This window comes from Epargyreus clarus, unplaced genomic scaffold (genome assembly GCF_041222505.1).
Source record: "Epargyreus clarus isolate Ecla_fem2 unplaced genomic scaffold, WU_Ecla_fem_2.2 ptg000002l, whole genome shotgun sequence".
NCBI lineage: Eukaryota > Metazoa > Arthropoda > Insecta > Lepidoptera > Hesperiidae > Epargyreus > Epargyreus clarus.
The window spans coordinates 7,693,466-7,837,644 of NW_027332210.1; the positions used below are offsets into that span (position 1 = coordinate 7,693,466).

At 35.7% G+C, this 144,179-nt stretch overlaps 1 protein-coding gene and 1 long non-coding RNA gene across 3 annotated transcripts; one reads left to right on the forward strand and one right to left on the reverse strand.

Annotated features, from left to right (window-relative positions):
* Window positions 1-25,477: 25,477 nt before the first annotated feature.
* Window positions 25,478-90,770, forward strand: NPFR (Neuropeptide F receptor). Of its 2 annotated transcripts, none has more exons than XM_073079275.1 (4): window positions 25,478-25,881; window positions 77,732-77,944; window positions 80,506-80,739; window positions 89,792-90,770. In XM_073079275.1, exons 1-4 carry the CDS (start codon window positions 25,861-25,863, stop codon window positions 90,473-90,475), a joined length of 1,152 nt encoding a protein of 383 aa, XP_072935376.1. In that variant the 5' UTR covers window positions 25,478-25,860; the 3' UTR covers window positions 90,476-90,770. The 2 variants fall into 2 exon arrangements, with proteins under 2 accessions (XP_072935376.1, XP_072935385.1); XM_073079284.1 differs by having other exon boundaries at window positions 77,732-77,938.
* Window positions 90,771-106,220: 15,450 nt separating this feature from the next.
* LOC140745070 (uncharacterized) lies at window positions 106,221-107,687 on the reverse strand. Its single transcript, XR_012102618.1, has 2 exons — window positions 107,547-107,687; window positions 106,221-106,601 (listed from the first exon to the last, which is right to left on the reverse strand). It is a non-coding gene; the product is annotated as an uncharacterized LOC140745070 (long non-coding RNA).
* Between the last annotated feature and the right edge of the window lie 36,492 nt (window positions 107,688-144,179).

Sequence of the window (144,179 nt, forward strand, 5' to 3'; positions counted from 1 at the left end):
AATTAATTCTGATGTATGTAAGGGTAAATTTTTGCAAGTTAAATTTGACCCACTTCCCGGTGTCCAATTGAGCTGAATTTTGCATTTAAATTTTGATGACAATGCTTATATATTGTTTAGCCTAGTGGCGTCATTATATATTATTTTATGATTTTCTGAAAATTTGCACGCCGACAAGGTAGGATAAAAGAAAATTGTGGTTTATAAACCTTTTGTGAACCTTATTCTATGCAAATAATTATGATTATGATTCTTACTTCAATATGGCGCCACAAGTCCAATACGAAATAACATGGAACTATGAAATGGATACCTAATGTGAAGAACATAATGCCGAAAAGGTTGTTTCAAGGTAAAATTATGTTATAAACAACTTGGAAATACAAACATAAAAACATAATATTTTTCCTTACCACTGAATTTAAATCCAAGGTTTTCTTTATCAATGATAAACATATAAATGTAAAACTGTTTACATTCCCTGGTTAGTGTTACACTTTATGTGCGTACCCGAGGATTGCAATATGAAACACATATTGGGTAACTATTTCTTTATTTTTATACTGTTCATGTATTAAAAATTTAGAATTTAGAACTCCCTTAAGTTATCACTGCGGCTGCTTCTACGCTACATCTATTTCTGCCTTATCGTTAGAGTAAAATATTACTGTGTTATGGTTAAAGGGTGTGGTAAGGGAATAAGGGATACATACATTTCCGAGGCGTTACAATTTAGTCTTCAGATATAGCTAGTAGCTTCGCTTTAGAGGTCGACTTCAAATAGAATTCAAATGTTATCTAGACTTCATTACAGATGTCTATGGGCGGCAATAGTTACTTAACACCACGTACCATCCATGGACATCTGAAACCAACTCCATATTGAACAAGGTTCTAATAACAGATGTTTACAGAAGTATGTCCTCATGCGGACTATGATAGTTACCTGATATGTAACTGAGTGCACCCACACCTTCCAACGAAACGCATAAACCTTACCCTAGAAATACGTGTGACGGTGGTACCTCCCTGGCTACAGTACCATATATGCTAAACATAGTATAACGCACTTAATCGGATGACAAAAATAAAATTAATCCATCTGTTATAATAACAACAATCAAACCAATCTATTTTATTATGGGCAATCATAATTATGTCAATCAAATTAATTAAAATGTCCTTCACAGCCTTTATTGTTATAACAGTTGTTATTCTGTAAAATACAACGTGAATCGCGATATAATAAAGGAACTGTGATAGACATACGGCAGACATTTTTTTTTCTAAAAATATCAAGCATGCAGCCCACCTGATGGTATGTGGCTACTGCTGCCCATAGACGTCTGTAAACAACCCCAGATAGGATTACATATTCCTAGCTGAGGTCGGCCACAGATGGGCCACTATCTTATGACGAAGCTGAAACCCCTCGATAAAGTATGTCTCCCTTACCACACCCATCAAACCAGAACACAGCAGCGGTTAACACTGCTGTTATTAGGCAAAAATAAGAGAATACAGCCTAAATCAGATAATTTATTATTGTTAAGTAATTATTGTCACGTATTCGGTTACAGATTGGCCAGTCTATAGGCCGCATTGATAACTTAAGCAATCTTGCTTAGTTGTTTGTGGTCTCAACGTTTTTTGATTTTTCATACAGACCCCTAAAAATGTATGTATCACTATCCCGATACTCTACAATTTAATGATTTCAATATGTCCTCCGGTTTAAAGTGTTTGGTAAGGGAGAAACGAGGCTCTCCAATCTAGTCCTCAAGAGTTACTAACGCGTCAGTAGTCAAATTTAGGTAGGTATACTATCTTAGATAGTAAAGTAATACTAGATTACAGATGTCCATTCTCCCTGTAGTCTTGGGACCAGAATAGGGCTACGGTATCCCTGCCTGTCATAAGAGGCTACTAAAAGGGGCTTCCGGGGTTGCGGGTGGCAAGAGTGGGAACTCAAACCGTCCAGCATGCGACCCCGGGAAGGACAGCGGTTTTGTGTGCGCATATCGCTGTAATCACCAGGGGATGTGAGATGAGCGTTAATCGCTCCGCCCAGGGCAGATCCCGATAGAAGGGCATCGCGTTAGGAGGATTGCGGTTGTGTTCCGTTGGAGATCCCGGAGTTCTCCACCAAACGCCGAGGACGGCCACCGGGGCGTTTTAGTGCGGTAAAAGTGCCACATAACCCGGCGTTACTCCCATGACGTCGGGTATCTTTTGAAGGTTTCCTCCTCGTTAAAAAAAAAAATAATAAAGATTACAGAAGTCCATGGACGGCAGTTACCACGAACCATTTGCCTGACCGTTTGCTCGATCTACTTTCATAGTATCAAAAGTGACGTATAATGTAAAAAAATACACACTTGAAACTCATGTGTGAGTTTCGACTTTACACCCGTAAATGCGACGTCATCAGCATTTAAAAACTATGAACAAAGTACGTACGACGTTGATATTTCAACGAGCTTCGAAATAAAAATGATTTTCCAGAATACTCTCGTTATATCATTCAAAGATGACGTGAAATTCGCTTTATTACTAAAATTCCGTTCAATTTATTAAATGGACCATTCATATTTAATATCGCTTCTTCAATTTGAGCAATTTAGTAATAATAATCAAATTTATTAGGAAGACGTAATAAATTTGATTATTACGTCTTCCTAATAAATAGAAGGACATTTGACGTTTTCTCTCCCAAAACAAATATGTATGATAGTTATAATATTTGTATCTTCAGTAACAGTGAAATGGAAATAAAATTGAAATTTAATTAAATTAAATCACACAAAATTCCCTCGGCGATATGGCTGACCTATATAAAATTCCTCGTAACATTATCATTCACCGTTATAACAAGTAATTCATTTTTTCACCGTACATAGGCTTTCCAAAGTTTTAAAAGATATGTGAAGTGAAGTCTTCCAATTCGCACTTGACCAGCGCGGTGGACTATGGTCTAATCCTTCTCATCATGAGAGGAGACCCGTGCCCAGCAGTGGAATAACAATGGGTTAATGAAGACGATGACATTATTTGCCTTATTTGAGGCTCAAATCTGACCAAAATTCAGAGGCGTGCCTGAGATTCGAATCTTGGACTTTAAGTGCAAGGCTCCGATTAATTACTAGGGTGTCAAAGCATCAAAGTACTTAGTCCTAAGTTTAAGACGACTTGAATGAGCGATAATACAGTTCAATCATTGGAAATTGAAGCTGTTTAATTAATTCAATCTGTAAACAAAAGCCGTCAAGATGTTATTAAAATCAGATAGTTGATAACAACTTGAAACCAATTTATATTAATGTAAATTTGTCTCAACCAAAGGTACCTCAGGAATATATATTACTACTAGCTGACCCGGCAAACGTTGTGTTGCCATATAAATAAAAAAATGTTAAGGGTGAACAACCCTTGTCACTTAGAGGTATGAAAAAGATAGTAGCCGATTCTCAGACCTACTGAATATGCGTATTAGTGGAGTGCCTGAAGCATTCTAAATCGTAAAACCTCGGATTAGAATTACAGTGAATGAATTAATATGATCGATGTGGGATATTGTTTTTAAAACTATAAATTGCAATGTTTACCCATTTTTTTTTTGTGCACTCCATTTTTTCATTGTTAAAAAAAATATTATAAAAAAAATAATGTTTGACCATATATTTTCACTTTAAACAGTATTTTTTTTATTTATTTGTTAAATCTTACCTGAGTAGACATATATAAACATTTTTCTAAGATATCTGTGTATAAAAATAGCAGTACCTAGGGATTTCGAACAGGTAGAAAAACGTGGAGGGGAGAGCGGAGCGACAGCTGCTATGTACAATGGAATTTCTCGGCCAGTTTAATTATAAGTGAAACGTACTCTATTGTGTACATTTAAAAAAAAGGGTAATTAATTATGACTAATGAAAAGAAAAAAATATATTAAATTATATTATAATTTATAAATATATTACATTGTTGTCTACATCAAATATTTTCTTCTACTTCATCTATCTGTATAATAGGTGAAGTATTGAAACAACTATTTCCGCTGCACTGTAAACATGCTAAACTGCAGTATAAACCACTTCATCGGCATCCACACGGTTACATCATGGTTAATTTTTTTAAAACATATAATGGTATTGGACCCAAATTATGGTGAAATGATAATATCGTGAAAGCGTTCTATTAGTCTTATTTTAATAGTTTTTTCATCCGGGATATGCTCTGTAGTGATGATGTTTTTCAACTCTTGCATGGTAAATTGGCAATCATCATTCTCTTCTATGTACTTGTATATTAACTCCATTGCTGCATCTACCATCGAAATTCTCGGATTAATTTTCTTTTCAACATTACTGAGGTGAATTGAACTTTTCAGCAAATTATAACAATCCGAATGATATTTTGCTGCAAGTGTCTGTAAGTCGGTTAAGTATATCAGAAATCCTTTTATGGATATCTTGATAATAAGCAGTTTTCTGGACAGCTATAAAATTCGTGACGGATTCATTTAAAGTTGGAGTGTTGATGTATGAAATCTGCCTACGCCGAGCTTTATTTAATTATACTTTTTTTGTTTTATCAGCTTCTTGTCCGCAAAGAAAACAGTTTTTTTCCCAATTGAAGTTATTGAAATTCATGCTACTTCGAAGTTTCTTTTTCGGAGGCGATAATGAGAGATTTTCACGTAACTTATTTTATATCACGGCGTGCGTAAATTGACGTTTTACGCACGCTTCGCGTGCGCAAAACCCCCATTTCCGACCCCGTAATATAAAATTTTATACAACACGCGGACGAAAAATGTTTTTCTGACTCGTGTGATTGCAGTCCTCGCCTGCGGCTCGGCCTGCAAACTCACACTTGTCAGAAAAAAATTTTTCGTCCTCGTATCGTAATGTACTATTTATACATTCCAAAATACTCTTTATTAATATATTTTTGTTGACAATTTGAATGAGCATAAACAAATTCAGTTTGTAGGTAAGGTAACAATCCATCTTGTCGTTCGATTGAAGCAGCTTGTAAAGAGGTTACTCCTCGACTAATTTTTATAATTTCACCTAAATTTGAATTTGTTTGGGAAGATGAACCCAGGTGTATACATATTACGAGTATGTAGCTATTTTCATCAGCCATACTGCTAGCCGTTGGTTTATCCATTGTTTGAAATCTAATAAAAAACAAAAATTAATTGCATTTGATTCATTATTATCATATATTTAAATGCATTTTTTTAATCATATATATTTTTTTATTGAAACTGATCTTTCATTTTCGATTTATTTATTATTTAATTAATTCAATAATGAACTGTAGTTTTCAATCTAATCACTTAACAAATTAAGCAATACAAAATACTCGTAATTTGTAATAGTTCAATATAAAAACGGCGTCTTCAATACACCTTCCAGTACAAAAATATACAAGACTTTTTCACTAATAAACCAAATTTTCACTGTTATAGAAGCATAATATTAACAGAACACGTCTTACTTGCAACTAAACTGGCCGAGAAATTCCATTGTACATAGCAGCTGTCGCTCCGCTCTCCCTTCCACGTTTTTCTACCTGTTCGAGATCCCTAGGTACGGCTATTTTTATACACAGGTATCTTTGAAAAATGTTCCTATATGTCTACTCAGGTAATATTTAACATATAAATAAAAAATATTACTGTTTAAAGTGAAAATATATGGTCAAACATAGATTTTTTAAATATTTTTTTAAACAATGAAAAAATGAAGTGCACAAAAAAATTTTGGGTAAACATTGCAATTTATAGTTTTAAAAACAATATCCAACATCGATCATATTAATTCATTCACTATAACTCTAATCCGAGGTAAAAAGCCCCAGGCGCTCCACTATATAAAATTTGACGAAAATCGGTAAAGCCGCGTCGGAGGAGTACGTTAACTAACATTGTGACACGAGGATTATATAACTGATTATATAATATATATTATTATATAACGGATTATATAACTGATGGCTTGTAGTACCCCCCAAAGTGCACATTAAAAAGCCACTAGCGGTCACCCATCCAACAACCGACCGCTCGCGACGTTGCTTAACTTTATACCACTTACTTAACTTTAAAGGTGGTAGAACCCTTTGTGGTTCGACTTCGGTGGCACCACCGCCACACCTATTTCTATCTAATAACAGCAGTGTTAGGCGCTGCTGTGTTCCGGTTTGAAGGATGTGGTAGACAGACATTTCCGAGGCGATCTAGCTTAGTCCTCAGGGGTAGCGGCGCATCTGTAGCCGACCTCAGGTAGGATATCTAATCCTATCTGGGGTTGATTACAGATGTCCATGGGCGGCAGTAGCCACTTACCATCAGGTGGACTGCATGCTCGTCTGCTACTCTTATATTACAAAAAAATAAACTTATAATCAAATTGCGGCGTTATTAGTAGCCCACATCTAATCTATTTTAAACCTCTTTATTTTCAGCCCTTTCGTGCTTTTCACTAATTATCACAAGTTCATTGGCCCGGAGTAGTTACAGAAGACCAGTAATAAACTATCCAAAGAATACACTGTTTTGGGCCACCGACTTCTTCGTCAAAGGTTGCAGAAACTTCCTGACGAACTGTCCTAGGGCATACAAGTAAGACTGAGTATTCGCAATTTAATATTTTGCAATTTAATTAAAATAGCAAACATATCAATCTGATGCTAAGCGATCAGTACCCTTACCATGAGTTTTCAAAACGTTTGCTTCAGTAGACTGAGTAAACGTAACAATAAGTAAGTGCTCAAGCCTTTTTGTCTACCTCACATGTTCGCAAAAAAGAGAGACTAAACATAAAGCGCCTTTTATTCAATTTACACATTTAATGTTACGTCACTATAGTTCTGATACAATCCGCTAGGGGCGCTGATTGGAAATTATATGGGCAAATACGTAAACAAATACCAAAACAGTCATATTTGTCAAAACGTAAAAATTCATGGTAAGGGTACTGATGTTAAGTGATCAGTGCTGTACTGGTTCGGTTAGTACAATTACAATACAAATCGGTCCATAGCACGTCCTAGCCACAAGGCGTCCAGATTAAGAGTGACGTTAAGACAACCTGACAACTAACTAGATGTCGCCAGATGCGCCCCACTATAGCACACCACATCAATACTCGTGTTTATGTTTAGTGTCTTATTCTAAGTGTATTTACTAATAAACTTCATTAGCTCGATGTTGAAGGTAGTAGAACAATTTGTGGTTCGACTCCGACGGCACTACCTCCACACCTATTTCCGCCTCATAACAGTGGTGTTAAGCGCTGCTGTGTACTGGTTTGAGGGTGTCGTAAAGGAGACGTACTTTTCCGAGTTTTCCAGCTTAGTCCTCAGGGGTAGCGGCGCATCTGTGGCCGACCTCAGGTAGGAATATCTAATTCCATCTGGGGTTGATTACAAATGTCCATAGGTGACAGTAATCACTTACCATCTCGCACCGCATCTGCTACTCCTATATTATAAAATATAACAGCAGCACTTAGCATTTCGACTTAAATTTAGATGTGGTTTTGCACTTTTGTGGCTAATATGTAATGTTAATTAACTTAATGCTAATTCTCAGATCCCAGCATATATGCGGAAGAAACTACAACCAAGATTTCAAGGATTTTAACAACTACTGCGAAATGCAGTATGAAAATTGCAATACTTGGCGAAGTGAGTATGCTATTTACATGCGATTATTTTCGAAGGTGGTAGAACCCTTTGTGGTCCGACTCCGGTGGCACCACCGCCACACCTATTTCTACCTAATAACAGCAATGTTAAGCGCTGCTGTGTTCCGGTTTGAAGGGTGTGGTATGGGAGACAGACTTTTCCGAGGCGTTCCAGCATAGTCCTGAGGGGTAGCGGCGCATCTGTGGCCGACTTCAGGTAGGAATATCTAATCCTATCTGGGGTTCATTACAGATGTCCATGGGCGGCAGTAGCCACTTACCACCAGGTGGACTGCATGCTCGTCTGCTACTCCTATATTATAAAAAAATATATATATTTTATTATATAGAAGTAGCAAGTTGCAAGCAAGTATGGAGTCCATCTGATGGTAAGTGGCTACTACCGCCCATAGACATCTGTCGTTACCCCCAGAATAGATTCCTACCTGAGGTCGGTCACAGATGCGTCTCTACCCCTGAGGACTAAGCTGGAAAACTCGGAAAAGTACGTCTCCTTTACGACACCCTCAAACCAGTACACAGCAGCGCTTAACACCACTGTTATGAGGCGGAAATAGGTGTGGAGGTAGTGCCGTCGGAGTCGAACCACAAATTGTTCTACTACCTTCAACATCGAGCTAATGAAGTTTATTAGTAAATACACTTAGAATAAGACACTAAACCTAAGGGCCTCAGGACAGCTTAATCCTCAAACGCCTCGGGAAAGTATGTCTCCCTTACGATACCCTTCAAACTGGAAAACAGCAGCGCTGAACACTGGTATTATTAGGCAGAAAGAGGTGTGGTAATAATGCCTCTGGTATCCCCACCTGGTATACATCTGGTATACCCACAAAGAGTTCTAGCATCTTCCAATTAACTTGTAACTTGGATGATGGAGCAAGGAGGTAAAAGTCGAATACAGTTGCTACTAGCATAAACCCATCGAGTTTGTATTCAAAACTATTTTGGCGAGTCCTAACTTTGGATTTGGCAAAAAGTGACAAAATGAAACAAATTATACCAACATTGGAACGGAATGTAAACAGAATTAAACCGAAAGGTGTTAAAACTACACACAGATAAATCATTTTTATTTTTATAGATGTACAGATTCCTTCTGGTTGCAAATAAAAGTAAAACAGACCAATAAACCTTTGTTCAAACTACCCAGTCTAGTCTAGACATTTTGATAGCGAAGATTTAGTTTAATACTCTGGAATGACCCTAGTGACCTCTTTTTATTGTGATGAAGTAGAGGTGGGTTTGCAAGTAAATGCTAAGTTTTTTTGCTTGTTTTCTTAATGCACGTGTCGACGTCAAATGGTATGATTTATTTGGAAATGTGAAAATTGCTGGATTTTTTAGGCTTTTTTTTAAATGTAGGTTTTTGATCAAATATGCATTATATGTTAATGTAGTTATGAAGTACGGACCTACAAGGTTTTCATGTTTTGAAAGTGTAAGATACAATTTTACCGAATATATCTATACACGTTAAAAATAATATAATAAATCCAAAGTTTTTTTGTGACATAACATAATTTTGTAAAAGTTAATCAAATATACTTAGCGATTTTATGATTTAATAATAGGTTTAGAAATTAATATGAAAACACATTTTTACTAATCTTTTTCAAAACTAAATTTCTTTTTTTCAGATTGGCGAGTTTTCAAACGGGAACGTTGTTGAAAATTAAAATAATAAAATATTTTTCATTTCACTTGTTTGCTGACTCTACTTCTCTTATATAACGTAGTGTTCCGATAACACTAATTGCCTCCTAAATAATTAACGGGAAGTGGGAGCATTAGCAAAAACAATCCCCGGGGAGAGTGTAGTTTGTTTCTACATTCTATCCCATTAGAGTTAGCGTCGAACAAGTTCTAATTAACCTCTGATTCGGATTTCAAGTGGTTTATTTCAAAGCTAACTTAATCATGAGGTTAATACAGATTTTTTCTAATATAGGAATAGCAGACGAGCATGCAGTCCACCTGATGTTAAGTGGCTAGTGTCGCCAATGGACATCTGTAATCAACCCCAGGTAGGATTAAATATTCCTACCTGAGGTCGGCCACAGATGCGCCGCTACCCCTGAGGACTAAGCTGGAACGCTTCGGAAAAGTATTGCTTTACCACAGCTTTCAAACCAGAACTCAGCACCGCTTAACAGTACTGTTAACAGGCGAAAAAGGTGTGGAGTTGGTGCCGCCAGAGTTGAATCAAACTTGTAACTTAAAATAGTATTTTTGTTTTCACCTCGTTCATAGCACGTGAGCGAGACACATACAAAAGCCGCCATTACATCTCAAATATTTATTAGAAAATACAAAGTATTGAAAATATCAATTCTAATATCAACTATGGTACGGGACGTGGCTAAGGCGTCCCCTACAAGTAAAGAAGAAAAAAATAAGTTTCATACAATTAAATTTTAAAATCACTAATACCATACTTATTTACTTTATTTCACTCAAACAAAGTTCATTAAATGTTAGAATGTTCTTAAATCTATTTACCTGGTATACTCTTTTATTTCTAAAAGTCTGAGTACAAACAGTTTTATGTTTCCGCCAATAAAAACGATGTTCGTATGAACAATTCTTCAAAGTCACTCGTTACAGGACGGTGACAAATTAGATTTGTTCGAATAAAAATTTAAAGGACTCAAGTGGATTCTAGTTTTGCTGTGCTAAAGAAAACAACAGTAAAGTAATGGAGTAGATATAAACATAGTATATGGTGCGTTCCAACTTAGTCCTCGGTAATACGCATTTGTAATTAATTGACTGATATCACTTAAATTATTAGGAAATATTTATGGTCTTGTGGGTGAAACGTCAGTAATAGCGTAGTGATTTAAACTAGACCTCTAGATATAGGGGTCTGAAGTTCAAATTCTAGGCACCTCTGATTTTTCAAAGTTATGTGCGAATTAGAACTGAATAATCATTTGTTTAAAGGGTGAAGGAAAACATCGTGAGGAAACCTGCATACCTGAGAAATCTTAAAAATAGTTTTCCAAAGTATATGAAGTCTACCATTATGCACTTGGCCAGCGCGGTGGACTATGACCTAATCCTTCTCATTCTGAGAGGAGACGCGAGCTCAGCAGTAAGACAGTAATGGGTTGACGACAATTTTCAAAACCATTAGAAAGGTCCTCATAACGACCATCCAAATAACGACGGTTACACAAGTCCCGGAACCAAAGACTTAACATGCCCTTCAAAGTAATATCCTGCCCTAATTATCTATAGGATACGTTATCTAGGTCACTATTGATCCCCTTAATCGAATCCTTTTTATTAACCCCGCCATTTGTACGATACGAGATTAATGCAATTAAGACCAGAATTACGTTATCCTTGTTAAGGAAAACGGAATGACTAGCTTGGTAATATTATTATGATATTTCCATTCTATGATTTTACTGATAAGTTTTCAATAATTGGCCAAGTGCAAGTCGAACCCGAACCCGGAGAGTTCCGTACCATCAATTTTTTTTTTAATTTATAGTGTTTGTTATACCGTTATTCACTCTCTGTTATAAAATCAAGTGTTTGTCTATCACGTATCTATTAGGTACGGAACCCGAAACCACCCGAAACATGGTTCATTTCTGTCCCACTGCTGGGAAGGGGTCTTCTCTCCGAATGAAGGTTTGGGCCACATTCCACCACACTGGCCAAGTGTGAATTGGCATACTTCACAAGCGTTCAACAACTTATTTAGAATACTTCAAGCATTTTTTCGTCTCTTTTAAAGTAATTATTTTGTAAAAAGTACAGAAATACTCGTATTAACGAAAATGGTATGTAAATCCTGAACCTAAATCAAAACATGAACGGATCGAATTTTAAGAATTGCTAGTTACTTATGAGGAATATTAAATAAAAAAATGTATACTTAGAGTGTCCACTTTAATTTAAGCGTCCAGTCTAAGCTTTTTTCAGAGTAAATTACTAAGTATCTAAGTGTATCTAACAATCTTTAAAAGTATTGAAATATTTGTGGCGTTGGTGACAGATGAACATCTTCAAATGAATACGAAATATTACTTAATAAACATATTATTAGTAAGTAACTTTTAACGACGCAACATACAAACGATTAATGGTAAAGTCGTTTAACTTTCCGAGCTCTTAAATATAATGGAAAGTTGAAATCACAACAACGAATTTCTGCCTTTTAACTTTTGCTTACTTGTCATTTTTTGAGTTGGGAACCATCGGCGGAAAATTGCAATGCCATTAGGGGGAGCAAACATCTATATAAAAGTTTAAAAATCCCTGCTTTTCGCGTTTCCTGATGGGAGTTCCCCCATTTGTTGGAGCAGAAACGGGTAGAAGACGGATTGCTCAATTAATTTTTTAAATAGGATGAAAAGAAGAAGGAAGGAAATATATAGGATGATAAAAATTTGGTGAGATACATATAAGTATGAAGTCAATTAAAAATGCGTGGGATGTCGATACCTAAATTATTGAAACAAAATACCTGGCTTTAGAAATCATTAACTGAGTAGTATTATAAAAACAAAAAACTGACTACTTCAAAATAATTATCTGAAACTAGTAGAAGTAAATATTACCTACAACTGCAGGAATAGGTGTCTCTTAACTCGACACGTAGATGATCACATCTCCTTGATAACGACTTATAACCGAAAGTGGTTTAAAAAAATATCTCCAAAAGTAAAATAAAAGGTTAAATCTGACTCGGTAGTGTACGAAATATATCTGACGACTTGTAAGAGTCCCCGTCTTATACAAAATAAATACATTTCATTTCGTTTCAATCAATGGAATTGGATTGCTCTTCCTGCCAACTGAAGGAAAACCTGTACAATTTTCAATACCATCACACCACACGACGGGTAAATCAAGTTTGCTGGCAAGGCGCTTTAAGCATTTTTGTTATATAAGAGTAACAGACGAACATGCAGTCCACCTGATGGTAAGTGGCTACTGCCGCCCATGGACATCTGTAATCAACCTCAAATAGGATTAACATTCCTACCTGAGGTCAGCCACAGATGCAACGATACCCCTGAGAACTAAGCTGGAACGCCTCGAAAAATTATATCTCCCTTACCTCACCCTTCAAACCAGACCACAACGCTTAACACTGTTATTAGGCAGAAATAGGTGTGGCGGTGGTGCCACCGAAGTCGAACCACAAAGGGTTCTACCACTTTCAATAGCTCCTCCTTCATTCCTGCCACCCTCGACTCGGGAAGCCCACTTTTATTCGCCTCTTACGACAGATATCGTAGCTCTATTCTGGTCCCGAAACAAAGGCGGCAATGACCTACTACAATACAATTAACTATTAAGTACTACAATAATATGCCTAATTTCAAGTTAATCCGACGTTTTGAAGGGGGTTAAAATCATGTTCAAAGATTCCGTTACATACTAACATACCAACATACATACGTCTGAAGCTAATAAAAGCGTATTAAAAATACAATCAACGATTCGTTCATTTTAGGAGTCACCTGTGACCTTAGATAATAACTTTTGTTGTTGAATATAACTATAATTAATATTTATTGTTTCATTAGAGGATATGGGCTAGCTTTTATTACTTCTAGTGTTAATTTATGGTCACGTAGATAGCAGATACATTTTATTACTCACTATTAATTATATTAATTTTATTAAACCGGATAAGTGCGACTTAAATTCGCGTAGAGATGGTTCCGTACAAAGCACTATCAATCCAAAACCATATTCTCACATACATAATATTTGGGAATTAGGGGGCACGACAGTGCGCCCCCAAGTCGAGCAAAATAGCGGCATGGCCGTACCATTCATTTTTTTTACTACCACAAAGCTTCTTATAGGTTTTCTTGTAATATTTAAGTAGTGAACTTTTTTCAGGAAATAGAAATAATCTGTGATTGCAATTCAATCACGCAAAACTATTATTACTTTATTAAATTTTCCTTTTATTCATCAGTTTGTTTGTAAGCGTTAATCTTAGAACAACTTTTAAAATATCTTGACTTGAAATTTTGTTTGTTACATTACTTGTTTCAAAATCATTTTCATCGTTTTCCAATATTAACAAAAATGTTAGACGTGTTTCTTTTTGGTTTTCATAATATATTTATCTTGTTAAAATATATTTCATGAATAAAGTTGAAGCTTACTTGTATTTATCTTGAAGGTTTTCAAAGGACCCTTTGAAAAGTAAACGAAAACGATGAATAGGTAAAGTAAAACTGTGAAAGAAGAAAATATATCGTCAGTGTTTGATGTGTATCGAATGTCAAGTAATGACTGGTAAAATAATTGGTCATGTGCGAGTCGAACTCGTAAATAGAGGGTTCTGTAAATTTTCATTATTTTTATTTTTTGGAGGTGGTAGAACCCTTTGGGGTCCGACTCCGGCGGCTCCACTTCCACACTTATTACTGCCTTATGACAGCAGTGTTAAGCGCTGCTGTATTCTGGATTGAAGTGTGTGGTAAGGGAGACATAATTTTCCGGGGCGTTCCAGTTTAGTTCTCAGGGGTAGCGGCGCATCTGTGGCCGACCTCAGGTAGCAATATCTAATCCTATATGGGGTTGACTACAGTTATCCATGGACAGCAGTAGCCACTTACCATCAGGCGGACTGCATACTCGCCGGCTACTCCAATATAATATAAAAATAATTATGTTATCATAGCAGCAATAGAAGTCAATGCATTCCGAGAATTTGGACTGTAATCCTATTAGGGTTTAATAGGTACAGCGAAAAATGCCGAGCGCATGTAGCCGTACATTAATAAATACTCTATTAGTATTAATATTTGAATTATTTATCTTTTACGATTCATGAAATAGAGCCTTGCTTCGGACGGACATACGAACAGAAAGCGGAGACTTATTAAAAGGACTTCGTTTTTATCCTCTGGATATGGATCCCTTAAAACTAATTGACAGCAAGTTGTATCGTGTATGTGCCTGCAAAGTCGATCAACAACTGCATTAAAATTTTAGACTTTTTTAATATTGGAAGAAATCAGGTTATGTTTTTCTGGCCTGTTTAATATAACATTACATGATATTATTTTTATGTTTTATACTTCATTATGTAGATTTAACAACGCGCATATATATAATCCTAAGCTATGTACAAATTTAAGCAAACCTGGGCGCGGTCGGGAATTGGATGGGTAACCGCGAGTGGTTAAACATGCACGCTTTCAAACTTCAATAAATACCTAAACATAACATGACACGTCGTTAGTACCGGCAATAAACGTTAGTTTTTCTTGATAAAGATAAAACCCCTTCCCAAACTGATTGTGGCAAAGTATTCATGCCTTCCTCAATTGTATGGAAAGATCCGCGTCCAGTAGTAGCATATAAAAGAAAATCGCCCTTGTTTTCGTATTTAAAAGCACACCTAATTTCCTATCACAAGCAAAATTAAATAAAGGCTGTCAGATATCAGAATTTTCAGACACGTTGTTAATTATCGACTACCGAAATAAATTCGTACGCGTAGCATAAAAGCTTTCTGAAAATGACGTAATATTTTTAAAATCCATTATAATATTTTAATCCGACGTACATACATAAAATGCATGTTTCTAGAGAGTTTATATTTCACGATAACAACGCAAAAATGAAGCTGTCAGGCATTACAAAAGTGTCAGGCGTTACAAAAGTGTCAGGCGTTACAAAAGTGTCAGGCGCTACAAAGTTAACGCGCGTTGTCAATTAAACTGGAAGACAGCATTGTAATTGACACGGAAGCGTTGCATTGATTGTTACATATTGCTGACGTAGTTTCTATTAAAGTTATAGTTTCTAATAACTAGAATATGTTGACGCGGAGTGGATACTTTTACAGTTTGATTAAAAAGTTGTTGCAAGGGAGAGACCTACATGTGGCATTATTACTAAGAGATATTGAGGCCAATCATTAACAACACATTAAGGGTAGAAACGCATCTGACAGGCATCTATAAAACATAAGTAAGTTTTATATAAATCAAATGTTAAGTCCTGACTCACTCACTCACTGACTCATCAGCCTAGTCAAAACTCTTACACCGAAGGAGCTGAAATTTCCCAGGGGTTGTTTTTAGACGTAGACAAGGTAATATATATATTTTTTTTTAAATTCAAATCTTAAGGAGTGAAAGAGACCGCCAATTCTGAAGCAAGCTGTATAAAACATAATATTTGACATTCTGTTTTCAGATAACAAAAGTATGTATTAAATCAATTTTGTAAAATCAACCCTAAGGAGCGAAAATAAAGTTTAATGTTTTATTACCGCAGGTAAAGTCACTGGCAAAAGTTGCTCATATAGGGCTAATTATAAACGCCAGTGGGCGGCAGTGTGTGTTTACAATGAAGGCTCCATGTTCCTTTGATAATTCAAATTCACAGAAAAAGCACGAAAATAATATTACTTATATCTTATTTTGAAAGTGGTAGAACTCTTTGTGGCTCGACTCCAGCGGCACCACGGCTGCACCTAATATATTTCTGCCTCATTACAGCAGCATAATATGGGAGACATATTTTTCCGAGGCATTCCAACTTAGTCCTCAGGGGTAGCGAGACATCTGTAGCCGACCTCAGGTAGGAATATCTAATCGTATCTGGTGTTGTTCTCAGATGTCCATAGACGGCAGTAGCCACTTACTATCAGGTGGACTGCATGCTCATTTGCTACTCCTATATTATAAAAAATATTTATAAATAATAATATTATCACTCACCTAGATCTAGATCTCATTATAATACTAAACACACCTTAACACACGCTGAAATGAATATCAGTGATCCAATCTCCCTTACCATTATAACTCAAGACCACACCAAACTTTGTATAACGAAAAGCTTCTAACAAAACAAATGATACGTCAGACGTTGGCGTGACGTACGTTGTTACACGTCAAATTGACGTACGTTGTCAATTACCGATTGACGAAAAAACAACGTACAAGGGAGCGTATCAAATCAATCACTGTATTGTTCTCATAGATAACTTGGTGTAGGGACAGGTGATTATTTTATATTGGGGAAAATAATGTTTCTTTTCTTATCTTTTTTTTAGAAAACGAGCAAGGGGCTGCCCTGATGGCAAATGAACATCGGTAAACAACCGTAAATAACATTGTACCTGAGATATGCCACAGATGCGTTGCTATGCTTGAGGACTAAGTTTGACCGCCTCGGATAAATATGTCTCCCTTGCTACACCCTTGAAATCAGAATAGAGCAGCGCTGAACAGTTTTGTTATTAGTATTGATGGTGGTAGAACCCTTTGTGGTTCGACTCCGGCGGCACCACCGCAACACCTATTTGTACCTAATAACAGCAGTGTTAGGCGCTGCTGTGTTCCGGTTTGTAGGGGGTGGTAAGGGAGACAGACTTTTTCAAGGCGTTCCAGCTTAGTCCTCAGGGGTAGCGGCGCATCTCTGGCCAACCTTAGGTAGGAATATCTAATCCTATCTGGGGGTCATTACAGATGTCAGTGGGCGGCAGTAGCCACTTACCATCAGGTGGACTGCGTGCTCGTCTGCTACTCCTATATTATAAAAAAAGGCAGAATTAGGTAGAACCGCAAAGGGTTTTATTACCTTAAAAGTTACCCAGTAATAAGTTATTAAAAAAAATATTACTGGCTAGCAATTACAGATCAAAAGATACAACCCTTTAATCATAAGACGGACAGAGGGACGACAGTTAAATGACCTTAGTCAGGGCCCTTCAACAAACAGCCTTAAAAAGGTATCCTATTTCACATACATTTAAATTTGAAACACGAAACAAAAGGACACCGAAATTGTCGTAATTAGATTTTACGAAAATCCTTTTATGTACTGTCTACGTTCATTTAGGCTCGACGTCACCCTGACTGACCTAATATGATCAGGTCACCTTGGAGAGAGTATCAAAGAGGCTGAAACTCACCTTAATCGAAAAGTCTAAGGTTCAATTCCCAGGCAAACACTTTCTACACTCACAACCCGACACTGATTCCCTGTGTCGTGGGTGCCATGGACACACACATAGACAAATACACAAACACCCAGACCCAGAAACCGAAATCTAAATTCATCATTTAGATGTCTGCCTGGCTGAAGATCGAACCCGGGACCTTCTGCGTGTCAGACCGGTATGGTGACCGCTCCGCCACGCGGGTCGTCGTGATAGCTTAATAGTGAGAAACTCGGCCTCTCAATCAGGGGTTCAGGGTTCAAATCCCAGACACGCATCATTGATAATGCTCAGGGAATTCTGCCATTATTAATAGGTGTGGCGGTGATACGTCATTAATCGAGCCACAAAGAATTCTACCACCTTTATAAAGTAAAAGATATAGTAAGAAAGAAAAAGATAAAGTATAACTTTATCCTCGTTTCCTATAACAATTTTGTACACCTGAACTAAAGTTAGGATCAAACCAAACTATTTTTGAGGAACCGCATAAAACTCTCTTACTTTTTGAACTACGGTATTTCGTTTCGAAGTTTGCAGTTTTGTAACTTGACAAAGTAGGTACGGTGATCTATTTTCTGTAAAATTGGAAAAACATAGAGCGTAACTGTAACTGTGTTTGTTGTGTGTTTATTCTTACAAGCTTTTATTTAACTTTGTTTGTTTGTGAGGGTCAAATATTTATAAGGCAGAAATACGTATTGCGGTGGTACCTCACCAACCACGAAAGGCTCTACTATTTTTAAATGTGTGTAATCTTAGTATAAAGTTTTAAGTGTAGTCCTTACTCCATTACTGTCCTACCTACTACTGGACACGGGTCTCCTCTCAAAATGAAAGGGGTGCAATCCTAAGTCCACCGCGCTGGCTATGAACAAATTGGTAGAATTCCCACACCCTTTGAACTTTTATTTTAGGAGTTTCTGACATCTAGCTTTCCTATTCTTCCCGATGTTTTCCTTCACTATATAAGTAAGTATAATCTATTTATAATACACACAACTTTGCAAAGTGAGATGCTAAGCATTTGAAGACTTTAAATGTGGATATTCCTATATCTAAAGTTACGTAACAGTTAATCTATACCATGTTACTATGTTACGTAACATCTGAACATCAGAACGGATGCAAACGTCGGATACCGAACGTCGGATCCATAAATCTTCGTTCGGATCCGCGGTACCGTTTCCAAGCCATTTGAATCTGGGATAAATCATTTTATCGGAACTTCTAGTCGAATGTAACTTAGTGTTCTGACATGTTTTACACTATCTTAACTCTTTGAAGCGTTAAAAGAAAATATTTGAGTGTAGCCTAGCGGGTTATTTATAGCTCAATCGATATACAAAGTAAAGGAACGTCGTGCCTGTGTGCTACTAGTAGTCGACTTGATTTAAAACTGTGTATAAGCTTACACAAACTAGTCAAACACTTTATCCACACGTTTAAATTTATGACGGTTTGCCAAGATGCGGGCTCGGCATATAATATCTTAAACTATGTAGTATAATCTCTAAAGTGCGTCCATCCGAATCATCATCATCTTCATCTCCATCATCATCATCAACCCATTACTGTCCCAATGTTGGACACGGGTCTCCTCCCCTTTCTTGTACGCACGCCTGGAATTTGAACCTCGGACCCCTCGGACCCTGCGTTTTGTAACCACTAGGCTATCACTGCTTTTTCATCACAAACGTGACTGAATTCAAAATAAATAAGAAAATTTATTTATTTTGAATTCAGTCACAAGTGATAAATTTAGGTATGTAGGGAATAACGAATACTATCTATCTAAAACGATACAGCAAATGGAGATCGTTATGTACCTTGCAACGTGCACGACAGCATCAAAATCCAAACTGGCTGGCTACGTTTATTTTTTACCTGACAGTGGAGGGTAATGTTTTTCAAGCGTATGTATGTATGTATGTGTGAACGCTTCCACATATGTACACTATTTATATAATATAGGAGTAGCAGACAAGCATGCAGTCCACCTGATAAAAAGTAGCTACTACCACCCATGGACATCTGTAATCAACCCCAGATAGGATTAGATATTCCTACCTGAGGTCGGCCACAGATGCGCCGCTACCGTTGAGGACTGAGCTGGAACGCCTGGAAAAAGTGTGTCCCTTTTACCACACCCTTCGAACCAGAACACAGCAGCGCTTAACACTGCTGTTAGGCATTTATTTCTAACATTTCTTGAAACCAATGCGTAGAACGCAACACCGCATATTATTCCAAGAAGTAGTTAAAATTCAGACTAAACTTACTTCTCATAATATTTACGCTAGAAGTTCCTAACTTCAAGTAACCAAAGACATACTAAGTTGGAAGTTGAAATTTATCTTGAATTTGATATTGTTGGAGTATTCTTTCAAAAGTTTTTCAAAAGTTAGTCTACATTACTTTGTAAAAAAAAATGTTAAGGGTGAACAACCCTTATCACTTATTAGGGGTATGAAAAATAAATAGTAACCGATTCTCAGACCTACTGAATATGCATATAAAATTTGGTGAAAATCGGTAAAACCGTTTCGGAGGTAACTAACATTGTGACACGAGAATTTTGTTTTAAGATTAGAAAGGTATAAATAGTATGGTTCGATCTGGAAGGCACCACCTTATAAATGTACAGCGTGAAGCAGTTCTTCTTTTTCTGTAGAAGGGTGTTGATGCAACTGAGTTACATATGAGGATACCGTATTAGTCCTCAGAAGTAACGCATCTATGATTGGCTTCAAGTAGATCACCTGTTTTACATGAAGTTACAGTTACAGTAACAAATGAGCATGCAGGTCATTTGATGATAAGTGGGTATTGCCGCCCATGGACATCTGTAATCAAGCCCACATTCAAAATTCAAATCATTATTGCCTGAAAATGGGCAGATACAAATGATCGACGGTCATATGTAGAATAGGTTCTTTGTTTATAATATAGTAGCAGACGAGCATGCAGTCCACCTGATGGTAAGTGGCTACTGCCGCCTATGGACACCCGTAATCAACCCCAGATAGGATTAGATATTCGTACCTGAGGTCGGCCACAGATGCGCCGCTACCCCTGAGGACTAAGCTGAAACGCCTCGAAAAAGTATGTCTCCCTTACCACAACCTTCAAAACGGAACATAGCAACGCTTAACACTGCTGTTATTAGGCAGAAATGGGTGTGGCGGTGGTGCCACCGGAGTCGAACCAAAAAGGGTTCTACCACCTTCAAAACGCCCAATTCCACCTGTTAAGGCATGCAATTTATAATAGATAAGAATTGATTACTGCTTGTGATCGGCAACAGATAGGTTATTTCTCTGAAATCTAATTTGGAACGTTTAAGACAAGTATCATTCCTTTACCACACCCTTCAAACCAGAACCAAGCAGCGCTTAACACTGCTGTTCTTAGACACAAATAAGTGTGGCTAAGCCGTCGGAGTCGAACCACAGAGGGTTCAACCATCAAGCATCGTATTAGTATTCACACACCATACATTAACGTTCAACATTTTCAAACCCAACCCAGGATATACATATATCTGAACTAACCTAAATAAAAAAGACATAACCATAACTCCCTACAGGCCGTTGGTATAAAATTTATTGTTATCAAACGGATTATTTTTAGATTCTTCCCTGAGATATAACAGGTGTTTAACAATGTTTATAACAACAACATCGTTAGCGAAAAATAACGTAAAATAACGTGGTACTATCAAACAAATGGGTACGCTTTATCAAATCTGTTTAGCACGTGGGTGACTAAGCCTGGAACTATTTTATAGGGTTATTACGTGATTTTACGCTTAAGTTGCTCCCTCACTGGGATGTTTGCCTGTACGGGAGGTATAGTCAGCGCGAAACTGCTAGTCCGCTCTGAAGTTGTTGCGAGTAGGTGTAGTCATACAATTTACTATGGCGACGCGATTTATTTCTATATCCAGAGCGGACTAGCAGTTTTACGCGGACTATACAAACCTGAGTTTGCCGAACAAAGTTCTTTTTCAGATATGTAAAGCAAGATACGCTTATGATACGATAAGGAAGTAGTGCTTTATTAATTATACATAAAAAATAATGACATCAAGAAAAAGAGTAATAATTGTTATGGAAAGAAGACAAATCCACTGAGTTTCTTACCGGATCTTTTCAGTTGAGGTAATGGTAAGTGGCTATTGCCGCCCATGGACATCTGTAATCAACCCCAGTTAGGATTAGATATTCCTACCTGAGGTCGGCTACAGATGCGCCGCTACCCCTGAGGACTATGCCGGAACGCCTCGGAAAAGTCTGTCTCCCTTACCGCACGCTTCAAAACGGAACACAGCAGCACCTAAGACTGCTGTTATTAGGTAGAAATAGGTGTGGTGGAGGGGCCGCCGGAGTCGAACCACCACCTTCAAACCAACTGTTTGCCTTATTTAAACTGATTCAAAACAACATCAACATTCTATGTTTATAGACACTTTCATGCTATTTTTCCTAAGGCGCTTTTCCTAGCACATATACATGAATGCGTTGCATTTCTGCGACGTCAAAATTGGCGATGCATCGCAACGCAGTTTGCTTCGTGCAACGCATTACGTATTGCGTTTGCTTGTAACATGGTCTTCGTAGCGCACGCGTTATATAGCCGGAACGCCTAACGGTAAGTGTAATGTCGACCGCAAATGGATAGCAGTAACAATTTACAATCAACACTTGGTGTAGGTTCTAATTAGGGTTGTAAGCAACCCTCAATATTCAGCGGCGCATGTTGCTGCAACGCATCTGTGGTCGACTGCAATAGGACGGTAATGACCATTTATATAGTTAGTGTTATTAACCCTAGATTGCGGACCTGCCTTGAAGCAGCCACAAAAACGTTTATTTAGCCTGCAAGACTAATTCGGAGTGCCTCATGTAATTGCCCGTTTTTACATCCTTTAAATCGGAAAACACTTAATTCATTATTATAAGGCAGATGTAGTTTTGATTTTACAATACTATTATAAATAGTTATGTATAATCAGACATGTAACCAATATTATGATGTTTTCTTTTTAACACGTTTTTATTAGCTTGGGTTGTAGGTATGTATGTATGTAACTAAGTAACGGAATCTTTGAACACGATTTCTATCCACTTTCAACGTTCAGTTTAAAACTTCAATGTAAGACTAAAATTTATACCACTGTTTCAATATTATACCGGATTGAAGCACAAATGGTACCGATTACATTTATGTCGAATCTTTTAAATCGATTCTTAAATGTACGGGTTAGCGCAAATCCAATACGGCTTTTATAGAATTTTATGTTCAGTGGAATATTATGAATGAATTCAATATCGGATGGAGAATTCAAAGAAAGCTAACCAGCGCATTTTGCGCTTTCAATTCTATGAAAATCTATACTGAATATTTTTAATTCATTTAGATTTTTATGCAAATATTATTTATTGTAGTGATCATATGAACTTCGTCAACCCTTCTCTTCACACTGTTGGTGGTCACAACAAGGTTTATCACACAAGGTGATAGAACCCTTTGTGATTTTACTTCAGCGGGAGCACCGCTACACCTATTTTTGCCTCATAACAGCAGTGTTAAGCGCTGCTGTGTTCTGGTTTGACTTTGTTGTAGATACCCTGTCAGAGTGAAAGGAGTATAGGCCATGGTCAACTGTAAGTGCAAATTGATAGACTTAATAGTCTACCCCAATGACCATCTGTAGGTAATTAACCAGGTACCTTTTGAAGGTTTACCCCTCGTCAACAAAAAAAAAAAAGGTAATTAACCATAATAACAAACTCTTATAATTATGCTCTATTCATCTGTCTCTCCCACTGAATCTTAAAAAAGTACTACATGAATTTAGACGGAACTCATAGTATTTCACTCACTTAATATTAAAAATATCTTGCATTGTATTCTTGGTAGGAAAAATTCGTTAAAATCCGAATAAGATTCTCCACGAACAGAGTCGTGAAGAAGTTTATTTATGAATATTAAATAAGGACCCTCATACACTGATACTCGTTACAAGGATTAAATGCACCATGAATAAACATGAGAAATTATAAAATTTACACCGAATATTTCACACGGTGATGATATTTTAATAATTTCATTCTGGATTAATTTTCGCCCAAAATTCCATGAATAAATGACTTCGTGTAAATATACGTGACGGAATATTTATTTTAAATATAATTATTTAATATTATGATATAATTATTTTAGTTCATAGCTCAGGTTTACTCGGAAAAGTTAAGTAATGTCGACACCGGTCGCAAGTTGGATGGGTGACCATTAGTGCCTAAGCTTCCGTTGAAAGGTCTTCCGTTTCTACAAAAAAGGTGAAATGACTAGAACATCTATAATACGCCATAGACAAACACTAAGACAATATAGATAAATAAACATCCAGAAACAGAATTTATATACTTACATGTCTGCATGGCCAGGGGTCGAACCCGGGACCTGGTCAGACCTATATGTGGACCGCAGATTATCGTATTTCCCTAACACTGAGTAAGACACAGTAAGAGATAGAACGAATCCTTAAAATGCTAAACTTGTCTTCCATAATTCATAAAGATATTCAGATCTTTCCACCTACTTGCATATTGAAGGCTGATTTAAATATGATATGAAACATATCTACAATGCAACACATGATTTTCATAAAACTATACAGTGACATTTTACAATGTTTTGTAAACTAGTTACCACCCGGGTGCATGGTTACTACCGACCACTGTAATACCACTATGGATAACACAAAAGTCCTACAACTTCCTTTTTTTTTGTTAACGAGGGTGAATCCTTCAAAAGGTACCCGGTGCCGTGGGAGCGACGCAGGGTTTCGTGGGATTCGTGATCTTGGCGCTCGCCACACCGTCTGGTGTGCACGACGGTTTGCGACCACACATACCGCTGTCCTTCCCGGGTTGCTGGCCGGGCGGTTTGAGTTCCCCCTCTTGCCGCCCGCAACACCGAAAGCCTCCTTTTAGTCGTCTCTTACGACAGGCAGAGGATACCGTAGCCCTATTCTGGTCCCAGAACTACAGGGACATACTACTACCTATACCTACGTCCTACTAACATATTCCAACTTAGTTCGCCTAAACTATGTTCATTATACGTTCTCCTTTGCCACGGGCTTGAACCAAACTATGCTTGGTAGAACCATTTGTAAGTAGACTCCGGACGCATTAATGCGACACCTATTTCTGCTCAATAACAGTGTTAAGCGCTGGTGAGTTCATTTCGAAAGGTAAGTTAGATAAAAATATTTATTTGGGACTCTCAAACTTCATCCTCAGCGGTAGTAATGCGTCTATGACTGGCTTCAGGAAGCAATTTAATCTTATCTGGGGTTAGTTGCAGATTTCCATAGGTAGCAATGGCCAGTTACTCATACCGGTGGGCTACGTTTGCATTTTAATATGTAACGGGTACTCACGATACGCGGTTTTATTTTTTTATGACACTAGATATTGTGGACACCCATGGATTTGCATGGATCGTGGTCACGGCGAAACTACATAACATATTAAAATACAAATACACACATATTAAAATGTTTATATTCCACGATAATATTAGGCTAAAATCATATATGTTTTCATGGCTAGATCAAACCTCTAACCATCCAAATACCAATACGTATACCGTTACACGCGCTATCCTGCGACATAAGTTCCACCATACGAGTATATTCACCACGCGTGTCACTATCGCCTCTACAAATTTCGTTACACTGAAAATTCGCACTGTAGCCACTGAAGCTACGCTCAGATGCCAGTTTCATTTCAGCCGTAGATGGGAGCACACGTCTCTTTCTCGCTCCTATCGTACGTAAAAACTTTCAGTTTGTGTCTTACATTTTATTTTCCACAAAAACATTCTACTTATCTGTGGTCTGGAACTGATTTTAATTTAAAAATAAATCGAGTGACATAGAACATTTATATTCAAATATTTAAATGGACGGATATTCGAACGTTTTACGAATGTAATTTAAATTTCAAATCAAATGGCTAGTATTTGAGTGAAGTGATTGTTTTTTTGTTGTTTTCGAGTTAGTAAATTTAGTTCAAAATAGGTGACAAGATTTCATATGGTCCAGTGTTAAGTCTTTGTAATAACGGCGATTTGAATTGGACGTTATGTTTCTATCAAATCCGACGGATTCTAACCATACTGATGCCTTATTATAATGAAATGGTAAGTCTTATTTTTTTATTAAAAATTAAGTAGTAAAGGAGATTGCAGTCTGTTGAAATGTGATTGATTCAGTATAATTCGACCGGTTAGGTACTCATAGCATAAAGCAGTTCTGTTTTTGGCGAGAGGAAGTGTATACCCGCTGTCGTATGACATATGAGATGGCCATCTTAAGTCCGTTATCATTAATTAATCTTTACCTATTTTTACTTACCATAATTCGAAGATTCAGAATTATTACATAGAAAAATTTACAAATTTTGAACTTTAGTTAATTGGTCAAGTTTTATAATTATTAATGAAAAGCCTTGCTGTTCTGAAGTAGTGATGTACCTATCTGTGATCCGTGAGATATATGGGTTAGTTAAATATTTTTAATGGCGGTAATGACCATTTACTGTATTTTTGTAGCTCTTTTTTGTTTAATAAAAATCGTTAAATCTTAAAATTTAACATCAGTTGTGTAAGTTATGTACGTATACATTTCACCTGAAAGTAAGTCACTGCCATCCATAGAATTCAGCCATAAATTCAGGCATGGTGAAACGTTATGATTTAAATAATAATATTATGTTAATTACAATTTTTTTTGTTATCGATCACACGACGTAATATATTATAACAATGTTATTATCCGGCGAACCACATACCTATTAAACAGTGTTTGCCACGTAATTACTGAAAACTCGAGAAACAACAATTAAGAAATTATTTCCAAATGTTTCATAACTGTGGAGATCGTCAAAACGTACCAAAAACGAAATTACAAACAATTTTCACAATTATTTTTTTTCGTTTGCAAAAAAAAGGCACTAAGCTAATTCGTCTTACATATGTCCTTCTGTGAGATGTTACAAGAACTTGTATTCTTCATTGTTTACGAGTGTTCTAGTTCTGATATGTTCTGGTTTGAAGGGTGTAAGAAAAACATACTTGTCCGAGCCATTCCAGCTTAGTCCTCTGGGGTAGCGGCGCATTTGTGGCCGACCTCTATGGTAAATAAAGTCCGTGTTTTGTTATACTAGAAATAAGTTTGGCAATGGTACCTGCTCGATTGACCATCACTGATTCTACCACCTGTTACAGGTGGTATCAGTATGAAGCAGGCTGAAAGATTGTACATGAAAGTCATGACAATGTCCGCTCTACATAAAAGGCTTTTGTACAAACTTAATTTCTTTGAAAAAATGTGTTTATCTAGCATGGTTTGATCGTTATTTAATTAAAAGTTTCATTTTAATTAATAGAGGAAAGTGTATGGTAATTATTAAACTGACGAGGGAGAGAAAATTTGCGGTTTAAAACTAACGGATCGGAAATAATATTTGTACTAAAATATTTAACTAACAAAGTAATAAGTAATAAAGCTATAACAAAGTAATAAAGTTTAAAGGTGGTAGAATACTTTGTGGTTCAACTCCGACGGCACCACCGCCACACCTATTTCTACCTAATAACAGCAGTGTTAGGCGCTGCTGTATTCCGGTTTGAAGGGTGTGGTAAGGGAGACAGACTTTTCCGAGGCGTTCCAGCTTAGTCCTCAGGGGTAGCGGCGCATCTGTGGCCGACCTCAGGTAGGAATATCTAATCCTATCTGGGGTTGATTACAGATGTCCATGGGCGGCAGTAGCCACATCAGGTGGACTGCATGCTCGTCCGCTATTCTTATATTATAAAAAAAAAAAAAAAAAAAAAAAATGTAGCTAAAAATAAGTATCGAATGCATATTTTATTTTGGTTATACTTTGAAGTGAATTCCAAAATTATTTGGAAATACAAAGTAGGTAGAATATATGTATAGTATCATCATCAACACATTGATGTCCCACTGCTGGGCAATGTTAGATTTTTTTATATAGTATTGAAGTTGACCTGTCTGACCTGAGTTGACAGTTCACCTGATAGCTTAGCTGGTCATTGTCGCACATAGACAACTATAATCAAACCCCGATAGATTAGGATACCACCTGAAATGACTGAGGATTAACTTGGAATTTCTAGACTATGTTTCCTAAGCCACACCCTTCAAGTCAGAATACAGCACTTAAGACTGAAGCAGAAGGCAGAAATAGATGTGGTGATGGTAAACTGATCTATTTAAGGAAGGCTATTAAATTAGGTTTAGCAGATTTTTTAGAAGTGGAATGTACATATTATTAAATTTAGACGAAGATATATTTTTTAAAATAATAAAAGCAGCGCTAGATTGAAAGTCGTACTTAATCGTAGGGTTCGAGATTCAAATCAAATTTTGAAGGTGGTTGAAGAACCCTTTGTGGTTCGACTCCGGCGGCACCACCGCCACACCTATTTCTGCCTAATAACAGCAGTGTTAGGCGCTGCTGTGTTCCGGTTTGAATGGCGTGGTAAGGGGAACAAACATTTCCAGCTTAGTCCTCAGGGGTAGCGGCGCATCTGTAACCGACCTCAGGTAGGAATATCTAATCCTATCTGAGATTGATTACGGATGTCCATGGACGGCAGTAGCCACTTACCGACTGCATGCTCGTCTGCTACTCCTATGTTATAAAAAAAGTGAAAATTATAAATCTGCAATCCGCCTGATGGTAAGTGATTAATTTACAGCAAAGTCGCGGTAGGAAATTAGTCTTAAATATGTCCAACGGATATTGCAATAAACATTATCAATATTTTCAAGTGTTATGTCACTGCGACTAACATAATTGAAACAGCGTTATTTACAGCTAGCTGTAAGAGATAACAGTCGTAAAAGGCCGATACATATGACGTACTTATACTTGTCGTTTTATTGTGGCAACAGCTGACAAGTTCAGTGAAGCCTCCATGAAACTGTATGGGTGTTGTGTGTCTCCTTAATATACTTACTTCTGCCCTAATAACAGTTAGTTAGGCGTTCCAAAATGCCCTTTTATTATTAAACCTTTTTAATTCTGCCTACTGACGATAGACATTTGACAATTTCTGCCTATGAGGTTTTTGATCTTTGACAGCCAAAAATTGGAAAGAGCCTTCTTAAAATATATTTCTGCTTTCTCAACATTAATATGTAGATAGTTTATATACTGCTGTGTTTTTTTTTTATAATATAGAAGTAGCAGACGAGCATGAAGTCCACCTGATGGTACGTGGCTACTGCTGCCCATGGACATCTGTACCCTAGATAGGTTTAGATATTCCTACCTGAGATCGGCCACAGATACACCGCTACCCCAGAGGACTAAGCTGGAACGCCTCAGAAAAGTATGTCTCCCTTACCACACCCTTCAAATCTGAACAGAGCTGTGCCCAACACTGCTGTTATGAGGCAGAAATAGGTGTAGTGGTGGTGCTGCCGGAGTCGAACCACAAAGGGTTCTACCACCTTCAAAAGGTTTCAAGGCCTTTCAAATTGCGCTCGTTATTCATAATCAATCTATCCAATGTTTTTCTACCAAAGATAGACATCTATGTATTGGACATCGTCAAATTCCAATTTTTGCCAGGCAAAAATTGGATGGATTGATAGTTAATAATCGGTTCATTCTCTGTGGCCGACCTTAAGAGAAGTTAAGACTCTTATTCTATCTGGGATCGATTATGAACATCGACTGGTAGCAATTGCTTCTTACAATCAGGTGAAATGTATGCTCGTTTGTTACTTCTATAATATAAAAGATAACTTATCAAAAGTAATATAAAATACAGTTTAGAACATTTACACGCGAAACATTTGATATCGATTATCAGAATAACATGAACAATTGTCAATCGGAGATCTCGGATTAAGATTAGATACTGAAGATTTAAACTTCCAAAGATAACGTTTCATAAACTAATGTATTAGGTATTGAATAGAATGCTGACGTAATTTAAACCTCATGTTGTAATGCTGACGAGAAACCAGTAGAGAGTAAGTGCATCTACTCGTTACTAAAACTTAATACAGCGAGTAAACGTGTTGAAGGTGGTAGAACCCTTTGTGGTTCGACTTCGGCGGCACCACCGCCACACCTATTTCGGCCTAATAACAGCAGTGTTAAGCGCTGCTGTGTTCCGTTTTGAAGGGTGTGGTAAGGTAGACATACTTTTCCGAGGCGTTTCAGCTTAGTCCTCAGGGGTAGCGGCACATCTGTGGCCAACCTCAGGTAGGAATATCTAATCCCATCTGGGGTTGATTACAGATGTCCATGGGCGGCAGTAGCCACTTACACTCAGGTGGAGTACATGCTCGTCTGCTACTCCTACATTATAAAAAAAATAAAAAGTATTGCTGACTTGTACTTAATAACCTTTAACTTTGACAGACAAATGGTTTAAATCGATGGATGTCATGATAATTTGCTCAGAAGTTCCTTATAAGAGTATAACGTAGATAATTGAGTAAAAATAAGTTTTTGAAAGTTCATACCCTAAGGGGCCTTATCATAATGATGACTGAATATTAGCATATTAGATACTTTTATGAAATACTTTTTTTTATTTAATATCTTTGGAATATAAAATAATTTGTATAAAATTGAAAGGTCTTCGAAAATGGTTATATTCGGTGTTAAACACAGAATTTTCTTTAAAATCACCGTTATTTCTTACTATTTATTGTTTGTTTTGCTCTTATTATTGAGCTCCCAAATAAAGGAATTCAAGAATGTTCTCCTTATCTCTGTGAAATTATAGTTTATCGCTTCGTCGTCACTCGCTTTAGATGAGACAGTTATCTAATAACCGATACTCACTGCTAATGTCATTACATACATGCGCCACACAAAGGAATGTCTTAATCAGGTTGCACATAATTTCAACTAATTACTATTTGAGTTGGAAGTGCTAATTATACACGGTAGTAGAGTAGATTCAATTATATTACTAGTGTGACATATTATTGTCAATGAAGCCTTAAATTTAACTTGGGATCCTATATTTATGTGATAGTCGCAAACGATAATATATAACGCTTAATACATAACGCTTTCTACACTCACAGCCCCACACTAGGATTCCCTGTATCGTGGGTGCCATGGACACACACAAAGACAAATACACAAACACCCAAACCCAGAAACAGAAACCCAAATTCATCATTTAGATTTCGGTCTGGCCGGGGATCGAACCCGGGACCCTCTGCACGTCAGACCGGTATGGTGGCCGTTCCGCCACGCGGGTCGTCAAAAATATATATTTACCTGATATTAAGGTCACCCATAGACCCATAAGATAGGTATTTGTAATAACCCCAAATAGGTATTGGGATCTAGATGATTTCGGCGGATGACATAAGCATTGATATCCCCAAGCCTAAGTGAAGACGACCTGTTTAACTATTTGATTCCCACCTGAAGTCAGCCACAGATGCGCCGCAGATGAGGACTAAGTAGGAATGTGTCAGAAAAGTGTCTCGCTTTCCATATTATTTAAACCAGAACACAATAGCACTTAATACTGTTCTTAATTGGCAGAAATAGGTATGGCAATGTTGGATCCGCAGTCGAATCACACATGATTCTATCTCTTTCATACCTTCATAACATTAGACCAGTAGACCGCGTTTAAAAATGTCGTTGTAAGTCGAAATAGTGTGGCAGTAGCGCAGTCGAACCCCTAAAGGTCATATCATCTGAAATCACACTTAACACTGATTGGATTCTTAACCTATTTCGTTTTTGGCAACTGGCTTGAGTGTCCACTTAAAACAAGCATATTCACACTCGGTCCAAGTTTTCACATAACTATTGTATAATAACAAAGACGGCTCTGAAAACTTTGAACATAAAGGGACAATACAATAGGGAATTGTAATTTCACGATTTCTAGGTACACTCTCACTATAAGCAGTGATAGCCTAGTGGTTAAGAAACGCGGCTTCTCGATCGAGGGGTCCGAGGTTCAAATCCCAGGCACGCACCTCTGATTTTTCAAAATTATGTGTTATTAATTATCACTTGCTTAAACGGTGAAGGAAAACATCGTGAGGAAACCTGCATACCTGAGAGTTTTATTAAAAAATCTCAAAGGTATGCGAAGTCTACCAATACGCACTTGGCCAGCGCGGTGGACTATGGCCTAATCCTTCTCATTATGAGAGGAGACCCTTGCCCAGCAGTGGGACGTTAATGGGTTGATGATGAGGTACACTCGAAATTTCTACTTGAATAGCATACATTTTGAAATTATTGGGTTACTAGTGAAATGGAACATGATAATTTGAGTGCCATTAATTAATTAACATACATCGAATACCAAATGTCAAGAATTCATTTATAGAACAGTTTTATTTAACATTTTGAACATTTTTTTTATAATACAGGAGTAGCAGACGAGCATGCAGTCCACCTGTGGCAACCGCCGCCCATGGACATCTGTAATCAACTCCAGATAGAATTAGATATTCCTACTTGAGGACGGCCACAGATGCGCCGCTACCCCTGAGGACTAAGCTGAAAGGCCTCGTAATAGTATGTTTCCCTTACCACACCCTTCAAAACGGAACACAGCAGCGCTTAACACTGCTGTTATTAGGCACAAATAGGTGTAGCGGTGGTGCCGCCTGAGTCGAACCACAAAGGGTTCTACCACCTTCAAATTTATTTAGCAATACTTTAAACTACGTACATAATTATATTCACATGTATAAATATTTAAGAACTAAACATGAGGAACAAATTATTATGAAACATTGAAATATTATTAAATAAGACCTAGGGAAGTATTGAAAAAAATTCGCCTTGTCCTGTCACATCACATTACGTTACATCTCGTCACGTCACGTTAGATCACAAATTACGTCTCATCACATCACATATGAAGTGTTTTTATTGCGTACGTATATTCAAATAGAAATAATACTTAATTACCAAATATTAAGGTAACCTAAATCATTACTATAGTACTATTTACAATGAAATTGGTAGCGGTTAGTTCAAAATCTGGCACAGTTTCGTTGACCTTGTCATGTATCGTGATAACCCTTATCCCCTGTCAATTGCATAACTCGTTATCTAACAAAATTGTTAGGCACACTATTATACATCTCCCCTACTTAGTAAATTATAGTATGTGTCGTATCTCTACCAATCTACACTGCAAGTGTATCTAGGTTGAATATGAAATGGTAGATAACAATATCAATTTTCTTTTATTTATGTAGTTAGAATTTTGTTTTAGTAATTTGAAATTCAACTCTCCTTCTTAGAATCCAAGGTTTGAACTTAGGCATGTTCTTTGCGGAGTTGAAGTTATGTGCACATGACAAAGTAATTTTGACTTTCTTATAAGATTAGCGGAGACATCGTGACAAAATTTTCATGCCTCAGATTTTTATTAAAGGTGTTCAAAGATGTGTATTTTCAAAATTCTGTAGAAGGTAGATTGCACTTCTCATTCTAAGGTGAATAGATCTTTCATGGGTAACTGTATTCGCTACTACAATTAAATACCCAACCAAATTTGGAATCTCACAGAAAAAAGTTCAAACATGTCGTTAAACAAACGCTATGGAAAAAAAAACGTACTATAAACTAAGTGATTATTTGACTGACAAAACGGTGTGGTCTGAAGCAGTTCCAGCTCCACATGTACCATTAGGTTAAGTTTAACATTAAAAAACATATTTTTAAAAGATGTGTGTTATGGAGTTTCTTTCGCCGCTTCTTCTCCATAACGAAACACCTTGTGAAGTGGTAGTAGTTGTATTGACATTCAAAAATTTTTCTGTAAATAACCTATTTTGAATAAAAAAAAATGATTTGATTTGATTTGATTTGAAAAATGAGGCAGTGCTCACCAAGAAGTTGAAGATAATGTGATGTGAATAAAAAAGATGAAAGGTATGGCACAATCATTCTAAGTAGAGACCCGTGTTCAGCAGTGAGACAAAGTTAGGTTGATGATGATGATGATGATGATGATTGATTTCGTACCAATTGCGTCCCATAAGAACTAAGTTTAATGCCGCTTTTAATATCTTTAGCCTAACACCCGTGAAATATGAAATACAAAGCATTAGTCAATCATTTGTCAGTCACACATGTAGCTTATATGGAAGTTGATGAATGGAACGGAATTCTATTCTAGTGGAAATGAAAAAGTATGTAATTTATTGCCTTCATATAGAAAGACTTATGAAAAGTTACTTAGTTTTGTTCAAAGCTGAGCTTGAAAATCTGTCGAATTTGATTCATAGGTGTGTATGGTGTGTTAGCATTTATTTTTACAGTTCTACATAGAAGGTTTTATATGAAAGATTTTAAATGGTAGGTATTTTGCATAGTAAGGTGCGTGTGTGAGTGCGCGTGTGTATGTGTGTGTGAAAGAGAGAGAGTGCACGTGTGCCTGTCTGTAAATAAAATTTTCCTTCAATGTTAATGCAAGTAATAATTAATGTAATAATACACTCACAACTTTTTCAAAAACCAGTGATGCTTGGGATTAGAACCTCGGACAGTCAATTGAGAGGCCGCGTTTCAACCACTAGGCTATTACTGTTATCAAAGGATCAAATATACCTAACCGGAACTAAAGTATAAATCCACGTTGGATATCAACTCGACGTGGCGCAGCGGTCACTGGTCTGACGCGCAGAGGATTCTGGGTCCGATCCCAGGGCAGACATATGTAAATTATAAATTAAGATTTCTGTTCTGATCTGGATATTTATGTATTCATCCATGTATATATCCATGGCACCCACGATACAGAGAATCCTAGTGCGAGACTGAATGTACAAAGTTCGTCCGTCCGTCCTATCCTGCTTAATAGTAGTGATAGAGTGTCAAGTATAAATAATCTAAAAAAATATCAGGTGCACTGCATGGACGTAAAAAACGAGAGGATATAAATAGCGATTCGTCCATACTTCAACGCCAACGTGTGGTAGGTAGTTGACAAGAAACATTAATCGACGGACCGTTCGAAACTAATCTACTTTTCTAAGTGTGTGTTTCTATGTGTGTGTGCGTGTGTGTGTGCGTGTGTGTGTGCGTGCGTGTGTTAGTTGTGTGAACGCGTGCGTGTTTGTAAGCTCTTAGTAAAATCTACAAAAAATAACTTATTCAGAACAGAAATCTTAACTCAAATTTTAAACGTCCGTCTAGGGATAGAACACATTATTAGTGTCTAGTCAAAATCTAACCGAAATGGTATTCACTTCATCAACATCGAATATAAAGCCATGAAGCGTTCCAATTTAGTCCTATCCTCCTTTGTCCTTGAGTGACAGGCACGAATAAACTAAAAAGTTATCAGGTGCACTGTGTGAAGTTGACAAGAAACATTAATAGACGAAACGCGCGAAATACATCATTTGGACATCTGTCTGGTCAAGGATAGATCTCTGAACCTGTTGCGTTTCTGATCGTAACTGCCATACCTACTTCAAATTATGATGCATCAATTTTCCTTCGCGGTCATCGCAAGTTTTGATTACTTTATAATACACACAGCTTTTTGAAAAATCAGTTGTGCCTGGGATTCGAACCTCGAAACAATTGAAGCCGCGTCACTACCTGAACTAACACTTCTGTCGAAGAATCGAATCTGCCTGACTGGAACTAAAGTACAAATCCACGAGAATATTCAACTACTTCCCTAGACTAGACTGACAAGCATAAATAGCTAAAAAGTAAGCTAAAAAGTTATCAGGTGCACTGCATGCACGTGAAAAACGCGAGGATATAAATAGCGATTCGTCCATTCTTCAACGCCAACGTGTGGTAGTTGACAAGAAACATTAATCGACGGGACGTGCGAAATGAATTTACTTTTTCGAAACTTGTCTACCTTTTGATGGAACGGTGGTGGAGATGCAATTTATTGTGGAAGCTTTGCAAAACGTGAATATTGTTGTATTAAAACTTTAGAAGGTACTGTTATCAACGGTAAAAAATTTCAACGTGAAGGTATGACTGAAATATTTATTTCTGACATTCTGAACGCTTGTCACTCGGACTCCCTTTGTCTTGAGTGCCTCAACTCACACATAGATGAATGATCATGAATCATGAATCACAGATACGTAAACACATAAAGGAAATTCAGATTTATAGATATTTGTATGACCAAGAGTCGAACTCGGAACCCATTACGTGTCAGACCGTATAGCAATTGCTCTGCCACGTAATTGGTTGAATATTATATCAAACGGTCAAAATTAGAAATCCAAAATATTTTAAGGGACATTTGTGAACATTTCCAATCAGCGCCTGATTGGATATGTATGGGAAATACGTAAACAAATACAAAAACAGTCATCTTTGTCAAAACGTAAAAACTCATACTAAGGGTACATATCTGAAATGTATTTTATTCGTATTTAGTGCTACTTTTGAAATGTTATATTTTTACCTGCAATCCATTTAATTATTTGTTATTTGATAACGGAGGGTAATGTTTATTGAACTTATGTATATATGAGTCATTCTTTGGCACGCCCTACATCCCACATGGCTTCAAACTGATGCGTCTTAATTTTGGGAGTGACATATTAAGTATACATGCATATTTTAAATGAAGCAATCTAGTTTTTGTTGTTTTACTATTTTTCTAGTAAAGAACATTTATCTTATTTGTGAACGTATAAAATGGCCAAACAGATGTAAGGGTTATAAATTTTCTTCACGTGAACTATTTCCTGCAAAGTTTTCTTTTAGAAATTCTCACGTAGTTCCTAACTCTCTCGTAAGTTTTTTGCATCTTCGAAAGGTTTAAGAAGTTTTAAGTGGAAAGTTTTGTTGTGTGTGGCTCAGTAATATTGTAACTCCGTTTTCTATACTTATAGGTCCTCGACACGTCTCTCGTGGTTCGACACTAAAGACACCACCGCTACACCGATTTCTGCCTAATAACAGCAGTATTAGGCGCTGCTGTGTTCCGCTTTGAAGGTTTGCTTAAGCAAGCCATAAATAGTTTTGCTTGCCACATCCTCGCGGTCCACCACATCACTCGAGGCATTCCAACTTAGTCCTTAGAGCACTTCTGAAGACTAAGATAGTCGCCGTATAATATGAGTCAGCATGCATCCTAAAAATATATATGGCGATGTTACCTTCCCAATCGAACCATACTTGGTTCTCATCAGCAACCCATTACTGTCCCACTGCTGGGTCTCCTCTCATACTGAGAACGATTAGGCTATAGTCCACCGTGCTGACCAAGTGCGTATTGGTAGACTTCACATACCTTTGAGATTATTATTATCTTTTTAAATCTCTCAGATACGCAGGTTTCCTCACGATGTTTTCCTTCACTGATTAGCAAGTGATAATTAATTTCTAATACGCACATAACTTTGAAAAAACAGAGGTGCGTGCCTGGAATTTGAACTTCAGACCCCTCGATCGAGACTCCGAGTTTCTTAACCACTAGGCTATCACTGCTCTACTTGGTTCTACCACCTCCTATATTATCTTCTAATACGTTAAGACTTGTCATCAATTATTAATACAGAAAATCAAACATTATATATTTCCTAATTTTAGTACCTACTAACAGTACTAACAAAATGGCAGTGTTTTTAACACGCTTTTATTAGCTTGGGTTGTACGTTTGTATGTACGAGTATGTACGTAACAGTAACGGAATCTTTGAACCCGATTTCTATCCACTTTGAACGTTCAGTTTAATTCAAAATTTTGAAGAATTATCAAGAACCGATGACAATACACGATTTTAATAATTTTGTACCATTGTCCTTATCAATATCCTCAGGATTAACGATTTTCGAGGCGAGAGAAAGCGCCTTATGGAGCGTTCAGGCAAAGTTACTAGATTGATTTTTAGCTTTGGAAAATAATAATGTTATTTCCCTATAACTCAAATGTACTGAAACATATCTATAATGCCATCTTGTAGAATGATTTTTATGCGTGTTTTTTAATTTTTGAACTATATTTATTGCTATTCAATTTTGTTTTTATCTTATGTATAAATATCAATGAGTCTGTCACATAAAATTCGTAATATTACACGATTCAATTTTAACTGGATACAGTAATAAAGATAATCTTATCGAGGAAACACGAGCATCTGGGTATATCAGGATGTTACGCCCACATATTTTAAATTCGGAGTAGATTTTGATAATAAATAGCGTTAATGTAACTGGTATAGCATGGTTGGAATAAAATGTGTATACATGTTTGTTTTAAATCCGAATGCGGCAAAAGGCATTAGGTATTTCGTGTATATATGTATGTACGTATGTGTGCATGCATGCGTGAGATGTGTGCTTGTGTGTGAGTCGATTACTTTGGTATAGGCTATGGCCTAAGCGGCTTTAATTTACCACTTATAAATATCATTATGATTCAAATTTGTTTTGGTAACTCATTATTCCTTACAGGACTGATGATGTTTTCCAAATTGCATAACATCAGCAATCTTGGCCTGGGATTCGAATGTTGAACCTTACTAAGACATTTCGACGTTTAAGATGGGTCTTGATAGGTGCAATGTTATCACAATCCATATGAAGTCATCAACAAATATAATCAGATCTAACAATAGCTCGTATTATCATCCGTTTGAAACAATAAACAATTTAATCTTAATCTTTCGTCTCCTAAGCTGATACGTGATAATAACGGCTCTTTCACACTTTGCTAAATTTAGAATTTGCAATATTTTTTCGATTGTCAACCATCTGTTATCAGGATATTTTGGTCACATTGCTCGTTGAAAGTTATTTTTAGAATATTGACGTTGCAAACGTGCAGTCAAACTAATTGTAAATGGCTACTGCTGTCCCCGGCATCTATAATCAACTCCAGATAAGATTAGAGGCCTACCTGAGGTTTGCTACCCTTGAGGATTAATTTGGAACGCCTTGAGTAAGTATGTCTCTCTTACCACACCTTTCAAAGCATTTATACGGCTCTTATTCAGAAATACGTATGGCCACCGCCATTGGAAGCCTTTCGGAGTCAAACTACAACTGTACAATCGTTTTCTTCTTTCGAGTTGCAGGGGGAGTATTACCATCAGGTGGGCTGCATGCTCTTCGCATCTTCAATATAAAAAAATAAAACTTTTGTTAGATATCTAAAACCTTCGATAAATGATAAAATATGTCAAGATACCATTGATAAAATAGAAGATTTACCTGTAGCAGCAAACAATAATATGTGCATTGTACAAGTGTATAGTCCGCGCCAAACTGCTAGTCCTGAAGTTGTTTACAAACATACATATATACGCTAGAAAAACATTACCCTCCAGTCGGCTAAAAAGTCATAAAGAGATTGACTGATTGTTGTTTACATCAAACAGATTCACCAGCCACCTACACAAATGACTCCGACGAAAACCCTTTTGACCGCTGCCTACGGAAAAGGGTAAAAAATCGAAATTTACAGTCGAAATCGTTTCAATTACTTCGTGGGCGGTTTAAATACATCGGACATTGAGTGTCCACGTGCCTTCCTCCACCAATCAAACCTACTGCCAAGAGTGGAGTGAAAGAAATCCAGCAGTGGGACATATTGGTAAAACTCTGTAGTTCAAATCCGGAGGCACCGCCACACCTATTTCTGCCTAATAACCGCAGCGTTAAGCGCTGATGTGTTCTGGTTTGGAGGGTATGGTAAGGGAGACCTGCTTTTCCGAGTCGTTCCACCTTTGTCTTCAGGGGTAGCGGCGCACCTGTGGCCGACCTTAGGTAGAAATCTAATCACATCTTCTTATTAAATTCAGTGGTTCATGGGCGACAGCGGCGACCAGCTGAACTGCACCATCGTTTTCTTCTTCAATTATAAAAAAAGTAATTAAATTTACACGTTAATGAAAAGGCACATACGAGTATGCTTATCTATTAATCATTAAACCGTACAAGTGACTTGAGAACACAAAGTAGATATCATGAGTGTTAATTGGTATTAAAATTGATAAGCTCATTAATTTTGTAAGCGCGTAGATAATCCAAGGCATCTGTTCAGAATCACTCCCGGTAACATTATCTATAATTAACTTGTAATTAACTATCATTAAATATTACTAAAGATCGAAATTTGACAGTTGCCACCTACAATAAAGACAGACTTCGATTGTAGTAAAGTAAAGTAAAGTAAGAATTTGGACAGATTGATTATTAATACTGGTGATAGACTTCAGGGGTAGCGACGCATCTGTTTCGAACCTCAGTTAGGTATCTAAACTTATCTGGGGTTGATTACATTATATGGGCGGCATTGACCACTTACCGTCAGGTGGACTGCATGTTCGTCTGTTACTCCGATATTAAAAAAAAAAACAAGACATAATTATGTTTATCTATTAATTATTAAACCGTACAAGTAACTTGAGAACACAAAGTAGATATCATAAGCATTAATTGGTATTGAAATTTATAAGCTCATTAATTTTGTAAGCGCGTAGATAATCCAAGGCATCTGTTCAGAATCACTCCCGTAACGATGTTTATAATCCGAAACAAGTTTCAGAAGCGGATAAATTCGTGAATTTTACATAGATTAATCATGAATTTCGTAAACTACTTGATTAACTTGCTCATAGCTCTTGAAGTGCTAAATACCGGGGTTATGATTCATTTTGTTTTTTGTGTAAGACGTCCCCTATTTTTAACCGTCTTCAAAAAAGGAGGAGGTTTCTCTATTCGACCGTATATTTGTTTTATACGTTGGTTCGCGGATAACTTCTTCGTTAGTGAACCGATTTTGATGATTGTTTTTTTTTGAAAAAAGATATTTCCAAAGTGGTCCCATTATAAGGAAATCAGCGTCTGATGGTGGCGGACCAGAGAAATCGAGGGGAACTTTCGTAGTCCAATATTAGCACCGACTTCGGAAATGTGTACTAAGCCAACATTTACTTCAATTGTTTTTTACTTTGTAGTGACATAGAAGTCGATTGTATTTTTTTGTTACAATTTTTTTTAAGTTTGTGGTACTATGATGACATCAACGCCTCAAATTTCCGCCTTATATTTATATTATAACGAAAACAGAGAAAGCAATATGGATGACTGTGATCATTCATCGTCAGGTGAACTGCACGCACCTATATTTTTTCTTAGCGCTACATTCAAATTTGTAATACTGCCTTATGGCAGGCAAAGGAAAGGTTATCCTTTCGTTTGCCACAATAAAAACAAATTGCAAAGTAAACAAAACAAAACAGAGAAAGCAATATGGACGAAGTGAACATACATCGTCAGGTGAACGGCACGCATGTATTTTCTTTTTTAAGCGCTACATTCAAATTTGTGACACTGACATAACCAATTCCTTTGCTACAATAAAAACAAATTGCAAAATAAACCAAACAAAACAGAGGAAGCAATAGGAAGCAATCAGGGTAATAGATAGACACTTGAATTTTTTACAGATAATGTATACCGGTGACTGCTGTAGCAACAAATACTAATAATAATAATAAAATGATGTAAAAAGGGGTCCCTATACAACAAACTGGTATTTTTCGATATTTTGAGAACTGTTGAAACGTTATAGGTAGGCCGTTCAATGTTTCACAATGAATGTCCTTCAATAGCTGTTATAATAACAAAGTCTGAAAATTAAAAAAGTAAAGTTTTCGTGGTACTGAACCTTTCGAGTGCGGGTTCGACTTGCACTTGGCCAATTATTTTTCTAAGGGCTACACATTCAAATTTTTAATACTGCCATAACCCAATTCCGTTGCCACAATTAAAAACAAATTGCAAAGTGAACAAAACAAAACAGAGGAAGCAATAACTACACATTTGAACCGTTTAGCGGAAATATTTCAATCACACAGGTTTACGCGATTTCCAATGAAAACATGGAATTGAATTTTTTGAAGTGTGAATATTTTAAATAACTGTTTTTGTTTACGTTAGACCAGTTTACCGATTCGTTTTAATACCGTGTTTTGGTGGAGTATTATCAAGTGAATGTAGATTCTAGTTTTGTTGGATCTCGCCCTGGTGGTCCGGGGTTCGTATTTTAGACAAGTAACTGTGATTTTTGGAATTTATATGATTCAACAGGGAATTGAAACATACGAGTAGTAAGAAACATCAATACATTATTGAGTCTTCAGAAAAAAGTTCTCATAAGTATACAAGATCCACCCGATGGTAAGTAGCTATTGCCGCCCGTGGACATCTGTAATCAACCCCTACTTGAAGTCGGGCATAGATTTGGTGCTATCCATGAAGGCTTTATTTGGACGACTCGGATAAATATGTGTCCACACTCTTCAAACCGGAGCAATACCGCTTAACATTGATGTTATTAGACAGAAATAGGGTTCAAAATAAGAGATTATATAGGGGATCCACGCCCAGCAGCAGAACAAAAATAAGTTGATAATGAATACTTATAGTTTAAAAACTAAAAACCACGTTAAAATCGCACAAGGAAAATCGTTAATCCTAATTCCTGGCGATCCTATTCAGGTAAATGAGTTAAAATTAATAAAATCGTGTATTGTCATCGGTTCCTAATAATTATTCAAAATTTTAAAATAATCGGACCATTCAAAGTAGGTAAAAATCGAGTTCAAAGATTCCGTTACATACATACATACATACAGGTCAAGCTAATAAAAGCGTGGTAAAAAGGCCCTATAGTATAATCTAAGGGCATTACTCCTTTCTGCCAGATTTCCATGTGGGTAGTTTATTGCTGCCCCTATATTTTTATAGGAATAAACGGGGTTTACAGGATACACAGTCTTTAAAAGATTAGGCCGGGATTTATTTTGATATCCCAAGTTTTATGGTAGGGTCGCGGTGATCTTTCCTTGTCGTAAATGTTGCTGTTTGGGAAGATATCGCTGATTTGTGACAAGGGTATTTTGTTTAGAATGTATGGGACTGCATAAGTTCATATTTTAAAAAAATATGTAGGTCCCTAAACAAACGCCTGGAGTTAGATAAAGGTAAATGGCAGTAGCTACTTGTGTAAGGTATTGTAAATATTCAAACCGCCCATAAAGTTTCCGACAAGGTACGGAATCGGAACCCTCCAAGCGCGATGCCCTGATCGGGCTCTACCCTGGGGGAGCAGTTTTCGCTCCTCCCACACCATGTAGAATTTACGACGGTATGTGACCACACATACCGCTGTCCTTCCCGGGGTCGCTTGCTGGACGGTTCGAGCTTCCACTCTTGCCGCCCGCAACCCCGGAAGCCCCCTTTTAGTCGCCTCCTACGACAGGCAGGCGATACCGTAGCCCTATTCTAGTCCCGGAACTACAGGGACAGAACCACCATAGATACCTACATATACTTTATAAGCGCGATTTGTAAATCGGGAGGCTATATGAAAGTCATTTATGTATAGTCCAAGTAAAATTGCTAGTCCGCTCTGAATATAGAAATGAATCGCGTCGCCACAGCAAATTGTATGACTACACTTGTTTACAACAACTTCAAAGCGGACTAGCAGTTTGGCGCGATATATAAATGAGAAATATGCAAATGATGTCAAGTGTCCACTTCAAGAGCTATTACAATATAATTTGATTTGAAAATGCTCGTGTGAGTGATGTATGCATGTGTGATATATGCAATGCATGCTGTGTGTAAATATGAATGTCAGCTGACCAACATAATATTTATGAGGCGACCATATCAAACCATATATTATTCTATTCCATTCTATTCCTGCGTACAAGTTTATTTGATATGCACATTCCAATATGTCTTTCGAGGGGTCCTCACAATTTGACTTTGCCTTCTACGTTATTCAACCAGACGACAGTCTTTACGACTGGGTTTAAGGAGATAAACATTGCACACATCTGTATATATTTATGAGGGCACGTGTTGATTATGTATTGCTTGAATGTGTTGACTGAGTACATGCTAGACTGGTAAATCGTTTTATCTCGAAAGCTGCAGGGATGTAATGTTAAGAAGAACGGTTATGCAGTGTTGTAGGGATGAATTGTATGTGGAGAAGTCTGACAGTCGTCTACCCTTACTATTCCTCTACTGGGCAGGGGTCTCCGGTCAGAATAGGAGAAGTTTAGGCTATAACCACCGCTGGCCGATACAGAATTGTTTTAAACAAACTGTGGCAAGTGGATTCCTCAAGAGATTTTTGATTGGTTTTTAATAAAGTAACAATTAATTTCTAATACGCACATAATAACGCAGGTAAGTGATAGCCTAGTGGTTAAGAAACTCGGCCTCTCGATCGAGGCGAATCCCAGGCACGCACCTCTGATTTTTTTTTCAAAATTATTTGCGTATTAGAAACTAATTAACACTTGCTTAAACGGTGAAGGAAAACATCGTGAGGAAACCTGCATACCTCACAGATTTATAAAAAAAAACTCAAAGTTATGTGAATTCTACCAATACACACTTGGCCAGCGCGGTGGGCTATGGCCTAATTCTTCTCATTATGAGAGGAGACCCGTGCCCAACAGTGGGACCATAATGGGTTGTTGATGATGATGACATATTTTTGCAAAATTAGAGGTACCTACGTCCCTTGGATTCGAACCTCGGATTCCTCGATCTGGAGGCTGTGTTCCAAGTGTTAGGCTGTCACTGATTTCTTGTATTATTACATTATGTCTAAGGGTAAGTTTAGATTCATGTCATTTAGGGCTCGTTAGCTATATGCCCTCTTATAAGGGCACTGCACGGGGAAATGGGGTGATTTGTTTACCCTTTCACACCATAAACTAGTAAATGATGTTCGTAACCTTCTTATTTAAGGAAGCGTAAAATATTTATAGGTCTTGTGGACTTGAGAGATTCTTATGGATATTACTAAGTTTGGCTAAAGCTTATATAGAATAGTAAGACTTGCTTATACAAATTTGAATGCTGTCCACCTGAAGGTTTTTTTTTATAATATAGGAGTACCAGATGAGCATGCAGCCCACCGGATGGTAAGTCACTACCGCCGCCCATGGACATCTGTAATCAACCTCCGATAGGATTAGATTCCTACCTGAGGTAGGCCATAGATGCGCCGCTAGCTCTAAGGCTAAGCTGGAACGTCTCGGAAAAGAATGTCTCCCTTACCACACCCTTCAAACCTGAACATAGTAGCGCTTAACACCGCTGTTATTAGGTAGAAACAGGTGTAGCAGTGGTGTCGCCGGAGTCGAAAAACAAAGGGTTCTACCACCTTCTATATTTAAGGTCAACGTACTTCGTCCTTAGAGAGTTTTTCTTCAATTAATATAATTACTACTAGCTCACCCGGCAAACGTTGTGTTGCCATATAAATAAGATGTTAAGGGTGAAAAACCCGTATCACTTAGGGGTATGAAAAATAGATACTAGCCGAGTCTCAGACCTATTGAATATGCATATAAAATTTGGTGAAAATACGTAAAACCGTTTCGGAGGAGTACGGTAACTAACATTGTGAGACGAGAATTTTATATTATAATTTATAAGTATTAGATTTTTTAGATAACCCCCATTACTCTGCGATAAATGCTTTTGAAACTAGATCTTGAACTATAACGGGTTGTTAAGTAAATCAAACTTTTCCCTAACGTTTAGACAACAAGTAAACGAAGGTTGCCAACCAAAGTTTGATCCTAGGTTCCTTGAGTAACATATTTATTCTCTGTTAATGAACGTCGCGTAAATCGATACAAACTTCTTAAAGTACTAGGTCAAAGTATTAACTTCAACAATTAGTTTCATATCGAAGATTACAACAGGTTTGAAGGTGGTAGAACTCTTTGTAGTTCGACTCCGATTGTCATCAGTGATGTCCGCCGGTCCTATTTTACCTAATAACAGCAATGTTAAGCGCTGCTGTGTTCCGGTATACAGGTTGTTTTAGGGTTCCGTACCCAAAGGGTAAAAACGGAATCCTATTCCCATAGATTAGTAAAAAATACTCCCTCCTATCAATAAAATGTAACCAGTTTTGACAATTGAAATTGTCACTGTCATCTATTTTCGAGTATGAAAAATATTAAAAAAAAATAGTTTTTAGATCATTTACGACTGAAATGATATTTCTCCGCACTTTTTCTTCGATTTCGTATTTTTGCACCACTTAACTGCGCATGTCTGACAGATTTGTCAGAATACTTATCTATTCTAATTACTAAGACATTGATTTCTGTCCGTCTGTTTGTCTATCACAGAGCTCTATCTGCAATGGCTGCTATAACAACAACTACAGAAAATAAAAGTAGTTTAAAAATAAATGGAGGTCGCCATACAAGGAACGGCTATTTTTCGGCGTTTTTCGATTTAAGTATTGAAAGTTAATAGTTGAAAATTTACACAATACATTCTTCTATGACTGCTATGATAACAAGTACTAAAAATAAAAAAATAAATGAAAAATTGATGGTACGGAACTCTTCGAGTATGAGTTCGATTGCACTTGGCCTTTTATTACTGTTTCTTGTTTGTCCTCGCGTGAAATACCGTATATTCCTGAGGTATTCCCGGAGCGCTATAACATGGGGCTCTTCAAAAAAGTTGCAGAAAGAGCTCCCATACAAAGCTGGCAAAGCATTGGTGACTCCTCTGGTGTTGCAAATGTCCATAGGCGGCGTTGACTACATTCCATCAGGTAGCACGTCTGCCTCGTTAGGTTAAACAATAAAATAACATTATTATTTTCAAAACTAAAAATCACGCAATAACAGTTATTGAAACTAAAGAGCAATAATTGTTGCAATCTAGTAACTTTGCTATGAACTTTCTCTAAGGCGCTCGAACAATCTCGCCTCGAAAATCATTAATCCTGAGGATGTTGACAAGGACAATGGTACAAAATTATAAAAATTGTGTATTGTCATCGATTTTTGATAATCCTTCAAAATTTTGAATAAAAACTGAACGTTCAAAGTGGATTGAAATCGGTTTCAATGATTCTGTTACATTGTTACATACATACGTACAACCCAAGCTAATAAAAGCGTGTTAAAAGAAGAAAATTTTCAATTACTTTCATTTCAAATTCAATTACCCTTAATTAAAATTTCAATTATCCTCTTTCTCACTTAGGGCCGATTTTTCAATTCTCAAATTACTCTCCAGATAGTTAACTGACGGGTAAATTTAACTGGCTGTTTAATAAAGGAGTAAAAATTTTCAATTTTTCAATCAATTTTTATCCGAGCAGTAGCTATCTATCTGTTGTCTATGCATTTCTGTTGCTAATTTCACTCTAAATGTACGCAAGCGAGATGCACATATACAATCACTGCAATGTTAGACTGAAACATGGCAGAAGTTAATGTTTTACATTGACATACACGTCAAAAGGGACGTCAATTGTGTTTGTTGGTGCATATTTGCGACTTGGTGTTCGTTTCTTTATTTGTGTATCGGGGTTAAAATAAAAACAAAAATGGATTTAAAAAAACGTGAACGATCTTGCGCTGAAAAGCAAAATGACCCCAGTAAACTAAAACTAACCAAAGCCAGCGTTACGGCAAGACTTGAGGAATTAAGAGCTGCAAGGCATGAGCTAGTGTGTTTTCATTAAGAAATTACTAAAAAAGAACATTTATCTGTTGCAGAAGGGCATGAGTTAAATAGTAATATAATATAAAATAATATAAATATGTTTGTTTTTACTTTATAAATAAAAAATAATAATCAATATGTATTTATTTTAAAAGTATTACACCAATTTAAAACAATCAATAAGTAGACAAGAACTCTCTTCACCTTATTGGCGATTCAAAATATTCAAGTACACGGTCCCTTGTGTTCTAACACACTGTGTGTGTACTGTTTGTTCCCTCATTGTCAGCATATTCTGCTGACAATACCGGATGTGGTGGTATCAGTAATTCGGAGTCTCTAGGAGGCTCTCCCCCATTTTGACTGCGTGCCATATTATGCAATATTGCTACAGCCACAATTATATCTCGTGGTTAGGTCACATCTAAGTCCAATCCAATACTTAGAATAGGGAATCTCCGCTTCCATACATCAAAGCACCTTACTATAACATCTCTGCTCTGTAATAGTATATGAGACTCATTATACAATTGTTCAACTCGCGTACGGGGGTTGCTGAGTGGGGTCAATAAATAATTATTTAAGAAATATCCACTGTCTCCGAGCACAATTCCATTACTAAAGTCACCATTATCACAGCAAATTTATATATCAACAACATAAGACCAATAAATGACACATTACATAACCACAAAATGTCATAGAAAACTGATAGATAAATCCTCAGATAAATCTTAACTGGCCCTCCAAGCAACAGATAAATTTATTCGTCAGTTAGCGGTTTTATTCGACTGATTCTCCTCTATCTGTCAAATAAATTTTATTCGATAGATAAAGTCCACTAACTGAGGATTGAAAAATCGGCCCTTAGTCGTGTAAAAATAACCGAATAAAGTGAATTAGCTGTTTTAGTTCTAAGCGCAAAACTGGACAAACAGACGATGTTATGATAAATCCATATCAGGGTAAAATATATCCGCTCCGCTCGGAGAAGAGCTCTAAATCTGATAATCCAGACGTGATAGGTCCACAAATGGGACCTAAGTTATATCATCATAAATACGACAATGTTGAACAAATGTGCCGCAGTTGTCCTAGATATGTGGTTCGAATCGTAAATCTATATCCCTCTGCTGCGATAAATCTATTTACAGGGATGAAGGTTAGCTGTTGTGAAGTTATGCTTATTTTGTGTCGCTTAATCATCTCTCTCTGGATAGGTAATAGAAGCAAGAAAAGTAGTGAAGGTAGTAGAATCACGGAGGTAATTCTACTTCGTCGGCACCACCGTCTCACCTGTTACTACGTAATAACTGCAGTGAAGCAGTGATAGCCTAGTGGTTAAGAAACTCGGCCTCTCGATCGACGGGTGCGAGGTTCAAATCCCAGACACGCACATCTGATTTTTTGTTTCGAAGTTATGTGCGTATTAGAAATTAATTATCACTTGCTAAACGGTGAAGGAAAACATCATGAGGAAAACTACATACCTGAGAAATTTATAAAAAAAAATCTCAAAGGTATATGAAGTCTACCAATACGCACTTGGCCAGCGCGGTGGACTATGGCCTGATCCTTCTCATTATGAGAGGAGACCCTTGCCCAGCAGTGGGACAGTAATGGGTTGTTGATGATGATGAACTGCAGTGAAGCGCTAATAAGAAATATTTAATCCCGTCTGATTAGGAATGTCCACGGGCGGCAGTAGCCACTTGGACCAGGTGGACTGCGTGCTCGTCTGCTATTCCTAAAAATCTTCAACCCATTGTCTTACTGGTAGACGAGGGTGTCCTGTCCCGTGTTTAGTTAATTGCCAATGACACTAACCGAGTGTGAATCAGTAGACTTCTCCATCCTTTAATCTTTTAAGAACTCTTAGGCAAAATATCGTGATGAAACTGTAAGTTTCCTCACGATATATGTATTAATATATGTATTGTAAAATATATTTTTTAAATGAAAATTTACTGCACATATTTTACGTATATATGTATCAACCATGAAAGCGCTTGTTGGCCACTATCGGTCACCCTTCCATCTCCCGCCCTCACCCGACATTGCTCGACTTTGTACATCGATAAATTCTTACTCGTATTTTCTTGGAAATCTAGAGCATTTTATAAAAATATCATTCTATTAACTCCACCCACATTTATATTAGTTTTATAAATATGTCATCAATAGTAACCAAAAAGTCAATTAGTATCACATAAATAACCATTTACTCCTACGACAAACGTCGTGTGGGGCTAAACAATCATAAATCACTATTTTATTGTCACAAGTCTATATTTAAAAATACTTTTTATTGGGCACTAGTTTCTGTTAACATCCTGTGAATATAGAAGTCATGAATAACCACATAAGTGTGTGACAAAATATAGTGATACAGCTACGAAACATATTTTCATATTGACAGATAGTACAAATGTTGAATAGAGACCACTTTGAAGGAGGTATAACTTTTTGTGAATCGATTATAGAGGAATCAACACCACACCTATTTCTGCCTGACAGCAGTGTCAAGCGGTGTTCTGTATACCGCTTTAAGGGATGTGCTGAAGGAGACATAGTTTTCTCAAGCGTGATAACGTAGAAATCAGAGAAGCAACGTCATCCTCAGGTAAGATTCTAATCTTATCTTTAGTTGATTGCAGTCCATGAGCGGTAATAACCAATAACCATGAGGTAGATTTTCATCCTAGTGGGGATCCTACTTAATCCTTAAGGTTGGCATCTATGATGTTATTTTGTTGTTGATTTTAAATTACCATCTCCATCTTTAGTAGCGACCATCAGGTAGACTCCGCAGTCGGGTAGAAAACAAACGTTGTCCAGTATTCTTAGGATGAGAATTGTTTAAACTATTCAGAACGTACACCAATTCCGGTTAAGTAGACTTCACACTCTTGACAACTTTACGGATAATTCGTTTAACTTCACCGTTAAGTGAACGATCATTAATATTTAACACGCATATGACTTCAAAAGATCAGAGGTGCTTGGCACGTGACTTGGGTTTAATTACTGACTCCGTGTCACGATTCATACCGCTAAGTTACAAGAGAAGTGCTCTTACATAAGTACTAAGTAACGAACGTAACTGGTTTTCAAATCAAAAAGGAACCTTTTTTCTGTGTGACTTTCGGCTGACACCGAAAACAAACCTTCGTCAGTAGCTAGAGTTTATATAAAATGACGTAAGTGAAGTACCAGAATATAAATTACTTAAATAGGCTCAACTCCTTCGATCTTAATATCTATCAAAGATCGAAATATGACAATATGAAGAATAAAGAAATTGTCAAATGACGATCATTGGTAGCTAAAACGTTGCATAGATTGATAATTAATAAAGCGCGTAAATGGATTACGAAAAAAAAATAGAAATAAGGAAAGATCACTTCCACTTTGATCATAATAGATATAATAATATTCTCAAAGAACAAAAATAAGTCGAATAAAGATAATCGAAGCAAAAAACAATATCGAATACGCTAGAATGGATAATAGAATAGTAGTGGAAAGTAATTTACTAGGTAACACATATGATCAGACCGTAAATCTCACATGCTTTACAAATACTATCCAATTCTCAAAAGTTTCTCAAATAATACATTAGAATCATTTAGATCTGGCAAAGTAACTTTGCAAAACGCATGTATTTCAACAGCTAAATGTTTACAGCATTAATAATGGTATGATCGAAATACCTGGGTCAGATGAACGTGGAAAAATACGCCAAGTTCTAAAAATATTCGCAAGTAATAAAAACAATGTTTCGTTTTCAACACGGAAATGTGTTTCGATTTATGAAGAGGTTACTCGTGTTTATTTAAACGCAATTTTCTCAGAAATAGCAAATGGGACCAGTGTTGATGTTGTCGAAGATCATCGTTGACATATACTTCAATGTACGCAAAATCTTGAAGAACTTATGATGCTGATGAGGGATATAATGTTGCTCTTTAATACAATGGTCTGATTTGAGGGCCAAATGAAGTCTTCACGAACGGGAAAATAAGCCTGTCATTAAAAAGCACTTTGAAATAGTACACAAAGCCATAATGCTGTAATGCGAAAAATCATGTGGTTGTCAAAAATCTTTACCGCAGTCAAAGGATCTATAATTCTTTGAGATTATTAATAAAAGAGTTAGTTATTAATAATGCATTCGGGTAGATTTACCTTATTAAATGTAGTAAGAAATCAGGATAACGGAGAAAATAATATCCAGATATTTTAACTGAATAAGAAAAAGTTAAATAATACAAATATAAAACATCCTATTGCACTTAAAAAAAAAAACATGTTATTATATCTATTTTTATTTCTGGTGAAATCGTAAATTTAAAAAATATGAGAACTACAAAGACACATTTTAATCAATAAAAACTTTGAATTCATATTCGAAAACGTAGGTAACAATTTAAAAAAAATCAACAATTTTTAAAACAGAACTTGGCCTTTTCATTACTTCCATTATTCCGTGTAGGTATTTAATCATAACAGTTTTGACATAGCACAGACATACAGGCTTTAACTAATGCGTCTAAAACAAAAATCTATTTTTGCTACACGTCGGACTTTGATACTAACATGATTACCGTCGTTATGTTCGTGTACAAAAAAAACCAATTATATTTTGTATTCTTCATCTTACTTTTTATTCTTATTTTAATCTCTTAATCCACAAGCTTTGGTAATAAGAGTTTAATAGTTTTTATTCATTATCATCGAATTGATGTATGCTAATAATACGTTTTCTTGACAACTTATTTCTCTAACTTAACTTCATTAATTATAAATATTTTTTCAGTGTTTATCGTTTACAACTACATTTGTTATAAGCAATATTACTGTTGTGGTACACTAAAAAATAGTCTCTGGATATTTTATTTTCTTTGACGGTTCATTTATTTGTATTTTGCACGACTCATGATGCGAAGCATCAGAGAGTGCTTTACGATCGAAAAATTTTTTTCGCTTCATTTTGGCGGCTATTTTTATTATTATAGCCTTGATAGTTCACGGAATCAAGATATTTTGCATACTATTGTCGAGATAATTTAATGGAGATTAATTCCATACTTTTTAAAAATTGATTTACTGCAATAGAATTGGAAAAAAACACCAAAATAGGTTAAAAAAATTTCCTGTCCGTCATGTGTGAAACCTGAAAACACTGTAACTTGTGAAAAAATCCATCATTTGAGTTAATTTTTTTTTTTTTTAAATTCTAATCGACGATTGTAGGTCACTGAATGCGAATGATTAATTAATTCAGTGTCGTTTAATTGCAATTAATAAAACACGAAAACTACAAGACTGTATATCTATAGATATTATGTACATTTATTCCACCAGGGGCGCTTGTGCAGTACCTTCTTCCTACTACAGCTGTTTTTTCGGCAATTAATTTTGAACGACTTAAGTTTTTTTTTTATATTTCATAAATAAATGAGCATTATGAGTCGTGCACTTTTGGATTTTCCAAACTTTTTTTAAATCTTATCATTATAAAATATTGTTACTTTTTATTTATAATTCTCCGTACTTGTCTATAATTAAAGTGTCTATCAATAATTATTACAATCTTATCAATATTAATTAGGTTATTGTTCACTTAATCAGGACTAATTATAAAATAAATAATTATATCAATGAGATTATGAGTTTTGTCATAATTACATCAACATTTGCAGTCATAATCACCTTGAGTCTTAAAATAGATTTGAACATTACAATTTTATTGTACAGATTAAGATTTTATACTGCAGTTTTTATCCGACAGCGGAGGATAAGATTTTTCAAGCGTATATACGATACCTATTAATTCGTATGTATATTTCATCATTTCAAACGGCAGATTTTAACAAATGTGTCGTTGGATTCATCAAAACCGTAAAGGTGTTATTTTTTGCTTCCATAATATTTTTTTGGTTCTATATATTAATCACAAATGACCATAATATGGAGTCAGGTAGTAAGAAGTCACAACTGCTAATGGACATCTATAGTCGAATCAGCTTCAAATATGGATGCAATCCTAGTGGATCTAATGTGCTAACACTAAAATCAAGTTTGAAACGACTCTTGTATCTTTCTTATCCTACGTTGAATACAATAACTTCAGCGCTTAACACTGCTATATATTATACTGCAGATATATCTGTAGTAGTATCACGGTCGAACCACGCATGGTAATGATTATCATCATTACCCATATTATCATCATTCATGTCATCCAAAATAATTCACGTTACCAGAACATTGTAACCGTACACATTGTTCTCATTTTTCAACAGACACTCCTATCGGTATTTTATTAATGTGTTTATGAAAACCAGTGAAGATTGCTATCCATCAGTCAATACGTCCTTCGATTGCAAATTTATCAATCATATTGTGATATCTATCAATCTATGGTTTTTTGAGATCTAAATATATGTTCAAATAGTTTAATCTATTAGTGTGTTCAGTCAGATTTTATTTTTCCTTGTGTACCTCTGCTTCCTTTGTTTTATAATCGTATTCTATTTCAACGGTTGGTTAACAAAAAGCGCACTGTAATGTAAGATTTTGAAGTCAATCTTACGAATTTTCGATCCGGTCACATGCCCTGATGCAAGTTTAACATTTTTTACCCATCACAAAAAGTGCACAATGCCACTAAAGTAGTTTTCACTTCGAAAAATACTTCAATATAAACCACTAGTAAAAATCCTTCATGAAATAGATAGGAACGTTCCCTCATTACAAAATCAAAATAATGTTTCATACAAATACTCGTATATATAGACTCGTTCGTGGAAAAACAAGTGCTTCACATGACACTTTATATGATTATGTCTTCGAACTAGGTCGACCTCCACTTGAGTGCTCGATCAATGCCTGCTGAATGCTTTGCGGAATTCATAATCAAAATCTAGTGGCATGTCCATATACCTATAATAGAGTAAAATACTTGATTGCATAAAGGCCTCATCTAGAAATTTTGCTGTCATGGCAATTACTGAGAAGGCCCTTAGATTTTGGGTGAGAAGAATAAGTTCAGAAGAAGAACACCTATTTGAAGGTACAACTCTTTGTGGTCGCATTCCGGCGGTACCTACGCCACACCTATTTCTGCCTAACAACAGCAGTGTTAAGCACTTCTGTCTTCTGGTTTGGAGGATGTGGTATGAAAGACATACTTTTTCGAGTCGCCCTAGCTTAGTTCTCAGGCGTAGCCACGCGTCTATGGCCAAGCTCAGGTAGGACTATCTAACCCTATCTGGGGTTGATTAAATATGTCATATACCACCAGATGGACTGCATGCTCGTCTGCTACTCCTATATTGTATTAAAAAAAATATTGTTATCTATAAGATTTAGATAAAGATTCAGATATCTTTACTCGTAGATAAATCAAAATTACTCCGAGTCACGCTCGGAACATTTCACAGTCCCCCAATCCACATTCCACACAAGGAGTAAAAATCTCACGTCTTTTCATTTCGTCTTTTCGTTTCTTATTTATTACTGAAAATGTTTATCTAGAAATAACATTGTAGGATTTTTTCAAAAGAACAAAATTAAATTCTTTTTCGTTCACCAGTCACAAAACTTCTTGTCACACCATTAACTGACGAGCGGCGTGCGATTTTATCGTAACTGCTTTAAATAATATACTTAATTTAAAAGTTTCTGTTCTTATTTGACACGAAAACATTAATGTAGTTTTTCTACGGTGTTCGAAGTTTAAAATAGTTAACATTTAACAATAATTATGTAACCAAAAAGTTAAAGGCTTATTATGGACTGCTGTACTACATAATGTTAAATAAAATAAAACCTTGCAACGAGGAAACTCCTATTATTTATTAATTAGAGTATTCATTAGCATATTATAATTTTATGGTAGTTTTTATGTTTTTATATTTTTGTATTTCGTTTTTGTATATATGTACATTTTGTAAATAAGTTTCTATTAGTGTATAATTTGATTGTTTTTTTAGTTTAATTAATATTTAATTTTATTGTTTCAAATATTGTACATAACCTTATTATTATCCAATAAATAAATATTTTTATTATAATCTTAACGTGTTTTTAGTCTAACGGGAACAATAAACGAGCATACAATTCACCTGACATCAGGATATTTCTAACAGCTTCTAAACTAAATATTGCAGAAGTTCTGACGGACGTTGGTCACAGATACATACAATCCTACATACCATCCTGCATACATCTGCATTATTTTCCCTTATCAATCTAACTAAACATTATAGTAAACCCCTTTAAGTGTATGTTCTGGCTAACATTTTTATACGACTTAGAAAAAAATAATGATTGAAATGCATTCTTGGCTTCAAACCCGGACCTCTAGGATGTAAGAAAATATACCACACCCCACTACAATCATATAAAATTGTGTCGATACAATCAATGGTAACTTTTTTCATACCCCACTATTAAGCATCTTTCCTTTAATTAGTAGAAGCGACTTATCTACTCGCTCTCGGTCAAACAAGTCACTTAAGGGTTAAGCGGTTAAACAAGTCATCCAAGGGATTATGAAAAAAAGTTTATTAATATAATGTGTATTAAAAAGGAACCCTTTGTTCGGTATATTTAATTTTAATGAGCTCCTTATTCTTTTGGAGGTCCATAATACCTGAGGGATATTTTGTACTTTTTAGCGAATTTCGGAAAAGTAGGTAAGTGTATTAGGTTTTATGTATCTTTTATGTTTATTATTAAAAGGTTTAGTTGACTACCCGTTTGCAGAGGGAATTTTTTTACGGAGGTTGTATGTATTTCTCATTCTTTGGCATGTCCTGAAACCCAAACGGTTTGATGAATTTTAACATATGAGATGTCGTTGGATTGGTTCAAATTTTGAAAGTGACATAGGCTATATTTTTAAGCAGTGGGATGTTTTGTTTTTGTAGTAATTCTGTAGATTATTATGTTTTTATCGGATTTTTTATTAACATAATATTTTTAACATATTATAATATTTTTAAAATATTATGTTAATAAAATGTTATATATGTTATAAATATCATGTTAATAATATTTTAAAAATATGATTTTTTATTAACATAATATTTTTAACATATTATAATATGTTAAAAATATTATGTTAATAAAAAATAGCTAGACTAGCTGACCCGGCAAACGTTGTGTTGCCATATAAATAAAAAATGTTAAGGGTTAAAAACCCTTATCACTTAGGGGTATGAAACATAGATAGTAGCCGATTCTCAGACCTACTGAATATGCATATAAAATTTGGTGAAAATCGGTAAAGCCGTTTCGGAGGAGCACGGTAACTAACAATGTGACGCGAGAATCTTATAGATATATAAAATGTCGTGTAAATTGTTGTAGTGACATACGAGTAGGCTTTATTTTTAAGCAGTGGGGTGTGTTGTTTTTATAGTAATTCAGTAGATTATTATTTTATCATAATTTTTATTAACTTTATATTTTAGTTTGCTAGGCGAAATTTGCCACGAAATTTTTAACTATTTTCAATTAACTCATATTAAATGGGATTTGAATACTTGTCTAAAGAATATGTACATTTGTACATATTTAAGGTGATAGAAACTTTCGTGACTTAAATCTGAAGGTATAGCCGCTTTATCTATTTATACATAATAGCAGCATTTATTAATAGATTAGAATTAAACTGGACGAATAGATACGAATTAAAAATTAAACCTCACATATTACAATGGGCCATTTTTCAAAATTAACATTATGAGGAACAAGGGCCGCATAAAACCTTGTTAGCAATTATGTTTATGGGCTATGTTACGACTTGTAAACCAAAAATGGCGAAATAAAACAAAGTGATTATGAGTTATGGTTAAAAGTTAAAGACTAAAGATTTTTCTTGCTCAGATAATAAGAAGAATAGGCCTTTGTATTCTTTCTATGGCAAGAATTTTAAATGGTGACTCCTAAAGTCTGTAAATAAGATAACTAAAATACATAAATGTAATATTTAGATGTCTACATAGCCGGGAATCGAACCCGGTAACTGCTACTTTAGTCCAATAAGGAGACCGCTACGTTAAACGGGATAGTAATTTATTCTTGGAATATGTATAACTTTTTTAAAATCAAAAGTTTGAACCTCGGACATATTAGTAAGACAGGCTGAAATTCATTTCACTAAGCTATCGCCATCTACCAGATAATTACTGCTATAGAAAACTATGTATATAATTCCAGTATAAACGAATACTACACTTTGCAAGGTGGTACAAAGATTAAGATTCGGTCAGGGAGATTTTATTGCCACGCCTATTTCTATCATGAAGTAGTTATTTCGTTTCGATAGAAGGATGGAGAAGCCAGCTGACCTACATCTTAGTCCTCAAGAGTAGCAAAGCATTTATGATCAAAACCTCTTTTCTATATGGAGTTAGATAAAATGTCTATGACTGACAGCGGCTATACCTTCAGGTAGGCTATATACCTTTTTTTATAATATAAGAGTAGCAGACGAGCATGCAGTCCACCTGATGGTAAGTGGCTACTGCCGCCCATAGACAACTGTAATCAACCCCAGATAGGATTAGATATTCCTACCTGAGGTCGGCCACAGATGCGCCCTTACCACACCCGTCAAATCAAAACACAACAGTGCTTACACTGCTGTTATTAGGCAGAAAAAGGTGTGGCGTGGTATCGCCGAAGTCGAGACACAGAGGGTTCTGCCACCTTCAGAAAATTTACGTTTGAGATTTCTATAGCAATTTTTTCGAAGATGTTTAAAGTCAATTCCATGAATTTTGACAGTCTTTCAGTCTGATAGGAGACCCGTGCCCAGCTGGTGTACAGTTACTGGTTGACGATGACGACTTGACAATATTTTGCTTAATTCATCACAAATTTTACTTCCGCAGAAACCTTTTAATTCATAATTATAAAACAAACCGTAACTACTCTACTTCAAAAAATTAAAACGTAAAATGAAAATGAAGGTTACAGTTTAACATTTTCCTCGTTTCGGGTTTTGCAGAGCGTAAGTACCGACCTTCACCGGTAAAAGAAATGATAGTAATAAATACATTATAAGAAAATATTTTGCAAATGTTTAGTTTATTGTTATAATATGAAGGTAACACCGTTATGGTTCGACTCCGGCGGCACCATCGCCCGCCTATTTATGACAAATAACAGCAGTGCTAAGCGCTATTGTGTTTTGGTTTGAAGGGTGTGGTATGGGAGACATAGGTCCTTATCTGGTGCGTTCCAACTTAATCCTAGGTTGTAGCAACGCACCTGTAACCTCAGCTGAGGATCTGGTCAGCTGGGGATGATTGCAGATGTCGGGCGGTTACTTAGCATCAGGTGGACTACATGCTCGTCTGCTACTTCTATATTATAAAAAATATATGTAATGTACCTAGATGTGTACGGGTCTAGAGATATCTACACTATTCCTCGTAAATGGGTACAGTTGTAATATAATTGCTCCAAGCATATCCAACGAAACTAAAATACTCATTTCATAAAACTAGGTCAGAATAATAAATGCTACTACAAATTACTGGTGTCCACGGACTCTTCAGACTACTTCAGTGTCAGTGCAACTTCTAACAAGCCGTATGAGAACTGGCTTCCGTGGTACAATTAGTAACATCGTGTAAGAGCTTTTCCACTAGATATGTGTGTTATCTAAGCTATGGATATGTAAAACTAATAGTAAAGCTGGCAAGCTCAACCAAAGGCATTTGATTGAGCATTGATAAACGGAAATGAAGCAGTAATAGTGGTTAAGAAACTCGGCCTCTAGATCGAGGGGTCCGAGGATCAAATCCCAAACCTCTAATTTTTCAGAGTTAAGAAATTAATTATCACTTGCTTAGACGGTGAAGGAAAACATCGTGACGAAAAATGCATACCTGAGAAATCTTAAAACAAAAGTTTTCAAAGGTATGTGAAGTCTACCAATACGCACTTGGCCCGCGCGGTGGACTATGGCCTAATCCTTCTCATTACGAGAGGAGACCCGTGCCCAGCAGTGGGACGATAACTGGTTAATAATGAACTAAGCTATTAAATCCACTAATCGTCTTGTCAATAGCTTGTCTTCGGTTGAGCGTGTATAAACAAACATTAAGTAATAGATTTATGCGATTATATAGTCGCAGCGGAAAAAAGAAATCCCGTCCGCGCCGCGGAAATAAATCGCGCGACAGTCATTTTACCTATATTTGAGGGGACAGTAGTGCCAAGTCGAACAAAAAAAAAGCGGCACGGCTGTACTATTCTTTTCTCGAAGCAATTAAGACCATTTTCCACCCCCTTAACTTCGTTGTAGATAAAACTAGAAGCCTGCATTTTTAGAATTTTCATATATCTTCGCGAGTTTCGGTTTCGCGTCCGTCACGGAGGCGGAAGAAAAACGCTCCGTATGTTCTCGCGTTGTATCAGTAGTACTCCATAAAAATACAATACTCACTTACTATAATTAATGTCCACTTCGCCTTCCCATAAAACAATATCAAAGTGAAATACCAATAAAATGTATGACGTAACTTATTTCCAAAAGTACCAACTTAGGTAATAAATATTTTATGTTCTAGACTAGACCAGACTTAGTGTTAGAACATAATATTATTGAAAGCTGGAACAAATTAATGGATATAAATGGTACCATTACATCATTGGTCATAAAATAAATGGTATTTGACTTTTACTTTTTTACTTCATGCCGTTATAGGTTTTTATACTCGTATCACCAAAGTATTGGAATTAAATATTGAGCAGTGATAGTCTAGTGGTTAAGAAACTCGGCCTCTCGATCGAGGGGTTCGAGGTTCAATTCCCAGGTACGCACCTCTGATTTTTCAAAGTAATGTGTGTATTAGAAATCAATTATCACTTGCTAAAGGTGAAGGAAAACATAGTGAAGAAACCTGCGTACTTGAGAGATTTATAAAAGAAAACTCACAGGTATGTGAACTCTACCAATACGCACTTGGCCAGCGCAGTGGACCATGGCCCAATCCTTCTTATTATGAGAGGAGACCCGTGCCCAGCAGTGGGACAGTAATGGGTTGGTGATTAATGATGATGAGCACTAAAGTTATTCTATATGTAGTGGGTGTTTACACACAAATGATAAACACCCAAAGCGATTATACAAATACAGATATTTAGGACATAGTACAACTTGCTGTCCAACTGGGGATTAAAAAGGGTACATTCAGCTCCAAAAGTACATTCAGTAATTCAGTGTCAAAAGTAGCTGAACAGTGTCATATTATATTAGTGACGTTAGTCATATTGCAAATACGGTGTTCAGCGACTTTTGACTCGTTAGTGTTCATCTAATTTTGATTCTTACGATGTTCAACTAATTATGTAATTATTTAAATTTAATAATGTAGGTAGTTGAGGTATAGGTGAAGTACACTAACGCATTAGGCAACCCTGTAATGTGAGATGTAAGATATGAGTAAATAAATAAATAAATAAATAAAAATTAATAATAAATAATAATGAACGCTTGGGTGTATAGGAATTTTTGAAACCTTAATCTGTTCATCTACTTTTGGAGCTGACTGTACATCATTGATTTTTGTTGTTAAAGTAAATGTTAAACAACTCCCTCACGAGGTTTTTGTTCGCTGCTAAAGCAAATCGTAATTTATTTCTAACAAGCGCATTAGTCCGAAAAATCAAAGATGCCTGGGAACGAACCCCGGAACGTCACTATCATACTCGTAGCTCCAAATTCATATGACTATTCATCCCTCATAATTGTTTACTAAATAAATACAAAGTAAATACATACAAGTTTGAATACAAAACAATATTTCAAACAAACTTAATTTTATGTTAAAACTATAGGTAATAAAAATTGTCACGTTGAAAACACTTTTTCCAAAATAAATTTGTATTATTAGTCAATGAAAATAATAATTATCACCACAATTATTATGTCTACTCGTATTTAAACAACCTTAAATAACATTTAACCTTAGATAACCGCGCTACACAAATAATAATTTGCAGGGAAGTCAGTTTAAAATTAAACATAGTTCTTGATTCAACATATTTTCAATACGTAAATGAAGTTAAAATAATGAAAAATACAGTTATAAGTAGTTATATATAACAAAAATACAGTTAGACACATTAAAATAGGAACTATATTCGATTAAACTGTACCTCTAACTGAATAAAAAATATAGTTCAAAAACTAAAAACCACGCTAAAATCACACAAAGAAAATCGTTAATCCTGATTCCTGACGATCCTGAAGAGGAGAATGGGTTAATATTATTAAAATCGTGTATTGTCATCGGTTCTGAATAATTGTTCAAAATCTTAAATTAATCGGACTGTTCAAAGTGGGTAAACATCGAGTTCAAAGATTCCGTTACTTTCATACATACATACAGGTCCAGCTAATAAAAGCGTGGTAAAAACGTGAATTTTGATTTGTACGGTTATTCATGCATAGCAGCGATTTGTTACGAGATCAAATAATGTAATCTGTATATCTGTATACAGAATAGTCTGGAAGACCAAACACTATTTCAAAGGATTGTAAAAATTAGGTAAATATTTTTTCCGTTATGCCTCGATATCGAATTCTGAAATGCCACGGTTAAGAGGTAAATACTCTCAAATAAAATAATCCTGATTAGGTACTTGTACGAACATCGGCACGAAGCGAGAACCTGCAGGCGAATATTTCTGCCTCATAACAGCAGTGTTAAGCGCCGCTATGTTCTGGTTTGAAGGGAAGAAATAGTTTTCCGAGGTGTTCCAGCTTAGCTCTCTTGGGTAGCGGCGTATCTGTAGCCGACCTCAGGTAGGAATATCTAATCCTCTGGGGTGGATTACAGATGCCCATTAGCGGCAGTAGCCACTTACCATCATGTGAACTGCATGCTCGTCTCTCCACCTCTATATTTAAAAAAACAAGAATATTGATTGTGTTGCTATCACAATGTCACGTGTTTCTGCACATGACAGCTTAGAAATTAAAAATAGCAAAATATTTTTCTGTATTCATCACGTCATCTAGTAGCAATAATTGGGTTGTGATTTGCTAGCACATCTCTATCTCTTCATTCCATGGTTAATTCCTACTTTCAGAGTAGGTCAATCGCGTCATAATTGGGTCAGCCACTTAACCACATACCTACTGATTACATGTTTGATGAAGTACAAAACACATCAATACTGCATACGTGTATACTTGTATACCCGCGTGGTGGAGCGGTCACCATACCGGTCTGATGCGCAAAGGGTCCCGGGTTCGATCCCCGGCCAGACAGATGTCTAAATGATGAACTTAGATTTCTGTTCCTGGGTCTGGGTGTATGTGTATTTGTCTATGTGTGTGTCCATGGCACCCACGACACGGAATCCTTGTGTGGGGCTGTGAGTGTAGAAAGCGTTAGGTTAGAAAGCTTTACTTTAAATTCAAAGAAAATACATTTTAATTTTAATCTAATTAGTTTTTGATAGGCAGATCCTTAAGCGATTAGCTCGTTCACTAGTTTATAGTACGACCAGTGACAAATTCGTGAGTTTAATTTTTCCACCAAAAGCTTAACCAAGGTTAATCCAAATAAATCGGTCACCTTTACAGACGTTGGGTAAATATTTTTGGAGAATTAAATCCGTAAATCTTACGCACCTTTGAAAGCATTACTAAGAACTCTTTTATATTTTCTTTTACAGTTAAAGGAAGTGGTATTTCTAGGAATGGTATGTGTACGTTTAGTTAGATATTTTATTTCAGGAGTAAAGGAAGATATCTTTTTAGCAGTGGTAGCCTAGTGGCTTTGATAAGTAAAGATACTTCGCCGCCTTGAAATCGAATGAAGCCACAAACGGCTGATTTGTCAGGTATTTTTTGAGTTCTTGACAAATGATTAACATTTTTAGAGAAAATTTATGAATAAATAACTAATACTGCGTAATTTACATATTAAATAAATAAGTATTTCAAATATTTTAGGGACATTTTAGCACGGAGACGTGACAAAACATTTTTACGCAAGTATTTCAATTCTCAAAACCGGTTACATTTTCTTGTTAGGAGTGAGAAATCTTAGGTCTTTAAAACTCGGCTTCTCAATCATGGGGTTTGGGGTTCAGGCATGCACTCATGATGTGCGTATTATAATTATTGTTACGTGATAATGAAGAAGGTAAAATATATCGTTAGGAAACTTTACGCCTCAAAAGTGTGTGGGGTCATCCAATTCGCACTTAGCCTTCGGCTTACACCCCTATAACTTTAACCCATTTCCAGCAGTGGGACCGTAATGATTTGACGATGTTTATTTTCATAACTTCAGAAAAGGTGGTAGAAAAAAATGAAAGGTAGAAAATGGCTATCTCTAATATCAAGATGCAAATATGTATTTAACCAAACTTCTTACCTTTAAATACTTAATCAAAATACCTAAGAATCTTATCTATGAATGTTGCTTTAATATGATAACGAAACGTCATTTGAGTTACACTAAAGACTCGAAGTAGTTTAGAAACTTAATTGATTCGAATTTGTAGTTTCAAATGTATTTGACACTTTAAGCGCCTGAAAAGTTAATCTGCGAAGTAGTAAAGTTCAAATTATTCACAAAGTTGGTGTCAATTATATAAAATGTCGATCAAAAAGTAAAATTGGTGTAAAATTTTATTTTTAACACATTTTACATGTGCTTTTTCACAGGTTTAATGGACGCATATGAAGTTTTATTTTTAACGCACTTTACCTGTGCTTTTTTCAAAGATTTACTGATGTAGAATCCTTTCTAGTTCGACTACTTAGACACACACACATCAGCAGTGTTTAGCGCTGCTGTTTTCTTGTTTAAAGGGAATATAATAAAGGAGACATACTTATTCGAAATGTCCCAGTCTTCAGGGATAGCAACAATGTGACCGATCTAAGATACAATTCTAATCTCGGGCGGCAGTAGCCACTCACCACCAAAGGGACATGCTCGTTTGCTACTATTTTATATTCAAATTCCAATATTATTGATGTGAAACATCTATAGCCGCACGTAAAACCGATTTCTGGCGTGGCGACGCATGCCGATGGTATATATATACAGTCTATATGCAGTAGTGTGTACGGCGTTGCGCCATGCGCAATTTGAAATAAATTCGTAAATTTTTGTATTTAATGAAAATAAATGTTTATTCAATAAATAGTCATCGTTATCTGGAAAAAAATCGTAATATTTTATTTTATTATTATGACATATTTAGTTCCTATCACAATATGTTCTTTTCTGCATATTACTTTTACAAAATAATGTCGATGTTTCACATCTGCCAGGCGTCCCGTGACGGCTCACATTTTTTTTATAAGTCTTAAGTATATCATAAGTATATCATATTATAAGTTATTTACTTATAAAAAACGGCACAATAAATTCCATATTAAATATCATCAGATGTTTTCGAATAATTGATTAATCAAAGGAACAAAGGATGGTTTGAAACATCGATTGATATCAGATAAGTAAGTTCATTGTAACAACAAGTGCGCACTTAATGCAAAGTGCACTTTTATATCCCACGATGTTGTTTGAACATTTCGAAAAATATTTACGTTAGTAACAACTGAATGGATCTATAAAATAAATACATATAAATAATGTAGAAGATGGTAGAACCCTTTGTGATTCGACTTCGGCGGCACCACCGCCACACCTATATCTGCCGCATAACGGCAGCGTTAAGCACTACTGTGTTCTGGTGTAAAGGGTGGTAAGGAAGACATACTTTTCCGAGGCGTTCCAGCTTCGTTCTCAGGGGTAGCGGCGCATCGGCGGCCGACCTCAGGTAGGTATATCTAATCCTATCTGGAGTTGAGTACAGATGTCCGTGGACGGCAGTAGCCACCTACCATCAGGTGGACTGCATGCTCGTCTGCTACTACTATATTATAAAAAAAGTCTTCAATAAAATTATAGTAGTAAATTAACTTACGAATTATTTGAAGTTGAGTGTCCACTGTCGTCCATAAATCAATAATGAACCGCAACTATTTAAATCCCACCTAATTCGACCACAGGTTTTTGAAAATAAAATGTATATTTTTTATTAAAATAGCAAAGAAAAATATCCACTTGATGGCTGATGCCTTTTTTTTGTTAACGAGGGGGAAACCTTCAATTGGTACCCAGTGCCGTGGGAACGACGCCGGGTTATGTGGGATTCTTACCGAACTATACCCCCCCCCCCCCCCCCGGTGGCCGTCCTCGGCGCTGCGTTAAGGGCTCCGGGATCTCCAAAGGAACGCAACCGGAATCCTCTTAGCGCGTTGCCCCGTCGGGCTCCGCCTAGGTGAGTTTTGCGCTCGCCACACCGTCTGGTGCGTACGACGGTATGCGATCACACATACTGCCGTCCTTCCCGGGGTCGCTGGCCGGGCGGTTCGAGCTCCCACTCCTGCCGCCCGCAACCCCGGAAGACCCCGTTTAGTCGCCTCTTGCGACAGGCAGAGGATACCGTAGCCCTATTCTGATCCCGAAACTACAGGGACAAGCCCCAGCTGCCTATAGGCATCTGTACCCAACTCTATTTAGAACAGGAGTCCTTCATGAAGCCGATCATAAATGCATTACCAATCCTGAATATAAAGATGTTCGATTCGAGTTCGAGGCAAAAGTGGTGCTATCCCTGGGTACTACCTCTTTAAAAGTATGTGCACCAACGAACCCAAATGACAAATAACCAGCGTAACAAAAACCCACGTCCTCGCACAATAGCTGAAAGTAAAATGTCATAAAACTAAAATTATGGATATAGCACTTTTTCATTTCACGCCCAGTACGTAGCAATTTTATAAAACGCCTCGGTAACAAATAATCCAATTAAATTTCTCTTTCCTACAAAATGAAAATGTAAGGGAAATATTATTCCCGTCTTCCGTTGGAGCGTGATTTGTTAAAATCTTCGCCGTAGTGACCACGTGATTATTAAGGCAAGGTACACACGTAGCAACTTTGTATTTTCGATGCTCTTTAAGTTGCACTTTTTAGGGGCTTATGAAAAATGATAAGAGTGTTAGGAGGCGCGCGCACGATGCACTTCTTGAAGTTGCATGTTAAATCCATTTGTTGACATAATCTAAATTAAATTAAATAAAACATATTTTAGCTGGATTATTAAATGATAGATAAATTAAAGTGTTGGATTTAGGTTAAAATGTGTTTAATTCTAATGAGAATATAAATTCTTATTTGCAAAACGTAATTATTCCATTGAGTCTAGAGTTTACCAACTATACAGTTGGTACGCTGTAGAGTGATTATACTTAAATACTTATAACTACACTTTAATCCTTATATTTATATTACTTGCTATATTTAAGTTGTCCTAACTAATATTATAAATGCGAATATGAGATTGTTTGTTAATATGTTTCCTCCACTTTCACACCTTAACTAAATAACAAATTGTCATAAAATTACACATATAGTCAGGGGTTAAGAAAAGGACATGGAGGACCTTTTATCCGGAAAAAATCAGTTTAAGCGCTTATCACGAGCGAGGCCGCAGGTAAAAACTAGTATTTTTATAACGCCAAAGAATACGAAAATCTTTTAAGTTAAGTTCAGACGCACGTAAAAAGATGCAACCAAAGTAGTAAGCTAATCGTGGTATTGCTTTGTGAGAGCAAATGGAGCCAGAATCTTACCAACATTTTGCGTATAGTAACAAAAATCCTATGCCATAAAGAACAATCAACCCCGATACATAGTTGAAAGCCCTCATTTGAATCAGAAAGGAAAAGTGCTATCCGCTATTAAGGTTAAGTCGAAAATACAAGATCGAAAAGGTTTTTTGCGTCAATGAATGAGTAAGAAATGGCTTAGATTTTTTAATTATTTTGTTAATTTAAGATAAATAAAACACAAAAAGATAGATAATTTTAAAATAACAAAGAGGAATGATATAAGCAATAAGACAGACAAAGAAGTTGACAAAATGCAATAAGGGAATACCATATTCCGACTCGCATTCAAATTCGTATGCATCTTTTGTATACGGCCTTAATCTACATCCATTCTTCTGTCCATAAAGACATTGAAATACCAGTTTCAAAAAAAAATGTATAGGTTGCACTCCGGGAGTGCTGTCAGAAGTGAAAACTCTCGAAACCTAACCTGAATAATAAAATATATTAAAAAAAGATTGGAACTGACACCCATTGACATATTTTGTCTATACTGACATCTTGTCTTTTGCAGTTTGCTTTGGAGTCTTACGAATTTCCGATCAGGCCACGTGTCCTGACGTAAGTTTAACATTTTTTGCCTATCACAAAAAGTGTAACTTTGATTTATTTTCTTTTTCTTGTCTATCATTTAATCCAGAATGAATTTGCACAATACTTTTAATCAAAGATTTTTAATCTGGTCTCATGTAAGATTTTTAATTATTTTGCTGTTGTATAATGGTACACTTGGATATTAAAAAGTTACGAGCAATTATTTTTAAAATAAAATTCGATGGCTTAAACAAGAATATAGTAGTTCCCTCAATTTAGATGAAACCAACGACACCTCATATATAAAATTCCACCAAGCCGTTTAGGTTGCAAAGCATGCCAAGGATAGAGACATACCTATGCTCGCATAACATTACCTTCCACAGTCAAGTAACAACCACTTCATCATTCTTTTATATCCATCATCAACATCCATTATATCCACAATGGTAAATTTTAAATGCAATAAGTTAATAACTTCATTTCTCTTAACTAATATATAATGTAGCGTATACTATTTACTTGTGAACAAAGTAAATACATATGACATTTATTTTTTAAAACAAAAGCACAAAATGGGAAGCTTGTTTTTAAAACTGATGAAAGTTTCGTACGGTGTTGACGTTTAAAAACAAATTCGGGGCAATAATATTTTGAACAAAACGGAGCGTCAATACAAAAGTTGGGTTTAAACTCGTATATTACAAAAGTGGAGTGGAATCACATTTTATAGGAGTTTTGGCACTTTATTATTAACTGTCTTCGCGTGCGACTTTGCTAACTTAGCCTTTTTTTTTCATGGGGAAAACCTTCATGGATTCTTCTTAGCTGGGGCGATACGCCGGACTCCTACCGGCTAAAACCCCAAGGTGTTCCTCTGGACGCCTTTTGTTGGGACCATGGGTACGCTAATAGCACTAGTCCGCGATCCCGATGGCGTTTGCCCGCGACCGGGCCCGTCTCGGTTCGGGTTGCTAACTTAGCCTTAGATAGTTTCAAAATCATTTACGATATTTTTAGGGTAATGTAAGAAAAATCAAAGTCTTTATTCGTGTGTCTGTCCATTATAACGCTTTGGCAAAGGGAGATCTCCCGCCGGGCTAGGTGATCATGCCCGGGGAGCGGCCGTGCTCCAACAGTCTCAGTTCGGAGCTTGTATATATGCAAGATGTTTAGAAACTTCGATAGCGTGATTCAGCATCGCCATCTCTTGACGAGAAGCGGGAAGTCGCTACACCACCTTTAAAACTCGAACACATCAACACTTAACACTGCTGTTCTTTTTTTTATTTCATGGATCTGTAAATTTACCTGAATCAAAAGAATTCTCTGTTCATCACAAAAATAGACTTCAGGTTTTCAATTTCATGAAAGTTGGTTTATCAGTTGTTTAGTGAAGAGGAACATATATAAACTTTCTTTTTCATTTAGTGCTAGTATTCCGGCAAAAAAATATGTAAGTAAGGGTCACATTCTTACATAAAAATCTCGGCTTCGAAAAGTATTAAGGTCTAAAATTAGACCAAATTCTGTAGACAGTTGTATTCTTAATATATCCAACAGATCCTTATTGTGCCTAGAATACATAACCGAGAACCTACCTGTTATGTGTGTCAAATGAAATAGATTGTCGATAAATGAAATGTTCAATTAATTGTTTTTCTTTTCTTCCCTTCTGCAGATTTCACTTTACCGTTCACTTTTTAATGACTTGGCAAGTTGCTTGAAACTTTTCAAATAAAAAGTGAATCAGTGGTCCGTGAAGATATTTTTGAGAAATTGTCTGGTAACTATTATTAAACTCGTTAAGTGATATTTCTTGCCGAAAACACTTATTTATTTAAAACAATTTGACACGCTCGTCATCAAAATACTTCATCATATACTCATCATCGAAATAATTTAATCTGATACCACACAAGATTTCTCTAAATAAATAACTGTTGCTAGCTAACAAAATCTTTATTAGGTACATTTCTCCCACAGGTTTTGCTTTATATAGAAGCATCTAAGTATTTTCTGTATTTTTGTTTCTTCTATGATAGTAATAAAATACTTTGCATAACCAAGTCATTTGGCATCTGCAAGATAAGAAATATTTATCTCATGTTTTTATCAGATGAGTTTCTATGATACTTGCTTCGTGTCTGGAATTCTGCCAACTCAAATATCTAGAAATTGGCCAGAATGTGACCATAATCTGACATAAAATGCGATGATAATTTGATATTATTAGTTTTGGCAACCCAGTACAATTATATCGCGGTTTATGTTAAATGTTAAATGGTGCTTGGCCTGGATTAGGTACTTCATATGTCATAAATAAATATAATAATGGACCCAATGGCGTTAATGTAACGGGTTAAGCGAATAATACATAGTAATATATAGTCAATCTCGTTCGCCTGTGGCACTATCACCAGACCTATTTCTGCCTAGCAGAGTAGCAAAAATTTGGTAAAGGAGATTCTATTTTACGATGCGATCCATCTTTAGTGTTGAAAAACAGAAATGTATCAGTGACCGATTACAGAAAAAAACCTCTCATATATTCAATTGTTTCACATGAATTAAATATCCAAAAGTAAAACCATACATGACAGTTCTCTTGAAGTTACTTACAGGCAAATTATTCGAGCCGATACCTACGCCACACCGATTTCTACCTATTAACAGCAGCCTATAAAGCGCTGCTGTGTTCTGGTCTGAAGGATATGGTAATGGAACATACTTTTCCGAGACATTCCAACTTAGTCCTCCGAGGTAGCGGCGCATCTATGGCTAACCTTAGGTAAGAATCTAATCTTATCTAAGGTTGATAACTGATGTCCATGGATGGCAGTAGCCACTTACCATCAGGTGGATTGCATATTCGTCTGCTATTCCTATATTCAAAATTCAAATAGCCCTACCATCTTTTCAATAAATCTCTTCGTCTCTTCATTTTCTAAAATATAAGTTGGAATGGAAAACAATATTTAAGTAAATCAAATAAAATACCCAGATCTTGTTACATAATGAAATTGCACGAAAAACACTGACCCTGGTGACAATCTGATCTTCACAGAATGTGTTCAAACAAAAGCATCCTACGCAAATAGTACCGTACTTACACATTGGCCCAAATTTCTTGTTCCTTCTTTCTACCTTTCTTATGACCCTCTGTCTAAACAAGTCACAGTATTTTTGGTGGTCATAAAAATGTTTATAGTCATCATGTTATTACCATTCGGCAGTGCTTATATATTTTTTATAACATTGAAGTAGCAAACTAGCATGCAGTCCACCTGATGGTAGAATGCCGTTAACATATAACCATATTTCATATAGGACAAGGGTTCTACGTTAAACCGATCACGGATGTGTTGCCATTCCTGTACCCTTACCATAAGTTTTTACGTTTTGACAAATATGACTGTTTTGGTATTTGTTTACGTATTTGCGCATACAAATTCCAATCAGCGCCCCTAGCGGATTGTATCAGAACTATACTGTCAGTAACGTAACATTAAATGTATAAATTTACAAAATGGCGTTTTATGTTTTGTCTCTCTTTTTTGCGAACATGAAGTAGACAAAAAGACTTGAGCGCTTACTTATTGTTACGTTTACTCAGTCTACTGAAACAAACGGAACACAATGATGGTTTGAGTAAACGTAACATAAAATTGTGGGATGTTTTGAAAACTCATTGTAAGGGTACTGATTTCTAAGATACATAGATGCCTCATATATAAGTCAGTTAGTATGGTATCAATCCGCCTATATGATGGTGATGCCACCCCGATTGAACCATATTAAGTCTTCCACCTTTCAATCAATGAAAAATATCAATCAATTTACTCAATCTACAATCAATATTATTAATCTTCAAGCTAGTGTAATGACTAAAATCACAAAAAAATTGTATAGGCACGTACTAAACGCAATCAAAAATATTAGTTTTAAAAGACAAAATCAGTTAATATTATTTAATATTTTAATAGAGAGCCTAAATCAGAGCCTAAGTCCTTTATAACCCTAAACATAATTCACGAAACCAAAGTAAATTATCCGTTTAATCTAACCTTGGTAATGCTAAAACCTACTTTCACAGTGCCTAAATCTCTAGAATTTTACAGGCTTTATTAAGGTTACATGCAAGGGTAGTTTTTACCCGAAATATCTGCGGTTGTGTCTGTTTTATTCGCGAGTATTTTGGAAATTGCGAGCTGAAACAAACTTGGCATAGTTTCAGCTTTCGTGAATTTGATGACTGAAGTAATTTTAAAGTTTGGCTACTGCCTCAAAATTCAAAACAGCTACGTGATTTTATACTTTATATTTTGTTGTAAACCCATTACTATCCCACTGCTAGGCACGGGTCTCCGGGCTTAGTTAGGCTTTGAAGGTGGTAGAACCCTTTGTGGTTCGACTCCGGCGGCACCACCGCCACACCTATTTCTACCTAATAACAGCAGTGTTAGGCGCTGCTGTGTAACGGTTTAAAGGATGTGGTAAGGGAGACGATATAGCTTCCGATGATTTCCGAGGCGTTATAGCTTAGACCTCAGAGGTAGCGGCGCATCTGTGCCCGACCTCAGGTAGGAATATCTAATCCTATCTGGGATTTATTACAGATGTCGATGGGCGGCAGTAGCCATCAGGTGGACTGCATGCTCGTCTGCTACTCCTATATTCTAAAAAAGGCCATAGTCTACCACGCTAGCCCAGTGCAAATTAGTAGCCGTCACACACCTTTGCGAACTTTTATTCACGTATATAGGTTTCCTCAGGATATTCTTTTCATCGCTACTGCAAATCACAATTAGGGTCAAATACGTTAATGTACTTGAAAATCAGCGTGCCAGGGGGATTGAACTTCGAACCCTCCGCTAAAGAGGCCAAGTTTCAACCACTGGGCTATCACTGCTTTTGTATAAACCTAAAATAATAGTATAAATATGAGTCGTAATCACCATTTCGGAAGTTATTATTTGGATAGAGAAGAAACAACGTTACTCTATAACAGGCCAATCCTTTTGCATTACCTAAAAAGTAAACGTCTTACAAATGGCCAATTTAGTGACTAATAAACCAGATATAACAATCAACCAAACAAAACATCACAAAGAAACATATACGAGAATTAAAAAAAAATCGCAACGGTGTATCAGTACCAGCGGCCAATGCGGTCAGTCAGCTGGGACGTCATACCCTCCGGGACTCTCATATGATAAGGCAATGTTAACATAAGGGCAGTGGGCATGGAATTTCGGGCTTGAGGATACCCTCTTTGCCCGGGCAGATTCTCAGGTGGTAAATACCCCCCGGATTTTTGATATTTATTCATAATAATATAATGTTATTTAAAACATAATATAATAATGAAAAAATATAAAAAATATATCATCCCACTGTTGAGTGGGTGATTCGGTACTTATGCGAACTTCCAATGCGGTGGGCATGAGCCTAAGCCTCTCTCAATCTGAAAGGAGACCCATGCCCAGCAGTGGGGGTAAAAATGGGACTTACCATCGCCATAATAAAACCGATATAACAATCAACCAGTATAAAATGACGCGCGGAAAGAAATTTCATTACCAACTCGATGGGTGCTCAGAGTAAGTTCCGTTTGCTCAGAAAGCAATTTTGAAGGCATTTCTCATATCGGACCGACGTTACTGTCTGATTAAACTACTTCCTGATACGATTAAACGAGCAATTGACTTGATGTATTAATTCATTGTGATGTAGGCTATAAATTAGTCTTTAATTAAAAAAATATCTTGAAAATCGGCCTCTGAGTCAAGGGATCCTTCATTCATTATCATTCATTCAAATTCACTAGTTATCATTTGCTTAAACGGTAAAGAAACATCGCGAGGAAACCTGCGTTTCTGAGAGTTCTTGAAAAATGAGTGGGCGAAATCTACTAATTAGCACTTGGCCAGCGCGATGGACTATGGCCTAACCCCTCTCATAAACAAACATCTTTATTTGCCAAATAAGGTACAAAACTCTGGTGAAATCTGTCCTAAGATGCAAGAATCCTCTTATTTTATGGTGTGTGGTTCATACTGAGAGGACACCTGTGCTCAGCAGTGGGACAGTAATAGGTTGACGACGACGACGTGTTTTGTGTTTCGTACGTTGTCGTTCGTGGTAAGGGAGACATAACTGTCCCAGGCACTCCAATTTTGTTCTAAAGGTAGCAAACTAGCAATGCATCTGTAGCCAAAGTCAGTTAAGACGCTTATCTTAAGTAGGGTTGATTACAGATGATCATAGACAGCAATAACCAGTTTCCAACAATTGCATTGCATGTTCCTTGGCCTTTTCAAAATTATAAAAAACTGTGTGGCGACCTCCCGCTACTCGTCAAGACATAGCGCCACGAGTATTCTGAATCATGCTATCGAAGTTTTCTAAATATCTGGCATATATAAGCTCCGAACTGATATTGTCGGAGCACGGCCGCTCCCCGGGCATGATCACCTAGCCCGGCGGGAGATCTCCCTTTGCCAAAACTGCATCTTAGGAATTACGAATACTTCACATTCTAAAGGAGCTTCTCACTAATTCCTCACTAACTTGACACTACACCCTCGCCTATTAATTAAAGAACCAATTTGTAACTATTACGTAATTACTGTCCGACGGTTCAAACAATTAATATTTAACAAGCCGGGGATAATTGGCTACTCCTCCGTGGTAAGCATTACAAGACTTACATTGTTATTTCAAACGAGGTTACCACGTAACAAGTTTGAAATTTATTTAAACACTTTTTTTATTAGTTGAATCTTTTATGCATTTAAAATCCTTAAAAATAACGAAAAAGTTGTAATGATTTAGATAGTTATCGAATCATTTTAATTTATTTTAAAATAAGAAAAAATATATGTACATTTATTTTTATCCAATTTTAAAGTGACCAATGCCCCTATGGGCAGAGGCCATTTTACTATTGAGACTACAAGCTCGCTTGCTACTTCAACTACATACAAATATCGGACTGTTGCTACCTAAAATAATATACCACCTTAATATACACTACGACATGATTTGGAATTCAAAGAAAGGTTTTAGGCACCTCACTGAAAGCCCTAATCACTTATCGAATTCAAACTCAGACCCAATAAAAAGATAGACTTACCTTAGATAATAAACGATTTAAATTTATAAAGTTAGGTTAAAAACTACTTCGCAACAATCCGCTACCAATATGTGGTGTATGGTATATATTTTAAACCGTGCAGTATGTACCACCCTCCCTACCACAAAGGATACGCACATGCAAAAAATGCAATTACTGCAGAATAGTGTATTAAAATCTAATCTGTTATCAAATATCAATTGGGTTGCTAAATCATCAACTACTTTGATCTGATCATCATGCCAGTTAATAATGCCTGTTAATATATTTTGTAAATTGACTGCATAATAGTGCATCAAAGTCAAATTCAGCATCAATTATTAATATGGTTGCTCAATCATCAACTACTTTGATTTGATCATCATGCCAGTTAATAAAGGTTTTAAATTTACTGTAGAATAGTGCAACAAAATCAAATCTGTCATCAAATATCAATCGGGTCGCTAACTCATCAAGTACTTTGATTTGATCATGATGCCAGTTAATATTCAAATTTAGTGCAATCTAGTGAATCAAATGCTATTTTGGATTTCTCGCTAACTGAATATCGATCCATGCCAAATTCAGCCAATTAATTAATACACGAATAATTCACATATACAATTCTGCTAAACGTATTCAGCAGTTATCGTCATGGACTCACGGTCCGACTGTTGGGCACAGGTCTTCTTTGAGAATGAAAGATGTCTAAGACAGTCTGCGCTGACCAAGTACAAAGTGGACTTACACTTTTGACAACTTCTTTTTTAAGCACTTTCGCATGATAGTTATAGATTTCCGTACGATGTTTTCAGTCGCCGTTATAGCAAGTGATAATTATGTTCTAACACGCACATAAGTTTGAAAACTCGCCCCTCGAGTCGAGGAGGGCGATTGAGAGGCTTGAGATCGGAGGTTCGAATCCCAGGCACGTACTTGAGTTTCAACCACGAGGCCATAAAGTTATACATTTTAAACGACATGAAAGTATTATAAAACGTTTTTGTTTCACCATGACTTTCATTTCATCTTTAATTACGCCAAAGAAGTGCATAACTTCTTACGCACCTAAATAATAAGAAAAAGCGTGTGGGTACCACACGCTTTTTCTTAATATATAAAACTCTATTATTCTATCTATTCCATAATAATGTTTGTGTCCGGAAAACTTAAACGAGAACATAAAAAGAAAAAGATTTTTCTTATATACTTTTTTGCCGAATTTCCCATGGGAACGGGGAAATTTCAAGCCTTACGCGAGGTTCAAATAGGACAAGTTATATCTAACAAATGGTTATAAATAATGTGTGCCTATTCTCGATTGTACTATTTTCTCTAGAGTTGTTTTATTTACTGCCCTTCTAGATAATATCAGACTGAACGCAAACATTTTTCACGCTAGAGAAAGGTGGTACCTAACCTGTCAAACAATACCGATTCTTCCTTCCAAAGTTGTGTCCTACACATTTCCAACGAAAAGCTTTTTTTATAATATAAAACTATTATAAGATAGGAGTAGCAGACGAGCATGCAGTCCACCCGATGATAAGTGGCTGCTGACGCCCATGGACATCTGTAATCAACTTCAGATGGGATTAAATATTCCTACCTGAGGTCGGCCACAGATGCGCCGCTACCCCTGAGGACTAAGCTGGAACGCCTCGGAAAAGTCTCCCTTACCAAACAAAGCTACAATTTACGCTAGAGATTCGTATAGCATAATACGCCTGGCAAACCATACGCTACAAAGTTATCAATATTTCGAAGTCTTGTCTCCCTTTTTTGGTCAGAGTATGCAAACTTTCTCAGCTAAATTACCGAACTTCCTACAATGTAAATAGCCCCTATCAAAACCTTTTTGGACCTTTACTCAATTTGACTTGAGTTTTTAAATAAAATCCCTGGGACATTGTGATTATTGCAAAACTTGTTAGACATTCTGATGATTGCATAAAAGTTTTTTTCTTCAGGAATAGGAGGATATATTCATAGTATTATGAATGCTGGGGATAAGTTTTGTCTCAGAAATGTGTTATAAGAGTTTTATACACACTTGGTCTTTTGGATTTTTGGATTTTATAAACTTTTGAGAAATTACATAGAACTCTCAGTCATGCATTTTAGTTGATTTTAGTCACCATCTTTCAACACCAACAAATATCAAAATTAATTATGACAGGGATTTGAATTCCGGACGCCAAGCGTGCCGCGAAATTGCCGCTGGACTGTACCAAAATTAAAAAATCCTGAAGTTGGCTAAAAATAATAATGGACTAAATGTTGCTATCTAGTAGGCGAATCTACTTAGCCAAATTTAAACTAGGAGACTCAAACACTACTATTATAAGTCTAAAATAAACAGTATCGTATGACTGAATAAAATCAAAAAGAGGGAAATCTACTTTTGCCGCTATAAAATGAGTGTTACAATTCTTAGAGTCATTTAATTGTCTGACAAACAATGCATTAGTAACTGTTTACATTTCAGTCAGTTCAAAATTGCATTGGTTAGTAATAATGGAAGTCCATCATTCGCTAAAATTATATTTGAACATTTCTAAGAATTGTGTATTCTATTCAAACTATATTATTTTTTGAAATTTGAAACCACGTTTAATTTTTGAAATATAGGTATTAATAAAGTTCTAAATTTGTCATCATCAACAGGTATGAATATGTTGCTTCTCTCTAGGGTAATATAGAAATTCTTGAAAAAGTGAATTTCTTATATTATAGTACTCTTTAAACCTGTACCCTTAGGATGAGTTTTTCAGTTTTATACAAAAATGACTGTTTTGGTGTTTTTACGTATTTGCCCACACATTTCCAATCAGCGCCCCTAGCGGATTGTATCAGACCTGATTGGAAATTTATGGGAAATACATAAACAAAAACAGTATTTTTTGTCAAAACGTAAAACTCATACTAAGGGTACAAAACACAGTCTTTCGACTTCGGATGCACAACCATCACACCAATTTCTGCCTAATGACATGAGTGTTAAGTGCTTCTGTTTTGACATGAGGCATTCCAATTTAGTCCTCGGGTAGATAATTTGTATATTATAGACCTAATAACATATATTTTTTTTCTTTTTCAGACACCCGACTCCAGCATGAACCTAACCCTGAACGGATCAGCAAGATGGCTAATAGAGGCGTCCAGGGAAATCGAGAACCCTAACAATCTGTTAGAGAAGTTCTCTCTGAACAGAAAGGTCGATGATCCGACACAAGCCCTGCTCCTCACCTTCTATGGCATCCTGGTCGTCATCGGCGGCGTTGGGAATGCCCTCGTTGTAATTTCCGTAAGTGTAGGTTTGACATTTATTAACAAAGATTCTACTAATTGGTATTGCCTGCGATTGTCCGCATGCATGTGGTCTTCGATAGTTTGGATGTACGATTCATAGTTTTAATTGGATGTAAATTATGTCGTTTTCTATATTGTTTTGATCTTGGCTTCAAGTATCGCTCAAAATAAAAAAATGTGGATTCCCTTTACCGTACCCATTAAATAGAAGCCACATTTTTTATTTATTCCTTTATTGGAAATTAGAGCTTAACTTATTTTACTCGCATTTGGTTGGTAATAGCTCAAATAGCTACACTAAGAATAAAATACAATATTTCTATTTCATTTTTTTTTTTTCAAAAGAAATTAAGCTGAAATATCTAGTTATAGATAAACGATATTCTTCAAATATATTATTATATTAATTAGTGCCTAAACCATTTAAACATACTATACGCTTGCAAATTGTGCTTCCCGGCGATTAAATACTGAACCACTCGTATATAAGACTGAACGTGAGTCACCATCCATCATGAAATCAGTTCCCAATGGACCATCCTAACACCAAAATTACACACTTTACGTAACCGATATATACTCCCCATAACACACTTCATAGCTTAGCCTTAATTTCCCAGACAATCCCAGTAGGGCACGTGTCCTATAAATCACGTCCCCAAATCTAATTACTTTCCAACCCCTAATTACTTCCCAACCCTAAATAAGACATGATCTATTTATACCGTAATACAGGACACCATATTTTTTTCGGGTCAGGATTTCCTAATTTAATCTCAGACGTGCATGTTTTACAAAATATCCGTTGTATCCGTTGTATCTACTCAATAATTAACCATGGTCATCTTAATCTTAGTTTTGTGTATATTCCATTTTCTGTATCTAAACCCACTCTGTGGACTATGCATCAATTGTACTCCCTGTGGTACTCTAGTGGAATATGAAAAGTTTTACAATCAAGCTTACTTCATGTTTTAGATATGTAATTATTTGTACAATATCTTCGTCGAGAAGAACACATTTCATATTTCAAACCATTTAATATAATCAAATTATAACGGCCACTTCCCAGGCAGTGTTGCCGTTACGTTATAAACCAAGCATTATGACCTATCTCAACAACTGTCAACTTGCCTATATTTATGTCTTTGATAGATCGTCAATTATTACCTTATATCTTATCTATTGATTTATTTGCCCTTTATAGTGCTCTCCTAGATACATTTTCAACTAATTGGCACCACGCCAATCGATCCTGTGAATCTAACGCTTCACCGCCTAATCTCGCTATCAAAAAATCATCATCATCAATCAAGGCAAATTCAATCAATCTTTCAATCAATCATTTATTTGCTCAGAATGTAGCTTCAAAACTACGTCATCTTTTTATTTTAAGAGGCTTTAAAGAGACTGTAACCTAAGAGGCTTTAAAGAGACTGTAACCTAAGAACTACTATTACTATAAGTTCTTCAAGTATTAGCGACTTCATCTTCGACGTCGACTCATTAGTGTCTCACTGCTGGGCTCATTAGTGTCTCTCCTTTTCTTAGAGTGCGAAGAGTTAAATCAAATCAAATCAAAGACTATTCATAATATTGATTCAGTGCAACCCAGACTTAAGCAACCCGGCATTCTTCTTTTCAGTTTTTTGTTTACAATCCATTAGTCATATACGTTCTTCGCGATGTTTTCCTTCACTGCTTAAACATGGCATAATTAATTTTAACACGAATATTGCGAAAAATCAAGCATGACTAGTTTCTAGCTGATTTTCACTTCATACTATTTACATGTATATAATTATATCATTCATAAAAATTAAAAACCATTCATTTCTTATTCGTCGATAACTTATTCATCCACATTTCCTCATTGATGTCTTTCCTTCAAATATTTTGGAAATTTGCCAATAGTTCGTTGCTTCTCAAGAATCCTAACAAAATATTTCCTGAAGTGTTAGAAAAGTAAGAAAATATTTAGAAACTAGACGAGTCTTTGATGTAAACCTCTTTGATGTTGTACCTAATTATCTGTTTCAATCGCTTTGCTAACTTTTTCAATTTTTCCCTTTACATTACCTTAATTTGAAAATTGAGATCCTTTAGTACCTCTTTTAAAGTCTTTACAAAGAGCTTCTTCATATCTTTCTTGTATTAAATTCCTTGTAGCAAACTAGAAGGTTTTTCCTACGGGTTGTTGAAATATTTTAAATCAAACATTTAGTATTTTATTAAACTGACTCATTAATAAAAACATATTTTCAGGATACAAATTAAATGCTATTTCATCAATTCCCATTTCTCTTAGTGAATTCGTGTTTATTCTGTAAAGCTCGATACAAAATGGACAAAATAATCGAATTGGAGTAATCGAATAGTCGTCAATTTTTCGAAATAAGCCCATTAAAAAGTTTTAGATATTATCAATTAATTACGACCAAAGAATTTTAGTTTTTATTGTTTGCATAGACTCATAGACAGATCAAAGTATCGTTTTGAATCATCCAACTAATCAAAGTTTGTCTTTTTAAGTTTATACTAACATAGTTCCTCTCTTTCCAGGTAGTACGAAAGCCCGTGATGAGGACCGCAAGAAACATGTTCATCGTCAATCTCGCCGTCTCTGATGCTTTGGTCTGCTGCGTTGGCACTCCTCTGACCCTCATGGAGTTGCTGACGAAGCACTGGCCGCTGCCTCGCTGGCCGAGTCTCTGCAAAGCCTGTGGTGCTATCCAGGCTATATCTATCTTCGTCTCCACTATCTCTATTACAGCCATTGCTCTGGATAGATATCAGGTGATTTTGTCTTATAAAAAATCTAATCAGATTCATGAAAGGCTTTTTTTATCAAATTGAAGATATATGTAGGTAACAATGTGGATACCGAGCAGAACAATTGCCTGATGGAAAGTGGTCACTGCGGCTCATGGTCTTTTGTAACAAACCAGAATAGTCATACAACCAGAAAAGTATTCGAGTCCTACCTGAAGTCGATGACAGATGATTTAAAAGATTTCAAATGCTTTGTTATTATTGAGGGTTAAATAATACGGTTCAACAGTTAGATCGAAAAATGCCGAAAAATACCAAGGTGTTGTATGGAGACCCCTTTATATTCAGCTTTATTTTATTCTTAGTATTTGTTGTTATAGCGGCCACCATTATGGATCCTCTATAAAAAATCAAGTGTCTATAACGGTTTAAGAGGTAGAGCCCTGTGGGCTATGCCAAACGGACAGACGGACAGACAGCGGAATCTCGGTAATAGGAACCCTATTACCGAGATTCCGCTGTCTACCCTTTAGGTAAGGAACCCTAAAAAAGCCGTGTGTAAATCACCCAATTACCACATCGTTTAAACCAGAACACAGTAGCGCCTAAGTGTGCAGGCATACACAGAAATTTCCGTTTCCACAGAAATTACACACAGTTTCCGAAATGCAAGACTATTTCTGACATGGCATCAGTTATAGATCTTCATTAGCCAGCCCCTACGAACATTAGTGGCCGTATTACCTGAAGCGTTTGACCGAGACAATTAAACTACAATTCTCTATCTTCATAAACCTGAATTTCACATTTGTGATTAACTGTATTATTCCCTGGAGGTCTTTTTGATAGTTTTGAATATAGCTACAATATAATTTATTTCCAATTATGTTTATAGATTGCTATTCCTGTATGAAATTGCTTAGCAAATCCCGGAAACATGTATTACAACAGAGAATGGTGTAATTAGAACATTACAATTGCACACATGTAAAATAACATTTAATATTACATTAGAGTTTTGTAATGTTGAACTTAATATTACCGTCCATCATCAATTGTAACCCAGAATACCATTTATTGCCGATCGTATAAAAGATCACCGACCGCGTATCAAATGATATAATTATATTCTTAAGCACTAGTGCACTGTAATCTTTAAATTCTGAAGTATAACATCACGTGTGTAAAAGTTCCAAGAATTCATTGGACGCTCTTTAAACTATTATTTATCTCTAACAAAAAATTACATGTATAAAAATATATTAACTACAAAATGATTGGTAATATCATATCGTTTCATATGAAATTAAACGATAATAATTAAGTAATCGTAACTTAATATCCCAGTATTCGTTTCCGTAACGTCTATGCGTAACCGTTTCCGTAACAAACACTACTTTTTCCCTGTCATAGCGCACGTATAGAAACTTCACTTCAAATAGTATATTTAGAACTAGCGTAGCGAAAAAATTCTAAGTCTATGTGTAGAACAAAGTTAAGTACACTTGATAGCAAATGGTAAAATAAATATCTTCAAAGAAAGGACTGATATCTTTATAAAAGCCTCTTTTCGTTAAATAAGGTACTTATATCAACTATACTTATGGACCTACCAAGAAATTGTTTGCTTCCATCATTTAATTTCGATATTCATAATACTACTTCAGCAGTTCTATTTCTAGAAATATTGGAAAATCTATTGCACTATATAGGAGGGAATCATAGCAGAGCTGAAATACTCAATATAAGATGAGGTAAGGTCCAGTAAGGCACTTGCTCACCTAGACGCGGCCAGAGCTAAGCGAAAAAAAATAGTAATACCCGAAACGTTTAGACACACACTCGTGTCTTGTAACAAAATTATTGGCGATAAAAATATTTATGTAAAACTTTTCTTTATCTTTACAGTAGCACTACCATGAGTTGGCATAGAAACGCCACTATAGAAATTGTTAATAGAAAACTATTGTCATTTTCCTAGTGAATAACATAACTACTATCGTTACGGTATTTCTTGACAACGTCTGTCAAATTAATGACTCATGGGACCGAATTTGTATGGCAATAGATCATAATGACATTCGCTAGCGACTTGATTTCGATAGGTATTTTACGTTACGAGTGGCTCACACTACGGAAATTAGTTCTACGAGTAACCACCAGAGGCGCTGTACAATTTTTCATACATTTATTTTACGCAGTCGCTAGCGAGTAATACTTTTGTAAACTCATGGTAGTGCTACTGTTTCTAATCCTACGATATGCTTATGGCTTCAACATTTCATATTAACAATGGTTAGAGATGTGAAAAGGCGGAGACTCCTGCTACAGGCATTTTTAAAATGCTTACTAGGATGGCACCAATCACTGCATTAATAGAAGTAATATACAAAGAAATGTTTAGTATTAATCATGTTTTGTTATACCATTTACTATTCCTTAATTGATTCTTAGATTGAAAATTACTTTTTAGTTGATTTTATCATAAAAGCGTGTTTTTTTAGTTTTTTGAACTATATTTGTTTGAATAAATTTTATTTATTTATTAAGCGTCGTTAATCTGGAAAGTCTGAAAAATAATTAATTAGTCATACGAGCAATTCATCAATCAATTTTTCTATTATGAATAGGAATTTTTCTATTCAAGATTGATTTCTTATCAAAAAACAAATAACGTTGTCAATTAGTCGTAATTTTTTCATGAGACTGCCTAATTGTCTTCATCATCAACCCATTACTATTCCACTGCTGGGCAGGGTCTCCTCTCAGAATGAAAAGGATTAGGCGATAGTCCACCGCGCTGGCCAAGTGCGTATTGGTAGACTTCACATACCTTTGAGACTTTTTTTTTATAAATCTTTCAGGTGGCAGGTTTCCTCACGATGTTTTCTTTCACCTTTTAGCAAGTGATAATTAATTTCCAATACGCACATAACTTTGAACAATCAAAGGTGCGTGCCTGGGATTTGAACCTCGGACCTCTTGATCGAAAAGCCGAGTTTTTTAACCACTAGGCTAACACTGCATACACTGTCTAACTGTCTAAATGACGCTATGTATTAGCATTTCAAATCGGTTCATCACTTTTTTTATAAAATAGGAGTAGCAGACTAGCAGACGATCATGTAGTCCACTAGATCGTAAGTGGCTACTGCCGCCCCGGGATATAATTACATGTATAATGAACCCCAGATTATATTTCTACCGGAGTCGAACAAAAATGTGCGTCGGCCACAGGCGCCGCTACCCTGAGGACTAAGGTGGGATGCCTTAGAAAACTATGTCTCCCTTACCACATTCTTCAAAAAAGTAGCTTGTAGTTCACCGCTTTTAATATGACTACTCGATAAAGACGTAGCGGATTGGTATGACGTCAAACGAAAATCAACAGATGTTATCCCTATTTCGAGATATTTGATGCAAGTAAACAAATAGTAAACGTTTGAACTAGAAAGTTAAATGGTCTAACACGCTAATAGAATTATGTGGAACGAAGCCATGATGTTCATATGTTATAGTGGGGTTCTATCTTAGTTATCGGGGCCTTTTTGGTTAGCTTTAGGAAATAAAAGTAGTAATTAGAAGTCGTCAATCTGTGGCCGGAGTACAGGACGCCCCCTGATCAGGTGGACTGCTGGATGCAGACGGCTCAAGACCGGTCGGAGTAGCGCAGGCTAGGGGAGTCCTATGTCCAGCAGTGGAGTTTTAAGGGCTGATAGATAGATAGACAGAATCTGTGGCAGATCAGGTTAGATCTCAGATAAGTTTTGAAGCTAGAATTGTGGTTGGACTCCAAAAGTACCACAGTTATTTCTGCTTATAACAGTTTTAGCGCTGATGTGTACTGGTTTGAATGATGTGCTAATGTATTTTTTTCGAGTCGTTCTAATTTAGTCCTCAATGGTAGAATGCGTGTATGGCCACACCTTTGAGTCCCTCTGTCCACTATTATCGGGGGTTGATTACAGATTTTTGAAGGTGGTAGAACCCAATGTGATTCGACTTCGGCGGCACCACCACCACACCTATTTCTGCCACATAACAGCGGCGTTTAGTGTTGCTGTGTACTAGTTTGAAGGGTGTGGTAAGGGAGATATACTTTTCTGAGGCGTTCTGTCTTAGACCTCAGGGGTAGAAGCGCATCTGTGTTCGACCTCAGGTAGGAATATCTTATCCTATCTGGGGTTGATTACATATGTCCATGGGCGGCAGGAGCCACTTACCACCAGGTGGGCTGCATGCTCGTCTGTTACTCCTATATTATATAAAAAAAAATGTCTATGAGCGCCAGCCACTTCCCATCAGTGAACTGTAGGCTCGTTTTCTACTTCTGTACTATAAAAGACAGCGTTCCAATTTGAGAATTATTACAGATGGTCAGCGGTAGTGACCATTACCAATCAAGCTTTTTGACTACTTTATATCCTTAACAAATCTTTAGAGTTAAATTTCTAGTATTTACCTTAGATTTTTTGCGCTTCTATTCTTTCAAATTTTACCTCAGATTTTTCTAAAATGTGAACAAAGAAATCTAATGTTCCATTAGTTTAGTTATTTCGGTCTGAATGTCCATTGTTACCAAAAACAAAATAGACAATACCTTTTATAGATCTAAATGGATTTGTACTTGAAAAGGGCTATTGATTTGTCGGCTATTGTGGAAGAAAACTCTGTAAGTGACTTTTTTATGAAAATACAAAGCTTTCTTCAGTACCTATTTTATGTTGATAACTAATTGGTAGTTTTTAGGGTTCCGTACCTATAAGGGTAAAAAGGAACCCTATTACTAATCCTCCGTTGTCTGTTCGTTCGTCACAGGAAACTCCTGAACTGTAATAGATAGACACTTGGACCTTTCACGGAGTACGTATGTCGGTGGTCGCTATAACAACGAATACTAAATATAAAAAAATGTACCGAACCTTCCTTGTGCGAGTTTGACTCGCACTTGGGCAATTATTTTGAATGAAAAATTTCGACACTTCATACTCTCTATATAAAAAGGAAATAGAAATAAAAGATATGCATGCAAAATTAGTCTTGTAAGATACCATTACAGATAGACTCAAGGATCGCTGAAAGGGAATAAAATCTAATACCCTCAAATTGTAAAGATATTCAATTAATCAAGCCAAAACATATTTGTCGACAATTTCGTCAACAACAAACAACAACAACAATTTCGTCTAAAAATACAAATATAATAATATGTTACACACAAATCAACCAGTTATAAATAAAATTAAAAAAAAAAACATGTTGAATTTGAAACGGAAACAGTGTACATCTAATGCACTGAAATAACATGCCTAGAGTGAGAGAGCATTAGTAATCCTGACATTTTTATCGTTTGTTTCTACGATTCGTCTTGGCCTTATTTATTACACGTACACGTAAAACTGAATGGGCATAACGTAAACAAAGTGGAATGAAAACGTTTGAAAGCAATTGGTCAATCCTTGGAAGCCGGATTTTGAGGACTATGACCGTTCTTGGTAGTTCAAATGAATTTGATTTTTAACCGACTTCAAAAAGGAGGTGGTTATCAATTCGGCCGGTATCTTTTTTTCTTTTTTTATGTATGTACATGAATTACTCCGCCGTTAGTGGATCAATTTTAATAAATCTTTTTTTATTGTATAGAAACGAGCTGGAAGTTGGTCCCATTTAAATATGGTTAGGATCCATCGATGGGTTCTGGAGAAAATGAGGAGAATCCATGTAAATATAACAGCAATAACTTCGCCGTTTATGAACCTATTTTAATGCCTTTAATTTCGTGTGTGAACAATTGCTACAAGTTGGTCCCATTTAAATATGATGAGGATCAGAGTGGGTTCTGGAGACAAAATATGTAAGTCTTCAACCGATGGGTGTAATTGAGTTTTGTTTGAAGATATTTGATGTAGATTCTCATGAAATTACAAAGCCAGTTCATCATTGACTATTTAGGGGCCTGATAATGTGGCTCGGAGACAAAATATGTAATTCCTCAACCGATGGGAATAATTGAGTTGTGTTTGAAGATATTTGCTGTAGGTGCTAATGAAATTGCAAAGCCAGTTCATCATTGACGATTTAGTTAGGTTAGGTTGGAACATATAAGACAATATAAAACTAAGCGAGCAGGGCGCGGGAGCGCCCTGCGAGCGGGCGGTTCCAATCAATGTAAACTCAGACCTTACTTTCATTCATGATCACGTTTATACAATTTTATATTGTATTAATATAAATGTTAGTATGTCATCACTAAAAAGGGTGAAAAAAAAAATTTAACAAAAAATACAACGGACTTCTGACATAGAAGTCGGTTGTATACAACGTAACAAATAATTGAAATAAATATTGGTTTAGTACATATTTCTGAAGTCGGCGCTCATATTAGACACGCTGTTTACATCGTTATCCAACGAAATATATTGAGCGTCGACATTGTAAGAACCCTAATTTATGTGCCTTTTGAAAAAACAATCCGCCAGTTGTTGCCCATTTTATTTTCTTCCGCCTATCTAAATTGACACAATAAGTGAATACTTGAGGTTTTTCTCAGCTAAAGGAAAAAAAACCATATTCAAAAATGGGACAGAACAAGTAATGTTGTAATGAAAACCTGTTTACGACTATATATATCTGATCTTATTATTACAACAGGATTATTGTTGTCACTTACGCTATTTTCCTGCATACTACATATCAAACATGTCATTGTGACACATATTGATTTCTCGCAAACTATTATCTGCTCTCATATCTCTAGATAAGTCTGGATAGAGTCTCGTTTAATGAACTGGACGTCGGCGTCATGCTCTTTGTTTAATGTAATAACAAACATTCAACATTTTTGGTAGCTACCTGTGCTTTTTACATATTGTCAAATTAAATACGTCCATTATTTATTAATAAAATCGATTATGTAAGTTTATGCTTACCAAAGTTTGTCAAATGTCAGTAGGTCCCATTATTAATAAGCAATCAATCGATTTTATGTTTACTAAATTATTAACATTTAACAAATAATTTGTTAGGTTAACAAATAATTCTAGTAGGCAGATATTGTCAAATTTCTATTTCCAGAGTTTTACAGCGTTTAAGATGGTTGCAAATAAGATCCCGCCGTTTTTGTTTTTATTCAAACCAAGCTAAAACTTTTCTCCAAAATGCAATACTTCTAATTGCTAGTAAGATGCTAATCATCTTTCAAGAAGACTAGGTTTGATATAATAAAACTGAAAAATTAATTTTAATGCTTTATGTATGTAGATATCACATTCAAACTAGAACGCAGTAGCCCAGATTCTGATGTTTAAGAAGAAATAGTACAAATAGAATATACATAAGCAACCAAGAATATAGAAACACAATAGGTTTCTGTAAATAGACATTTAGAAGTACTTTAATTTCTCTGTACCCGATCATTAAAATATTTTGAAAAAATATAGGCTGTAAACAATAGAAGAATAATATAAAGAACTGTTAGCCATCTATTACTTTTTATTAAAATTTCTATGCAAACATGTCAATACGGCTAAAAGCTAAGTAAAACTGTAAAAAAAGAATAATAATAGTTTTTTTTTTTTATTAAACTCACAACAAGGATATTTTAATTAGTTGAGGCGTTGCTATAGCCAGGTTTTGAATCCATCATCTGATCATTATCTTACGAGTATATATAAAATTCTCGTGTCACAATGTTAGTTACCGTACTCCTCCGAAACGGCTCTACCGATTTTCACCAAATTTTATATGCATATTCAGTAGGTCTGCGAATCGGCTACTATCTATTTTTCATACCTCTAAGTGATAAGGGTTGTTCACCCTTAATTTTTTTTTATTTATATGGCAACACAACGTTTGCCGGGTCAGCTAGTCTTATATGTATATAAAATTCTCGTGTCACAATGTTAGTTACCGTACTCCTCCGAAACGGCTTTACCGATTTTCACCAAATTTTATATGCGTATTCAGTAGATCTGAGAATTGGCTACTATCTATTTTTCATATCCCTAAGTGATAAGGGTTGTTCACCCTTAACATTTTTTTTATTTATATGGCAACACAACGTTTGCAGGGTCAGGTAGTAATATACGAATTAAAATTCCCTTTTTATATGCAGAATATCACGTACAAATACACGCTTGTCATTTGAATTAATAAAACCTATTCTTAAAAACACTACAAAATATAAAAAGGAAAAAAACCCAACTTATTCCCAAGGCTCTTTCTAAAACTTCCTTCGGACATTAAACATATGTGTTTTCGCAACTTTAGTAGAGTAACATCTTGTAAACTTTGTCCTGTATTGACATAGAGCCTCCTTGAAACTAGTAAGTATTAGCAATTTATTGCTCGCATTGGAAAAATAAAAGGAAATAAACTTTGTCTTGTCTTATATTGGCAATACTGATGCCGGTTTAAAATATTATTCTACTTAAATATATATTGCGACCGAGACATTTTTTTATAAACGTGTTTTCTTAGCAATTTCTTTTTTATGTGGTACATTATGATGTATAACCATTTTTTATTTTATATTAGACGAGCGTCCAGTCCACCCGATGATAAGTGGCTACTGACGCCCGTGGACATCTGTAATCAACCCCAGATTTGATATTCCAACCTGAGGTCGGCCACAGATGCGCCGCTACCCCTGATGACTAAGCTGGAACGCCTTGGAAAATTGTCTCCCATACCAAATCAGAACACAGTAGCTTGAAAAACTGCTGTTGTTACGTATAAATAGGCGCGGAGATGGTGCCGCCGGAGTCGAACCTCAAAGAGTTTTACTACCTTGATTTTTTTTTGTATTATATTTGAATTCTTTAATAAAGTGCTAAGACATTAAAATAATAATCTTTATACAATTTGAGATTCAACTGTGTTCCTATTTCTTTACGCACAATTTGTCATACGAATAAAATCTCATTTCCATTCGTACAAAATATTATTATTCATTTTTCAAAATGAAAAGATAATATATCTTGCCAGGAGCGCGTTCATAGTAATGTTATTATTAGCATATAAATACGTCTCCTTTTGTGACAAGAATATTTATTCTAACTGTATATTTTGTCCACAGCTCATCGTGTACCCAACGCGTCCAGGTTTGCAGACAATGGGTGCTCTTATCACCATGTTCTTCATCTGGGCAACTGCATTCGCTCTGGCGTCACCTCTATACATCTTCCGAACCATCAAGACCCACACAGTCGGTCTCATTGGTATCGACAGCCTGCATTTCTGCATCGAAGAATGGCCCATCGAAAAAGGAAGGGCCATCTACTCATTATTTAGTCTTATCTTCCAATACCTCCTGCCAGTTCTAGTCGTAGTTATAGCTCATGTCCAAATACATAGACGGTTGCGAGGACGGAGGCGGACGACGAGGAAAACACCAGCCATCCTCATAGCGATAGCTGTTACCTACGTGATAAGTTGGTTGCCTTTGAATGTGTTCAATCTAGTCGCGGATTTCAGTACGGAAGCGATCTTGGATGAGAAAACGTTGACAATAACGTATGCCATTTGTCACATGTTTGGGATGTCGAGCGCCGTCTCCAACCCCCTTTTGTACGGCTGGTTGAATGATAACTTCAGGAAGGAATTCGAGGAGATTCTATGCTGCTGTCGCAAAAAGGGACACATAAAACAGAATTTGAGGATTAAAAGCAGGAAGATGGATACGGAGTTGACAGCGTTGGCGCAATTGGAGCACACAGTCACAGCTAACACGAAGACGTCTCAGTGCTCCCAAATTTTCTGACTAAAGACCTGCTTTAAATAGCAGGAGGCTAGTGTCGAGATGCATAGCCTATGAACTCAAATGTCAATTTACTATGACTGCTAGTGTTTCGTTGTACAGTTAACGGTGTATAAAGTTCCTCTGTTGAATTTTCTTCGTCTTGTTATTAATCTATAAGTTTAACATAGGTATCTGTGTACGTGTATGTAATATACGAAATTGTAAATATAGCTAAAGTGATATAAGTGCATTTCCTAATATTGCATTTTACGTTTTTCTGAGCCCAAAACGTAAAGTGCTAATATTTTTGATTCATCTACTGTAAGATCTTTTCTAATAAAAATATTTCTTGATGAAGATGTTTTATTAAAAGCGTTTATGGCCATATGTCTTTATTTACCGTCCACTCATTAAAGTAGTTATGAGTTCTTCGTCGTTCAGTAAATGAAATTCTTTGTGGATAATAAAATTCTTCGTATTGCGTTCTTTTAACGTGATCTAAGGACAACTTTGACCTGTTTTATAAGATCATAAGTTAATAACATAACTATATATAAATTCTATATAAATTCGAATAACAAACATAACTTTTGTATTTCGACGTCTATGTTGCAGTCAATTTATGAAATATAATATAATGTGAAGTGCATAAATTTACTTAACAAGACTGAACTGAAAAAGCAACTCATGCTCGCAAAATACATTTTTTTATAATATAGGAGTAGCAGACGAGCATGCAGTCCACCTGATGGTAAGTGGCTACTGCCGCCTCTGGACATTTGTAATCAACTCTACATAGGATTAGATATTCCTACCTGAGGTCGGGCACAGATGCGCCACTACCCCCGAGGACGAAGCTGGAATGCCTTATGTCTGTGTCGCTTACCACACTCTTCAAAACGGAACATAGCAGCATCTAACACTGCTGTTATTAGGTAGAAATAGGTGTGGCAGTGGTGCCGCCGGAGTCGAACCACAAAAGGTTCTACCACAATATATTAGTATCAAACTAAAAATGAATACAATAATAGCGTATCTTTGTAAATAGGAAGCAGGGACGCAGGAAGCGCTTAGCAGAAATTTACATAAATTCCACGAGTGAACTGCTGATATGAAGCAAAGAGAAAGGGGCATGTTTTGATATTAAAATAGTAAGGAAAAACAATAATAAACACTTACGACGAATTATTCACATTTAAATTTAAGAAGCTGCCTAATAACCCTGTAAAAATATAAATAAAATTGGTAGTAATCATCAAACTACTGTCCCACTGCTGGGCACGGTGTCCTCTCAGAATGAGAAGGATTAGGCCATAGACCACCGCGCTGGCCAAGTGCGTATTGGTAGACTTCACATCCCTTCACTTCACTTCCTTTGAAAACTTTTTTATCCGGTATCCTCACGATGTTTTCCTTTACCGTTTAAGCAAATGATAATTAATTTCTAATACGCACATAACTTTGTAAGGTCAGAGGTGCCTTGGGATTTGAGCCTTGGACCCTTCGATCAACAGGCTGAGTTCCTTAACCACTAGGCTATCACCGGTTTGACATAAAAAGGCTTAAATTCGCAGAGCCCTTCATTAATTATTTCATTACGAATAAATTGCTTATTTTTCTAAAGCACTTGGCCATTTTGCACTCCAACTGAATTAAGTCGTCCAGTGCAACATGTCTAAGATCTAATTAAACCACTGCTCGTGAACTATAGAATTAATTAAATTTTCCTAAGGTTCATTAATATTTGATGGAGAGAAGTGTTTTTAATTAAAATGGGATTAGTTTTGAATTTGTGCATCAAAAACACAAAATGGTTACAGATATTGTATAACCGAAAATTGGAGAAAGTTATTCTGTTAATTATTTTAGGTAAGTTATAATTCGTATTTTCTTTTGCTAGTGGAGTGTAATGTTTTCGAGTGTACGTCTTATTTTACCCTATAGATAGACCAAACTACTTGACAGATTTTAACATGATGAGGTGTCGTTGGATTCTTCTAAATTGTGGGAGTGACATATTCAAGTCAAGTTATTTTTTATTATCTATTTTTTTTTTGTTTTTGAAAATGCGGACCAATCAATTATTTGTATTTTCTTAAGTGACCACTGTCACCTACTGTCAGTGTATGGTCATAACCATCTGTTTGAAAGATGGTAGACCTAGTTTGCTTCGATCAAGGAGGCACTATCCATTTGTTGCATTTTTGTGTTTAGAGATAGTAAAATAGTTTAAAGTTCGGCCTCTGAATCTGAGGTCTAAGATTGGAATTCCAAGCTCTCACCTCTGATTTTTTGAAGTCTTTTCTATCACCACTTCCATTATCAGTGAAGGAAAACATACGGAACTCTCCTAAGATTCTTAAAAGCCAATCCTCACTTGGCCAGGTGAATTTCTGTAACCTTATTTCTCACTTTGAGATTAAACCTGCAATAGAACACAAAACGTGCCCGACATAGACACTAATACTCGTAAGTTGACAAGGACGCACATATAAAATAATGTCCCTTCTCCAGTAAAAGTAAATGCAGAAGACCTTTATGATGACTTATCCGTCGAAGAAAGACCATTACCTCCAGACTTCGCAGAGAAGTTGGTTGTGAATAAAACTGAAGAAGAACTAGCTCTGGAGGACTGCATGGTGGAGTTCTTTCAATGTGCTAGTCTGAGCAGGTCAGGTGCATGGAATTTTGAGTACATATATTTCTATGTGTGTGTGTGTGTTGAGTTCATTTTTTTACCCAACTGCTTTGGAAGGGTTTTGTTTACTTTTATGTTTGTTTTCAATAATATTCGTTATATTATACAATGGCATGTATGTGTGCGTGCATCCTCACACATATAAGGAGACCATCTTAGTTAACGTAATGGCAACGCATCTATAATCAACTTCAGGTAGAACCTTTTCTAAATGGTGGTCATAGATGTTGATGGACGACACCACCACATATCATCAGGTGGTCATGCACGTTTTTTATATAATATAGGAGTAGTAGACGAGCATGCAGTCCACCTGATGGTAAGTGGCTACTGTCGCCCATGGACATCTGTAATAAGCCCCAGATAGGATTAGATATTCCTATCTGATGTCGGTCACAGATGCGCCGCTACCCCTGCGGACTAAGCTGGAACGCCTCGGAAAAGTACGTCTCCCTTACCACACCCTTCAAACCAGAACACAGCAACGTTTATCGCTGCTGTAATGAGACAGAAATTGGTGTGGCGGTATCGCCGGGGTCGAACCACAAAGGGCTCTACCACCTTCAAAACTTACTGTTACTTCACTCTTATAAAAAACGGCAAAAATAATACAATGATGCCACCCCTACCACTGCCTAAAAGCGAATAAAAAACTTTCTAAATAGAGAAAGGAAAGAAATGTAAAAAACTTCCAGCTATACAATAGAAAACCAGAAGTGAAATCTTTCTCGTTAGCGAAGAAGGAAATAAAGTACTTTAAAGTAATTTAATGTAATTACAAAGTTTATTATAAAGCTTCCTGACTCCCGCGTATTAATCTCCCCTTTAGAAAAGTGTTCTGTCAATCTAAAACCCGTTATTTATAATCAATCTTTACAGTGTTTTGCCTAGTAAGCAACGACTAAGCAGAAATTGACAAACTTCAATCTGAACAGACACGGTCAGTGGAAACAAACTCATATTTTTCTGTTCAAAATTCTGTCTAAGGAAACTTTTTGTCTGTCTAAAATCGGTTTTCCGCATAGACTCATTTTTTCCCCTGATTAGTATTAGAGTATTTTGTTACTTAGAAATAAATAACTAAAAAAGTACAGTTATTATAGCTCGGTATATATGTTACATTCCATGGGCACATAACATTGATAAGTAGTCAAATACCTAGCCATATTTACCTATGCCTAGCCAGGGATCAAACCTGGAAATCTCATATCAGCTCTATATTATATACCACTGCACCGTTCCAATATTATTTAATTTAAAAATCAACACATACATACAGTAGGTACCTTATTTCTATTTAATTTACATACATACATGTATAGATTTCAGTACGTTCATATAATCTACATAATTTACTCAAGTTTTGAATTTAAGAAAAACATACTTAACATTGTTGTTATTAAGTTAGAAGATCATTTGAATATAGAATAGTAGATATTTTGGTTTACTTAAACACTTAAGGCAGTGTGGTGCCATCATAAAATTATTTTTGTTTATAACTAGGTTTATTTTCTTTGTTATTTATGCCCTAGCTAGACGCTTTATTGTTAAATTAAAGTAGGATAAACATGTAGTCTACCTTTTTTTTTCTTTACGAGGGGGAAACCTTCAAAAGGTACCTGACGACGCCGAGTTATGTGGGATTTTTATAATAATAATAATAATATACTTTATTGTACCCATAATATGAAATAATAAAGAAAACACACAAATATTAAACAATACAATGGGCGGCCTTATCGCTAATCAGCGATCTCTTCCAGGCAACCTTAGGGTGAGGAGTAAAAGTAAGGATGAGTAAAAATAGGTAGGGTGCAAACAACAGTAAAGTAGTGTAGTTAAGGAGTAAATTGATGATAGCATAGAACATATAATAAAAGGAGAAGGAAGGTAAAAGTGACAAAAAAAAAGTAATAACAGTTTTAGGAAAAAGGAAAGATTAGAGATGGCGTGAAAGAATAGGATAGGGATGAAGACAAGGTTAAAGCTGCAAGTAATGCGATTTCAGAAGATTATTGAATGAATGAATTTTTACCGTACTATAACCTCCCCGGTGGGCGTCCTCAACGATTGTTGGAGAACTCGGGGATCTCCGACGGAATACAGTAGTCCTCCAAGCACTATGCCGCGATCGACAAATGCTTTGGGGGAACAGTTTTCGCTCCTCCCACACCATCTGGTGCTCACGACGGTATGCGACCACACATACCGCCGTCCTTCCCGGGGCGCTTACTGGACGGTTCGAGCTCCACTCTTGCCATCTGCAACCCCGGAAGCCCCCTTTTAGTCGCCCTATTCCGCCCTAATCCCGGAACTCCAGGACAAAACATGTAGTCTATCTAATTATCAGACCTACACAGGTTTATGTTCTTCATTATTGTATCACAATTGCATAGAGCATGATATAATATTCATAAATCAAAATTCCCATGAATTTTGCTGTTACACAGCCTTATCAGGAAGTTTTAGTAGCAGTTATCGTATCCATTCGCGGTAGTAGTCAACCTGATGATAAAAAATATTGTAACTGATCTAGAACACACATAATCTTAGAAACATTCGATTTTGACAGAATTTGTACAGAAACTTTTACAAAAAAAGATAAGGCCTAATTTTCTTTCCAAAAAAATCCACGTAATATTTAAAAAATGTAACCAAGATCTTATTGAAATGAAATATAAGGAACCAAAATTATAAAGTTATAAGAAAGCCAACCAAATTTCAAAAGTATTTTCGCCCTTAGCAAACACAACGTGTTTTAATTTTCACCCGTAAAAATAAAATAAGGGTCGCACTAATGAAACCGCTGAGGAAATTTCCGCGTTTCTCTAGACTAAGAGCTTGCTACACAAAAGGGTCACATGTCAAATTTCTTTAAAATTTAGGTAAAAATCATGAATGATACGTTTCCATGAGAAACATATTATAACAAATAAGTTTTATGAAGAATTCCTGAAGAATGACTGAACAAACACCACCACCAAATAATACGTGTTTCGCTCCAAAATAGAGCCACCAGAGTTAAGTCGACGCTATCACGGTTGTTTGCTAACTTAAGTGTTGCTGTGTTCTGGTTTGAAGGGTGTAGTTTTTTTATATAATAGGAGTAGCAGACGAACATGCAATCAACCTGATGGTAAATGTCTATTGCCGCCCATGGTCATCTGTAATCAACACCAGATGGAATTAAATATTCCTGCCAGAGGTCGGCCACAGATGCGCCTCTACCTTCTAAGGACAAAGCTCGAACGCCTCGGAAAATTATATCTCCTTACCACACCCTTCAAACCAGAACATAGCAGGGCTTAACACTGCTGTTATTTGGCAGAAACAGATATGGCGGCGCTGCCGCCGTTGTCAAACCACAATGGGTTCTACCACCTTTAAATAGTAGTAATAAGGAAAACCGATACGAAGCGTTTTAACTTAGTAATCAGGGGTACTTAGGGGTTGTAGCAGCGCATAGGTCCCTACCACGTTCCATTACCATCGATCACACATTTTTTTAAAATCTACCAACCTTAAGTAAATAAAATCTTATGTATTACGTAATAAGCAAACCGACTCTCGGTTCATAATGTTGTTTTCAAATTCTACGGCTGACATTTCAATTTGTATTACATTGTTTTTTACGAGTATTTTGCTCATAATTTTCTTAATATTTTAATGTTCTCCTCTAATGGTGTTACGAGTAGTATAATAGGATAGGAAAATTTTTATTTTGAACCCCTAAAGGGATGGAATGAAGTCATTAAGAAAATTTAATTAGACTGAAAATACTTAGCTTTTGTTTTGTCATGACTATAGCATTCGCTATATGAATTCTTCTAGTGTAAATAAGTCTAATAAGTTTTTAAATTTGGAAAGATTAGAAAAATAAAGTTGAAAAAACTTTTGTAACTTTAAAAACACTACCCTCCGCGGTTAAAAAAAAACGATTCCTAAATAAAGTAAGATTTAAAACAAATCTTATGATGCAAAACTCAAAAATCCAACCACAAAAATTAAATTAAACGAGCCGCCCAGTAGTGGGCAATGCATTCCCAGCAGTGAGACAAAGAGACAAAGTTTTGCCGGTAGGTAAAGATTCCAATTTTTCACCTCCCTTCCGCATTAATCATAAAAAATTAAACCACTAGGGACATTTTTATCAGAGTTTATTTCTCCCTTCAAGGAACTCGCGAATGTTTAATTTGCAAATTAGAAGAACTAATTATTCCTCAGTTAATTAGAATAAGTATTATTTAAGTGTATTGAAGGTAGAACTCTTGTGGTTCGTCCCCGGCGGCACCACCGCCACAACTATTTCTGCCTAATAACAGCAGGTAAGCGCTGCTGTGTTTCGCTTTAAAGAGAGTGGTAAGGGAGACATACTTTTCTGAGGCATTCCAGCTTAGTGCAACTCTGGCCGACCTCAGGTGGAAATCTAATCTTATCTGGGGTTGATAACAGACGTCCATGGGCGGCAGTAGCCACTTACCATCAGGTGGACTGCATGCTCGTCTGCTACTCCTATTATAAATAAAGTAGGGCAACAATGGGGTGATGACGACATAAATATAACATTTCCTTCGTCGACTTCATGAGTTTTTATTAACTTTTGTTATTTTTTAGGAAACATCCATTGTGTGCAATTAATAAAAATAATAAAAAGAGATATTTTTTGAGTTACTGCGACATGAGTTACGAAAACTGCAGGCAGATTGGGGAAGGTAGTATTTTCTGTATTTTTTCAAAATACCATCAAAATCAAATCAATTCACCATTAGATCTACTGTATGCTTGAAGGCCAGTTTGAGGGTGGTAGAGCTGTTTGTGGTACGACATTTGTGGACATCTGTAATCAACCCTAGATAGGATTAGATATTCCTACCTAATGTCGACCACTGATGCGCCGTTACCCCTGGGGACTAAGCTGCGACGCCTCGGAAAAGTATATCTCCACAACCTCCTCTCCTCTCCTCTCCTTACCACAACCTTCCAAACCAGAATATAGCAGCGCTTAACACTCTTCTTATAAGGCAGAAATAGGTCGAACCACAAAGGGTTCTACCACCTTCAAACTTTAGATCGGTTAAAAGCAAAAGGTGCCACGGTAATTGCTCAATAATTTTCATACTGTTAAAATAGTTTTTACAACATAAAACAGATTACAATCTCCATCTGGCAAACTGATAGGTTTTCTAAGCAAACGTCAGAGGAATAATAGACTATTAATATTCATTAAACAGGCTTTAAAATAGATATTTCAAGTATACGCTTTGGTATATACCGTACTTCCTTTAACCTATTTCTGTCTAGTAACAGTATAGCACTGCTGTGTTCTGATTTGAAGGGAGGAAGATTTGTAAGGAAGATACTTATTCGAATCATTACCACTATGGAGTACAAAGATCAACGCATTTGTGGCTGAGTTCAGGCTAATTCTATCTGAGATTGATTACGGATGAATTGAAGATGAAGTTTTTTCTATCTGAAGTTCATTACATGTTTACAATCAGTTGCCACTTACTATTTGTAATATTTTTTCATTTATTACCTAATGAACACCTCGGAATCCCCCAGGTGTGAGGAAAAAACCTTATTAAACATAGGAAGATGTAAAATTTTCAGTAAATAATGTGGGATTGCTAGTGTTTCCATTGGAACGTAATGAGTGTGTGAATGATATGATGAACGGAGTACGGATGGAATGAATGGACCTGAGAGACGACGTGTGACCGTGCTACAGTTAAGGTGTTCTGTGTAAAATTGCAAAAAGTGGTATTAATTAACGTTTTAATTATAATTCCCACAATAATATTTTTATTTTCATTTCAGAACCCTGGCATTATCTACACGATGACGATTGTTGAAAAATGCTGGATATAAGAATATTATAGAATTATTTTTGTTACTAAATTGACACAGCATAAAATTTGTACTTTAATTAATTCAATTAAAAAAACATTATGAACGTAATTTAATCTATTGAACGTTATAAAACAATATAGTTGATAATGATTATGTCACATTAACTACAGTCCTGTATACTTAAATTATACCGATAGGATTAAAATATAGAACTAAAATAGAAAATAGGATATGATTTTGAATATAACCTTTATTACCTATCGCTACGGCTCTCCGTTACATAAAGGAAATATCCTTCTTTCCCCACTTTCCTATATTTCCCTTGGCGGTAGTAAGTATAATGAAGTTATCATCTTGCTTAGATTTTACAAGTTTTGTTACCGATCTTTTTATTTTTACCGCAACATCTCAGTCTTGATTTTCTCATAAAAAGCAGTATCCAATCATAAGAAAAGTTTTAAAAGGTCCTTATACAGAACTGTAACTTGTGCTCAGTATGTATTAAAGATATTATGTTTTATTTCTACAGCTAGTTATATGAAATGTTTGTCCCTGCAGTTCCGGGACTAGAATAGGGCTACGGTATCCCCTGCCTATCGTAAGAGGCGACTAAAAGGGGGCTTCCGGGTTTGCCGGCGGCAAGAGTGGCAGCTCTAACCGTCCGGAGAGCAACCCCGGGAAGGACGGCGGCATGTGTGGTCGCATGCCATCGTAAACACCAGGTGTGCGGGAGGCGCATAAAGTGCTCCCCCCAGTGCAGAGCCCGACGGGGGCATCGCCCTCGGAGGACTCCGGTTGTGTTCCATTGGAGATCCCGGAGTTCTCCACCAAGCGCTGACGACGGCCACCGGGGGGGTTTTAGTGCGGTAAAAATCCCACATAACCCGGCGTCGCTCCCACGTCGTCTGGTACCTTTTGAAGGTTTCCCCCTCGAAAACAAAAAAAAAGGTATATGAAATGTTACTTTATATATGAGATTGGTTTAAGGGCCGGTGTTAGATTGGCAATGTATAAACTCAATCTATATAAAGTTTTTTCATAATGCTGTGTCACATTTAAATCAATGTCATTCGTTGCTTTCGCTGTCGTACCGTTGTAGAATTTTCGCGGAATTAATATGCTAAAAACCCAATATGCTAGCATAGTGTGGAAGCGTGCGTGGCCCATAACCTATTGGATTTTAAGCATATTTATTCAGTGAAAATTCATTGGTACATCACGCCCTAACTACGTAATCAATTGTCATCCAATTTTGTGGATATGTTATCAGGAATTAAGAAAAGGACATTTGACGACCCGCGCAAAGGGTCCCGGGTTCGATTCCCGGCCAGACAGATATCTAAATGATGAATTTAGATTTCTGTTTCTGGGTCTGGGTGTTTGTGTATTTGTCTATGTGTGTGTCCATGGCACCCACGACACAGGGAATCCTAGTGTGGGGCTGTGAGTGTAGAAAGCGTTTATTGTTTATTATTATCCATCTGTTCATCCAATCATGCATCCCATAGACACTTCACCTATAAAATTACTGTTTCCGAGAGATAAATAAAAACCTCTAGATGCGGGCAAAGCCGCGGGTAACAGCTAGTCCTTTTGTATATTTATTTGAGGTCTGAACAAATATATTTATCGAATAGGAAGTGAAACCTACTTATGTGTGGGTATTTATAGCATCCAAGTGTAGGTGTGTGTGTGTGTGTGTATGTGTGTGTGGGAGTGTGGGTGTGTGTAGTTGTTGAGACACAAAGTATGAGACGTTATGATTTTCTATTTTAACATGTTTAGTAGTAGAAACTTGAAAAATACAATTTAGTAACGCCGTCGAGAAAACAATAGCAATAGCAATCTTAATAAACATTTTAGATCTAGATTAGCATGCTATGTCTCTACACGATTTTCTTTAAACTGGGGCAGCCTGGACTGCCTTGTCCCAGTTCCTATATTGCCTACAATTATTTATGTGTCACATAACAATAGTATAGTCCAGCGTTTCCCAGCCTTTTTCAGTCCACGGACCCTTAGGAAATCAATCACTTAGTAATAGTCACTTAATAAACAGCAAAAAAAAACGGATTAGGTATTTTGTTTATTTTGGAAAATATGAAAAAAAATAATGTGAAGGTAGGTGTTGCTTTTTTGCAACTAAATCAGGGATATTCGGGTTGATGTTACTACTAAACTGTAATCTCAAATCAGATTCTACGTGTAATCTGTTTCTGTATTTGTTATTTTTGTATAAACAAGAGTAGAGGATGCCTTTTCACATAGGTATGTGGTTGAAAAAAGCAGTAAAGCGGTCCTTTTGCATTCAATGATCGATTTATGTATGGTTCAGAAATGACACCGCGGCCCCCATACATATACTCGGGGATCCCCAGGGGTCCGCGGACCACAGGTTGGGAAACGCGGGTATAGTCAGTTTTTTGTCATAAGACATTAAATATAACAAGTTCAAATTTAATAATTAATTGGTAAAATGAAAGGAAATTTCTTATTAATTACTTACTATAATATTTAATACCTACAATTTTATTCTAGCCTTATAGGTACAATTTTAAAAATAAATTAACACCTCTCCCGCTTAACCATGCTCCATTCTGAAAAAAAGTTCGTATTGTTTAAGTAATCGTAAGTTTTCTCTATAGGATAATATGATAAATAATTTCTAAAACACACGGCTCTTATATACCTCTCTTTTGAAAATGGTAGAACCCTTTGTGGTTCAATTTCAGCGGCACCACCACCACCACACCTATTTCTGCCTAATAACAGCAGTGTTAGCGCTGCTGTGTTCTAGTTTGAAGAGTGTGGTAAGGGAGACATACTTTTCCGAGGCTATCCAGCTTAGTCCACAGGGGGAATGGCGCATCTCTGACCCACCTTAAGTAATATCTAATCCTATTTGAGGTTGATCACAAATGTCCATGCGCGGCAGTAGCCACTTACCATCAGGTGGACTGCATGCTCGTCTGCTACTCTTATGTAAATTACTCACGTCTCCAACCATTGCAGTTCTCGTATTCAAGATCGCAGTAACTGTTGAACGTTTTATATTGACCATCATAATGTCTACCACAGACCAAGTCACGCCTGCAAATTATTCATAATTAAAAATACCATCATAATCCCACGGGTACGCTCGTCGGGTACCTTTCGAAGGTTTCCCCGTCGAAGAAAAAAAATTAAGAAGAAAATGAAGGTTGAGTGTTGACAAATAAAAATAATTAAGTGCGAAAGAATAAACATTGTTATAATATATATATATATATATATATATATATATATATATATATATATATATATATATATATATATATATATATATATATATATATATATATATATATATATATATATAATGTATAACAATAAATATCTATTATATGTTATTTTTCATAAAAAAAGTTTTCAAAGGTACGTGAAGTCTACCAATACACATTTGGCCAGTGCGGTGGACAATGAACTAATCCTTCTCATTCTGAGAGGAGACACGGACCTCCTGGCACAGGCGGGCACTGGCTCAACAATGAGACAATAATGGGTTGATGATGATAATATACCATTTGTGGTTCGACTCCGGCGGCACCATCGCCACACCTATTTCTACCTAGTAACAGCAGTGTTAGGCGCTGCTGTGTTCCGGTTTGAAGGGTGCGGTAAGGGAGACAGACTTTTCCGAGGCGCTCCAGCTTAGTCCTCAGGGGTAGCGCGCATTTGTGGCCGACCTCAGGTAGGAATATCTAATCATATCTGGGGTTGATTACAGATGTCCATGGGCGGCAGTAGCCACTTACCATCAGGTGGACTGCATGCTCGTCTGCTACTCCTATATTATAAAAAAAAAATCTAAACCAGTGGTAAATAATGGAACTCACTTATAAGCCGCTGGACAATGGTTGATAAACACCACGCATCCTTTGTCAATGAGGTCCTTTTTTCGGAAAACTGAGTTTTTTGGGTAGAATATTAATCTTCCCTGACGAGTTACAGTTTTGTTCACATAATCTGCTACACATGTAGTTATTACTGAAAGTATAATTCATAAGTTGATCATGTAGGAATATCACAATTTTCATTGTACTATTCTTTTATGTTCCGTGATAAGCAAAATAAAAATCAAAATTACGGAAACTTATCGATAATTTTAAACGCATTGACCGTAAGAATTCGCGGTACTATGGTGTACTAATTAGAATCTCACCTGTGATGCTACCTAAGCTAAACTAAACTAAACTATGTTTTTGTTTAGGGTTCCGCACCCAAAGGGTAAAAACAGAACCATTACTATTACTAAACCTCCGCTTTCGATCTGTCTGTCACAGGGCTCTATCTCACGAACCGTAATGGCTATACACTAGATGTTTTTACAGAGTATGTATTATGGTTTCCGCTGTAACAACAAATAAAAATATCTTCAAAATAAATGGTGGTGGTCATAGAAGAAACCGTTCATCATCAACCCATCACTGTCCCACTGCTGGGCACGGGTCTCCTCTCAGAATGAGAAGGATTAGGCCATAGTCCACCGCGCTGGCCAAGTGCGTATTGGTAGACTTTACATACCTTTAAGATTTTTTTTTTTATAAATCTCTCAGGTATGCAGGTTTCCTCACGATGTTTTCCTTCACCGTTTTAAGCAAGTGATAATTAATTCCTAATACGCACGTAAATTTGAAAATCAGAGGTGCGTGCCTGGGATTTGAACCTCGGACCCCTCGATCAAGAGGCCGCGTTTCTTAACCACTAGGCTATCACTGCTTCTAGAAGAAACCGTTATTTTTCGTAAAAGGAAAATTATGGCGGTACGGAACCGTGTGCGAGTTTGGCCAATTATTCTTCTTCTTTATTACAAAATTTCATACTCATACCATAGATTAGTAAAGATTACTCACTCTTAACAAGAAAATGTAACCAGTTTTGACTATTGAAATTGTCACTGACATCTATTTTCGTGTTTGAAAAATATTAAAAAAATGTAGTTTTTAGATCATTTACGATTGAAACGATATTTCTCCACACTTTCTCGATTTCGTGTTTTTGCACCACTTAATTGCGCATGTCGGCATTGTTCCGCGTAAATTACACTATGACAGCCATTAAATGGCTGACAGAATTGTCAGCCGTTTAAGTCAATGGCTTCCTTCAATTACAAGGCGGTGAGATATCTTTACTCATCTATAACTCCTACACATTTTTACAGAATGTTTAACAAATGCCCTATATTTGAACATTTGCCGTTACATTTTAACAGGCGCGAGACATGATGCGGTCACTTACTCCATCCATTACATTTGTTTGTAGTTGGCTGAAAATTTACTATTACATTCCCTCCTATTTTCTTTCAAAATCCAATTTACTATGAGCTTTTATATTGTTTTGAATTTTAACGGACTTTTAGCTTTTATTTAACTTGCCTTATTAGTACCTACGTATGTTGAAAGTCAAATCTAATAACTGAATTTTGAACCAGTTAGCTCTGAGTGAGCTGAAATTTTGCATACATTTTTGGTTTGAAAGAAAATATATTACTAATTTAGTGACGTAATTTTGAATCCAATATGGCGGACAAGCCAAGATAGCGAACCGATTATTTTATATGCACCCAATATCCTCCATCATAGATATATTTTTTTCTGTGAAAGTTTTCTAACAAAAATACGAAATATGTATCAGTAAAAATATTAGAATTGCACGGGGTATCAAACTTTTGAATGAAAATACTAGATTAATTGTCGTCATTTTAGAATTATTTCAGCATAATGCAAAAAATAAATCATCATTTTAACAAAGCAATAAGGATGTCATTAATTTAGATTAAATATTACCACAGATAAATAATAATTATAAGGATAAACTCAACAACACTTACGCAAGGAAATCAATACAAATGTTTGTAGAAACATTGTAAAGGAAACTTATCAATATTACAGTACGGTTTCAATTATCGTAAAGTCAACTGTATTGCATAAAAATAACAGATTTCAGTACTTAGTTTTGCATCATTAATGTTCAAGTAATTACTATTTATTCATAATATAGAAGTAGCTATAAGCATGCAGTCCACTTGATGGTGTAGAGTGTAACGTACAAACCTCATTCTATCTCTGGAAAACTCTTTTTTTAAGTTGAAAAATAAATTGTGCCAATTAGGATGTCATGTCAATGGTAATACATAGATATACTACTAATAAATACTAGTAGTATATCTATGTATATATGGAAATTAATATTTTAATTTTTCTTACTGTTTGCTTACTTTCGCTTCTCAATTGTAATATAAAACTATAGAATATAGTGTGTTGTGTAATATGTCGGACTATCATTTCAAACGACGCACCACACTCATTCTATAATGGTAAAAAAACATTTCTGACCATGGACATCTGTAGAAAACCTCAGATAGGATTTGAGGACAGCTAAAGATACGTTGCTACCACTACGATTAAGTTGAAACGTCTCGTATAAGTTTGTCTCCCTTACTTTCAAAGCTGTACACTGACCACGAGTCTTTACGTTTTGACAAATATGACTGTTTTGGTATTTGTTTAAGTATTTGCCCATACAATTTCCAATTAGCGCCCTTAGCGGATTGTATCAAAACTATAGTGTCAGTAACGTAACATTAAATATCTAAGTTGACAAAATGGTGCTTTATGTTTTTACTTCCTTTTTTGCGAACATGTGAGGTAGACAAAAAGACTTGAGCACTTACTTATTGTTACGTTTACTCAGTCTACTTAAGCAAACGGAACAGAATAACGGATTGAGTAAACGTAACGTAAATTTGTGGGATGTTTTGATAACTCATTGTAAGGCTACAGAACATAGATGATAGTTAGCTGCTGTTTATTTAATTTTATTAGACAAAAATAGTCCGGATTCAAAGCATAAAGAGTTTATACAAGTCAGAAAAATTGGTTACAAAGTATTTATTATTCCAATAATAAATTGTATTCTTATAATTCGATTACAGGTCTAGTGTGAATTGTATAAAAGATCTCAATCCATTCCTGTCTCACTGCATATCTCTTCTCAGAGTGAGAGGGGTTTAGTCTACTGTATATTTTAAAGATTTTTTAAGAAATCTTAGGCTGAATATTTCACAATCTTTTCCTTCAATATTAAAGCAAATGATTATTTTATTTATTAATAAAAACACAATAACTAGGATTTTAACCCGAGAAACCGAAATAGAGACTTAATAAAATTCGAATGTAGTGTACAAAATTTTATTAAAAATTATATATTACAATGATGATATACATAAATGATATAAATGCAATAAAGTTCGAGTATAATGGATTATAACTAACTCCCATTATTAATAATTAATCTACTAAATGATCTTACCAAAGATCGGAATTTGACAACTTCTGTAATAAATTTATCAAAGCATCTTTGGTTGGTAAAACATTAGATAGATTAATTATTTCTAATGGGCTTGACTGATTTTTTGTTACTTAACATTTGATTTGGGTGATGAGTGTCAAATTAACCCCCTTGTCCTCCTCTGACGATTGACGTAGCCTCACCCACTACCCTTACAGCCGGTTCAGCTGAGATAATAGCATCCCGGACCCTTTGACCAGCCCTTTCCTGGAATAACACATCTTAGTTAGTGAATTTTTAGTATGACGTATGGATAGTGATTTTTAAAAAAATTCAGTGCTTGAAATATCACAATGTCTATTTATTGGCGCCTCTGTGGTGATATTTATAAGTTGAGACAAACGTTGTAGTTATGTGTATGTAAGAGTGGTTTGAAGAAGTAGCAAGGGAGTATACAATATGCAAACGGTCACTGCCGCCCATAGACGTCTGTAACCAACTCCAAATAGCACAATTCTTCCTGAAGTTGATGCATGCCACTCCTGAGAACTAAGATGATCACCTCATATGCATGTAGGCGGTATCCACTCTTTCATAAAAATGCAAGAACTACTTAACTTTAGAAATAGGTATAGCAGTAGTAATTCCTAGGTCGAACCATTTCGATTCTACCATTTAAATGTCCTACAATATGTACTTTTCAATGGCTGAACTATCGCCACGCCTATTTTTGACTTATTTATCAGTTAAGCTGCTATGATCCCCTTTAAAGAGTGTTAAGGCTTTTTTATAGGCATACATAAGTACTAGACGCATGTCTCTTTAGTCTCAAGCCAAACTAGAGCTATGATGTCCCCTGCTTAATGTGAATGGCGACTAAAAGAGGCTTCAGGGATTGGATCGCTGGTTGAGCTTTTCAAGATCCCATTCTAGTCCGTAATCCTAGAAGCCTCCCTTTAGGCACTTACAAACAGGGCATACCGTAGCTCCATTCTGTACCCTTAGTATGAGTTTTTACGTTTTTACAAAAATGACCGTTTTTGTATTTGTTTACGTATTTGCCCATATATTTCCAATCAGCGCCCCTAGTGGACTGTATCAAAACTGATTGTAAATATATGGGAAATACGTAAAAACTCATACTAAGAGTACTGTATTGAAACTGCACAGGGACAGGCCAAATTGAAAGTACAATTTTGAAAAATAACTTACAAGTTCCTTGAAGGGATTCCACGGAGCCGCTGACACGGTGGACATAGCCATCAAGCACGCCAATACACAGAAGAAGATCTTGAAGAATTTCATTTTAGTAATATTTATTTAGATTTTACTTAGTAATTCAGAGTACTAAACAGTACGAAGTATTGGTAGAGTATAGTGTAAATAGGACCTAACGACCCCTTTTATATGAAATCTGTCTCCTTGAAGACTAATTCTAGTAAGGAGTTCTGGTGTCTGTCTTTGAATGATGCGTTTTAGTTTCCAACGCCTGTTTAAACTTAGAAAATAATAATACCTGGGGTTGATTACGGATGTCTATGGGCGGCAGTAGCCACTAACCATCAGGTGGACTGCATGCTCGTCTGCTACTCCTACATTATAAAAAAGGCTTGTACTTCATTGTTCACCAGTGAATCAAACAGGAATGTGAGAATTTTGCTTTTATTTTTGCATGTTGCATATTCAGATTACAAGCGCTTTTCAGGTAGATTTGAGTCGTAGTGGCCGTATCAACTCGCGGTCCAATACACTTAATCCGATGTTGAAGTCAACACACACACATAAATACAATCCTAACTAATATTTTAAATGTAAATGTCAATGTGAGTTTCTTTGTTTGCACCACGTTCATGCCTTAACCACATAACCGATTGTCATAAAATTTTGTGTACACGATGTCAGAGACTCAGAAAAGTATTTAAGGTATCTTTATCCCAAAAAAAATTGCCGAGAGATATATAAACTTTTGACCGCGAATGAAGCCGCGGGTAAAAACTAGTAAAAACAAACTGAAAATTAAAACTTGTTATTCAAAATATTTCTATAACAAAAACTTAGTAACAGTAAACTTAGTACCTTATGTAGTAAAGTTAGAAAATTGTTAGTAGAATTAGTTTTCCCTGAGTTTTCACGCAAACCACAGTTCCAAGATAAAAAGACCTTATTGTGTTGCTCATTAGGTCTATAAAGCATTGCAACGTAACGGTACTTAACCGTATAAAACGATAACTCTGAGGTCTGTAGGACCTCCCTGAATCCACGATCCCCTTATGTTATCGTAATGGTTAATTATTGTATATTGATAAATTAATATTGAACTAGGTAATTATAATTGGCGTGATATTTCATAGATAGTTTAGTGCTAGCTATCATATTGTTTGAACAGAATAACTTTCAACTTTTTAATATTGGTAAATATTGCATTAATAATTAACAATCACTAGCTTAAACGGTGAAAGAAAACATCGTGAAGGAACCTGTATACCTGTGGCATCTTTACCAATGTGAAGTACCTATGCGAAGTCTACCAATACGCACTTGGCCAGCGCGGTGGACTATGGCCTAATCCTTCTCATTATGAGAGGTGACCCGTGCCCAGCAGTGCGACAATAACGGGTTGACGAGGATATTACAGTGCAGCAACTGTAGTAAGGTAAAGAGTGTAAGTAGTTTTTTTTTTACAAAATAAGAATAGCAAAGGAGTATACGGTTCACCTGATACAAGTGGCTACTGCCGCCTATCTGTAATCAACCAGGGATAGATGTTTAGACAAAGATGCGTTGCATGATGATAATTTTTAGTTTCTTAATATTCTTCCAATTAAAAAAGGGGTAATTTATACAATGTAGTAGTAATAAGCTTACCAGCTGATATTATGTCATTACTTATGGACAACAGTAACTGCAATCGACCTAAAATAGAACAAGAGTTCTCAAGTTAATCATACTTTGTTCCTTCCAAGCTTTGTTCTTCCTGAGGACAAAGTTCGTACGCCTCGTTGTTTCTCTTCCTTTGAAAATCTCTCCAAGTAGAAGAGATCAGCGCATACCACTGTTGGTATTAAGCAAAACCATAATGGTTTGTATAATGTTTAATAATACTGTTATTATGAGCCAGAAATAGATAAATTTATAATTATACTTAAAAAACATAAAAGTTCTTCATAAGTATTTATTCTCCAGTTCTACATTTATGAATACTGTTGTTATTAGCCAGAAATAAGTAAATTAATAATTATACTTAAAAAACCATTAAAGTTCTTCATAAATATTTATTCTCCAGTTGTACATAGAGTACGCTTAACAAAAGGAAAGCGATTTTAAGCCACAATTTGTAAATAGTTCTTTGTGACTGGATAATTACACCTTCCTTTGTATTCTTTGCACAAAGGAAAGTCAAGAGCTAGAGAATGCTTAATTAACACTACATTTTCCCGGGACTTCGCTTGCACAATCTGTGTCATAACGAAAATGTAAATTTCAGACTTTCATAGGAAAAATGAAAAACGGAATTCTAAATGGATGACTCGTCTGTTCATATGTTTGATACAGACAATTTGTTCCGAAACCATTGAGGCAAAAATTTTGAAAGAATTCAGAAAGTAGTTCTTTACTTCAATATTAAACGGTAACATGTATAATAGGAAATAGGTCTTAAAAGAAAACGGCAAATCCCTCGTTATTGCAATGTTATACGAACAAAATTCAATGTTCAGTTGGTAAACATATTTTTCCATACATTAGATAAGGTAGAACATGTTTTTTAATTACAATGTTAAATATTAAATATGTACAGAACCCTCGCTACGGGAGTTTACCTCACACTTTCCGGGTTTTTTTCTTCTTTGCTACTTTCAATAATTATACAGTACAGTATCTGTGTAGATATTTGAAGGTGGTAGAACCCTTTGTGGTTCGACTCCAGCGGCACCACCGCCACACCTATTTTTACCTAATAACAGCAGTGTTAAGCGCTGCTGTGTTCCGTTTTCAAGGGTCTGGTAAGGGAGACAGACTTTTCCGAGGCGTCCAGCTTAGTCCTCAGGGGTAGCGGCGTATCTGTGGCCGACTTCAGGTAGGAATTTCCAATCCTATCTGGGGTTGATTACAGATGTCCATGGGCAGTAGCCACTTACCATCGGGTGGACTGCATGCTCGTCTGCTACTTCTATATTATAAAAAAAAAAGAAAAAATCATAAACCTTTCTCTCAAAGACGAGATTCTTATATCTTTAAAAGATTTTCTCTCGAAGCAAATATGCTTGAAAAAAGTGAAAAAAGATGCTTTTTGCAACGTTAGATGAATGGCCAAGCCAACTTTGAAACATTTTCTTATTGCACCTTTTTATGTGACAAGTTCAGCGCGCTGGACATTACTCTCAAGGAAGCTCATTATTTATCTTGGATGGTAAAATGAGTGGATCATTATGTCGGACAGTTTAATCTACACTAATATTATAAAGAGGAAAACTTTGTTTGTTTGTTTGGTTTGTAATGAATAGGCTCAAAAACTACTGGACCGATTTTAAAAATTCTTTCACCATACGAAAGCTACATGAAATATATTTGATAAATAGATTTTACGGTACAAAGTTTGCCGGGTCAGCTAGTACTTTATAAGGAGCTATTGGGATCTTTGTAACGATTGGGTGACAGGGTGAACAATAGGCTAACAATAAATTTAAGTGAAAAATTAAACATATTTCCATAACTAATGGATGCAATAAAAATGTAAACAGAATTTTTGGTCGACTTGGCAGGGCACTGCGGTGCCCCCCAGATAAGTGCACGAAATAAAAAGCCCTTTATATTTGTATTTTATTGTATTTGAAGGTGGTAGAACCCTTTGTGGTTCGACTCCGGCGGCACCACCGCCACACCTATTTCTACCTAATAACTGCAGTGTTAGGTGCTGCTGTGTTCCGGTTTGAAGGGTGTGGTAAGGGAGAAAGACTTTTCCGAGGCATTCCAGCTTAGTCCTCAGGGGTAGCGGCGCATCTGTGGCCGACCTCAGGTAGGAATATCTAATCCTATCTGGGGTTTATTACAGATGTCCATGGGCGGCAGTAGCCACTTACCATCAGGTGGACTGCATGCTCGTCTGCTACTCTTATATTATTAAAAAAAAAAACTTGGATCTACGATATCACGTTAAAAGAAAATTAAAAGTCAGTAACTATTATAATAGGATTTGATTCATTCAGATTTAAACTTTGTAGTGGCTTCGTTTTAATCCCAATAGTAATATTACAATCAGTGATTGAATTGTTTTTGATTTTCTATTAATTAATATTTTCGTTCTACATTCAAATTATTATTTTCTAACGCTTGTAAAAAAAAAAGAAATAAATCTCGACAAGAAATGTTTTTCGAAACCTCATATTTATTTGTTTGACAAAGTAGGTACGAGTACCTAAGCTTTATAATATTTTAAGTAAAATAAAGATTACTGCATACGTTTTTACTACTAATACATCAATGAGTGTGCATATATTAAAAATAAATGCAATGTTATAGATATAACTAGGTATCGCGTGGGTGCGCGAGCTGCAAGCAGCTCGCGGGGAAATGTCTTGTTTAGTTTTGCGTGCAAGATTTTTTTACATTTTTTTGTTTCTATATATTTATTGAAAGTTTGTTAATTTTTGGGGCCGTTTGGAAAAGATATGAGTTAATACTCGTATTCGCAGAATACCAAGAATTTGGATCGTGATTTTTTTGTCTATAAGCCATACTTTTTAAAAACATAATAAGGAGACAACAGTTTGAAATATTACATACAAAAATACCTATTTATAAAAATTGTTATTTTTTGTATGGCAGCACTAAAATATTTTTTTATCAAAATGTGTTCTTTTAGTGCATACAAACGCGTCATACATTATAAGGTGTTCAAAAATAAATAACAACATGAAATATTACATAAAATAGTGCATATCGACGCAGGAATGCATAATAGCTGTAACTCTAAAAAATCCGAAAATACGTTATATAGTCTTACATATTTGGAATCAGAATTTTTTTCTGCGTTGAATGATCCAACTCTCGTAGCTCTAAGAGCATTTTTCATTAATTTACAGCGAAAATTTCGATGAAAAATTAATGTTTTTTTTTCGACCTTAAATTGCAGTGACCCTGTAAAAGTCCTTCGTTTTATTGTACTGCGCCTGTTACACTAATTTCACTATCAAAACATTTAAACACAACACGGGTTACAGCGTTTTCGCGGTCTGAGAATTTTAGTCCCAGCTCAGTTACAGTATTTACGCGGTATGAGATTTAAAGGCGAATTATAGTTACAGCGTTTATAATATGGTATAAGAAATACAAATATGTCATATTTAAATCCTTAATTATGTAAAACAAATCACTAAACTTTTAATCTTGTAATGGACACAAACATATAAATATGGACATAAAAACTAAACTTAATCACTTGTAATGGACACAAAACATATCTTACAACATTTTAAAGGCATCCAATATTTAAGTTTCACAATATTTACTATATTTTTAAATGTTACTACGTGTGCTCGCGCCCTTTTGACGGAGGCGACGAAAATGTTCCACGTGCCGAGCGGTAGGCGAAGTGGCAGGACGTGTAAGGTGTTCATTAAAGTACATTTAATTATTAAAAATAAGTATCATTTTAGGTATAAATTGAGTATTATAATTTCAGTCCTTGTTTAGTAAAAATTGTAAAAAATTAAGCTATTAATGGCAAAAAGTGCTAGGTAGGTATATTTAAAATTATTGCTTCTACCCATTTTTTTAATGCGGAGAAATCCGGAGACGACGATATAAGCATCCCGAGGCGGCGCCTTCCGAGGGCCATGAAGCATCGCCATAATTGCCATGAAGCACAGTTTCGGATTTTTCAAGATTTTTAAACACAACCGCCCAGCGGCCCACTATGAATACCGTGCAAGCGGTGACGCGCAGGAAAGCATCCCTATGGTTGCCGCTACAGACAGTCAGCAGGGTGTCGTCTACATAACGAACTATGCTGACACCCGGAAGGGGAGCTCCTCGCAGCACTCAGTTTTAGCCGATATTTCACAAGAGACGACCCAGCATCAAACCTTGTGGAACTCCGCACCATATTTCCCGCCGACACCACCAGTCTTGGCCAGGGTATTCCACCATACGCCTAGATAAGTAGTCCCCGACAGTCTTCTCCGGGAGAACCTCCGTGGTAATGGGACGCTACCCTCTTGCAATTCCAGGGGCGGGTGTCAAACACGTTGGCCATATCAAGTGATACAGCCAACATTACCTCACCCCGGGTAACTGTATTCTTCGCCAGGGTCTTTGCCTACTGTACTACGTCTGCGGTGGATCTTCCTCTGCGAAATCTCAACTGGTTGTCAAACAGATCCAGACCGGTTGTTAGCATGATCGGCTATTGAAACCACGTAACATACGCCAACGGTTGGTCAATGCTATCGTACCGAACTTTCGGGCTTTGCTCTTCGCGAAAGGTCATGCAACATACCGGTTGACCCAGATACTCACCAGACATTGCTGTTTCGGTGAGTATTTAAAAAGGATAGAGGGAAATGACGACATAGCACACGCTGCAGTACTGCCCAGCGTGGGAGTCTCAGCGGCGGTTCCTCTTGACAAAAGTGGGACCGGACCTGTCTCCAGCACCATTATTGGAGCTATAGTTAAGCGTAGCGAAGCTTGGGACGGCATGATCACGTGCGACATTGTCATGTCCACGAAGGAAGACGCCGAGCGAGCTAGCGCACAGCTTGGAGGAGGAGTCGCCGCGGGCATACATAACTCCCATCTGTCCCTGTACTTCCGGGACCAGAATAGGGTTACGGTATCCTCTGCCTGTCTTAAGAGGCGACTAAAAGGACTTCCAGGGTTGCGGGTGGCAAAAGTGAGAACTCGAATCGCCCGGGCAACGATTCCGGGAAGTACGGCAGTACGTGTGCTCACCTGGACGGAGCCCGACAAGGCAACGCGCTAAAAAGACTTCGGTTGCGTTCTTTTGGAGATTTAAATTTCGAGGGTTAAGGTATCATTATATTCGTCTCAATGACCCGAGTGTCCTTAGATAGGTGTTAGAAAAAAAATCACAATGGCGGATTTTTGGCGCGAAATAGTAACACATTTAAAAAATAAAGTTAACTGAACCTATCGAGCAGGGTATCAAATGAAAGGAAATTAAACGGAGATTATAAAAACATATTTGTATATATATATAAAACAGCAAGGTGACTGACTGACTGACTGACTAAATGACTGATTCATTTTTCGGAAATCAACGTACAGTCGAAACCACGGACCATAGAGTTCTGAAATTTTGCACATAGGTTCTCTATGTAGCGTCAATAAGTACTAAGGAAGGCCTTTTGAAAATTCTACCCCTAAGAGGGTAAAATAGGCAGTCATGTCATTTTTTTTTTAAATCCTTTAATTTTGAAGCAACTACTGTAAAATTTAGTATTTGGCTTCCTGGATAGGAACAAGGACATACCCATTTATCCCCTTCCTAAAAATCAACCCCGTAGAGGATAAAATCGGGGTTGAAAGTTCATTTGAACAACCGTCAATTTTGAAGCAAACGCTATGAAATTTTGTATCTGGTTTGCTGGAAAAAAAAAAATGAAATTCTACCCCTTCTTTGTTTGGAACTTTAAATTACTGAAGTTACATATTTTATGGAGCATAAATTGTGATTTTTTTTTTCGCGAAATAGTAACACGTTTTAAAAAAGTTCTACTTCAGCCTTTTTAGTGCATTCGTATTTTTGATTTTTTAATTAAATGACATGTTTTATATTTTCTTTCATGTTCTAACCTAACCTTACCTAACAAATTATACATACCTACTATCTTTTTCTGTAATAATGTTACAAAAGTAAAAGATTATTTTTTATCATGATTCAAATATATATAGTGATTGAAGGTGGTAGAGCATTTTGTGGTTAAACCTCATAACAGCAGTGTTAAGCGCTGCTGTGTTCTGGTTTGAAGGGTGTAAGTAAGGGAGACATACGTTTCCGAGACGTTCCACCTTAGTCCTCAGGGGTAGCGGCGCATCTGTGACCGATTCCACGTAGAAATATATAATCTTATCTGAGGTTGATTACAAACGTCCATAGGTAATAGCCACCCACTATCAGGTGGACTGCATGCTCGTTTGTTACTCCTATATTGTGAAGTGTAAAAAAGTGAGCGCTAAATGGCCGAATAGACAGGTGGTATCCCTGTATCATCAGGATTAAGGAGTTTAATATTTAATATATGCGCAAGCATAAATAATTTACTTTTATTAAGTTGAAAATAATTGTATATTAACAGGGTTGAGTAGGTTAAATTTTTGGTCAGTACATGGATGGGTGACCGCCACGTAATGTTATTTGTCTCCTCAAACGTTTTCATGCTTTTGAATTTACGTTCAGCTGCTGGTTCCAGATGTTAACATATAAGTCTGGTGAAAACCTCAAAAAATATTGTTTTAAAAATTAACAGTTTTAATGTTATTGGATACCCACAACCACTGTTTTTCTTATATGAACTAAAGGATTTACTTTACCTATTCGACTTTCGTTATTATATCGGACCATCGAATCTATATAACCTGTAAGAATCTAGACTGTATTTTGAACTTCACGTCAAATTCAATTCTGGGAATTCTGGAATATCAAATTCTGGGAAGTAATGATAAATGACAATCTAAAGGAAAAGCGTAAATTTTAAGAATATACATATTTTTTCATATTAATTTGGCAGTTAAGTTCCCGCCATTCATTAATTTAAACATCTCGCGTATTAACAATGTTTTTGGTCAAATATTTAAAATCATTCAGAAGCGGACGTTTTGTTCTTCTAGAATTTATATTTTTATGTTTGACTTAGTTAAGATTATTTTTAGGACCATTGTAATAGATTTTCAACTTGCTCTGCGCGGAGTTTCGTTTAATACAAATGTAAAATTGACAATTTGGGAGAATGACTTTTTCAAGTAAAATCCTAGTGATTACTTAACAAAAAGATATAGAAAATCATATGTAACGTTGAAGTTGTAAAAAATAAAAAATAAAAATTTACGTATTAATAATAAATTATCCATTTTTATTTAAAATAAAATTGCTAAAATAAACTTAGTTGCCAACCTATTAGTTAGTCATACTAAGCCGTATGTCACGGTCATAACATCGAAGAATTAACCAACAATTTGTTCAATGTTATGACTTATGTATACTTCTAAGAATTATATATAAGTCATATGTTATGTATAATCTTTAACACGTTAGCTGCGGAACGCGGCTTAAAACACCTCGTCCATGTCTGGTCGTTATAGCGGTTAGAAAAAACTTTAACTTCTCTGTGGTGCGAGAGGCATAACTTCCGTCTGGTTCAGTGTAGGAGAGTGATAACTATATGTTTGTGATGTGCTACTGATTTCTAGTTCTATGGTACACCAACCTAATGTCGGGTTTGTTAGACCTCGTACCGCACTGAACAAATAATAATGCTAACACAGTGCGGAACGAGGTTGGGAACGCCTCGTTTCCCCACGCACCTCGTACCGCACCCCACGCTAGCTTCACGTGGTTAGTGTTGTGCAACGCAGTCGAGGCTGCGTAGCGACGAAGTAGGACCGCTGTCTTTATGTTGAAAATTATCATGTCGAAACGTTGCCGAAAAAAGTTGATCATGGAGGAAGATGAAGAAAAACCGGTTGAAAAATCTGAGCCAGAATCAGAATACAGGAAGATATTTCAAAATAGGTAAGTCACAAATATACTCTGTCTAGGTGAAAGTCCAGTAGTGAGACTTGGCAGGCTAGGCGTATATCCGTATAGTAAGAAATTACATTATAGATAATTACGTTTCCTGTTATGGTTCAAACAAAAGTTAAGTAGCTACATTATTGATATAGGAAACGTAGGCAAAATCGTTACCGAGTATTCTGATTACTCTTTACCCTAATCTACTCGCTCCTACTTTTCAGAATCCACTGCAAAGAAAGCACATCATCTCGATAAGGGTCCAAAGAAGATGAGATGTGTCGGATGCTACGAAAAACTCCGCACATTCTTGACATGTCGTGAGGCAAACAAAAAAACCAAAAAAAAAATCTCACGGAATGCACTGTTTGCAAAAAACCTGAAATGAAATGTTTCAATGAAAAACATCCATAACTTTTCCCCTTTTTGTATTCATTCTGTCCATAACGTTGATAAATAAAAACAATAAAATAAAATCGATATTTATTTTCCCATCACTAAAGTATATGGAAACCTGCCATTTTTCAGTGCGGTCCGAGGTGCATTAGACCCACATTTTATTTTACCCATAGAATCTAAAGTAACGAATTTAACCAAGGGCGGCGGCAGTTTTAGGTTAATCAACTCATTGTTAATAATAATCAAGACAAAAGCCGTCGATTTTGTCTTATTTGGCGCCAAAAAAAGGATTTTAGTCTCCTTCGGGCGGTGGGATTTAACACGCCTCGTGCCGCCACAATGTCGGATATAGGACGAGGTTTAAAACAACTCGTACCGCAGTAATGGAAAGTACAGAAAAATCTGTGCCGCAGGGAACGTGTTAAGGATTAGTATGCCAATATGTATTTTATTCAAAATTTTCCTTTTCCTTTAATTTGTCACATAACATTACTTCCCAGAATTTGATCCTTATAAGCGACACTATCAGATAGTGAAATAATATAGAAATTTATTATTTTCCAAAATGAACTCGTTCGATTCTCGGCTAAGGAAGAAGTTATTTTAAAACCGAATGATGCAGTTTTAGTTTTTATCAAAATCGGCCTCGTAACTCCTTTCAGCATTTTTCGCAAATCCTTATAGTTTCGGATTTAGCCCTGAAGGCCTATTTGAAAAATTCACCCTGTATAGGTGTATCTGGAGGTTGCTAGCATCATCGGCTATTTGGACCACGTAACATACGCCAACGGGTGGTCAATGCTATCGTACTGAACTTTAGGGTTTGGCTCTTCGCGAAAGGTCATGCAACATACCGGTTGACCCAGATACTCACCGGACATGGCCGTTTCGGTGAGTATCTAAACAGGATAGAGGGAGATGACGGCCCTACGAGGATTCCGCATAGCACAGTAGATAACGCCCATCTTTTCCCGTAGTTCTTGGACCAGAATAGGGTATCCTCTGCCTGTCTTAAGGGGCGACTAAAAGGGGCTTCCGGGATTGCGGGTGGCAAAAGTGAGAGCTGGAACCACCCGGGCAACTACCCAGGGAAGGACAGCAGTATGTGTGGTCGCATACCGTCGTGCACGCCACACCGAGTGGTGAGCGTCATGCTCACCTGGGCAGAGCCCGACGGGGCAACCCGCTAAGAAGACTCCGGTTGCGTTGCTTTGGAGATCCCGAAGTCCTCTATAGTAGCAGTAGCAGACGAACATACAGTCCAGACAGTAGCCACGTACCATCAGGAGGACTGATAAAGCCTTGTACTAAAGTAAAAATATTGTTTAGAAGAAACAGACGAGGAAGATGTTGATGTATAAGAAGAGTGATAACGTAAGAGACAAATTAATCAATGATGAGATGAAAGGTTTTATGAGTTGAGTTGAGGCGTTAAAAAATCAGAAAAGTTTAATTATAACGTTTAAGTGAAAATTATTTCAAATTACGTATTACGTATAATGTACGATTTTTTCTTAAGTCATTTCAATTATATTTAAAACGTTAAAGAATTACATTTTCATTACGTGCAATAAAAAATAAAGTAAGATTTTAAAGTGTTTTAGTTTTAGACCAGATCCCTAAATACGTCTTTTTATTTTAATATTAATTTTGTTTATGCCACAACTTACAGTATTTTTTTCGCGTAAAAGAAATAAACTCATAGGATTGTAGTTTTTTAAAGTAACAATGAGTTAAAAATATGATGTTTACAGCATATACGCTTCCCAAAAAAAGAGATTACTAAGCATAGTGCATATTTTTTTCGTATGGCAACACTGAAATATTTTTTCACACATTGGTACAGTATATACCTAAGTACCATTAAGCGCCTCATACAAAAAAAATTATGTCAAATGGTGGAAACAGTCTGAAACATTCGATAATCCTGTTGAAAATGCATTTGTATGAAAACATTTCTTTTGATTATGGCAACATTGGATATTGTATTTTTACGTAACGATCATTTTAAGTAAAAAGTTTATCCTCTGTCAACGGTTCTCCCTCAACTATTCAAAAAGTGAAAATCATGAAAAAAAATCTGTATGCCAGTGTTGCCAGTTGATTAATACGAAAATGGTCAAATGTCATTACGGTATCATGAAAATGTCCAAATATACATCATAGATTATGACCCTTCTTTGGTAAATTTTATATTTTAACCCTCTTTAATAACTCACAAAAATGTAGAAGATTATTACATTTTATATCCTTTACTTGAGTACATACGACATCCACAAAATCTGTTTCTCTGTGTCTGTTAATAAATAATTATAAATTATTACGTAAGAAGAGAATCTAACATCTTACGTCCCTTCCCACTATGTGCATGGTAGGGCAACACTCCAAAAATAATAATCACGAGTAAAATTCATATAGGTAACGTAAGCTACAAACAATTTAACACATACAAACAATTTAACTCAAATAAATAGAATACTCAAAAACTCAAGTCATAAATCATTTCAAATCAGTTATTGCTTTCTTAACATACCAATAAGTTAGCTAATTAAGATTGAATCATATATGTACCTTTTTAAACGACTCATAAATAGATTTCGAAATATACTTATACTTATAAACCCTGTAATCGATAACCATTACTTCTCTCCAAATAATTTAAACAATTTGTCTTGCTTTTCTTCTTTCATATCTTATGACTCTTCTATGAACTCTGACTATGAATTCTTCTTCTCCGAAATGGTAACAAGTGGTTTAAATACTTTAGTGTTGAATGCCCAGTCCATTATTATTACATTCCAAAGACCACAGGTATTCTCCATTGTTTGATCCAATATAAACATGAAAACAAAAATAAAACTTGCAATTAATTCTATTTAAAAATGTGACTAAGTAAGTACAAGCTGTAACCATACTTTTCCAATTGTTAGTAACGTAATGGATACTTAGGAATACCGCAAATAGAACAAAAATTCAATAACCTAATCCCTTTATTATTATTATACGGATAATATAATGTTAAACAATATAACATCGATAACTTTAAAAATCAATATTACTTTCGAATATTATCAGCACAATAAGCCCTAGTACTAATATAGGACTGTTATAATTATTCGTAATATACGTATAAATATTTAACACAAACTCCGAAACGTTAAGTGTTAAATGTATGACAAAATATTAATAATTTGAAGCCTGCAAAAGTTGCCTTATAACATTAAAGTTCTTTTAAACAAATATAACATTTGCTCATAACAACGGTACTGCCATTTTATATCTCGACTGTGTAAGTAAGAACTTCTAATATGATTAATATTTAAAAATTAAATTATGATTGATATCAAAATAAGGTAAAATGAAAACATAAATATTTGACCCAATCTAATTCCTCTAAAACGGCCGGCTAGGCTACTACATGCCTATTTAATAAACTCAGATAGCAAACTTAAGACAATCTGTACCAACCAACATTTGTATCGATTCTTAATTTGTTGTATTTAAATATATCAATAAATTAACTTACGCAGTTTTACGCAGGCGATCCCACTGGCTAAATTGTTGGGGGTGTCTCCAATGAAAGGCTTGAATCAAGCTAGTTATTTTTATTTAATTCCAAGACCTCCACAAACATCGTCCTTGACATCTGGAGTTTCCCGCCATAATACCCTTTTGTTTTTTTTTAAATCACGAGTACAGCGTTACAGCCAATTAAATATGTGGCCAGCATTATTTTTCGAGTGAAAGGTTTTAAACTAATTTTAATTTAATTTATTTTTATAATGTTGAATTAACGCAGTAAGGTATAATAATAAATATGACCTTACAAAAAATACTAAGAAAAAATTTAAAATGGTGCCGGTCATCGTGGTGGTGGTCATTAAAGTGAGAGAAGAGCCTGAAACATTGCATACAAAAATGCATATGTATTAAAAAAAAATTTTTTGTTTGACAATTTTGATATATTTTTTTAACAAAATGATTTTTTTTCAGACTATAAATACCTACAAACACCTCATACTTTGTAATGATATCAAAAGAATACAAGTTTGAAATATTACATACAAAAATACATGCATATGAACTTTTGTATGACAACACTGATATAATTTTTCACCATAATATTATTCAAACTGTTAAAATCGGACCTTACCTCACCTCACCTCATTAATTGGAATGACGTCAGAAGGAGACAGCAGCTTGAAATATTACATACAAAAATGCATATGTATTCTTTTTTTATTTTTTGTATGGCAACACTGAAATATTTTTCCACAAATTTGTACAGTATATATGAACCATTAAACGCCTCATACAGAAAAAATACGTCAAATGGTGCCGGTAATTAAAGGGAAACAACAGCCTCAATGTTTACATCCAAAAATACAAATGTATGAAAATTATTTTTTTGTATGGCAGCACTAAAATATTTTTTCAAGAAAATGTGAAGTCTATTAGTACCTACAATCGCGTCATACATTATAAGGCAGTCAAAAATATTACATACAAAAATGCATATGTATGAAAATTATTATTTCTTGTATGGGAATACTGAAATGTTCTTTTACCCAAATGTTAAAACTGTTAGTATCTACAAACGCATCATACATCGGAATGACATCGGAAGGAAACAACCGCTTCAAATATTACATACAAAAGTGCATATGTATGAAAAAAATTTTTTTTAGTATGGCAACACTGAAATATTTTTCCACAAATTTTTAAAGTCTATAAGTACCATTAAACGCCTCATACAGAAAACTGACGTTTAGTGATGCTGGGCACGGTGGTTGTGGTCTTTAAAAGGAGACAACAGCCCGCAACACCACATACAAAAATACAAATATATGAAAATTATTATTTTTTGTATGGCAACCCTAAAATATTTTTTTATCAAAATATGTAGAATATTAGTATCTACAAACGCCTCATACATTGGAATGACATCAAAAGGAAACAACAGCTTGAAATATGACACACAAAAATGCACTTGTATGAAAATTATTATTTTTTATATGGCAACACTGAAATATACGGAGTAAACGTCAAGCGTTCGTTCGGAGTAGGGTCGTTTCACATTGTTCGTAACATTTAATTTAATTAACCAAGTGTAAACAGAGTGTATTGTTGTGAATTTTTTGCTACAAGCTGACAATTATTAACTGAACTGAATGTGCTTAAAATCTTTTGACTACAACACTTAATTTATTACTAATTTCGATCATTCATAGTACTAAAAGTGCAAATTAAAGAAATCATTGTGGGTAGTACAGTGCAGTGCATAAAGAGTTTTGCAATAACTCGATATTCCTTACAAAAACTTCACCTGTTAAAGAACCCTTGTGTCTACGATATCGTTATTTCGCAAGCTTGAGTAAGCTACGAGTGGTGCGGAGCGTAATAGTTATAACTCCGCTCGCGCCGGAGAGACCCGAGGTTCAAATCTCAAGCGACTAAGATTTTTTTTTTTTTTTTTCTTCTGTTAAGAAATAGATTTATTAATTTATTAATAAATAATTATTAATAAATAAATTTATTAATTTATTAATAAATTTATAGGGAAAAAAAAAAAGTGTTGAGAAAGGAAAAGCAAAGGGAAAGGAAAGAAACGGAAGAAATAAGACTGGGACAGGAAATAAAGACAAATTAAAGTATAGACAATAATAAATAAAATGAAATTTGAATGTTGCAAAAGTACCTCTGATGGAGCAGCCGGCTCCCTAACATGCATCAAATGTAAACATTGTTATCACATACAATGTTTATTTCCGACAGATAAAAAATCTATTTCATCCGAGTTCAAAAAATCATGGATCTGTCCTGAATGTTCTTTAAAGCAACCCAAACAAGCTAAAAATGATAATACTCCAATTCGGAGTTCAACGCGACAGCAACATTGTTCGGATAACATCACGGTGCAACGCGGCGGCTCTAGCACAGTATCACCTCCTATGCATTCAATACCGGATTGTGGTGTCACCACAGAGATGATAAATAACATAGTGAAGACTCAGATGGGCTTATTGAGGGATGACATGAAGACTTTCGTCCGCAGTATATTATTGGAAGAGCTTAAGCCGATTAAAGAAGAAATTATTAATATCAAAGACTCTCTATGTTTATTTAATGAACAATTCGAAAATTTAACGAAACGGATTGATAAAGTTGAGACAGATCTAAAAGCTTACAAAAAGGTGACCGAAGATTTAAATCCACTTAAGCTATCTGTTGCAAATATGGAAAATCAGAACAATAACAGTGAGCAATGGTCGCGGCGATCCAATATTGAGATATATGGAATCCCTGAAAAGAAGAATGAAAATCTGTTTAATATTCTTACCACAATCTCAGAGCGCACCAATTGCACAATAAACCCAACGTCGGACATTGATTTCATAACTAGAGTATCTCCCAAAAAATCGGATCCTAAACAGGTTAAACCTATTATAGTGCGTTTCTTAGCACGATACAAAAAAGATGATTTCTTATCAGAAGCAAGAAAGCTTAAATTAAAAGCACGTGACATAGGCTATGCAACGTGTGATAACTATATCTACTTTAATGACCATTTGACCAGCTCAAATAAAGCACTATTACGCCAAGCTAAGTCAATAGCCAGAGAAAAGCAATATGCATATGTCTGGGTCAAAAAATGTACTATATTTGCCCGACGGAATGATATGAGTCCAGTTATAGTTATTTCAAGCAAACAAGATTTAAACAAAATAAAATAAAAGTAGCATTTTATATAATACACACGTCTGATAATCGCAATTTATTGATTTTTTTCACATTGTTGTTAATAACCTATTTAAGTCTCTGTAATATGAATACTTCATTCATTAATTGTTTTGTATTATTTTTTAGTCTGTATTACTTGCTTGGGTGCATCTCAGTACTAAAAGTAGAAACTTATTGTGCATGTTTATATCGTTTAATAATAAATACCATCTCTTACTTGAAAAATATTACGTCTTGGGGATTTATGCTTGCATTATGTTCTTTTAACATGTATAGGATGTTTGTCTCATCTTATGATATTAATTTTGTTTATGCATTGGGGTGGTCAATGTGTTTATATAACAAGTACACTTATGTTAACAATGGCGTCACATAATAATTTTTCTATTAATTATCAAAATGTACGAGGACTACGTACCAAGACCAGTGCTTTCTATCGCAACCTTCTGTTAAATAACTATGACGTTATCTGTCTTACAGAAACTTGGCTTTTACCTGGTATATATGATTCGGAAATTTTCGATGATCGGTACATAGTATATAGATGTGATCGCAATTACAGTGCTCGTGGTGATAAGCTAGGTGGAGGTGTGTTGGTGGCCACACGCAGGGAGTTTAGTGTCTACAGTTCATCTCTTGTACCCTTTAGCAATGCATCCTCGGAAGCTATTGAGGTAGTACTCTCTGGTAATGCATCTCATAACCTTCATATCTTCTGCGGGTATTTTCCACCAAATAAGAATCATGGAAACGCATTGCGTGAATTTATTGATTATGTTACTGATATATTTCTTAATCAACCAGATGATGACTATATTATACTCGGCGATTTTAACATTTCAAACGCAAAATGGTGTCCACATACAAATGTTCCTCTAAATTTTTATTGCAATAACGACGTTTCAGTTAATTTGTTATACAACTTTTTATCAATCAGTAACTTTAATCAGTACAATCATATTCCAAACGCTAATAAAAAGCAATTGGATCTTGTGATAAGTGGGTGTATCTGTGAAGTAATACACTGTGATAGACCATTAGTCACTGAAGATAGTCATCATCCAGCTTTAGATATAATTTTACGATCTCGACTTAAACATCCTTTGCCATCTAAACCCCGTTCAGTTCGCTTGTTTCATATAGCAGATTATAATATAATTAATGATATTTTGTCTAAAATTGAATGGCACCACATATTATGTTCAAATGATATAGATCGGTGTGTAAAAGATTTTTACAATACTATTAATGACATCATTGCAAAAAATGTTCCAACTAAATATATTAAAAGTGAAAACCGTTTTCCTATTTGGTACACTAGAGCGTTAATAAAAATTACTAAAGAAAAATTAAAATTCCATAAAAAGTGGAAAATTTATGGCAGAAATAGCGATTATGTTACGTTTCAATTATTACGTGAACGGGAAAAGCGTGTACAGCAAGTGTGTTATGACAATTTTATTTTCAAAGCAGAGTCTAACATTAAACGTAATAGTAAACTTTTTTGGTCTTTCGTGAAATCTAAAAAGGCTTGCTCAGGTTTGCCAGCAAAAATGATTTTAAATAATGTGTCATCTAACGACACGCAAGAGATTTGTGAGTTATTCAATAAATGCTTTCACTCTGTTTTTGAACCTGATTTAGACACCACGCAGATGTCTGATTGCAATACCGTTTCTACTTCTACAATCATTAGCTCCATTCAATTTTCAGTAGAGACCGTAGATAAGTATTTAAAGGACTTAGATATAAACAAGGGATCAGGCCCAGATAATTTACCACCAATCTTTCTGAAAAAATGTCACAATAATTTATCTCTACCTTTGTTCATTCTGTTCGATTTATCTTTGAAGACCGGCAAGATGCCTCAGGTTTGGAAGCAATCCTATGTAACTCCGTTATATAAAAACGGTGATAAACAAAACATTGCAAATTATAGACCTATTTCAAAACTTAATTCAATAGCCAAATTGTTTGAAAAGATTATATATGACTGTATCTTTCCATTTTTAAAGCCTATAATTATTGATCAGCAGCATGGATTTATAAGTAAAAAATCAACAGAGAGCAATGTGTGTGAATTTGTGCATCACGTTACCTCCGCCATGGAAAGTGGTTTTCAGATGGATACTATATATACCGATTACTCGAAGGCATTCGATAAAGTCAGACACTCGGTCTTGGTACGCAAATTAGAATCAATCGGTATACACGGAGATCTCCTACGCTGGATTGCTTCGTATCTGCGCGAGCGAAGCCAAGCCGTGGCAATTAAAGGGTTTTGTTCATCTTTTCTCCCTGTCACTTCCGGTTTGCCTCAGGGATCTCATCTTGCTCCACTCCTTTTTAATTTATTTATTAATGACATAATCAACATATTTAATCACTCCAATATTTTATTGTACGCAGACGACATGAAAATTTTTAAAACAATTAAGAACCTCACTGACTGCAAAAAGTTACAAAAAGACCTTGATAAATTTGTAATATATTGTAAAAATAACTATTTGGAGCTAAATGTTAAGAAGTGCAACATAATAACTTTTACTAGAAATCGAAACTATGTAAAATTTGATTATAACATCGACCATGTCACTGTAACTCGTGTAACTGAGAACAAAGACTTAGGGATAATCTTGGACAGCAAGCTGACATTTAATGAACATTTAAATTATACTATATCCAAAGCCCACCGTATGCTAGGTTTTATTTTAAGAGTCAGTCGAGACTTTAAATTAAGTTCAACACTTTCGCGCCTATTTGACTCATACGTCAGACCTCTGCTTGAGTATGGATCTGTCGTATGGAACCCGCAATACAAGGACCAAGTAAATAGAATAGACAGAGTTTTTAATTTATATTTAAAACATCTTCAGTTTAGATTCAACAATGTGCCAGTGCTTACACCCCTTACCCTTAGACGAATTGAGAGAGACCAAATGTTTTTGTACAAAATATTAAATAATTATATTGAATCCCCTTTCATGCTAAGCACTATTGGTTTGAGATGCCCCCGAATTCATTCTCGTTGTAGAAGTCTGTTTCACGTACCGTTGTGTAAAAAGAAATATACAAGTAATAATTTCATATATCGTTCCTCTAACTTTTATAACAAACATCTACAAGAATTGGACATATTTAATTGCTCAATACTTGCATACAAGCGGGAACTGAAACAGACTCTTGAAAATTGCATTATGTAACAAATTACTTTTTCCTTTCTTTTTTTTTTTACTTGTATATATATTTTGTTATTTCAATATACCTACTCCTAACAGTGTAAACAGTTACATTTATAAACCTTTATGTATTATTTATTAGTGGAAACTTTGCTGATTTTTGTTATGTCTGTGTGAAAGTTACTGTATGTATTAAATATTGTATGTTTCCCAAATAAAAATAAAATAAAATAAAATAAAATAAAATAAAATATTTTTCCACAAATTTGTACAGTCTATAAGTACCAGTAAACGCCTCATACAGAAAACTGACGTTAAGTGATGCTGGGCATGGTGGTGGGGGTCTTTAAAGGGAGACAACAGCCCGAAACACCACATACAAAAATACAAATGTATGAAAATTATTATTTTTTGTATGGCAACACTAAGATATTTTTTAATCAAAATGTGCACAATATTAGTACCAACAAACGCCTCATACATTCTAATGTTACCAATACAAGACAACAGCTTGAAATATTACGTACAAAAATATATATGTATGAAAATTAATATTTTTTGTATGGCAACACAAAAATATTTTTTTACCAAAATGTGCAGTCTATTAGTACATACAAACACGTCATACATTATAACGTTGTCAAAAATTTACAACAGCTTGAAATGTGACATACAAAAATGCACATGTATGAAAATTTTTATTTTTTGTATGGCAACACTGAAATATTTTTTTACACATTGGTACAGTCTATAAGTGCCATTAAGCGTCTCGTACAAAAAAATGACGTCAAATGGTGGCAACAGCCTGAAATCTTCGATAATCCTGTAGAAAATGCATTTGTATGAAAACATTTTTTTTGTATATGGCAACATTGGATTTTCGATTTTTTACATAGGGTCCATTTGAAATAAAAAATATCTCCCATACATTACTTATATGCACTGTCTACGGTTTCCGCCCAAGTACTCAAAAAGTGAAAGTCGTGAAAAAAAAATCTGTATCCCAGTGTTGCCAGTCGATTAAGACGAAAATGGTCAAATGTCATTACGGCACCCATAAAAAATAGTCCTGTGAAAAAAATTAATTAAAAATATTTCTCCTTCTACTTTTCACATTTTTGAATGAAAAGTTCCAAAAAATGTATGAACGATGAAAAAAAAAACTTTACCTGGCAACACTTCGAGCCGAGCTCCATGACCGCCCGATACAAAGCGACCCGCTCAAATGTTGCCAACCTCTAAATATTTCACTTCGAAAAATGCATTTTTTCGTACATTTTACAAAATGGCTGACACAAGGTGCGCCATCTGATTTAAAAAAAATAATATTGCCATATGATAAAATTGAGGATACAATACGGCCAATAAATCAAAAATATCGAAAAAATATTAATAAAACCACCACGCTACGACCCCACAAACACACCTCGAAAAATGAAAGATTTCAAAGTCAAATATCTTGGCGGCCATCTTGTTTTTCCAATTTTTTCTAATTTTATCGTAACAGTCGTCCCACAATTAGCCGAAAATGACACCAATCTCAGGTAGGCGCGCAGAATAAAAAAAAGTTGAAAATCGCAGGAGGGCCGCCATCTTGAATTTTGTATGTTTCCCATTTTTCCTATAACCACCATTATTTACCGAAAAAATATCTCATACATTATTACTACCCCCCACCAATAGTTTAGGCTGGGCTACTCGAAATGTCAAAAAAGTGAAAAAAAAAATCTAGCTCCCAGTGTTGCCAGTTAATTTGGATGAAAATGGTCAAATGTCATTACGACCCCCCTGACAAATACCCATGTAAAATATTTTCATTAAAAATGTTTCTCCTTCTACTTTTTACATTTTTGAATGGAAAGTTCCAAAAAAAGTATGAACGAAGAAAAAAAATCCTAAACCTGGCAACACTTGAAGTCACGCTCCACAACCGCCCCATACAAGGCGATTCGCTGAAATGTTGCCAACCTCAAAATATTTCAATTCAAAAAATGCGATTTTTCATACATTTTACAAATTGCCTGACCCAAGATCCGCCATCTGGTTAAAAAAATAAATAAATCCGATTTGGTAAAATTGAGCATATATCCCAGAAAAAAAGAAAAAAAAATCGAAAAAATATTTAAAAAAACACATCAGTGCCACCCCGCAAACACACCTCGAAAAATGAAAAATTTCAAATTCAAATATCTCGGCGGCCATCTTGTTTTTTCAACTTTTACTAATTTCATCGTAACAGTCGACCTCAAATTAGCCGGAAACGATACCGATCTTGGGTAGGTGCAAAATAAAAAAAAAAAGTTGTCCAATCCAGCTCGGCCGCCATCTTGAATTTTGGAAGTTTCATATTTTTCCCATAGACATGGAGGCAAACAAAAAATTTCACTCCTACATCAAACCCACCCCCCACCACTCCTTCAGGTCGAGGAAGTCGATTTTTCGTAAAACTGAAAAAAAAATCCTGCGGCCAGTGTTGCCAGTCGACATCGACGAAAATGGTCAAATGTCATTACGACAGCCAAAAAAAATATTCCAGTGAAAAATTTTCATCAAAAATATTTCTCCTTCTACTTTTCATATTTTTGAATGAAAAGTTTGAAAAATTGTAAGAGTGGGGAGAAAAAAACTCAAACCTGGCAACACTTCGGGCCGAGCCCCACGACCGCCCCGAACAAAGCAAATCGCTCAAACGTTGCCAACCTCCGAATATTTCACTTCAAAAAATCTGTTTTTTTCATACATTTTACAAATCGCCTAACAGACGACCCGCCATCTTGTTGAAAAAAAAAATAAATCCGATTTGGCAAAATTGAGGATATATCCGAGAAAATTTTAAAAAATGGCAACAAAATATTAAAAATTCCAAGCGATACGACCTCCCAAAAACACCTCGAAAATTGAAAAATTTCAAACTCAAATATCTCGGCGGCCATCTTGGTTTTTGATTTTTTTCCAATTTCATCGTAATCCCCACCAGAATATTATTCGAAAAAGAAACAAACATCAGCATAAAGTCAATAAATGAAAAAGTTAAAAATTTTAAATCGGCCGCCATCTTGAATCTATGGCATCTCATATTTTTCCCTTTGCCTCGGGGGGGAGAGGAGAAAACCCGCCATAGACAACAAAGTCGCTCCTAGACGGCAACATGGAGAACGCATGTCATTCCTTACAGGATTATATATATATAAATAATATAATAACTAGGTATCGCGTGGGTGCGCGAGCTGCAAGCAGCTCGCGGGGAAATGTCTTGTTTAGTTTTGCGTGCAAGATTTTTTATAATTTTTGTTTCTCTATATTTATCGAAAATTTGTTAATTTTCGGGGCCGTTTGTAAAGGATATGAGTTAATATTTGAAAAATACCAAGAATTTGGGTCCTGATTTTTTTTTGTCTATAAGCCATACATTTTAAAAACATAATAAGGAGACAATAGCTTGAAATATTACATACAAAAGTACGTATTTATAAAACTTGCTATTTTTTGCATGGCAACACTAAAATATTTTTTTACCAAAATGTGTAGTCTCAAACAATCAGTACATACAAACGCGTCATACATTATAAGGCGTTCAAAAATATACAGCAACTTGAAATATACCATAAAATAGTTCATATCGACCCAGGAATGCGTTATTGCCGTTACTCCAAAAAATCTGGAAATACGTTATATACATATTTGGAATCAGATTTTTTTCTGTGTTGAATGATCTAACACTCGTAGCTCTAAGAGCATTTTAAATTCATTTACAGCGTAGAAAATTTTAATGAAATGTTTTTTTCCGACCTTAAAATGCAGTAACCCTGTAAAAATCCTTCGTTTTATTGTACTGCGCCTATTACACTAAATTCATTATCAGAACATTTAAACACAGCACGGGTTACAGCGTTGTCGCGCTCCGAGAATTTTAGTCCCTGCTCAGTTACAGTAGTAGGATTTTAGGTATAAATTGAATATTATAATTACAGTCTTTGTTTAGAATATAAATAAAGAAGAACATCCATGAGGATTCTTGCATATTAGATCAGAAGATCGGTTGAACAGAAGGGGTACGTCAGACTCTTACCAACTAAAACTCCGCGGCGTTCCTCTGGACGTTCAGAGGCGAGTCACGAGAAAACGTTAGCCGGGCCGTCTCTTCGAGGCAATTGTCACAGTGATGGCACCTGGCCATCGACACCCGCCCGATCCGGCACAGATAATTCCAGAAACAACCATATACCTAAAGTACGTGTGTCCGACGGAAAGACAGGACGCCCTCGCGCTTACATAACCACTACTCAATAACGGACGAATTGCCTCAATAGTCCTCAGGACGGCGCTAGGACGCACCAACCTTGAGTTCCACGTCTCGGTAACCCATTGGTGCAGCTCAGCTCTGTGTCTCTGCAGTTCCTGTCGCACTGGCGGGCGGCCAGTATCGGTGTGCTTCCTCGCACTACTAACGTAGCAACGCAAAGGTCTTCGCTCCCAAATCCCAGGGCAAACTTCCCGCCAACACGAAGGCTGCCTCACATGAAAATCTACCCAAGGTCGCCGCCGACCTTAGGCGCTGAGGGGTCCATCCAAAGCGGGGTCCGACATTTGGCCGGCTATCCAGGATGAATCTCAGATATGTCCGCAACGGCCTCACGTCGATACGAACTCCAGAGACGACGATATGAGCATCCTGGGGCGGCGCCTTTCGAGGGCCATGCCATGAAGCATCGCCATGATCGCCATGAAGCACAGCCCCGAATTTTTAAGATTTTTAAACACAACCGCCGTATGCGGCCCACTATGAATACCGTACTGGCGGTGACGCGCAGGAAAGCATCCCCAAGGTTTCCGCTACAGGCAATCATTAGGGAAGGGGAGCTCTTTGCAGCACTCAGTTTTAGCCGATATTCCGAGGACTCAGCGTCAAACCCTGTGGAACTCCGCACGACATTTCCCGCCGACACCACCAGTCTTGGCCAGGGTATTCGACCATACGCCTAAATAAGTAGTCCCCGACAATCTTCTCCGGGGGGAAGATGTTGGCCATATCAAGTGATACCGCCAACATGTCCTCACCCCGGGTAACTGTATTCTTCGCCAGGGACTTCACCTACTTAGGTATCGCCACCTATATAGGTTCTCTACGTAGCGTAAATAAGTACTAAGAAAGGCCTTTTGAAAATTCTACCCCTAAGAGGGTAAAATAGGCCATGTCAGTTTTTTTGAAATCCTTTAACTTTGAAGCAACTACTATAAAATTTAGTATTTAACTTCCTGGATAGGAACAAGGACATACCCATTTATCCCCTCCCTAAAAATCAACCCCGTAGAGGGTGAAATAGGAGTTGAAAGTTCATTTGAACAACCGTCAATTTTGAAGCGAACACTATGAAATTTTGTATCTGGCTTGCTGGATAAAAATAATGAAATTCTATCCATAAAGGGGTAAAATAATGTCTGGAACTTTGAATTACTGAAGTTATATATTTTATGGAGCATAAATTGTGATTTTTTTTTTCGCGAAATAGTAACACGTTTTAAAAAAGTTGTATTTAAGCCTTTTTAGTGCATTCGTATTTTTGATTATTTAATTAAATGACTTGTTTTATATTTTCTTTCATGTTCTAACCTAACCTAACCTAACAAATTCTACATACCTACTATCTTTTTCTGTACTAATGTTACAAAAGTAAAAGATTATTTTTTATCATGATTCAAATATACAGGGTGAATTTTTAAAACGGGCCTTCAGGGCCAAATCCGAAACTATAAGGATTAGCGAAAAATGCTGAAAGGAGTTACGAGGCCGAATTTGATAAAAACTATAAATGCATCATTACTTTTTTAAAATAACTTTTTCCCTAACCGGTAATCGAACGAGTTCATTTTGAAAAAAAATACACCCTCTATATTATTCCACTATCTGATAGTGTTGCTTATAAGGATCAAAATCTGGGAAGTAATGATAAATGACAAACTAAAGGAAAAGCCTCAATTTTAAGAAAATACACATTTTTTCATACTAATTTGGCAGTTAAGTTCCCGCCATTCATCAATTTAAACAATTCGTGTATTAACAATTTTTTTTGGCTCAATGTTTCAAATCATTCGAAAGCGGACGTTTTGTTCTCCAAGAATTTATATTTTTATGGCCGACTTAGTTAAGGTTATTTTAAGGACCATTATAATAGATTTAACTTGCTATGGGCGGAGTTTCGTTTAATACAGACGTAAAGTTGACTATTTGCAAAAATGACTTTTTCGAGTCAAATCCGAGTGATTACTAAACAAAGAGATAAAGAAAATCATATTTAACGTTTAAACGAAGTTGTAAACAACACACAATAAAAATTTACTATTTAATCAGTTATCTATTTTTATTAAAAAAATAATCCTAAAAACGGCGGTAACTTATTTGCCAAACTATTACTTTCACATACTAAGCCGTAAGTCATGGTCATAACATCGGATAATTAGTTCATTAACCAACAAATTCTTCAATGGTATACCTTATGTATGTTTCTAAAGAATTATACATAAATCATTTGTTATGTATAATCCTTAAGGATTAGTATGTCAATGTATGAAAAAATATGTATTTTCTTCAAAAATTTCCTTTTCCTTTAATTTGTCACTTAACATTACTTCCCAAAATTTGATCCTTATAAGCAACACTATCAGATAGTGAAACAATATAGAGGGTGTATTTTTTTTCAAAATGAACTCGTTCGATTCCCGGTTAGGGAAAAAGTTATTTTAAAAAAGTAATGATGCATTTATAGTTTTTATCAAAATCGGCCTCGTAACTCCTTTCAGCATTTTTCGCTAATCCTTATAGTTTCGGATTTGGCCCTGAGAGCCCGTTTTAAAAATTCACCCTGTATATAGTGATTGAAGGTGGTAGAGCATTTTGTGGTTAAACCTCATAACAGCAGTGTTAAGCGCTGCTGTGTTCTGGTTTGAAGGGTGTAGGTAAGGGAGACATACGTTTCCGAGACGTTCCAGCTTAGTCCTCAGGGGTAGCGGCGCATCTGTGACCGATTCCAGGTAGGAATATATAATCCTATCTGAGGTTGATTACAGACGTCCATAGGTAATAGCCACCCACCATCAGGTGGACTAAATGGCCGAATAGACAGGTGGTATCCCTGTATCATCAGGATTAAGGAGTTTAATATTGAATATATGCGCAAGCACAAATAATTTACTTTTATTGAGTTGAAAATAATTGTATATTAACAGGGTTGAGTAGGTTAAATTTGTGCAGGGTGGGCAGTACATGGATGGGTGACCGCCACGTAATGTTATTTGTCTCCTCAAACGTTTTCGTGCTTTTGAATATACGTTCAGCTGCTGGTTCCAGATGTTAACATATAAGGTCTGGTGAAAACCTAAAAAAATATTGTTTTAAAAATTAAAAGTTTTTTGTTATTGGATATCCACAACCACTGTTTTTCTAAACTAAAGGATTTACTTTACCTATTCGACTTTCGTTATTATATCGGACCATCGAATCTATATAACCTGTAACAATCTAGACTGTATTTTGAACTTCACGTCAAATTCAATTCTGGGAATTCTGGAATATCAAATTCTGGGAAGTAATGATAAATAACAAACTAAAGGAAAGGCGTAAATTTTAAGAATATACATATTTTTTCATATTAATTTGGCAGTTAAGTTCCCGCTATTCATTAATTTAAACATCTCGCGTATTAACAATGTTTTTGGTCTAATATTTCAAATCATTCAGAAGCGGACGTTTTGTTCTTCTAGAATTTATATTTTTATGTTTGACTTAGTTAAGGTTATTTTTAGGACCATTGTAATAGATTTTCAACTTGCTCTGCGCGGAGTTTCGTTTAATACAAATGTAAAATTGACAATTTGGGAGAATGACTTTTTCAAGTAAGTAAAATCCTAATGATTACTTAACAAAAAGATATAAAAAAATCATATGTAACGTTGAAACGAAGTTGTAAAAAATAAAAAATAAAAATGTGCCTATTAATAAATTATCTATTTTTATTTAAAATATAAATCCTAAAATAAACTTAGTTGCCAACCTATTAGTTAGTCGTACTAAGCCGTATGTCACGGTCATAACATCGAAGAATTAGTTGATTAACCAACAAATTATTCAATGTTATGACTTATGTATACTTCTAAGAATTATACATAAGTCATATGTTATGTATAATCTTTAAGGATTGGTATGCCAATATACGAAAAACATATGTATTTTATTCAAAATTTTCCTTTTATTTTAATTTGTCAGAATTTGATCATTATAAGCGACACTATCAGATAGTGAAATAATATATAAATTAATTATTTTCCAAAATGAACTCGTTCGATTCTCGGCTAAGGAAGAAGATATTTTAAAAACCGAATGATGCAGTTTTAGTTTTTATCAAAATCGGCCTCGTAACTCCTTTCAGCATTTTTCGCAAATCCTTATAGTTTCGGATTTAGCCCTGAAGGCCTATTTGAAAAATTCACCCTGTATAAGTGTATCTATGTGTATTTATAGCGATAAAGTTAAAAATCTTGGCTTATACTTTGACAAACACTTATCATGGGCACATCAAATTGATGAGGTAAGTAAGAAAATGTTTTCCGTGGTGGGCTCGCTCAGGAGGCTTCGTAACTTTCTCCCGACGGCGACTAAAATTGCGTTAACAAAATCCTTACTCTTTCCCATTCTCGACTATGCCGATGTTTGCTATCTTGATTTAACGGAAGAGCAACTTAATAAACTTGAGCGTCTTCAAAACTTGTGCATTCGTTTTATATTTGGGATCCGCAAATATGAACACATATCCGATTATCGAACTAAACTCAAGTGGCTTCCAATCCGACTTCGCCGGAATATGCATATTCTTTCTGCACTTTACTGCGTGTTGTTCAGTCCCAATACTCCTACCTATTTAAAAGATCGTTTTCAGTACCTTCACCTTTCTCATGATCACTGTCTTCGTTCCTCCATAAATCTCTCCCTTCAAACTCCTTCTCATACTACCTCCTTCTTCAAAAAATCCTTTTCTACTACTGCTGTTTCCTTGTGGAATAAACTACCTCTCCATATACGTCGTGCTAAATCGCTTGATACGTTTAAAAATGAAGTTATGAAATTCTATTCTAATCCATAACTTTCCTTCTTCCTGTCGTCATTTGCATGAGATATTATGATCCATTTCTTCTATCAATATTTATTCTCTTATGTGCTTTACTTTATTTGTCTGTGCTTGTTTCTGTTTTTTTTTTCACCCACTTTCCTCACTATCTTCCTTACTTTTCCATGCATAGGTTGTCTGGAAGAGATCGCTGCTTAGCGATAAGGCCGCCTATTGCATACGATTAACTATATAATTGTATATCATTGTTATGTTCTGTTGAAGTGTGCAATAAAGAATATCTATCTATCTATCTATCTATCTGGAGGTTGCTAGCATCATCGCCTATTTGGACCACGTAACATACGCCAACGGGTGGTCAATGCTATCGTATTGAACTTTCGGGTTTGGCTCTTCGCGAAAGGTCATGCAATATACCGGTTGACCCAGATACTCACTGGACATGGCCGTTTCGATGAGCATCTAAACAGGATAGAGGGAGATGACGGCCCTACGAGGATTCCGCATAGCACACGCTGCAGTACTGCCCAGCGTGGGAGTCTCAGCGGCAGATCCTCGTGTCAAAAGTGGCACCGGACCTGTCTCCAGCGCCATCGTTGGATAGCTCTAAGATATAGCATGATCACCTGCGACATTGTCATGTCCACGTAGGAAGAAGCCGAGCGAGCTAGGGAGCGTACAGCTCGGTGGAGGAGTCGCCGTGGGCGTAGATAACGCCCATCTGTTCCCGTAGTTCTGGGACCAGAATAGGGTATCCTCTGCCTGTCTTAAGGGGCGACTAAAAGGGGCTTCCGGAATTGCGGGTGGCAAAAGTGAGAGCTGGAGCCACCCGGGCAACTACCCAGGAAAGGACGGCAGTATGTGTGGTTGCATACCGTCGTGCACGCCACACCGAGTGGTGAGCGTCATGCTCACCTGGGCATAGGAGTAGCAGACGAACATACAGTCCAGACAGTAGCCACTTACCATCAGGAGGACTGATAAAGCCTTGTACTACAGTAAAAATATTGTTTAGAAGAAACAGACGAGGAAGATGTTGATGTATAAGAAGAGTGTTAACGTAAGAGACAAATTAATCAATGATGAGATGAAAGGTTTTATGAGTTGAGTTGAGGCGTTGAAAAATCAGAAAAGTTCAATTATAACGTTTAAGTGAAAATTATTTAAAATTATGTATTACGTATAATGTACGATTTTTTTCTTAAGTCATTTCAATCATATTTAAAACGTTAAAGAATTACATTTTCATTACCTGCAATAAAAAATAAAGTAAGATTTTAAAATGTTTTAGTTTTAGACCAGATCCCTAAAAACGTCTTTTTATTTTAATATTAATTTTGTTTATGCCACAACTTACAGCATTTTTTTCGCGTAAAAAAAATAAACTCATCGGATTATAGCTTTTTAAAGTAACAATGAGTTAAAAATATGATGTTTACAGCATATACGCTTCCCAAAAAAAGAGATTACATATGCATAGTGCATATTTTTTTCGTATGGCAACACTGAAATATTTTTTCACACATTGGTACAGTATATACCTAAGTACCATTAGGCGCCTCATACAAAAAAATGATGTCAAATGGTGGAAACAGTCTGAAACATTCGATAATCCTGTTGAAAATGCATTTGTATGAAAACATTTCTTTTGATTATGGCAACATTGGATATTGTATTTTTACGTAACGATCATTTTAAGTAAAAAGTTTATCCTCTGTCAACGGTTCTCACTCAACTATTCAAAAAGTGAAAATGACGTCAAATGTCATTACGGCATCATGAAAATGTCCAATTATACATAATAGATTATGGCCCTTCTTTAGTAAATTTTATATTTTAACCCTCTTTAGTAACTCACAAAAATGTAGAAGATTATTACATTTTACATCCTTTACTTGAGTACATACGACATCCACAAAATCTGTTTCTCTGTGTCTGTTAATAAATAATTATAAATTATTACGTAAGAAGAGAATCTAACATGTTACGTCCCTTCCCACTATGTGCATCGTAGGGCAACACTCCAAAAAGAATAATCACGAATAAAATTCATATAGGTAACGTAAGCCACAAACAATTTAACACATACAAACAATTTAACTCAAATAAATAGAATACTCAAAAACTCAAGTCATAAATAATTTCAAACCAGTTATTGCTTTCTTAACATACCAATAAGTTAGCTAATTAAGATTGAATCATATATGTACCTTTTTAAACGACTCATAAATAGATTTCGAAATATACTTATACTTATACGTATTAACCCTGTAATCGATAACCATTACTTCTCTCCAAATAATTTAAACAATTTGCATTGCTTTTCTTCTTTCATATCTTATGACCCTTCTATGAACTCTGACTATGAATTCTTGTCCTCCGAAATGGTAACAAGTGATTTAAATACTTTAGTGTTGAATGCCCAGTCCATTATTATTACATTACAAAGACCACAGGTATTCTCCATTGTTTGATCCAATATAAACATGAAAACAAAAATAAAACTTGCAATTAATTCTATTTAAAAATGTAACTAAGTAAGTACAAGCTGTAACCATACTTTTCCAATTGTTAGTAACGTAACTGATACTTAGTAATAACGCAAATAGAACAAAAATTCAATAACCTAATCCCTTTATTATTATTATACGGATAATATAATGTTAAACAATATAACATCGATAACTTTAAAAATCAATATTTCTTTCGAAAATTATCAGCACAATAAGCCCTAGTACTAATATAGGACTGTTTATAATTATTCGTAATATACGTATAAATATTTAACACAAACTCCGAAACGTTAAGTGTTAAATGTATGACAAAATATTAATAATTTGAAGCATGCAAAAGTTGCCTTATAACATTAAAGTTCTTCTAAACAAATATAACATTTGCTCATAACAACGGTACTGCCATTTTATATCTCGACAGTGTAAGTAAGAACTTCTAATATGATTAATATTTAAAAATTAAATTATGATTTATATCAAAATAAGGTAAAATGAAAACATAAATATTTGACCCAATCTAATTCCTCTAAAACGGCCGGCTAGGCTACTACATGCCTATTTAATAAACTCAGATAGCAAACTTAAGACAATCTGTACCAACCAACATTTGTATCGATTCTTAATTTGTTGTATTTAAATATATCAATAAATTAACTTACGCAGTTTTACGCAGGCGATCCCACTGGCTAAATTGTTGGGGGTGTCTCCAATGAAAGGCTTGAATCAAGCTAGTTATTTTTATTTAATTCCAAGACCTCCACAAACATCGTCCTTGACATCTGGAGTTTCCCGCCATAATACCCTTTTGTTTTTTTTTAAATCACGAGTACAGCGTTACAGCCAATTAAATATGTGGCCAGCATTATTTTTCGAGTGAAAGGTTTTAAACTAATTTTAATTTAATTTATTTTTATAATGTTGAATTAACGCAGTAAGGTATAATAATAAATATGACCTTACAAAAAATACTAAGAAAAAATTTAAAATGGTGCCGGTCATCGTGGTGGTGGTCATTAAAGTGAGAGAAGAGCCTGAAACATTGCATACAAAAATGCATATGTATTAAAAAAAAATTTTTTGTTTGACAATTTTGATATATTTTTTTAACAAAATGATTTTTTTTCAGACTATAAATACCTACAAACACCTCATACTTTGTAATGATATCAAAAGAATACAAGTTTGAAATATTACATACAAAAATACATGCATATGAACTTTTGTATGACAACACTGATATAATTTTTCACCATAATATTATTCAAACTGTTAAAATCGGACCTTACCTCACCTCACCTCATTAATTGGAATGACGTCAGAAGGAGACAGCAGCTTGAAATATTACATACAAAAATGCATATGTATTCTTTTTTTATTTTTTGTATGGCAACACTGAAATATTTTTCCACAAATTTGTACAGTATATATGAACCATTAAACGCCTCATACAGAAAAAATACGTCAAATGGTGCCGGTAATTAAAGGGAAACAACAGCCTCAATGTTTACATCCAAAAATACAAATGTATGAAAATTATTTTTTTGTATGGCAGCACTAAAATATTTTTTCAAGAAAATGTGAAGTCTATTAGTACCTACAATCGCGTCATACATTATAAGGCAGTCAAAAATATTACATACAAAAATGCATATGTATGAAAATTATTATTTCTTGTATGGGAATACTGAAATGTTCTTTTACCCAAATGTTAAAACTGTTAGTATCTACAAACGCATCATACATCGGAATGACATCGGAAGGAAACAACCGCTTCAAATATTACATACAAAAGTGCATATGTATGAAAAAAATTTTTTTTAGTATGGCAACACTGAAATATTTTTCCACAAATTTTTAAAGTCTATAAGTACCATTAAACGCCTCATACAGAAAACTGACGTTTAGTGATGCTGGGCACGGTGGTTGTGGTCTTTAAAAGGAGACAACAGCCCGCAACACCACATACAAAAATACAAATATATGAAAATTATTATTTTTTGTATGGCAACCCTAAAATATTTTTTTATCAAAATATGTAGAATATTAGTATCTACAAACGCCTCATACATTGGAATGACATCAAAAGGAAACAACAGCTTGAAATATGACACACAAAAATGCACTTGTATGAAAATTATTATTTTTTATATGGCAACACTGAAATATACGGAGTAAACGTCAAGCGTTCGTTCGGAGTAGGGTCGTTTCACATTGTTCGTAACATTTAATTTAATTAACCAAGTGTAAACAGAGTGTATTGTTGTGAATTTTTTGCTACAAGCTGACAATTATTAACTGAACTGAATGTGCTTAAAATCTTTTGACTACAACACTTAATTTATTACTAATTTCGATCATTCATAGTACTAAAAGTGCAAATTAAAGAAATCATTGTGGGTAGTACAGTGCAGTGCATAAAGAGTTTTGCAATAACTCGATATTCCTTACAAAAACTTCACCTGTTAAAGAACCCTTGTGTCTACGATATCGTTATTTCGCAAGCTTGAGTAAGCTACGAGTGGTGCGGAGCGTAATAGTTATAACTCCGCTCGCGCCGGAGAGACCCGAGGTTCAAATCTCAAGCGACTAAGATTTTTTTTTTTTTTTTTCTTCTGTTAAGAAATAGATTTATTAATTTATTAATAAATAATTATTAATAAATAAATTTATTAATTTATTAATAAATTTATAGGGAAAAAAAAAAAGTGTTGAGAAAGGAAAAGCAAAGGGAAAGGAAAGAAACGGAAGAAATAAGACTGGGACAGGAAATAAAGACAAATTAAAGTATAGACAATAATAAATAAAATGAAATTTGAATGTTGCAAAAGTACCTCTGATGGAGCAGCCGGCTCCCTAACATGCATCAAATGTAAACATTGTTATCACATACAATGTTTATTTCCGACAGATAAAAAATCTATTTCATCCGAGTTCAAAAAATCATGGATCTGTCCTGAATGTTCTTTAAAGCAACCCAAACAAGCTAAAAATGATAATACTCCAATTCGGAGTTCAACGCGACAGCAACATTGTTCGGATAACATCACGGTGCAACGCGGCGGCTCTAGCACAGTATCACCTCCTATGCATTCAATACCGGATTGTGGTGTCACCACAGAGATGATAAATAACATAGTGAAGACTCAGATGGGCTTATTGAGGGATGACATGAAGACTTTCGTCCGCAGTATATTATTGGAAGAGCTTAAGCCGATTAAAGAAGAAATTATTAATATCAAAGACTCTCTATGTTTATTTAATGAACAATTCGAAAATTTAACGAAACGGATTGATAAAGTTGAGACAGATCTAAAAGCTTACAAAAAGGTGACCGAAGATTTAAATCCACTTAAGCTATCTGTTGCAAATATGGAAAATCAGAACAATAACAGTGAGCAATGGTCGCGGCGATCCAATATTGAGATATATGGAATCCCTGAAAAGAAGAATGAAAATCTGTTTAATATTCTTACCACAATCTCAGAGCGCACCAATTGCACAATAAACCCAACGTCGGACATTGATTTCATAACTAGAGTATCTCCCAAAAAATCGGATCCTAAACAGGTTAAACCTATTATAGTGCGTTTCTTAGCACGATACAAAAAAGATGATTTCTTATCAGAAGCAAGAAAGCTTAAATTAAAAGCACGTGACATAGGCTATGCAACGTGTGATAACTATATCTACTTTAATGACCATTTGACCAGCTCAAATAAAGCACTATTACGCCAAGCTAAGTCAATAGCCAGAGAAAAGCAATATGCATATGTCTGGGTCAAAAAATGTACTATATTTGCCCGACGGAATGATATGAGTCCAGTTATAGTTATTTCAAGCAAACAAGATTTAAACAAAATAAAATAAAAGTAGCATTTTATATAATACACACGTCTGATAATCGCAATTTATTGATTTTTTTCACATTGTTGTTAATAACCTATTTAAGTCTCTGTAATATGAATACTTCATTCATTAATTGTTTTGTATTATTTTTTAGTCTGTATTACTTGCTTGGGTGCATCTCAGTACTAAAAGTAGAAACTTATTGTGCATGTTTATATCGTTTAATAATAAATACCATCTCTTACTTGAAAAATATTACGTCTTGGGGATTTATGCTTGCATTATGTTCTTTTAACATGTATAGGATGTTTGTCTCATCTTATGATATTAATTTTGTTTATGCATTGGGGTGGTCAATGTGTTTATATAACAAGTACACTTATGTTAACAATGGCGTCACATAATAATTTTTCTATTAATTATCAAAATGTACGAGGACTACGTACCAAGACCAGTGCTTTCTATCGCAACCTTCTGTTAAATAACTATGACGTTATCTGTCTTACAGAAACTTGGCTTTTACCTGGTATATATGATTCGGAAATTTTCGATGATCGGTACATAGTATATAGATGTGATCGCAATTACAGTGCTCGTGGTGATAAGCTAGGTGGAGGTGTGTTGGTGGCCACACGCAGGGAGTTTAGTGTCTACAGTTCATCTCTTGTACCCTTTAGCAATGCATCCTCGGAAGCTATTGAGGTAGTACTCTCTGGTAATGCATCTCATAACCTTCATATCTTCTGCGGGTATTTTCCACCAAATAAGAATCATGGAAACGCATTGCGTGAATTTATTGATTATGTTACTGATATATTTCTTAATCAACCAGATGATGACTATATTATACTCGGCGATTTTAACATTTCAAACGCAAAATGGTGTCCACATACAAATGTTCCTCTAAATTTTTATTGCAATAACGACGTTTCAGTTAATTTGTTATACAACTTTTTATCAATCAGTAACTTTAATCAGTACAATCATATTCCAAACGCTAATAAAAAGCAATTGGATCTTGTGATAAGTGGGTGTATCTGTGAAGTAATACACTGTGATAGACCATTAGTCACTGAAGATAGTCATCATCCAGCTTTAGATATAATTTTACGATCTCGACTTAAACATCCTTTGCCATCTAAACCCCGTTCAGTTCGCTTGTTTCATATAGCAGATTATAATATAATTAATGATATTTTGTCTAAAATTGAATGGCACCACATATTATGTTCAAATGATATAGATCGGTGTGTAAAAGATTTTTACAATACTATTAATGACATCATTGCAAAAAATGT

Bases quoted from the DNA above. Each gene is read 5' to 3' on its own strand.
- NPFR (XM_073079275.1), top strand. From the start codon at position 25,861: ATGCCTTATTATAATGAAATG. The intron at 25,882-77,731 runs GTAAGTCTTATT...TTTCTTTTTCAG, and splicing joins TGCCTTATTATAATGAAATG to ACACCCGACTCCAGCATGAA. The intron at 80,740-89,791 runs GTGATTTTGTCT...TTTTGTCCACAG, and splicing joins TTGCTCTGGATAGATATCAG to CTCATCGTGTACCCAACGCG.